Raw genomic sequence first — 139,640 nt, 5'->3', positions numbered from 1 at the left:
CATGGGTTTTGAACACTTCCAGGTATAGTGACTCGACCACTTCCCTGAGAAGCCTGTTCCAAAGCTTGACAACCCTTTTTTCCTAATATCTAATCTAAACCTCCCCCAGTGCCATTGAAAACCTGAGGCTGTTTTATTTTGTCCTGTCCCTTGTTCCCTGTGAGCAGAACCTGATCCCCACCTGGCTCCACTCTCTTGTCAAGGAGTTTTGGGGAGTGAGAAAGTCCCCCCTGAGCCTTCTTTTCTCCAGGCTGTGTACCCCTGCCTCCCTCAGCTGCTCCTGGTCCTCCAGACCCTTCCCCAGCTTTCTTCCCTTCTCTGGATGCACTCCAGCATTTCAGTGTCCTTATAGTGAGAGGCCCTAAACTGACCCCAGGATTGGACGTGCTTCATGTGAGAGACAACTGCTCCTTGGAAAATTTAAAAAGGTTTATTAAACCTTAACAAAAATACAACAAAGACTACATAAGGAAAAAGCTGCAGCGCTGGGAACTGCCCCTCATGCATACCAAGTGGCCAGTTCATCTTCAAGATGGATGCTTGGTCTTTTATACCCCTGTGGGTTGCATCAGCCAGCTCTGGCCCCTCCCAAAGTCTGTCAGTCAGCTCTTCTTTGCCATTTATTGGTGGAGACTGCTTTCTTGTAACTTGATTGGAGGTCAGGTGTGGCCATGCCTCACCCTGTAAGTAACAGGGTTTTTCCTTCCCAGCTGCCCCAGGTAAGGGGCACATGTGCACCCCTTCTTCTTACCAGTCCTAGACAACCCCAGCTGTCTGATGGTTACAATACAGGGGGAAAAGGGAACTGTGGGGAGAACAGAGGACATCTAAACTACAATAACATAACTATACATCTCTAAAGCTTTTATTAATATTCAAACAATAGTTATCTTTTAATTGCGAGAGCCAATCATCTCATTATCCATCTATAACACTTCAGCAGTGCCCAGCACAGAGGAACAGTCACTGTGCTGGTCCTGATGGACACACCATTGCTGATACAGGCCAAGTACCTTTGACCTTCTTGCTTACCTGAGTACACTTGGCTCATGTGCAGCTGCTCTTGACCAGCACCCCCAGGGCCTTTCTTGACTGGCATCTCTCCAGCCACTCTGCCCCAGCCTGGAGTTCTCAGGGTTGTAGTGACCCAAGCACATCACCCAGCACAGGAAAGACCCTTGCTTCACGTTTTGTTCAGAAGGACACCATTTCCTTCTGTCAGAAACAAACTTTCTAATTGTGCCTTAGACCTGTAAAAGTGCCTATTAACTACATCAAAAGGAGCACCACTGATTCAGAGCATTTAAACCCAGCATAGCTACAGAGAGGAGAAACTACAGACTGGAAGTTTTAATGGTTGTCTGAAAGCTGAAGTACAGGATTTCTACTTCAGTGCTAGTTCTACATAGTACATCTTGTATATATATTTATACAAGTCTCTAATAAAATTCAGTTCCTGCCACTACTCGGGTCACTAATCTTACCAGACCACAGTAAGACTAGTCAGTGGCTAAAATTTAGAATTCAACACAGCAAACCTAAGTGTAGGCTTGGCAATTTCTCTGAGAAATGGGAAAATAGATTTCTAGTCACAGCACTACTTACTTGTTACAGAAAGTGAAATAAATAGTTCAGGCTCTGTGGTGGTGCATCCACCTTCCCCCTCAGGCTGCACTATAATCTCAGAAATGCTCAACAGGCTCTCTTTGCTTTCATTTCTGTATCAATGGAATTGAGCGAATATTTCTTTGTGAAAAGAATAGATTTTAAAACATGAAAATGAAAAATATATATCTGAGGGCTGTGGCATTCACATGGCCTCTGAACAGAGAGAAGCTGTGAGACAAGCAGAGAAGAAGGAAAACACAATTCTTATCTCGCTTGCTGTGCCTGTGTTGTGCTAAAGTAGAATGCAATATGGAGATTGTTTACCCAAAGTGAGGATGTTTTGTTCCCTTCGCCTATCAGGGCCAAGAAGTGTGTGTGTGTGGGACTGTCATGGGACAGTCATGAGAGAATTGGAGATGAGTGCTGTTCTGTGCAGTTGTGAGCAAGAGTGAGTGCTTGGCAGATTTATTTTAGATACAATGTACATAGTACAGTATAATAAAGTAATTAATTCGCCTTCTGATGATGGAGTCACATGCATCATTCTCTCTCCCCTTCGTCAGAGTCATCGTTGATTTACAATAGAGGGCTAAGCATTATTTATTATTGCATGCAACAGTTCTACTTGCTTATAGATATCCAAGTGCTGTTATACTTACATGTATATATCACAGGATCCAAGGATGGAAGCCCTAAAGATAGAAAGCTCTGGAAGACTTCTGTTTATAACATATAACAGCATCACAACACAGAATTAGTCAAGACAGCATTATAAAACAATTATATTTCCTTTTCTTTCTTTTAATTTTATTTCATTCCTTGATTTCTCATTTCATTTCCTTTCCTGAAATGTAACTTCTTCATTTTCAATGAATATAATTTCATTAAGTTTCAATTCATTTCACAGCACTTCATTCCATTTAATTTCATTGTGTTCCACTTAATTTTCCTTCATTTCACTTCATTATATTTCTTCTTCTTTCTTTTTGCTTCACTTATTTCTCTGTTCCAGATTGTACATCATAAACTGAACAACAAGAACAGCCATTTAATGAAGAGCCTAAATGTATTAGAACAAAAAGCATGAACATTCTCTAATGGCTTCACATGACCTGGGTACAGGCCTTGCAGGAAAGAGGGAAAGGCCATCTTTACAGAGAATACATACACATGAAACAATACTGTTCTTGAAGATACTTTGCAGTACTCTGCCCATGCCATAATACATGTAGGGAAGAGTCCAAAGATATTCAGGAGGCTGAGAATGGTTTCTGGTTACTTGTTTGAGTTTCCAGCAGTGGGTGCGTTTGTCTGGGCCTGTAGAGCCTTTACTCTGTCAGGCAGCTGAAAAGCACTGCCAGGTCTGTTCAGAGCAGCCCTAGAACCACAATTGACACCTAGGGCCTAAAATGAGACTGAACACACAGGGAAGAAGTGTCTTACCATGAAGAGGTGTGAAGGTTAGTGAAATCTAAACATAGTTTGTTTCAGCTGTACAGCAAGGCTGAGCCTTGACTTAATTAGATCCCCCGAGAGCCAAATTTGTTTTGCAAGATGGGATTTTTGTAGATAAACAGGAAGTACCTCAGCATGTTACCAACATGTGAACCTAGAGAAGCAAAGCACAGGAGCCTATGGTAGTTTTGTTTTGGTAAGCAAACAAAGACTACCTTTTGAAGCAGGGAAATAAAAGGTGGTGACTGAAAGCATGTGGCTTTTAAGGTGCAGATAATCTCTTCCCATGAAGATCAGCATTGCTCAGTTTTCACAACTTTTTGGAAGAAATTAAAGTGTTATTTCCACCACTGTAAGGCCTGAAGCAGCTCACTTGATGAGAGTTTTTAAAGGACTCATAATTGTTCATGTACTCTGAGTTGGATACACAGGAGAACTACTGACAAGATATTCTCAAGAGGTCAAAACAAAACAAAAGATTTTACTGGCAACTTTAGAAAAATCAATAACTTTGGCAAAAGAGTTAGTGCAACATTCTATCAATGTGAAACACTTCTCAAAGCATTAGCTTGTCCCACTCAACTTAGCGAACTTTAAATGCATTCGATTTCAAGTTACTCAAAATTCCAAGTAGAGGGAATTAGAACAAGGAAAGAGAAAGAAGAAAAGATACAGAGAAGCACACGTATAGCTACCAGTTCCTGGGTTCCAATGATGCTAGAAACTCCAAGGAGACGTAGGGTCCAGACACTGTGATTACCTCATGTTCAGCCTTCAGTACCCCTTGACCTTCCTGGGCCCTTCCCCCAGGAAGGACTTATGGTCATTTAGCCACTCAGGATCTGGGTTAGGGGCTCCAGAGGCAGGTGGAGAGCATCATCTGTGCTTTGCCTGTGATTGGCACCACTGTGGGATGCGACACAGGCTCTAGTGGTGGGAGGTGTGGGACAGGTCACTGCCTCAGCAGGGCAGGGTCTGAGCTGCCCTTTTCCCCACAGGCATCTCAAAATGTCTCAAGACATTAATCTATGCAGTCTTTCACAACCATCCACTGGCTTTAGAACTGGCCAGTGAATGGAAGAACTGTGTCACTTTAGGTACTACATATTCATCCCTGCCATCTCAGGTGCCTCTTGATAAGTCTCATCTGACATCACACCCAACAACAGTTGTGTTAAGGCTCAGTGGATGGTCTCCAGATTTTATATATTCACATTGCAGCATTCTACTAAGGAGCAGAACACCAGTGGGAGGAGAGAAGCCTCCTGATTCACCTTGTCCACTCAATACATGACTGAAAAGAGCCACTACTAAGTTAAATCAAACAGTGAAACCACACAATCACAACAGTGCACAAAAGGAAACAAATAGGCTCAGGACCCCTTCTGTGGGAGATGTACAGCACTTGCATAGCCTCCCTAAGACATGGTCCAAGGGCCTCCAATTCATAAGACATTGTTTCCTATGGCTTGTCTTTCTTTTACTGTTTTTGCATCAGATATTCTGTGCAGGTATAGTCACAGAGGAAGCCCAAAGAACAGAAACAAAGCTGTACAGCTCTCAAACCCACTAACCAACACAGAAGGAAAATAGTGAAATCTGTGGAACTAAAGGTCTGTTTATGCCAGCAAAGCACATTACTGCTCTTCACTGCAATCTCTTGCAAGGGAGAGACTGGTCACTCCCACCAAAGCGACCCACACAGTATACAAGCCTCTTAAAAGATTAGATTAAATGAATGTGTCCCTAGACAGTAATAGATTTCTGGTTGAAGTCTGAGAGGCTACAATAATTTTCTCTTATGCAATCTTCTCCGAAACAACATCTCTCTCAGTACAAGAGGTAGGATTTTTGAAATTTGGTATGTAATAAGAAACTTGCCTACATTCTAGTGTTTCTCGGTTACAGGAAGCATTGTAAAGCTATTTAAGTTGTTAATATACAGAAGTCAACTAGTTAATTTTACTTCAGGAATTTAGAAATTTTACAAATTCTACAAAGGCTGAGAACTTTTGGAAAATGCCATTTCAAGTGCATTTAATAACGTAAAAGAAATTTGAGTAGCTTGCAGCTTCCTTTGTCCATACCTTATTCATTGGCAATCTCAGTTTTCTGGAGAAGAGATAGACTTGTAGACCCTCCATTTTCTCAAGAAAGTCACATTTAAAAAGCTGACTTCACGATGGGAAAGCAAGGCACAAAACCTCGAATTAATATAATTTGTGGTTAACATATGACTACCAGCTCCCCAGCTGAGGACCTCCCATATGCACATGACGGCCAACTACCTTGGTCAGAGGCTGAAGACCCCTGTGACTTAACAGCTTCCTCTTCTCTTCAGCCTGAGAACAAACTTTACTAAAACAGTGGTCCTGCATTATATGCAAGAGATGGGAGGTTATAAGCATGCTTTGATTTTGGACACTGACTTCTCATGATGAAATAAATGGTTGAGCACAAATGGTTTCCAACACCCATGCAAGGCTCTGCTCCTCCAGTGTGGTTTCTTTTCTTATTTAAAGCTCAAAGCTTAAAAAAGAGAAATGAAATGCAAACCAGAGATAAATCAGAAGAGTTAAAGTATTCTGGCTGACCTCAAATTACAGAAATGTTGTGAGGAAGAAAACTTAATGCTTTTTTGCAACTGTCTTCCAAGGGCATAGCCCTTGCTGAAGTTCAGATTTCCACTGATGAGTGCAAGCTGACCAGTACTCAGACAGAGATGTAAATTGGGCCAGGTGGATGTGCAAGCCTTCCTTTCCTCATCTTCTGAAGGTTTGCAGCACCTGCCTGTTGCAAAAAGGATATCTGGTATCAGAATTAGCATTGCAGCATGTGTTACCAGCAGAGTAAGCCCTGGTTGTTTTTTTTTTTCCCCTAGCAAAAACTAAAGAAACCTAAGTAGCCTTTGCAACACATTTCTCAGAATGTTTTGCAGAAAAAGTATGCATTTCACAACTACAAAATGTGAATGCTAACTGCTTGGAAATCAGACAATTCCTGGCTAACAGTTCCTACAATGAAAGGGTACTGCCTTCCCAAAAGCCATATGCACACATTTTTGACTAAATATGAAATTGCTCTTGGTAAAGACCAGCTCAGCTAGGGTTATGTTTAACATCACAGGAGATATCTCTTGGATGGAACACTCTGGTGAGTCCTTTGTCCAGCTGGCACTTGTAGGGTCAGCTTTGAAGGTACACTGGGTTGCTTAGGGCTGGAAACTTTTTATCATTCCAGCCTTCCTATCTGCACAATGAATGGAGTGACATTATGACTGCAGAGTAAAAGGCAAGAGAATGAATACTGTGAAGGACAAAATGGTCCAGGAAAATGATCCAGGACAAGATCATTCAGGACAAGACTGAAGCCACCTTCGGCTTTCACTAAGTTATTTCTAAAGATCTTTAGTGATGGCTTTGGTCATTCAAAACTGTGCATGCCAGAATCTTATAATCTCTACCAACAGAGACTTCTTCTATATGTTTATCCTGAGAATCTTTTAACAAACTTAAAGCCATTACTTCTTACTCTGTTTGAGGCAGACACAGAGAATATTTATTTTTCTCCTCTTTATAGGTTTGCATTTATATTTGAAGACCTCACATCTCATCGTGGCCTCATGACCTCAAGTCTTTCAGTCCTTCCTCCAAACAGCAGTCTTATTTGCTGTTCTCTCTGCTCTTCAATGTCAAATTGGTTGACATTTTTTCTTGAAGCACAGTGCCTGAAAAATTAGACCCACTACCTTCTAAGATCCTATTTCTTTGAATCAGCAAATACAATTTCCAAATAATTCCTTTGTTTCTTCATAGGGAAGAAGAAAATCTAGTGGCCCTGTGCTAGGCAAAAGATTGTGCAGTCATAATTCTGGAAACACCATGATTGTTTCAGAAAATGTACAGGTGCTATGTAGGTGCTAGATATTTACCCTAATATGATAAAAGCAATTTTAAGGCCATAATGTTAAGGGAAACATGGATTGGGAAAATACTTTCTACAACTAAAAATTATTTTTCAAATTGTATCAATTTATTTTACCAGGAGTTGTGACAATCCTGGGCCTGCCAACACCTACTTCAAAGACTGTGGAAAGAGGAGCTAGAAACATAACCCCTTCCCTTCCCTTCCCTTCCCTTCCCTTCCCTTCCCTTCCCTTCCCTTCCCTTCCCTTCCCTTCCCTTCCCTTCCCTTCCCTTCCCTTCCCTTCCCTTCCCTTCCCTTCCCTTCCCTTCCCTTCCCTTCCCTTCCCTTCCCTTCCCTTCCCTTCCCTTCCCTTCCCTTCCCTTCCCTTCCCTTCCCTTCCCTTCCCTTCCCTTCCCTTCCCTTCCCTTCCCTTCCCTTCCCTTCCCTTCCCTTCCCTTCCCTTCCCTTCCCTTCCCTTCCCTTCCCTTCCCTTCCCTTCCCTTCCCTTCCCTTCCCTTCCCTTCCCTTCCCTTCCCTTCCCTTCCCTTCCCTTCCCTTCCCTTCCCTTCCCTTCCCTTCCCTTCCCTTCCCTTCCCTTCCCTTCCCTTCCCTTCCCTTCCCTTCCCTTCCCTTCCCTTCCCTTCCCTTCCCTTCCCTTCCCTTCCCTTCCCTTCCCTTCCCTTCCCTTCCCTTCCCTTCCCTTCCCTTCCCTTCCCTTCCCTTCCCTTCCCTTCCCTTCCCTTCCCTTCATGACATAATATACTTTCACCTTAAATCCAGAGAAATGCGTACTGATTAGGACAAATATATAACTGAGGTCTTTCAGTGGTGACTTGGCTCACAAATACATTGCTACAAGCTCTGTGGTTTGGGACCACAGGAATTCTTTGCAAACCCCATCCCAACAAAGGTGATTGGGTCACATGCTTTGACATAGATCCTGAAGACAGACCTCAGAGAAATTTAGCTTAGAATTTCGGAAACTTATCTAAAATCTGTAAAAGCTATCTGCAAACATTTTCCTAGATATACAGGGTACAGAAGTATAGGAGAGGCTCATGAATACTGGAGAGTCTACACTGCCTGACTGGGCACTACAGCAGCCACAGCCACCTCAGCCACTTGGAGGTGAGAGGGAGATGGCTCTTGTCCCCTTGGTCCAAAAGAACCACTGTCAGTAGACAGAGCATCTCTTTGCAAAAAATGGATGAGGAGCATAGCACCTAACCCACCAAGACTGCCTGCTACTGGGCTCATAGCCAGTAAGTCTTCATTCTGTCCATAATAATGAACATCCTCTCCGTGCCCCCAAGAGCATGTTAATCATTTGTGGCTAAACAGGTTGATAGCAGAACCCACTTGAAGGCTGATCCTTTGTCCCCATCCCCAGAGAGGCACCCCCAGTGTCCTGGCTGCTGGACTCTGCTGCTCTGAACCAACCCTGGCCCTACTGCACTCTGACACAGGCAGAGAAATCATCTGTAATCCCACTCCACTGCTGTTAGATACACTCACTTTTCTCTGTGTGTGGGATGGGAAAGGATCTAAATAAAAAAGACAAAGTAATCTCCTGTTTTTACTTTATCTGATTACTGTGGAAGTTAAGGTGGAAAGTACCAGTCTTTCAAAGCATACTTTCATTTTCTACTTGCAGGGAATTTCTGGATGAATTTGTCAAAGCATCCTACTTCCTCTGGGAAATGTTTTAACTTTAAAAAACCCTGATAACCTGAATCTGCTTGTAGAAAAGAAAAAAAAAAAACCACCTCTGGAATTTACACTTCAAATATTTTCAATGTACCAAAAGTGTTCAGATAAAACATGTGCAGGTCCCAGAGATGGGGGGTTTAGTGAGCTGTCCGACCAATGCACTCACCTGCATTTGCTCTTGTAATAGATGTTAACATCTGAGTTCACCTTCCTAATCTAACAGTTATTCCCAAATAGTTAAGCGATGGCAAAAATCTCACTAAAAGGGTGGATGCTACAGGAGAGATGTCAAATACCAAGGAAGGCCACACGGGGGGGTTGCCTACACCACGAAATTTTTGCCCAGTGTATGCCAGAATTTTATTTCTCTGTTCCTACGGGGAAATGGCTGGTAGCACACCCGTAGTCAGGCTGACTGCATCAAGAAGGTGTGGAGGATGTTATTCCACCCAGCCCACGAGGATCAAGGACCAAAAAAACCCCTGGTGTGTTACCACCGTCCACCACTTCAGTGCTGGCCAAAGCCCAACTTAGTTATTCAGGAAACACCAAAGGTAAACTTTAAAGCCCTCTCCATTCTAGAAAAGGTCACAATGAGTGACCAAAGCCTCTGCAACCTGGCCTTCCTCGGAAGAGAAGAAAGAAGAACGGGCAGAGGAGAGTGGGCGGGGAGGATGGAGGTGACTTGGGTATGCAGGGGCAGAACCTGCCTCTCAGTGCTCTTTTCCCTGGGCATCCATCCCTCCCTTCTGATGTGGGCTTTAAAGACGTGAGCTGTGAGGCCTAGGATTGGTTCTTTGGCAGGCCACTAGATGACAAGAAACGGCAAGGATTGAGCACCAGCTGTGCATTTCTTCCCTGCAAAAGGGACCCCTTATGATTTCCTCAGGCCCTGGCTGGAGTCAAGCCTGTAGAACGCTCCTCCTAGCTTCACCTGAGCACATCAGAGCACAGGCACAACCCCTCTACACTCAACGGCCCTCGAGTTAATTTCCTCTTTTCATTTTTAGGTGATATTTTGGGTCTTTTTTGGTATTGCTTAGTTGTCTTGCTTTGCTAGAAGAAGTCATGGCACCAGTTTTGAGATGCCACTGAACTGTGGCATCATGATGATTCATGAACAAAGCCTGTTCACTTTAGGGAAGAGCAGGTGTTTCTCTGTAAGACAGGTTGACGTGCCACCAGCTGAAAGTGATTTTCATTGATTAAAAACAAGCCAAAGTCCTCACAGAAGTGTATATTATATCTTAATTGCTCAAACTTTTGCTGTTTTTGCTGCAGTGTTATGTGTCCAGAGAGAAAATCCCACAAAACTGTTGACATTTCAGGGGTAAACATCTTTACTCTGAGCAGTTTACAGCACTACCAGATGAGGTATAATTTTTATTTGCATTCTTATCCAGAACAACTCTCCTTTGTTAAACTAAAGAACACTAAAATAATTTTACTGTAATTATCCATTTTCGAGTCTTTTCTCTAAGCTTAGGCTTTTTCATTAGTCTGTGTCAGTCAGAAGCCTTATAATCCAAACAGTTATATTCCAAACAGAACAATATTCTTATTAACAATGTCTCTGTTACCTCCTATCTTTATGGACCCAGAACAATTCCGTACAAGGATGAAAGTTGTCCCCTGCCCCATCCCTGCCTCAAGTCCTGGATATGCCTGGCTACATAAAGCCAAGTCAGGGAGCTGAACATCTTTTGTTTTGGTGACTCTCCAATTGCCACATGTCCCAACCCCTCCTTGCAACCTGCAAATACAAGCATTGGCTTTATCTGCAAGGCTTGATTCTACTTGGCTGTCCCAAACAAACAGTTAAACTAAATTGACTTTTTTAGACTTTCTCAAAATAATGTTTCTTTTAAATTTGATTTCTCTGCATTTTCTACTCCCAACCAGGTTTGTTTCTGACATATACAGTATTTCAAAACATGTTTGTCTTTTCCCAGAGTTTCTTCTTCCTTCTGGAGGCAACTAATCTTATGTAAAAGAAAGTATTTTTTGCCATATGGGATATAACCAAGCCTCTTAAACTTGACCTTGTCATCTTCTCCCAGGAGCCCAGCTCTGGTGTGGGATTCATTTCACCCATTGCAGACAACTACAGTGGCATATTGTATCTGAGCCAGTTACCAAAAGGCTCCATTGAGACTCATGGGAGAAAGATGAATCATATCTCAGAATCTGTGCACATCGTAGTTACATGGGCATTGGATAAACCACTGCATCATCATCATTGGCTGATTCACTCCTTGATTGGGAAGGAAGCCTTCCCATCCACAAAGTAGACCCAGTGACCTTGCTATGAGCTTCGCCAAGAACGCAAATTCCTTTCATCTGCTGTCATACATTTATTTTCTGTCTTCTGCAAGCCTCTTTTCCAACTGCTGTAAAAAACATCCACAAGGATCAATTAAGGCAGGTCTAACACTGAGATCTACTCACCTGATCTGTGTTCTGGGTCTGACATCCTTTGGGTCTAGATCCAGGACTGAAGATCCTCAACCCATGTGAGTGTCCTGCTACAGTTATGGACAAAAACTGAGCAGGAAGCAAAGCAAACATGAACCATAGCAGAAAGTACCTGTCAGCCCTTCAAACACAGAAGCTTGGAAGCAATTGAAGCTACAGGGCTGATCTCAGGAGCTCAAAGCAGTGAGCAGGTAACACAAGGAAGGTCTCAGTGCGAGAGCTGGCACCCACCACTTTGCAGTGCAGGTGAACAGAGCTGCTGCCTTCCTTCCTAACATCAAGGTGGCAGCAAAAGGAAGTCCAACATTTGTGTGCACAAAAAATTTCAGGCCAGATCACAAGTGTCCTCTAATCCCTGTGGCATCTGAAGCAAGATCCTAGATTTCTAGGTAAATATGGAAAAGTAGCGTGCTGCCTTCCCCTTCAGGGTAGGTCATTACAGGGTCTAACATTAGTTTCCATATCAACTGAAATGAGTATAAAGGTTAGTGGAGGCAAGAGGTTGAGTCCCAGATTTTTGCTGCCCAGAAAAAATTGATTCTGTTTGTCCTGACCATTTTCTGGCATAAGCACCTTCTGAGGTTCTTGGTAAATGAACCAGAAGTAAGAAAATTAATAATAATAGAAAAGAGTACTTTCATAGTTTCATATTTTTCTAAACTGAGAGCATTTGAGGGTAGCAGACATACCACGCAAGCTGTTGCATCTAGAATTAACCTCTTTCGATCATGGAACTTCCTTAAAATATGGGGGGGAAAGAATGTTAAATTCCATGGCATGATTTACTGCAAGACCAAGTCTGTTAAAATCACTGAAAGACAACCATTAGAAACCCTAATTCATCCTTGTAGAGAGTAAAGGAAAACTCAAGATTAAATCCTGAACTGCTACTTCTCCTCTTCTTCCGTAGCTAAAGACAGGGCTGCTGGAATAACTATCAAAGAGAGATGTCTGTGAAGTCAGGAGAATACCAGGTCAGCCATTTAGGATAATCTCTTTTTCATGAATTGCAGAAATGAAGGAGGGTAGACAAGGAAGGAAGGGAATTTTACACAAGTTCTGCCCAGGAGATCAGTATAAGCATGGAAAGAGCAGCTGTGTTAGTTTAACACAACCTGGCTTTTAGTGGGGGTGGAGAAAAAGCCACAGAGGTTGCTTCTGAGAGAGAAGCTCCTCGAAACTTGTGCCATGTCCAGCAGAGCCAATCCCTGAAGGCTCTGACGATGGACATAATGGCCGGCCCAATCAGAGAAGTTCTGATAACTAATAAATAAATGCTTCTGTGAGCATATATTTAAGAACAAAAAAACATGTGCAAGCCCTTTCTTCCTCTGAGGGGTAGGGAGGAGGCCTCTAGGAGGTCTTCTGGCGTGGCCAGGTGGAGCCCATCCTGGCTCATCCCAGTGCCAAGAGCGGCCGTGTGGCCAGGGCAGCACAGCTGGGGCAGCTCAGCCAGGATTGTGCGGCCACTGCCATCTTGGCAGGACTTGCAATCAACTTTAATTATTTAACTGCATTTAACCAGAAAGGCAAGGGCAGCCTTTGTGGCCTGTGTGGGGCCGGCAGAGACCACATGATCAGCAGTGAAGGGCGTGGTGAGCAATTCCCCAATGTAGAGCCCAGACAGGATCAACAATTCAGCACTGCAAAACTCTATAAAAACTTTTCAATTGATAGAACTTGAGAACAAACGAACCTATGGACACCAGTTCTCTCCCAAGTAAGAGAAAAGAAAAAGGTGAAGATATGTGAGGAGAACAACATGGCAGTGCTAAGGGCAGTGAAAAGGAGGGAGCAGGAGGAGGAGGTGCTCTGAGCGTCAGAGCTGAGATTCTTCTGCAAGCTGTGGTGAGATCTAAAGTACAACAAACTCTTTCACTGCAGTTCATGAAGTGCATGGGGAGATGTAGAGGTCTACCTTCAGCCTGTGACCACAACATAGCAGAAGAGACTCCCCTCCCTAAGTGAATAGAAGAAAGATTTTTAGAAGTGACTGTTGCAGCCAGAATTGCTGCTAGTAAAGTCCAGGGTAAGGAAGCAAAAAGAGCCTTTACATAATATCCACAGATGTTTAATTCAGCCACGTGGTGAGATGTTCAGGGTCCCAGTCACACTCATGGGGAGACTCCAGGTTTTTTCCTGCTGAGGGACCTGGAGGTCCTAAGTGAATAGAAGAAAGATTTTTAGAAGTGACTGTTGCAGCCAGAATTGCTGCTAGTAAAGTCCAGGGTAAGGAAGCAAAAAGAGCCTTTACATAATATCCACAGATGTTTAATTCAGCCACGTGGTGAGATGTTCAGGGTCCCAGTCACACTCATGGGGAGACTCCAGGTTTTTTCCTGCTGAGGGACCTGGAGGTCATCCTGGTCTTGGGGCAGTACAAAGATAAGGGTCAATCAGGGAATAGCAAGGGAGTGGCTCAAGTGGCTCAAGGAACAGGGGAAGTAACCAATGGCGCCTTAACTTTTTAAGGGAAGCTTCTTGTGTCTCCCTAACTTAGGGGATGCCCCCATGGTCTCCACAGTGACAAACTGATGAAAACCCCCATGTTTTGTCTCCCTGCACTGAAAGAAGGAAAGAAAGAAAGAAAAGAAAGAAAGGCTGGAGGGCAGGAGGGAAAGGTGTTCTAAAGGTTTATGTTAGTTCTCAGTATCCTCTTTTAATTCTATTAATAATTTTTTATTTCTGCCTTTTAAGCTTTACGCCTGTTTTGCCCTTAGAGTGTTTTCTCCTAATCCTTATCTCACCCCATGAGTCTTTCAGATTTTTTCTTTCCCCCTCCTCTGCTAACCTGTAGTAGAGGAGAATGAGTGGCTAGAAGGGTGCCCACCTTCTAGCCAGTATCAAACCCCCACAAGCAACCAACCCTGGGTTTGGCAGTGTGCACCTGGGATCTGAGCTGAGGAAGACTGCAGTGTGGAAATTTCCTCACTGCATTTACTATTCTAATCCTTATAAAATGCCTCACCCAAAGGACTGTCCCAGCAAGTACAGATTTCCAGAGCCAGAAAAAACAGTTATTACAGTTAAATATCACTTTTGTCGCAAAGAACAGAAAACAAACATGACCTATTACAGGCCTCCAGAAAACTGCAATTTGCCCAGATCTGGGGGAGGGAGACTATTCAAAATCAATTCTGATCTTTTTAAACAAGATCTATAAAATTATTCTCCCTAGAATTCTCACATTTCTTTTTCTAAATATTTTTTCTTTTTGCCAGCTGCTCCTTTTCCGTAAAATCTTTGCTTACTAGTTATACAGGGTTAGATTTTTTTTAAGTTTTAATAATTTTTGTTTTGGCAATATGAGCACTCTCTAGTAGATTAGTCATTTTCTTAAATGCAGATAGACTTGTTTTAAAAATTGTCTATGATCACATGTACTCCCAGCATCACTTGGATGCCATTACTACACCAACCATTCCATTATAGTTACCATGGAGAAAACTACACACACTGAGAGGCTATCTTGACCTTTGAGAATTTTTCTTTCTTACAGAGCTTTATTCATTGGTGAGGGAAACTGGGACATCCATATTCCCAAAGAAAAAGGGTGGAAGACAGTCAGAAACATTCATTTAGAGATGACCTTTGCAATCAGCCAAGCTAAAAATAATCATCCCCCATCCACACATTGCATTTGGGCCCCCTTAGCTTATGCCTGCTGGTTGTTGGGAAGCAAAGGCAGCAGTGGGGCTACCTCAGGCAGTGTCCCTGAGGTTAACAACAGGTAAAGCTCACAGGAAGATTTGGGAGCTCTCATTAGGTTATCTGATCTGGCACACAGCTCTGGTGCAAGTTTTGATTTATTCCAAACCCACTCAGGGTTCACAAAACCCACATAAACAAGTGAAGCTATCTACATTGGCAGAACACAATGGGCACTCTTAGAGCAGATGGGAGCAATTGGTGCAAAAAACATCTAAATGATGAAGTTCTGGTTTTCTTAAAAATGATGACTGTGTTTTGGCCCTCTCCAGAGCGGAAAGTCTATGATAATGAGAAATAAACGATCCTAGTTCCTTCTGAGACTGTTCAGAGCTTGCAAGATTCTTTGGAATAATGAGTAGGCACAGATGCTAAACAGAAGGCTCAACGTCTTTCCTTAAAAAAAAAAAAATTCTCCTACCATGTCATCTTGTTTTCCCTGAATTTTTATTATTATACAGGAACAAAACAGCATTATTGCAAATGCTGGTTTGTTCCTGGCAGAAGGTTATGTTTGTAGTGGATGAAGGACTGTTACCAGGGTTTGACACACAGAGAGCAAAAACCTATAATTTTCATAGACACATAGGTGTCTCTGTCACTTCATAATTTCTTTGCTATGTGTAGGCCACAGGCTCAGTCTCTGTCAACAGCCACAGAAAGAAAAGGGAAGTGCAGAAGGGCAAGTGGCCCCAGCAAGGCAGGAAGGGGTCAACACGGGCATAGCCAGGCCACAGTCACATGCCAATCTCTGGAATTCTGTTCAGACTGCCAATGTGCCAAACTGGCTTCAACCACTTTAGGAGGGGGGAAAAAGGTTTGAAATATATCAGGTGTATGAAAACAGCTATTTTATCTAAAGAAACACAAAAGGTGTTTGACAGCTCTGCGGCTCAGGTCAGTGGTACATACCTGTAATATTTAATGCAGCATCTTAAATGATTCCTTTACTTTTTTCCATAGGAAAGTTTACAAAGTTTGTCTACTCCTAAGTTCCCCTAGCATGTTGATGGAAATGTTAAAAAAAAAATCCAATGAAAAATACCTTTTCTTTTCGTATAAGTTGTTTTGATTTTAAAAGAATAAAACATATTTCTGCAAGATTGTAAAATGTCATTTCCTCTATGTCTGAAGAAGTGGTTTATTCTCTTCATTTGAAAATGCAGGTTTAATTCATGTGTTGCTTGCTTTGACAGGTGCTTGAAATCAGCCCATTACCACATCAGCTGTTGCTTCAGAAGTGGTTGCCTTGGTTAAGAAATGACAGGATGAGTTAAATAGTCCTTTTTTGACAGGCATAGAAATCTGCTATCTTTATGCTGCCATCACTGTAAAATTATTGTCTATCTCTATGATGATTTATATTCCCTAAAGAAAGAGAAGACAAAGGACCTGTTTTCAGGTTACTCATTTCCTGACCCTCTGCCAAGGTCCAAACGCCCACCACGCCCAGGCTCCCATGTAACTCCAGAGGACTCTGCATATCCATGCCCTCCTCTTCTTCAGGAGAGATGAGAGGACACAGGAAGAGATGGGCCTCTGAAACACCAACACAGAACACTCAGAGCAGTGAAAGTCACTGAAAACCACATTATGAACATCAAAATAGATGAGTGCTGTCCTGCCACCAGATGTGGGAGAGCCCCATGAAAAAATGTAGGTTGAAAATGCTCATTCAGTCCACCCAAGGAGGGAAGGTTCAAACTACAAGCATAAACTTTTCATTTTACAATTTCATACCTTCCATTAACACAAGGGGATAATGCTGGTTTCCCTGTTATTCATCTTGTTACCTGGGCAACACATTTATTTTAGGATCTCCTTTCCTCTTTTAAATTCAAGGGCAGATGGTGCTTCCTTTGGTCGTGTCTTTTCCATTCTTCATGCTTCAAACAGTCAATGCAGAAGAGGAATTCCTACACCCTTTTCCTGTGTTTTGCTTGCTGCCTATTCCTCAGCAGAATCCTTTTTGCCAACTCCCATTAGGCTTGCCAATAAAGTAACCAAAATCATAGTTTAAGAAATCACTTAGAAAAAATATTGCCTTTCCTGATGCCCTCCATGAACTACTTTGTAACAGCACACTGAGGACAGCAGTCTTCCTCTTCACCTATAACCCAAACTATATTTTGGGCCTCACAGAATATTTTGTGGCATCACTGGACAAATTCCAGTCCAAGCTAATCCAGGAAACTAAGTAAGTTGCAGCCAAAAGTAAACGTTTGCTTGCTTCCTAACACCCAGGCTTGGATATTTTGAGCACAATTTTCAGGAAGTCCCCACTTCCCAGGCAATTTTGCTACTTATGCATTTTTGGGAATACAAGGGAGTTTTGCCTTTAAAACACTGACTGCTTTAGATAGGGTGTAGATGAGGGGGTCTCTTTGCTGATTTTGCTCAGCTTCAGACTAGGTCAGCCAAGGACTGCTACCTATATAATTAATTATTTTTGGCCTTAAATTGATGCCAGCTGGCAAACTAGGACCTGGGGAGAACTAGCAGGGTTTTTGCTAAACATGTTAAAGTAAATAGAAATGAAGAATTTATCCTGGACTCTACTAATTCAGCAAAGAAAAGCATATAAAGGCTTGCAGGACATTTCACAAAGTTTTGATACATAAATTTTGTTTAGTTTTTGTGAGGCTTTTCTATTTTCACAAAGAGCATTGCATCTCAGTTCCACATACTTTGTTGGTTATCTTTACTGGCGCTGACATCTGTGAGACTGGATGGCCTTTTACCATGTCAGAATGGCAGGTTACACATGGGGCAGCCCAAGTATGCATTCCCATAAAAATAAGGGTATTTTTTGTGGCTCTTCAAGATGGAACATATCACCAATCTCATCTGAACATCACACAGTATTTTAATATATTTCTAGCTAATAGGCAAGAAAATTCTCCTGGGTAGCTGAGTAGAAGCAGGGGCAAAGAAATCATAGAACACCTTGGGTTGGAAGAGACCCTATAGATAATCATGTTCCAACCCCTCTGCCATGGGCACAGACACCTTCTACCACACCAGGCTGGCCCTAAACACTTCCAGGGATGGGGCATCCACAACCTGTTCCAGAACCTTACTGCCCTCACAGTAAAGAATTTCTCCCTAATATCTAATCTAAACCTACCCTCTTACAGTTTGGAGCCTATAATCCCTTGTGTTATCTCTACCTGCCATTGTAAAAGGGTCCTCTCCATCTTTCTTGCAGTCTCATATTCAAGTACTGAGGTATTCAGGTACAATAAGCTTTTCCTGGAGCCATCTCTTCTCAAGGCTGAACAACCCCAATTCTCTCAGCCCCTCCTCATAGGAGAGGTGTTTCATCCCTTTAATCATATTGATGTCCCTTCTCTGGGCTCACTCCAACAGGCACACATTTTCCCTGTGCTGGGGCCCCAGAGCTGGATGCAGGGTTCCAGGTGGGGTCTTACCAGAGGGGGGCAGAGGGGCAGAATCCCCTCCTTTGTCCTGATGGCCATGCTGCTTTGGATGCAGCTTAGGATATGTTTGGCTTTCTGGGCAGCCAGGTGAACATTGCCAGCTCATATCCAGACTCTTATCCACCAGGCATCCCCAAGTCCTTCTTGGCAGGGTGTTCCAGATTGCAAGGCAAGATATATTCTATTACCATCTGTATGGCAGTTGTCTTTTGTCAAGTGGGCAATTGTCCTTTGAGTGATCACAATCACTCCTCCCTTGGGAGGGGATATCTGCTGATAACAGGCTATTGAATGTCACTGCATGACTGATAAGAACTATAACATTGTGAGATGCTCTGCCCAGAGGGAGGAGCCAAGCATTCCTACTCAGATATAATCCGGAGGTTCTGAAACACCAGTGTGGCTTCTCCACTGGATTCCCCAGAGGAACAGAAGCTGCCTCTTCTTCCACTGGATCTTCAGAGGAAGAATACACCCTTTTCTACAGGACCCCCTGCTCCAACAGAACCGCACCTGACACTTCAGGAGGACTGCAGCCACATTTCCAACTGGACTGCTACCAACACCCTGACCAACAGGGTGTCAGGTTGAGTTCTGACTCTTGTCAGTGTTGTTCTAGTGCATTGCATTGTTTTATTTTATCTTTTGATTTTTTTTTCTTCCCTATTAAAGAACTGTTATTTCCCGTTCCCATATTTTATGCCTGAGAGCCCCTTAATTTAAAATCCATAGCAATTCAGAGGGGTGGGTTTATATTCTCCATTTCAGGGGAGTCTCCTGCCTTCCTTAGCAGGCACCTGTCTTTTGAAACCAAGACACAGGGTTGCTCTCAATCTGTTTATCCCCTGCTTTGATACCAGGGGTTGCCCCAACACAGGTGCAGCACCTTGCAATTGGTCTTGTTAAACCTTATGAGGTTCTCATGGGCCACTTCTCAAGCTTGTCCAGGCCCCTCTGGAGGGCAAAGCCACATAGTTCTATCTTTTCATTTAAGTAAGAAGGAGCTATTGCTCCATCTCAGTCAGCACATATGCATTTTTTTCCATGCAAGATTCTTAAAATTTTCCAGAGTTTGCCAAAAGACTGTGCAATGGCTCTATAAGTGTTATGTGTTGCTTGGGACCTCCAACTAGATGAATGTTCAATTTTACATTCAAGACTATATACACACATATATATATATACACTATATATAGATATACATAAATGCGTGTGTGTGTGTATAAATATATACTATATATGTAAGCCAAGATTATATACAAATCCCATAATTTAAAATGAATTCACTTATCTTCATGGTATGTTAGAACATCAGCCTCTAGGTAAAAGAACTGCTATAACAACGTTTGCTGCAAGCTGTTCCACGTTATGCATTATTTATTTGCTTATGAGAGATCAAATCTTCAGTTGGAGTTCCTCTAGGATTGCAGCTAACAGCCAAAGTCTTCTAAAATTATTTATACTGGGCAAATTAATGAACACAGTCATGTAGAGTCAGTTTAGCACCTTTGAAGCCTGGTATAAACCACACCACACACCTATTCTGCAATACCACAGTGTAATACCTGTCAGTGTCTGCCACCCATCTTTGTATGAGCTGAACAATAGATCCAGGTAATGTAAAAACACAAAATGGACCATATGCAACTGTTTCACATGCCCATAATTAATGAATATAATTCATAGCAGAAAAATTTACTCCACATCAAAGGCCTCAGAATTATCACTGAATAAGGAAAGGAGACTGTGCCCTGCAACCACAGGCTCTATGTGAAATAGGCTATCAATAAGGCTGAAGCTTGAATACTCACCAAAAGCCTTTATCCCTTGAGCTAAGATGTTAATTTGTGATACATGTGCACATGCTCTTACAGGAGCTACGGATGCATCCACAGGTTGGCCTAGAGAGTAAGATAACGTCTTTCAGCAAGAGCAGCAACACCCTCTGCCTCTTCCTCTCTGCTGTAGCTGATAAGGAAGGGACAGTAACAAATCTGGAGTCAGTCTGGGGACCCTGGCATTCTATTGCTAAGCTGCTGCAAGCCAAAGATACCAGGATTTACATTTGCACTGGCAGATCTCTCTCCAATTAAAATTCTGTTTTGCCAGCCCTCTAGCAGAGTGTGTAGAGGCCACAAGGTACTCCAAACACGAACCAGTCCCTCTTTTTACTAAATACTATTCCTGGAAAGAGATGGCTGCTGGTTTGACAGCTATGTAAGTAGAAATAAGTTTACATTTTGTTTAAATAAATACTTGATGACAGTGTACAGTAACAGCAAAATGGTTACCAGTTGTAGAGACAGGTACATGCTTATAGCTAATTTTGGCAAAACACTGATATTCATGGGTTTGTCTCCTCCTTGGGACCTACTTAAGTGCAGACTTCTCTGGAGTTTCCTGTAAGCTATCAATTTGACAGTCTTTCCTGGAATATTTATTTAAAAACAGCAGCCCCATATTTATGGAGGCTGTCATTTTTCCTTTACTTTTGTTGGAGGAAAACTGAATGTAACTGCCCAAATTAGATGCTGACGTCCTTTGGGAATATGGATGTAGAAAAACTTCTTGGACAGAAAATGGTAGGACAGTATAGTTCAGCTGGAAGGGATCTATACCAGCCATCTAGTCCAACTGCCTGACCAATTCAGGGCTCATTGAAAATAAGAGCATGGTGTTAAGGACATTTCCCCAAATGCCTCAAACACTGCCAGGTTTGGGGCATCAACCACTAATCTAGGGAACCTGTTGCAGAGTTTGATCTCTTCTTCAATAAAGAAATACTTCCTAAATGTCCATGCTACATCTCCCCTGGAGTAGCTTTCAACTACTGTCCTGTGATTGGATATAAAGGAGGAGATCAGCACCCCTCTCTCCCCTCCCTTTCCTCAGGGAGGTGTAGAGAGCAATGAGGTCCCCTCTCGGCCTCCCTCCTTCCCTCCAAACTAGACAAAAACAAAAGTCTTAACTGCTCCTCATAGGATGTACCTTCCAGCCCCTCCACAAGTTTTGTTGCCTCCTCTGGATGCATTCAAGTAGCCAAACACCCTTCTTAAACTGTGGGGCCCAGAACTGCACACAGAACTCCAATATAATGGTACAATACTGGCTCATATTGAGCTGGCTGCAAGCCAGCACCCCCAGATCTCCTTCTGCAGTGCTGCCCTCAAGCCACCCCTCTCCCCACTTACACTTGCACGTGGTGTTACTCCATTCCAGGTGCAAAATGTGGCATTTGGAATTGTTAAATTTTCTCCCATTAATCATTGCTCGATGCTACAATCTATCTAGATCCTCTGCAATGCCTCTTCTCCCTTGAGAGAGTCAATGCCATTTTCCAGTTTTGTATCACCAGCAGAGCTGCTATTGGTTCATTCAACTCCTGCATCCAGACCATTGATAAGTACAAGAAAGAATCCAGATCACTGATAAATACAATAAAGAGAACTGGGCCTAGAACTGAGCCTTGAGGAACATTGCTGTGACTAGTCACCAGCCAGATGCAGTGCCATTCAATACAGCCCTTGAACCTTGCTGAGCCAGATCTTTGCCCAACACATTACATACCTGCCCATCCCACAGCTTGTTCAACAGGATGCCATGAGGGACAGTATCAAAAGCCTTACTAAAATCTTAAAAAGTACCTCCATCACTTTTGCTTTATCCACTAGGTGGGTAACCTCACAGAAAGATACCAAATTAGTTCAACAGGACTTTGTGGGAAACCAGGAAATTCCTCTGGCTGCCCTGGAGGACTCGAGCCCCTGCCCGGGGGGCTCAGAGATCTTGGCACAGAGCCCAAGACCCCTGTGCCTTTGATTTAGCCCTTGGAAAAAACAATTACCAACCTTATATTAAGAATTACAAGACACGTAAGTTTAAGTAGAATGACAGTGAATTTACCAAGGGGTGAAAAATAGAATTTTTTGGGGTTTTTAGAATGGGAGTTCAGGGGGTAAGATGGAGAAATCGGAGCATGTCCAGCCTTTCATCTTCTTGGCCTCCATCTTCTGCTGTGATACCGGCACTTTTAGATTGGTTTAGAGCAGAAGCTCACTGTCTAACATAGATGATTGGTATTGGAAAGTAATTGTAAATATTTTACACCTAGTTTTTAGTATAAAAAGATAACACTGCCCCGGGGGCAGGCAGAATGCCTCTGACTGTCTTGCTGAGCAGACCTCGGCAGGTCAGGAGAAAGAATTTTATAGATAAGATACAATAAACAACCTTGAGACCGAGAAATGAAGAGCTCTGACTACTTCTTTGAGCGCCGGGCTGGGAAAAGAGACTTTCTAACTTATCTCAGGGTCACTCTGACCAGCTAGAGACCCCGAGAGGACTTTCCATTTGTGAACACATGTTGACTGTTCCTGATGATTGCATTGTTCTTTAAATGACTTTCAATAGTATGCAGTATGGTCTTCTCCATATTTTTTCCAGGTACTAACAGGTCTGTACTTTCCTAAGTCTTCCCTCAGATCCTTCTTTTAAGTTGGAATAACACTGTCTAGGTGCCAGTCAGAAGGGACCTCCCCAGACTCCAAAGATCTCTGGCAGATCATTGAGAGGGGTCCTGTCATAACATACTCAGTTCCTTCAGAACGCTGGGATGACTTCCTTCAAGCCCCACGGGCTTAAGAACATTGAACTTATGCAACTGATTCCTTGCAATTTCAGTGTCCACAAATGAAAAGTCACTGTTCCTACAGCCATAGTCCTCTGACTCAGGGGACCGGGCAACCCAAGGTGTATCATTAGGATCTGAGGCCAAAAAAACCCCAAACCCCAAACCCCAAAAAATCCCTTTTTCTTCATCCCTATTTATCAGGTGATCATCTTCGATGAGTAGTGGTTCAATGTTTTCCTGAGACTTCCTTGTTCTACTAACACTCTTTAAAAAAGCCTATTTTGTCATCTGACCTAACACTGACCAGTTTCAACTCCAGTTCAGCTTTGGCCTTACATGTCTTCTCCCTGCATGTGCAAACTAGGAGCTCTGTAATCTTCCTGTGAAGCCTGACCTTGCTTCCAGAGATTGTGACATTTCTTTTTCCTCCTGAGCTCCATGTTCAGCTGAGCTGGTCTCCTTCCCTACTTATTTGACTTACAACACAGGGGATTTGTCTGCTCCTGTGCCTCTAAAAGGCAGTTGCTGAAAACTGACCAGCACTTGTGGACCCCCAAGCCCACAAAAGCAGATTCCCAGAGGACTCTGCTAAATAGCTCCCTGAATAGCTTAAAGTTTGCTCACCTGAAGTCCAGGGTAGAAACTCATATGTCCTTTTTTCTCCTTACAGTGACAATTTTAAACACTTTCTGTGACAATTTTAAACCATTCTGTGATCATTGTGACCAAGACAGTCACCTACTGCCACATGCTCCTTGAGTCCTTCTTTAGTCACAAGTAAGTCCAGGAGGGCATCTTTCCTAGCTGACTCACTGAGTACTTATGTGAAGAAGTTATCTTCAACAAACTACTGGAATTTCCCAGACTTGCTTGTCACATGAGTATGGTACTCCCAGCTGATGTCTGGGAAGTTGAAATCTCCCATAAGGACAAAGGCTGTGAATTCAGATATTTCTCTTGCCTATAGAATAACTCATCAGTCCCATCATTCTGCTTGGGCTACCCATAGTAGACACCCACTACAACATTTACTTTGTTTTCCAACCCCACTATTCCTCACCCAGAAGCTCCCAAACATGTAATTTCTAACTGTAAGGAGTATACAGCTACACCTCTCCCTCACACACAGTGCAATTCCTCCACTTCACCTGTCCTGCCTGTCCCTCCTGAGCAGCTTGTGGGACTCATCCCACCACATCTAAATAACACTAATGCCATCATAGTATTGGGAACAGACTGGTGCTTCAAGTTCATCCTATTTGTTTCTTATACTGCGTGCATTGGTGTACAAGCATTTCAGATGAATAATTTAAGTGTTTTGGTGAACAGGAGCACAAAACCTAAGGACTGGTGTTTAAATCACTTCCTACAGGATGGCAGGGCAGGATTCGAACCTCACAATGTGACCCTAAATCATATAAGTGTTTTATGTACATGTATAAAACACCCCCTATTTTGTATCAATGAGTAAACGTGAGCAGTATGCTTAGTTCAGTGCTACCTCTAATCAAAACTCAGGAGGAGGGTAGCACTGACTGAGGTGGAGGATCATTTTGCCTTTACTGGCAACTGAGGGTTGCCATGACACAGTTACCACAACCCCCTAACTCTCCCTTCTAGCATCTCTTCCTCGCTCACGAGACCTAACAAGGTGCCATCTGGCTTACCCTGCAAAAGGTTTTCCAAAAGTCTGAGAATAGCTCAGTGCTGTGTAGGAGCTTCGTATGAGGAAAGGGACTCGACCTAGTCAGATTCATTATCCCTGGAAAGTGGGATTTTCCACTGGTTTCTTACATATAGTCACTGTTCAGAGGCATCCCAGGGCACAGGTAAAGTGAGATAACAGTGTACACATGGCATTGATGATGCTCCAGGACTTCAGCACAGCTGCACTTGTGTAAGTGAAAGCAGAATGTGGTACTATACTACATGTCTGAAAACATTTCCCCTATCTTTCTAAAAATTGGTTTATGATTAATTATTTCCCAGAATGAACCTCATGAGTACTGGCACAAAACATTTCCTTCTTAATCATCTTCACAGCTTTTCAATTGTTCTCACTTAAAAAAGAAAATGACAAAACATCTACATGTTAGCAAAAAAAAAAAAAAAAAAAAAAAATCCCAAAGCCAAACCAAAACCAAACTGGAAAGTTACAGTTTATGACATTTAATCAGAGCTTCTCAGTTCTGGAAGTGAAACACTTTAATGCCATGTTGTTTTCTCTGATGTGGACTGAGTTATTCAGATAAAAGTCAATACTAGTGAAATACTAGGGTGTACAGTCTGCACTAGTTTCCTTTATAATTATCTTTTCATCATGTTTACAGTAACAGGTTCTGGAAAAAATGTGGCTCCCTCCCACTTTTTGGCCTTTTATTGTTAAAATAAATATTAAAACATTTGATATTTAAATATTTAATGTTGTACAAATATTGTAATTTTTTTATAAATCCTTATCTAAAGGGCTGATGGCACTGGACTGACCACAACACTCACAGCACATTTGTCCATGGCTGAAAATAAATGGCATTAAGTCTTCCTTTGACCCATGTCTCCACACCCTTCTTCAGCTCAAAGCAAATGTTTCCATTACAACCACACCAGCCTGAAACCCACCAATAAGGATCTGCAGGCATCCGAGCAGCACCTCCAAAACGTTTGCAATCCACTGGGAGCCAAAATATGCATAGCTGGCTTATTCTCACTGCACTATGTGTGGCCCTAGGGGACAACAAAAACAATAGCAAGTGAAGAGTTAAAAGGGCCAACAAATTATGAGGTAAAATAAAAAAAAAAAGAGAGAGAGAATGTGGGTAGTGAAAAAAGTTAAGGCACAAGAACAGAGAATATACAGGATGGGGACAGAGAAAACCTGTCTGTGAATCTGAACCACGAAAGTCACCATGTAAATTCCTTTCCTACCCACACCAATGACCTCTAGCTCTCACTCCCCCTTCCCTCCTAATCACTTGCAACCTGAAACTCACAGATGCACATTCTCTTCCTCCTGGCGATTTTCAGATACCTTTCATGGATTCAATAGTGAAGGCTACAAAATAAGAAAATAGCTCAGTAAGCAACCCACACCCACATGTACATCTGTTATCTGCCCTTCCTCAGCACTCTGCTTGTAGGAAATTAGTGGTAGCCACCAGAAACCTCTAGGAAAAACAAAGGATGAGTGTTAACCATTTCAAAAGTTTTGCTGCAAGGCTGAGTTGTTTCACCCCTTCCTGTCTCTCTCTGTACTGGGTCACTGTATCAACAGCATTGCTCACAGGCAACAAGGCAAACTTGTGGTTGTGCCCCTTCCTGCACAACTGCTTGGGAAGGGAAAAAGAAATGCTGTGAAGAAAGCAATCTAAACTTTCTCAGGATGTGGAAAACCCAAGGTGCTGCAGGAAGCTAACTCTCCAGAGACTATGAATGAGAAAGAAAACACACACTCAAAATCAGGATTTAGTGAAAAATTTTAAGTACTACACCCAAGGGACAAAACAATTTTTTGTCCAAGTAAGGGCAGAAAAGGGTCATTCTTAGTACATTTCTACACTTCATCATATGGAGAACAAATAACATGAGAAACAAAATCTAAATCTCCACATGAATACCAAAAGATTTTTTTCCAGCCTGAACTCACTGGATCTACGCAACTGGATTTACGCTGCTGGGTTATGTCACATCTCTTTCTTTTAGTATTGCGTTTTCTATTTTCATATATTTTCCTCCCAGAAGACTCAGTGGTCTGAGTATTTCTCCAATGCCTACTAGGAAGGATTAAAATCGCTGATACATAGCAAAATCAGATATTTTTCTTCTGGAAGACAAGATATCATGGACAACCTGGATTCAATGCACCTAGAGAGCACTGTTAGAAGCAAGGACCTGCCTACAAGGACACAACAAGCTGGGAACAGGATACACACAGGCCCTTTATTTCTGTCACCTCAATTTTCTCTTTCTGGAATGTGAAGACTCCTAGCTTAAATACTAACTAAACCCTACTTTTTTTTGAATTTACAAGTCATTCTGTTTATCAGTGGAAGCTCTTGTCTAGGGAATAGGGCTACCTGAAGTCAAAGCTGGAGTCATCTCAGGATTTTATCACAGAAGTTGGCAAGTGGCACAGTAAAATACTAGTTGCATGTATGTATATATGTATGCTCATCTTAAAATAGAGGGCAATATATGACTACATGTACCCCAAGAAGGAATCTGGAGTATTCTTTAAGTTTTTTTGCAAGAATAAACCCCAAACATTTATATTTCCTCATATTTCTATTTGATTCTATTAGCTAGAACTAATGACATATCTAGAACTAAAGTCATATTAGCAGAAATTATCTGGTACACATGAGAATTTGTGTGGGTCTGATTTGGGGTGTTTTAGCACCGAAGCCATTATCAAAACAACCTGGAAACAGGTGAGTTCACACACGCAGCAAAAATCAGAAGTCCTGTATCAGGTTTTTATAGGCATATATTTTCTAGAGGGACTCTCGTCCTGTACTTCAAATTGCAGCTGATCTCTGACTTGCACTCCCATCAAAATGTTCTCCATGACAGAAAGAAGAGGCCTCCTTCAATTACTCCTCACAAAAGTAAACTCTCTCTCCCCATAATCCTCTGTAATTCCTGTAATCATGTCTGCTACCTGCTGTAGTTCTTCTCCTGCTCTATAACCCAGTGCTGATGGCATCCCAATTCACACAGGGCAGGCTCAGAGTCTCTCCTCTAACCAGGAGGCTTGGCTCCACCATCATGTGTCTGTCAGTGCTCTGAAGACAAGGACATGAATCATGTGGAAATTGCTCTTGGCTCTTCCTTTAAGACAATTCCTCTTCAAGTCAGGTAAGAGGCAATTCCATTTTCACATAGTTATTGGTTTGAGAATGCCCCTGGGAAAAATAGATTATTATTTTTATGAATTTTTATTTTTATTTTATATTTTAACGAACCTCATTAATATTTATTACCCTTTCATATATTTATAAATTACTTTTTATTCCATATTTTTATGAATCTCCTTTCCCAGTGGCTTTGTCAAATCTCTACCTAAAGTCTCTAAAGTGGCATTCTAAAACCTCTACCTAGTGCCTCAGAAAAGCTTATTTGATTTGTTGTACATCTTAATCATTGCTCTTTATTTTTTGTTGACTGAAGTCTCTTATCTTCAACCAGGGCAGCAATTTAGAGTCTGAAGATGTAGAATTTTGCATTATTTAGGGTTGTTCACAAGCTGTCTAACCCTTAGCATAAAACAGTTCATAGCAATTTATAAAGTTTAAATCAAACATTAAGGAACACTTTAACTGAAAGACTTATTACACCTTGAAATACTTCTCTTGTAAGGTATTCGTTTATTCCACAGAAGGAACTTTCCAAAATTTCAGTGGGAAATTGCTTATACTTACCCTATTTTTAGAAGCAAAAGTTCTGGCAGTGAAGATGGTGAAGTAATACTTTATTGTCTTGAGTCAACATTATTTACACTGTAATTATAAATATTGAATAAACTCTTAATTTCAGAAATAGAATGCACCATGTATATTTATGCCAGCAGACAGAAATGCTTTCTAAGCAGCTAAATCATACCAAATCTGAACTAAAACAGTTTTGGGACAGAGTTATAAAAACAGACCCACTTCTCCAAATGCTCAGAGGAATTTACTCTGAGAAACAGCTCCAAGCCAATTACTTTCTCAAAAGGATAGAAATGCTTTTAATTCTAAAACTCTCACAAATATTTCATCAGAAAAGGCTAACAAATGTCTATCAGTATAACCAGTTAGAAATACAAAATTCTAACTATATGAAAGCTGTGCCTGCCCAAACCCACTCCATAATGGCATGGATTATGCACACACCATCCAAACAGCCACTCTACACAGCGCAACAATCAAAGCAAGGGTATTAAACTGAGCCTTCTTGTGCAAACCCAAGACTGAAATTAAACCATGGAGCAGAGGATTTACAGCTAATGTTAAATAATTTGTCGTATTATCCACATAATACAAATTAGGCCGATAGAAAGTAAGTTTATGCCTATTTTTTAGCACTTAACCCCTCAAATTTTCAGACTTTAAAAAGGTCATAATGAACAGAAGAGCAATTGTGCAGTTTCCAGGAATGTCTTCCCTCTTATATTAAAGCACCAACCTTTCAACCAATACACAAAAGTTTGAGAAGGGAAGATCTTGAAGGAGAAACCTCATTTTAAACACAAGGGGAAACCTCGTTTTAAACACAGGGAACAACTCCTGAGAATTGCTTCCAGGAAACCAGAAATCTCTTCCAGTTGATTCAGTCAGCTGCTTACATAAATCATTTGTGATTTCCAAATCTGATCTTTCTCAATGGCTCTGCCTTCCCTAGTTGTAGCATAAAAATTTTTCAGGCTGCCCATACAGTTTACTAGGGTTCATTTTTACCCCTAGGTCTTTCTGTTGGCTAGATTAACATGGAAAGCTATGTAGAAGGGAGAGGGAAAATATCTGGTTTGCCAGCAGAGACATAGTTCCAAATTCCTACTGGGAATGAGATTATTCCCATAGATGGAAGTGCTACTTACATGACAAAAAATAAAGGCATAATAAGCCCTTTATATGGACTGTTAGGTGCAACATTTATACCACAGCAGAGAGTTTAATCTTTCCAAAATTTAATATCAGATTAACATTTCTCACAGAAATTTGGTCTGCACAGCACAAATACAAATGTGTCAGAAGACTCAGAGTCCAGATCTCACATGATCCTGAACAGTCCCAAAAAGCACTTCAGAGGAATCTGTCAGACTATGGCAAAAACCTCAGCCTTGATAGTTAGACAAGGCCATGCTGAGTAACCTCTATAGCCTGATGCTGCATGTCTGTCACAGGGCTTCACGCCACTTCTGCTCCCTTACTGATTTGCAGGGGACAGGACCACACTGAAAGGATTTCCCCTCAATGCTTCTCATTCTTGGCAGACCACCAAATAGCTCCTATGTAAACCTAATGAACTTGTGTCTTTTCCTTGACACTGGGATTTCTGCTTTTCCAGGGAAAACTCAACTTTTGGCTAAGAATCAGCCAACCTCAAGAAACTAAATTTCTCCAATTCCAATTTGTCAGTTGCTCATGTGGCCAGACTGCCACTGTACAAACGCTGCAGTTCTGACAGGCAGCCAAACCAAAGCATGGCTGGGGAGTGCAGGTAGAGCAACAAATCCTCTCTCCAGTGAAGTGAATGGGAAAAGGATCTCATCTCATGATTACTACTAAAAGTTGCAATAAGATTTATCTCCTCTGGTGCTGAAATCAGTCTACAAGGTAGGACTCAGCTGCAAATTAGGAAGAGATGGGAGTGCTGAGGGCAGTGGGAGAGGGGAATTCTTCACAACAGAAGAACTCTGGCCAACAGCATTCTTACCCTATTGATGATAAATAACATTGTGACAAACTCTCTGAAAATTCTAAAATTAAAATATCAATCCCAAGAAGCACTATATACCTAAGTGTAAAAATATTCCAGAATAATTCATCTGAGGTCTTACTATGAATTCAGGTCAAACAGAACACATTTACCTTTGTTTGACTCAACTCCAATACTATTCTTCCACACAGAGAACAGCACAAGTAGCTACTTGACTCCAGGTGCATCACCTGGAGACAGAGCAGGACACACCAGCTCTCTCTCATCTCACCAGTGCAACTACTCTATGCTGGGACACTCAGAGCTGACAGGGAAACAAGCCAGCTTTCTCTCACCCCAAGTCTTCTAATCTCTCTAATTCTCAACATTATGCCTTCCATGAAAGCATTCTGTCCAAGAAAGTATTCTCTTGTGTTTCCATCAAAGCCTAATGAGTTTTCTGAGTTGCTGCTATCATCACAGATTTCTCACTCCTAGGGTAATTAGTCCAGAAAGGAAATAAAGCTTCCTAAGTGGATTTCAAAGTTATCACAGAATCACAGAATATTCTCAATTGTGGGAAGGCACCCCACAAGGATCATAAAATTCAACTCTTAAATGAATGGCCCATATTGGTATCTAGCCCTCCACCTTGCTTTCACTAGCACCATGCTCTAACTAACTAAGCCATCTTATCCAAGGTTGTGACATGATAAAGGACACCAGAGAATGCCAATATTTATCATCCCTAGATAGGATCAGTCAGCTGAAATAACTGGTTGCTTAACAAAAAACAAATTTAATGCATGCAACAGTAAGTGACAGTATGCTTTCCTTTTACTCCGTGCTGAGACATCGACCATGTTAATCAGGCCCCCAGTTGCGCATTTTCTTTTTCTGTACACTTTGATGGAACAATCATGCAGCCCAGCAAGGAAGGTGAACACATGTCAGGGCTCCACATGAGCTCCAGGCAGTGCGTGCCCAGGATCTGGGCTCTCTGGAGCTCCTGCAGACAGACAGGAGTAGGGACATTCTCCCTAGGTCTGTCTACTGGTGTCCATGTTGTCTTTCATTCAGGGACTGCCTCCTGGTTTGGAAACAAGAACAAGCTTTCACAGGAGCTATTTTCACTTCGTGTTTTCTCTGAAACAGGAAGATGAAAACACCTTCCAATGATGGAGTGGCTGTTGTGAACACTCAAGTACCAGAGAGGGAAAAGGAAAAATCAGATGGAGAGCGTGTCCACATGAGCAAGAAAATAGCACGCTTCAGGCCAAGTCCTTTGCAAAGAACAAGAATGATCAGGAAGGAACTTGTCCAGGACCAAGAGGAACAACAAATCAGGGAAGCCTGAATAGCGAAGGGCAAAATCAGGAGGAAGGAAGCTGAAATCAAGATCACTGTAGGAGTGGATAAAATATAATATAAATCATTCTCATCAAATTACATTAACAAATTTGTGTTTCCTCATCAAATTTCATTAACAAACTCTTACAAAAACAGGAAATCTGTCTGATCCATACTTCATAAGCAAGGACCAACCTGATTAACCTCTGTTTTAAGTAAGAAGAGGGACACTTTCTTTTGTCAACCGCTACACTCAGATACATTGTTTTCCAGAAGTAATGTATCAGACTGCAATTAGTAAGGAAATATGTCTCCTCCTTTTCCTGTAAGGAAACCCAGATTAGTAAGGCTGGGCCTGCAATCCTGTTCTTTATTTCCCAGTTCTGCCTGTCCAGGTGGCCACACTTCCTTCTCTCGCAGGCAGAGTGACTCAAAGCACCAAATTCACTTTATTACCATCTCCCAGGATGCTCACTGAATATGGTCATCAAAAAACAATCTAAGCACTTTCAACTTGAAGCTGCAATACTTTTAAGCCTTTCTGGGTGAAAAAATAGTGGTCATCAACATGCAAGTTCTTGTTCAGTGTAGATTCTGCCACCAACTTCAATCTATCTTAAGGGAAAAAAATCCAGACAAACCCCCACCATACAACCTCTTAGCTTCTAGCTTAGCTTCCTTCCGTGACGTCTTGTTATGCAACAGACGTTGAGAGCAGCTGCCACCATGCTTTCAAAGCAAACAGCATTTTAGTTAGCAGAGTAGCAGCTGGGAGACACAGAAGTGAAGCAGGCAGCCACATGGTATGACATGGTATGGTGAAGTCACCCAGAAGCATCCCAAGTCTACTTCTCAGACTTAGAAACAATGTGTAGAGGCAAAATTCATAGGTTGGTGGAGGATAAGGAAAGGATAGAGGAAAAAACACAAGTATGCATTCACTACTTCAGAGGCAGCTGAAGCAGCTGCCTGACCTTGGGTTGGGTGGTCAGGGTGGCAAGGCAACAGGAAAACACTCAAAACATCCAAGGCAAAAAGGATGTGTGATCAGAAATGATTTTTTTTTTTCAAATTCTATCTTTTAAAGGAACCAAGATCTGCGTATTGGTGGTTTGAAGACCATCTCTACATCCCTGTGGTTATGTTACCTCTCACAGACACTTTACCTTCCTGTCCCTTATATCAGCACAATTCAGAGTAATGACATCCTTGAGCATGTCAGGGATAGAAAAACACAAAGAGAGGAGACATCTGTAGGAATTAAACAATGCACTGTGACTTGAAAACCAAAGCAAACGTTTTGACAGGCTAAGGACCAGGCTGTCAGCAAAAAAAGCAACCTTTTATAGATTTTACAGTGACCTTGAGGTTTCCCTGAGGAAACACGCTGTTCTGCACATGTTTACATTTTGTGAAGTTAAGGGTGGACAATCTACTCTAAGGCCACTTAACTGTGCTACCACACCTCAGCTCCAGCCTGAACCACCTCAGCCCACACTGTTTTGCTTCCTGCCCTGCTCTGTCAGCACAACCCACCCTGCAACTGGTGGCTTAAGGAGCACTTGAGCCAGCTGTGCCAGGCAAACAGCCCTTCTGCTCTTTGTCACGATTTGTCCTTACGAACGGGTTTCATGATGGTTGTGGGTTCATCTCAGGGTGCAAAAAACACCAACAAGGCACAGGGGGTTGCAGTGATAATCACAACAAACGCACCTTTATTGAATAACCACAGCAAAATGCGCTGGGGAGGAATTGGGAGAAAAGGGAAAAAATAAGGAAAAGAGAGAGGAAGAGAAAGAAAGGTATATAGCTACCAAACGTAGAATGGCGAAGTCCTTTGATGTCCAACCGATGGAGTTCACCAGGTCACGTCTGGGGAGATCTCAAGGGGTGCAGTTCATCTGGACTCTAATTATACTCTTTTTTGATGGGGGAAGGGGATGAATCTTGAAACCGAATCAAAAGGTAGTCTATTGTATCTTTGGGGGAAAGAATGGTGTTTAGAGAAGGGTACACACAGTCCATGTTCTCAGCAGTGGGTGAGAACCATTGCCTTCTTGGTCCACTGCTCGCACCTGTAACATCCATCTTGCTTTGGTTAGCTTGCCTCCCACCACCCACCTCCCCCAGGCTGGGGGTTTCAGTCCCAGTCCTTGGAAAGAGTGGGGGGGGGGCCTTTTCACATAGGAGTTTCATGTCTTGGTTTTTTGATGGAGAGGCTTCTTACATCTCAATCTGTCTGTCACGGTGGTTGCAAACGAGTGAGAGGGGTCTTCTGTGGGGGACCACCCAGAACTCAGGAGAGGTTCAGCCAGGCCGAGAGGAGAGACAACTTCCAAGGCTATTGTTGCAAAAAGGGCAAGGTGCCTCCTTCTTTCATCGGGTTCAGTGTAGCATACAGCAAATACACCTGTGAACAATAGCTTAGCAATGAGCTCAGGTCTCAGGGCCCTTGGCATGTAACTTTCTCCAACAGGGCCAGAAACTTCAGATGAGGGTCTTTTCTTCAGTGGTCCCTAATGATGATTTTGAGGCAGATGAGAGGAACTTCGGACAGTCTCACACTCTTGTGCATGGCAAACGTTGCTCTTCTTTCTGAGGAAACCACAGCTTGCCCTGCACTGTACTCAGGGCAGCAGCACTGCTGGCTCACTGCTTTCTGATCTGAGAGTGTCAGATTCTTAGAATTATAGAAGAGTTTGGATTAGAAGGAAGCTTTGAAGGCCATCCAGTCCAACCCCCCTGCAATAAGCAGGGACATCTTCCACTAGACCAGGTTGCTCAGAACCCATCCAGCCTGACCTTGAGTATTTCCAGGGATAAGGCATCCACCATCTCTCTTGGCAACCTGCTCCGGTGTTTTATCACTCTCATTGTAAAGTACTTCTTCTTTATACATAATCTAAATTGACTCTCTTTTAGTTTAAAATTGTTATGCCTTGTTCTATAGCAACAAATTCCCAGGAGAAGGAATTACAATCTCCCATTGCTCAGGGTGAGTGAGGTACTACAGCAACAAGATTTGCACCTTTGGCTAGCATGCAAGAGAAAGCTCTTCAGAAACCATCACCAGCAACCATTTGTATCCTTGAGAAAATAATAATTTTATGTTGCAATCTCTGGAAAACCTCTGGAAATCACTGTCTATTGTATTTTACAACAAATATAGCTCCGACAAGCACATCTAGGACACAATCCCATGACATTCAGCTCCTCTAGGGATACAGTAGCATTGACACATCCTTTTAACTATATTCAAGTTTCTCATTACCACATCTTTTAAGAAGAAAAGTGCAAGCTGATGTCATGGCAAACAAAAATTATTGTGGCTTCACAATTGATCTCAAATGCCACATGTATTAAAGAATACACTGGGTCACTACTGCTTTTCCCAAAGTAATTAGTCATACACTTAGAGCTCATGAATAGTATTTCTCTCATTGATTTATAAAATCTCACAAGCACTGTGCCACAAATGAAGAAATGATGTGGCCTTATGTTCAATTTGCTTTATTTGGCTTCTTTTCATCCAAGGAAATACAGAAAACAAGACAGAAAATGCATCAGTAGAGCATGTAACTTTAGATAAAAAATAATTAAGGAACACACATGACACAGACAATAATGGTAAAAATATAGAATACACTGTTTTAATTGACTGAAGTTATTTTCAAATCTGAACTAAACTGCAGCTGCTGTGGTCAAAAATGTATCCCAAAAGTTTTGTTCAAAACCTTCTTTTAAAAAGAAAGATTACCCCAAACACCCTAAAACCCCCATGAACTCCCATTTTCTGTTCAGAAAGGAAGCAAAGTATAAATCAAAGCTACTAAAAAGCTCAGCTTGCAATGATGCATTCTGGTATCCCAAAAAAGTAGGAAAAAAAAAAGGACCAGTAGGTGTTTTGGTTGGATCAGATTTTTTTTTAATTAGAAAAAGTGAAAGGTACAAATAAATAATTCATATTGTGCCTACAATAGTAGAGCAAACGTCACCCCTCACATCCTCAGTAACACAAGCAGACAGACACACTAAAGTGTTTTCCAGACTCTGGACAGGCCATGGCTCTAGAACCAGCAAAATACTTGTTCTGAACACTGAGTCCTAATTTTTAAATCTTCATTATTGATTTTTCAGCTTGACAGTTGGTACCCTTATAAACATATGACATAAAAGTTAGTACCTTTAGTACTAAGTACCCTTAGTACTAACATATGACATAAAAGGCACAATCCAAAATGCTACGCACTCTGCTATGAAGGAGTATTTCAGATGCACAAACAAATGCTCATCAAAGCTAAAAGAGAATACTGTTAGTGATCTTGACACAATGATAAACATTCAGATAGAAGGAAGACTGAGAAACACCTTTAACTCTAGCACTCATCAGCTGAACAAAAAATCACCAGAGGATCCCCTGCAGTCCTCTCATCTGTCTGTCCTGTCAGTAAAAATGGGCCACTAAGAAGGTACATCCAGAGGTAGGCTTGCATTTAGCAATCTTTGCCCTGTGGGGCAGGCACAGAGCCCTGCAAAGGTGCTCAGATGCTGTCATGGTTTAACCCCAGGCAGCAACTAAGCACCACTCAGCTGCTTGCACAGTCCCCGAGGAAGGAAGGGGAGAGTCAGAAAGGTAGCCTCATGAAGTGGCTGCCAGAACCCGGACTAGCTCTTAGAACTCCAGTGCCACACCAGGAGTGGGGAACTGCCTCGGTACGGGGATTTACCAGAGGCAGAATCTTTAAAGCCACTTGCTCTAAGGTCCCAGACACAAGCCATGACAGTGACTAGGCAGAGGAGAAAGGAGGAGGCTCTCTGTCTTGAGGTTCCAAAAGGAATGGTTTATTCCAGGTGAAGGGAGCAGGACAGAAAGCCTCAGGCTCTGTCGTACAAGGGGTTTTGTCCAGACACAAGTCAGGGTAAAAACAGCTAACCAATAGGGAACCCTCAGGGGAAGAAGGAGAGGATTACATCAAGTGTCTGGGACCAGTTGGGGTAGGAGGGTGAGGATGTATCACATAGGCCAATGGGGCTTCCAGGAGTAGGGGAATTCCAGTGGGGTGTTGCAGACAGGGATGGGCCTAAGGTTTAAGTGGCAGAGAAGGTTTGGGAATCAAGGGCTGGGTTGCCTTGACAGACAGGGAAAGAGCTGGAATAAGGGGCAGGGAAGGGCATGAAGGACAGCTTTGAAGGAGGGTAAAACCCAGAGGTAAACCAACTCGGGGAGAACATGGGGGTACAACAAAACAAACCACTTAGCAAGGAATCAGTAAAATAAATTCAAACCACAACAGCCTCATACTAACGTCTATCAAGAAAATTAACTCTGTCCCAAGCAAAACAAGCACAGAGGCAGAGGGCACCTGGAGCCTTCAACCTCTCACAAAGATGAGGAGCTGCAGGGCAATGCCAGGAGTGCACCACATTCCTGAGCAACCTGCTGCTGCCCAGCCAGAGGGGGTCAAGCACCTGGAACTTTAAGCCTGGAAATGGCCAGATCAGCAGACTTGGGCTAGCAGTGATGAGCAACTTGGAATAGGAAGAGAGAAGCTCCAATCCAGCCTGGGACAGGAGCAGAATTAGGTACCAGCTCCTAAGAATAGTGCAATGTCTTTATCTGCTCCCAAAAGCATGACAAATCAGTAAGCTCCGTTGTCACCAACATGTTCTATGAAAAATCCTTTCCTTTTTCCCTCCTGAGAAGCTGAGAGGCCTCAGGAACAAACTGTAAACAATTCTTATCTGCTGCTGTGGAATGCAACAGGGGGAATCTGTGATTGGTCTCATCTGGTTGTTTGGAATTAACGCCCAATCACAGTTCACCTGTCCAGACTGTCTCGGTCCGAGATAAACCTTTGTTATTCATTCCTTTTCTATTCTTAGCTTAGCCTTCTGATGAAATCCTTTCTTCTGTTCTTTTAGTATAGTTTTAATATATTTTCTATCATAAAATAATAAACCTAGCTTCTGAAACATGGAGTCAACTTTCTCGTCTCTTCCCTCATCCTGGGACCCTTGTGGACAATACTACAGCTCCGTCTCTGTAAGACTGCCAGCTGACATTGCAGCCACAGTGGTGACACAGGACAGGGAGTGACAGCGTGTGACATCCCGCCTGATGAAGTTCAGCCATGGAATAATGGCTTTTGGCCAGCTAAGCAATTTATCTGTGTTTAAAAAGACACAATAAAAATGGATGAAGACAGGGAAGACTACCCTGAACAGTGCACAAGATGAGCACAAAAACTATCGACAAAATCCATGCCTTTTGACAGCGCAGCAAGGAGTAGGATAGGGACAATGCTTCCACTATTGGACTTTGTTAACACCTCCTCCTCACTTATATATTTAACCACACCACACACATCCCTAAAAAACCCAGAAAACACAGAAGAAGACACTCTAGGATTAGAAAAAAAAAAAGTCAAACAAAGTAAATTACTTATATATTGTACAAATTACTTACAATTCTTCTTTCCAAATTGCGGCTGCTATTGCCTTTATTTAGTCACCTGCTTGGAGACCTATTGCTCTTCCCCAGTAATTCTGCCAAATACTATGTGGTTTGAGTCCTGTGATTTTGAGTCCAGAAGGTCTTTCCAGACAGAGAAAAAGGAGCTGGAACGACTGGATAAGAGAAAAAAAAACCAGATGATAAGAAGAGGGTGATGAACTCAAGAGTTGCTGCAAGTGAAATTGCAGACAGATTTTGGCAAAAATTAAATCCCTCTCTACTGCAAGAGCAAGGTACTGGAAGAGAATCCTAGAGAGTCTGCAGAGTTTCTATCCACGGACATTTTCAAAACTCAGCTGGAAGAAGACATATACATTTTGCCCAGCAGCAGTACCAAGAGTGGCATGGGCAAAGAAGGCTTTGCCCGACAAAATCTGCTCTCTGAAGAGCAGCCAATCAAGTAGTCCCTCCAGTCCTACATTTTAAGATAAAGGGCCTAGACCAGATAGCAAACACTGTGTTAGTTGTTTCAGTGATCAACTTAGCTTCCAGATAGTGCAGTGTACATGATGTCTTCTTTTTTTTGCTGCTTCTTTCCAGCCAGTCAAGTCACTATGTGTAATGTTGACTTCAGGCTGCTAGCTTCTAATGATCTGGTAGATGGATGGAAATCCTCAAGGATCCTAGGAAACACAAAAACAACCCCAGGAAAGGATGAGTTCTGGCTATTGTGTTGCTGTCTCAGGTTTTGCTTAGCAGTGTAGTTGCTGTTGGGACAGGAGGAAGAGAAATGCACAGTGGTGAAAGTGGGGAGCAACAGTTACAAACCCACCATTTGGTGAACAACTTCCCTGCTTTTTTAATTCTGGAAATCACACACTCTGCAGAATTCAGAATGTGACATAAAGAATATACAAAATCCTGAAAGGATTTGTAAACTGTGAAAAGTAAACCAACTTTCCTCACTAGTAATAATACACCAGTTATTAATCAACTCACATCTATTGAGTATATAAGTAATTTGATATTTCAGAATATCTTTTGTATGTTTGAGATTCAGTCTACAACTCTATCTTTACATGGCTTTGAAAACAATAATAAAATATATGGCATCTTTTCATGTAGAGGAGTATGAAAGAGGTTCCATATCTAATAACCCTGCATTCAGACAAAGGATTTTGTAAAGTACTTTGGAATCTTGCGGTGTTACAAACAGCACTTCCAAAAGTACGCCTACACGTAGGTGCAGCTCCTCATTCCACCCAGTCTGAGGACAACAGAGGGCAAAACCAGAAAATGGGTTTCTGCAAAATATTATTTGGGTGAACTAACTAGAATCAATGCTTTAAAAAGCATAAACATATTTTACAGATGATCAAGGAAAAAAACAAGTCACCACAAAACCAGACTAGGATCCAAAGCTAAGAAGTTTAGGGGATTTCCTCATCATAGTACTTGTGGAGTGGTAACTCACTGTAAGTACAGTGTTAAAAATTATTGTAACTCCACAGATATTCTTAGTATTCTAAGGATGCCCAGGAAAGTAGAAGTGGAATCCTAGACAAGATAAATTGTTAGTAATCATTAGCCACCAGCAGAAAAGAGCATCCTGGGAGAGGGGAAAAAAAAATCAGATGGTGACAGAGTGATCAAACTGCACCACCACTGAAGTTTTACAGCAAACTAATTAATGATGCCTTCAGGGAAACAGGTGTAAGTTAAGAAGACAGACTACACATTTCACTTAGATGGTCACATAGAAAGGAATATGATCAGTTGGTAAAAATTACTCTGGATAAAGTAATGCTGCCTTTATTCAAAAATGATCCAGGTCAGTGCAATACATTTTTGAAACTCAAGGCCAAAGACCAACTGAAAAGATACAGACTATGGCTAATAAAAACTGGACTACATTAAAAGAACAGAGACTTAATGACTTACAACCTCACTGCAGAAATCACATCCTGGCATCACAGTTAAACAAAACCCATAAAAAACGGGAAGGAATACAAACAACTGATGTCATTCAACTCCTGCTTTTCTTGATTAACTTTAATCCAACAAACAGTCACTACTAAACAGTGCTCATCTAATTTATGTCCTCTGCTCCAGTGAACAGGGATTTACATTAAGTCTTGACCTTGTGACATGTTGGCATGCATGTGGTGCCAGGAATCTTGACGTCTTTCCAGGCAGCAGGACATGAGACTCCATTTCTCTTGGAGACACAGAGGGACTTAAAGCTTTGAGCCTTTAGCTAAGGAAAAAGAGGCACAGTGCTTTCAGTTGAAACTAATGTTTTTCTGTGTCTTATGCTTTCCTTACAAGGCAGGGGAGGGGGATCTGTTCCGTTTCCCAAATAAGGGATACTGTAGGTTCTGTTGCTGTGCATCAAAGCAGTGTCTCCATAGCAGTAAATCATGTCTTATATGACCCATATCAGGGTACAAGGATACACGAAATGGCTTGGGCTCCAAGTCCAATACCTAGCATGTGCTGTAGGGTGTAAGAAACCTGCTGCCTGCTGCAGGAGATGGCCCTGTTACAAATTATCGCTGAACCTACTTGATGGCATTGCCCAGGGAACTACTAATATCCATGGGCCAGAATCATGCCAGGACATGTTAACATCCTCAGCCTACTCCAAACATGAACAACCTGGTCTTATCAAGCAGCATTGGTGGCACCGGTCCAGCTTCAGGCCGCAGCGCAGATGCAGCTTCAAAACACTGCAAAGCAGCACCTGTGCTTTTTGGCACTCTCTTTTCCTGGTCAGTCTCAGATCTGCTCCAGGGAGTGATCCCAAAGCTCTATCAGATCACCTCCATCTCAAGGTCTCTCCTTCATGGTATTCTTAGTGCAAGCTCATTTGTGTTTGGAATGATTGTTCTAGAATAAAGATACATTTTTATTGTAAGCATTTCACGTTTTTCTTCTGATCCTTTAAAAAGCAGTATTTAAAGACAAACTCCTTGAACTTTAAATTCCAGGTTGGTCTGAAAATTCAACCAGAAATTTTATCTTCTGAGTTGTTTATAGGATCAATGAAAGCCTCACATACATTTTCTAATTAAGACATTCTATCTGGGGTGCAGTAAGTGTTCATTTCTCTTTCTTCTCAGTGGAGACTTTTGTGTCTCTGGTACTAGCAGTTCATTAGGTCAAACCCTCTTAATAGTAGATGCTGTAGGTCTAAATTCACAATAGATGGGTGTGATACTCCTTGAAACATTTCTTTACATCGTATTGTTACCCTGAAGCAGGTATATAGCCAGGAACTGAGTAAATATGTGCTGGTGTTTCCAAATATATTAGTGGAATTTAAAGCCAGACATGGAATTTGGATTGAGTGAACAACAGTGAAACCACCAACGACCATCAAATTTCTGTGATTTCTGAAGCTTATGGTATCGCCCCCATCACCCCCTGCCTCTCAGTCTTTTTCTATTCATTATGTTACTAGTAATTAAGAGCAGAGAATTGAATTTATCCATGACCAGGTTATTACACACTCAGAGACATTACACTAACTGAAACTTCTCCTTAACTCATCATTAGGAAGCATACTCATGCCAAATTTGAGCACATTTCTTAATCATATTACCGTTTGTCTTAAAAAATACAAAGATGGTGCTGTGACCAATAGTAGAAAATTATTTCCCTGAAGGGACATCACTCTGCATGAGTGAGTTCCTCACCAATGTTTACTTCATCTACCACAAATTATCTGAGCATACTACACTTTGTAGGCTTCCAGGAAAATGTGAAAGATGAGTGAATTACTTCTGCTGAGACTGCTACTTCCAAGCAAAGACAGTGCAACATGCTCTGCTTGGATCCTTCCCTCACAATTCTCAGTCTTGGATTGTCTCTTGGCAGTGGGAAAACAGCTGTTAAATTTACATGCAACTGAAGCAACCTCAAAAACTGTAAACACATCACCATTATTATTTATTATTACTAAGCTGTCCAGTACTGTAGAGGGTGATTTTGTCCCCCAGTGAGTTGCAGCTGGATCAGTTGCTGAAGATTGGAAGCAGGCCTGATCTTGACAGGCTACACCTGTAATCAATAAGAACTAGTGATATATAAGAGTAAGGAAAGAGGCGTGAGAGGAGTCAGATTACTACTGCAAGGACCTGGAACAGTCAGTGCATAAAGGAGCAGCCTGTGAGGAACATCAAGAAGGTATGAAGCTCTGACAATATGAAATCCTTGTGCTATAATGACAATAGAACCTATGTTATCTAAGACAACAAATGGTGATCCCAACGTGATTCGGGACTAAACTATATTGCCCCGTGGATTTGGGATGACCCGTGGATTCGGGACAAAACTATATTGCCTCATGGATTTGGGGAGAACAGGATTTGACCAAATAACCCCGTGGATTCGGGAGAACAGGATTTGACCAAATAACCCCGTGGATTCGGGAGAACAGGATTTGACCAAATAACCCCGTGGATTCGGGAGAACAGGATTTGACCAAATAACCCCGTGGATTCGGGAGAACAGGATTTGACCAAATAACCCCGTGGATTCGGGAGAACAGGATTTGACCAAATAACCCCGTGGATTCGGGAGAACAGGATTTGACCAAATAACCCCGTGGATTCGGGAGAACAGGATTTGACCAAATAACCCCGTGGATTCGGGAGAACAGGATTTGACCAAATAACCCCGTGGATTCGGGAGAACAGGATTTGACCAAATAACCCCGTGGATTCGGGAGAACAGGATTTGACCAAATAACCCCGTGGATTCGGGAGAACAGGATTTGACCAAACAACCCCGTGGATTCGGGAGAACAGGATTTGACCAAACAACCCCGTGGATTCGGGGGAAACAGGATTTGACCAAACAACCCCGTGGATTCGGGGGAAACAGGACTTGAACACTAAACTATTGTCAAAATATAATAATTACAGCTATTGGTGTTTGCTAAATATGAGTGTAAAAGACCTTGAAGATAAGTGCTTTTGTAAATTAGGAAAAGCTATAGAACTGAACTAATATTTAGAAATATATATCTGTGCTGTAACATGCTGTTTTGAACACTTGTATAACTCTTAATTCTAAATGAAATATACAAATATGTCATAACATTAATTTATTTGAATATGTACTTCTGGAAATGCTGCAACTCTGTGGTTAAAAGGGGGAATTGTAGAGGGTGATCTTGTCCCCCAATGAGTTGCAGCTGGATCAGCTGCTGAAGATTGGAAGCAGGCCTGATCTTGACAGGCTACACCTGTAATCAATAAGAACTAGTGATATATAAGAGTAAGGAAAGAGGCAGTGAGAGGAGTCAGATTACTACTGCAAGGACCTGGAACAGTCAGTGCATAAAGGAGCAGCCTGTGAGGAACATCAAGAAGGTATGAAGCTTTGACAATATGAAATCCTTGCGCTATAATGACAATAGAACCTATGTTATCTATGACAACACAGTATGACACTCTCATACCCCCAAATGGTATCCCAACAAAGTCTTGTTCTTCTCTGCAGATGATCAGACCTTATTATGGGCTCTAGGAAAACCATTTTTCCACACATTGGTGACTCACACTTCAACTCCTCCTGCATAGGATCTTCCTCCAGAACAGCATAATCAGAATCAGAACTATGATGACTACTAAAAGCACCACAATAATCACCAGCCAAAGAAATGATGATCCCTCTTCTGTGAAAACAAAAAAACATCCACAGCAAATTAATCTCATTGTGAAAAAAAAGCAAAACAAGCCATGAGGATGTCTGATTAATGACAGTGGTTCCTCTGATATGGTTAAAGGTACTGCTAGGATAAATGAAAGCAGCAATTGCTCAAAAGAGAAAATAAATCTGTGTATCTTCAAAACCAAAGCTACTTGTCCACAGAAAATGTGAAGAAAAGATGTGCTCATGGCAAAGAACACTGCCATTCCAATACCTGATACAGTGGTTGGCGTACACAAACAAGCAGAACTTCATACAAGTCTTAACACTTTCAGAAGAGTTGTTCACCCAGCATTTTATTATGTTTACTTTTAAACACTTTTTACTTTTAAACACTGTTGAAAAGGCAACATTAATTTCAAGAAAATAAGACAGGCTATGTTTTGCTGCCTGCAAATACCTCTACCCAACAGCTCAGTGTAAATGTTCCTCCCTGGTTAGACATTACCACTTCATTTGACTGCTATTAATCAAAAGGCTCATTTCACTGTTCACTGACATTAGTTGGAAAACTGCATGACTTGAAATTTATTTGACTCGAGCCAAAATGATGTCTTTTAACAAATATATGTTGAACTATTCATTTGAACTTCTTGTCCTTTAAAATATAAGACTGTTGAAACAACAAGCTATTAGCTGATTTTTTTTATCCACTTAGCAAGAAATAACAACAGTCTTAGTTTTCTGCTTTCTGAGATATGCATGTGCTTTTTAAAAGACCAAAACAAAAGAATACTGGAGATAGGACAAAAAGATGAGTATGCTTTTTCAGAATTGTAATGCAATTCAGAATTAAGAACTAAATTGCTTTTGAATGTTTAGAGAGCAGATATTAAAAGCCAGATCCTGCTCTTTACTACCATTCCTGTAGCAATCACTTCTTGAGCATGTAATTTCAGAATCAACTCACAGCTACAAGCTGCTTTTCCTGTCTTGCTAATTTACAAGTGGCCTTCAATTTAAGGCTCTGGATATAGAGACAAGTGAATTTTTAACCACTCAAGTCAATGCTCCTGTATGAAGTAAAAATGGTTCTTCAGCTTTTAATGTTTCTGTTTCTTATCTGCAGAAACAGGGTGAAAGTCTTTCCAACAGAACAGAATGGTGGAAGAAGAAATAAATTATCACTATAAGATATTCAAATCTTACATTAATATATCTAAGATTTCTGTATAAACCAAACATAAGTATCTTTAACTGACCCCCTCCCTGTATGCCTGAAAGTACTGTTCCTCTCTGCCCATTAATGCACTGGACATGTGCCTTGGCAAAAAATCAGAGAAACTAAAACATCATGTACAGATTATATACAACAAAACATGCAGTAAGTTGAACTGGAACATTTAATTCAGAGACAGTTTGTTATGAATTTCAAAACTTCTGACTTCATCAAGCAACCCATAGAGTTTCTACTGATCATTCTACTTATGGATATCAGCTGACATATTTATGTTTATTTTTAAGCTGTTAAAAAAATTATGAAGGCTTACGTGGAAACCTAAGTTCAACTTACTGCAAAATCCATGGTGCCTCTAAACCCCATATCTCCCTAGCTGATTAGTCTGGCTTTTTTTCCCTCTTGCACAGGACTCCAATATGTTACTACCTCAAAAACAACAGTGGACGCAAATAGGACTTCCTGACATATAAACATCTCATTCCCTCCTCTTCCCAGAAGATCCCTATCCAAATATGCTACTGCAAAACATGGAAGCCAAGAGAATGCTAACAAGTTGCCTGTACTTCTCACCTACCTCCTTTTATTTTCACAGGCATTTCAAATGTTTCATTTGTGTTGCTTACTCTGCAGATCAAATCCTGTGCACCGATGCTCTGAATATTGTAGATTTCCAGTTTACTGGTGATGGACACAATCCCATTTTTGTGCTTGACCTTCTTCTGTGTAGGAGTAGAATTGAACAGGTTGTTCCAGGTGATGGTGGGCTCTGGGAGGCCATTAGCATAACAGATGACTATCAGATGATCTTCAGAAATGTTGTGATGGACAGATGCATTGAGACCTTCCAACACACAAATGAGACAAGCAATCACCACAGTGAGCACCTGGTCGTAAGCAGTAGTAGCAGCCTAACCATTACAAATTAGAGTAGGCTTACTGGATTCACACTGAGCCCAATGGCAAGGAATGCAAGAGTTCCTTGGGTCAGGTCCCCTCCATGACTCAATATTCCTTCCCCCATACTGAAGTAATATACCCCAAAGATTTCACTCAATCTGAAATCCAAGTATTAAAATAATCTGTTAAGTAAAATAATTTATGGGTCCTATCTGCTAATTCCCTATCAATGGTAGGGTTTGGGAGAGCAGCTCACAGCACTGGGGTTGTACCTTGCACCAAAAGGAAACTCCAATGGGCAATGCTGGTTTGCCCAAGTTCCAGATGGGACTGATCAAGGACTTAAAAAGATTCCACTCCTTGCTTTTCAGCTGCTACTCAAGGAGTTAAAAACAAGAGGCAAAATGACCACAATAATCTTGAATATGACCCATAGAGTTTTGCTCACGGCAGTAGTGCTCTGTTTCTACATCATGTTCCACCTGGGGATGCTCCCATCACTGCAATTCTTGAATCTTCTCAAGGAAATACTGCGGGTGAGAAAACCTCTTATTTCACTAGAGACATATCCCTGCAGAGAATCTCACCAAAAACACTCAGGCAGGTATTTCCTGAGAGAGGACCAGAAGGGAAGACATTGAAGAGACATTTGTAACATCCTGAATCATCCATCCTAGTGTCCCAAAAAGTTATGCTTGTCTTGTTGAGTTCCAAACTTGTGAAATTCATTCTGTCTTCATAGGGCTTGTGAATCCTTAATCCGTTTGTTTCACTGTATGTAGCTATATTATCATGTAGTTCTTCTGAGTCCTTTTGCCATGTCACTTGCAGAACATCCATGGGTTTTGTCAGGGCACAGCTCAGAGTCACATTGTCACCCATCCTTACTTTTGTGTGTCCAGCCTGCGGAACCACTGCAATGACAGTAGACAGTTAATGAAATGGGCAGATATCACTCATATTCAGAAGCCTAATGTTGATTCTAAGGCTTGGATTACCCTGAGACACAACTCCTTCAGTTACATATTGTTTCTGTGTCTTTCCCCTACAAAAAAGTCCATCTCCTGCATACTCCTAGGAATCAATGATGTTCTGTTGATTTACATTGACTGAGACTTTAGTTTTCTTCTAAGCTACTTAAAAGACAAAAAGACTGACCTATCTCTGTACCCCTATCTGCAGACTTCCCTCTTAAGTTTTACTAAATCAGCTCATGACTTCCTATTCTCGGCAAATACTCAATTTTTGTTTCCTAAGAGCTAGAGGAAGATTGAATGCATAAGAGAAGTACGCAACAAGCCATTATCAGAGAAGTAAACTGCAAAATGCCTTTAAAAGGCTTTCTGAACTATAGTTTCAGAGTTCAAGGTGCATTTGAGATGGAGGGAAGGAAAACCTTTTGGGATGCCCCACTCTTGGAAGCTGTCAACTCAGGTTAATAATAGTGTCCAGTATCACTGTAGATATGGGATGCTTCTTGTCCTTCCCATCTCTAAATGCTGCTCCAGGAAGATTTGTGTCACAACCACCAGCTCCATGTCCCTGTCTCAGCTATGTAAGATTGTAAGTCAAGCAGCACCAGCAATCTGTATTTCACCTTTTTTTGTCTCTTACTCTGCTGAAGCCTTTAGAAACCTGAAAACAGTTCCCCAAACAATTTCAAACAGATTTCAGGAAATTCAACTTACCATTTGCCTTTCCAAGCCCAGAATATGCCAAACACAAAACCAGAGCTCGTAAAGTCATTTTGGAAGAGAAAATCTGCTTCACCTAAAGAAAAACAGAGAGATGACAGATCATCTTCTGGTGATAGTGTACATTCAGGGTGCAAGAATTAACAGTAGATTTTTCATGTGAAAAAGAATGTAATTCTGGGGTCAGACAGCAAGACTTGACAAGTTTTATTGCCCTATTTCCTACAACTGTATTGTAGATCTGCCTGGAATTGAAGTTGGTGTTCTATTCAAGAGGAAACATTATTTTGCAAAAAATACCTCTGTAACACACTCTACATGCTCCTGAGTTTTTTTGCCAATGCCTGCAAAACTAGCTGAAGCATCTTGGGACCATCTTCTGTCAAGAATTTATGCAAAGCCCAACCTTTTAAAGATTTTCACAACATTGAAAAAATAAAAGAGACAGTAAATTGAAAAGCATTTTCTATATTATACAGGTTAAAAAAGCAGGGCTGGTAAATAAATCAATAAATAAGACGAAAAAAAAGTATTTAAAAACAAATTGCCAACAAACTTGCGTACATTCTGCATATACCCACAACCAGTAGCCTGCATTTAAATTTTAAACACACTGTCCTAAAACAACTCCTCATATAACTCTCCAGTTACTAAGAACAAATAGAGACCAAGATGTTATGCGTAGAATCAAGAAACAAGAACATATCAGCAATGAGCCTAATGAAAAAAGTTTGTGTAGTCAGATATTTGACCACGGCTATAAGAAATTCGGAGATTCCCACAAGCACGCAGAAATCAAGGGCCTGCATAGCGAGCAGAAACTATCGAGTCACAGAGTTGTTTATAAAGCAGGGGAAGATGCACCGCGCCTCCAGGCAAGCAGAGTTTTCAATAACAATCCTTTGCTTCACCGCTTTAGTACCCATTAAAGCCCTTAATGAACCATTGCACACACCCGGGGTGGCTACAAGAATTCATACAATGAGCAACGAGGCTATACTGTGTAGCTATACCGTGCACAGAAAGAAAGAAGTCCCTTTAGGTCACAACTTCAGTCACGGGAGCTGCAGGGAGGGAGGAAACAAAACCCCAAACGAACAGAAAAAGAAGGGAAAAAAAAAAAAAAAAAAGAGCGCGTTAAAGACTGGGGCAAGTAAAATGCAAATCCCTTACTGCGTCCCCCAAAACCGCACCTCGGAGGGCTCCTGAGCCTCGGGCTGTGCCGCTCCCTGGACAAACCGCCCCCCCACCACTTTCTGGGAATTCCCCTTAACTTCAAAGAAACTTTCCCCCTACTGGCGCCACACAGATTTCCGAAGGCAGCTGCCGACTGAGCCCGGCAGCTGGAGGCCCTCCCGGGTAGGAAGGGAGGACGGAAGAAGCAGACGCGCCTCGCCGGCGGTGCCTCCAGTCTTCCGTCCCCACGGCGGGTCGCGCTCCCGGCGGCGCTGTCAGACTGACGCGCGCCTGGCACCCACTGCCCATCTCCGCCTGAAACCCTCCTCAGACGTGGGAATGCGTCCAGGGAATGCGGCGACAGAGATGGTTGCTCACAGCCAAGTACGTGGAAACACGGAGAAAGCTGAAATAAATCCCGGGGAGGCGGAAGCTCCTACGCCGCGTCGCGGCCCTTGTTCCAGAGCTGAGCTGGTGTCCGATCCGGCGCTAACCTTTCCCTCAAGGGTATTTGTAACAGCCCAGTAGCAAATTATTTTAGGCTATATCTCTTATATAATTGGGAGTGGTCTTTTGCTTTCGCTGCTACTTTCCTGTTGGGTGGGGAGGAAGAGGGGCAGCAGGAGTGATAATGGACAATCTGTGCTATTTTTGTGTTGTTAGATTAGGATCTTCCGCTGCTAAAACTACAACAGGGATAACTTATCAGGCCTTGTTGCAGGCTTGGCAGAAACAACCCATTTCTCAATCTGATTAATTAGAAACAGCATTCTTAGTCATCAATACAGGACGTTCGGTGCCTGCTCTTTCTTCAGATGCTTTCATACACATGCACACGTTCATACACTGTTCACACCACTTGCCATATTTATCTTGCCAGACTCTATTTTAAGCCATCATTGCTCACAGGAAAAATCAAACACCACAGTTTCAACCCCTTGCCAAAATTAATGGACAAAGATGCCTACATAAACCTAGAAACTCATTTAAGACACAGATCTGTGTGAATATTTGCAGCAATGCTACTAAACTGTCTTCTACAAGAAGGTGATGTTTGCAGCTTTCCTGGGTCACACCGTGCTCACCATGTGTTAACCTCACCTGTCCTGCTGCTCTCAGTACCTTGGTGCACAAAGGAGTGCCTTTTGACCTGTAGAAATAGAAAGCTTCTGCTGACCCCAACAGATTTGGTCCTACTTGTGGCTGGGGTCTGGAGATCAGGGCAGTGTCTCTACCAGATGGGTAGAGCTGTTCTTGGAGACACTTTCCCCACCACTGTGCTGGATTTAGTGCACCCCTTTCCCTCTGCCAACTAACTAACCAAAGTCCCTTGGCTTTTCAACTTTACCACTACCTTTATTTCTACCTTTCTTTCTACCTCCTAGGATAAATCACTATGTCTTAAATCACTTAAATTTCACTCCACCAGCCTTGCCCTTTTTGTTCCCTCTAAAACAGGCTAGCAACTAAACCAGTTGTTTGAGACTGATGTATCTACACACTTCACACCCTTTTTGTTTTAATGAGAAAAATGCGTTAGCAAGTTTCCTGTGCTCACGTGCCTTCACTATAGCTGAGGGGATTTTAGAGGGAAGTCCAGATAACTGCCCATTGCACAGCTTAAAATAAATTTATCCAGAAGTGCCCGGTGCCGTCAAAGCAACAAAAGGAGGGAAATCCCAGTGATACCTTCCTGCTCTTATTTCATTAAAATAAAGGGGACTTTGGGGGGATTTGAGTGATATAGTAACTCACATCTACTGAGGTGGAAAATATCTGTATTTAGGCAAATGTTATTATTTGTTCAGTGGTCTGGAGAAACCTAGAGAAGAAAGAAGAAAATGATGAAAGGGTCTGGAAAACAAGGGGCTGCTCCTTTGGAAGAGAGGGAATAAATTACAGCTGAGCAAGGAAAGGATGATCCTGAAATCATAGGCAAAAACCAGAGATAACCTCAGGGCAGACAGAAGGGAATGAAAAATACTCCAGACAAACCAGCAATAGTGGAAGATTCAAATTATATTTATATTTAGAGAAGAACAAGGCACAAAAATCCCCTTCTGCCTTATTCTGTGTTCTAATGTCAACTGTTTGTTTTTACAGGAACCTGGCTCAGCTCAGCAATCTTTACCAAGCTTTACAAGGTTCTTTGTACATTATGTTTTCTAGAGCTGGTGGTAGCCAGGGTGACGTGGACTCTCTGGTATTATAAATCCTTTGAAGTTAGTGAGAAAGAGAGTAAGTAGAGAGATCTTGTCAAAAAATTCAGAGAGGTCTTTGTTCATCTTTTTTTTATTTATTTAGCTGTAATACATCCTGTATGCTGGTGGAAGAGGCAATTTAAAATTCCTTCTGTCACGAATGAGATTTATTCTTCATTCTTTCCTCTGCCTTCTGGGTGGACACATTCCACTATTAATATATTTCTTTATTCTTTCCTTGACTTCTGGATTACTGACCTCTTATAAGCAGAGCCATTTGAACCACTAGCCAGCAAAACCTGTACAGGCTTAAGGCAAATATATGATACAGCTGATCCAAGCTGTCATTATTTAACAGAGAAAAGGAAAAAAAAAATGGGCGAATGGAGTTGGTGACATAGATTCCAGTAAAACCAAACACAGTAGGTTTTACAGGATATGCTATCTTCTGGAGGTTTATATCAGAACATCTGCTCTGCTGATTGAACCCCCTTCTGGCTCTGCTCACATCAATTAGCATATTCCCCTTAATCATCATGCTTAGGCAGTGCATCTTCAAGTTGCAAATGCTCATATGGGTCCAATAGAAGGTCTAACCCAGTTCAGAGGATCTGCCACCAGCTGTCATTTTGCTGGTGATTCGACCACATTCTCTCTCAAGCTTACGTCTATAAAACAAGTAAAGTTTAAATTGTTTAAAGTTTGAGATCCTGCCAATTTCTCCAGTGCAAACTGCACATGATTTCTCAGTAGGGAGAGTTAGCTATGTGGGTGGGGATAAAAGCACAAAAAATTTCTGGAATCCATTTCAGTGTCAATTTATCCGTGTGTAAAGGGAGGCTGGATTGAGGAAGAGGAGCACAAAGGGAAGACAAAGGCATGGAATGGGTGTGGAATTGGAAGAAGAAGAAAGTGACCATAGTAGTGAAAGTCTAAGTCCATAACAGGGCAGACAAGCATGGTAGGGGGGCACACAGGAAGTCCAATCCCTGCTGCAGCAGGTGGTAGGAGCTGAGGAATGCATAATTGTTAAGGTGTTGTATGTAGATTTGTTTTACACAGGCATGCACACATACACACACACACACAATGTTACGTGTTATTAAGGGGTCCTTAAGTGATTTTAGCTTTAGAGAAAAATCAAGAAAAAAGCCTAGCAATGCTGTTGGGCTTGTAGCATTGGGAAACGCTGTTTCCAATACAATGTGCTTTTTATCCAGCTGGTGCTGTATAAAGTATGTTGTGGAAGAAAAGGGCCATGAGGACTCATGACAGGCCACAAGGGGACAAGAGGGGCTGAGAGAATAGATAAGGTTGGAGGCTGGGGACTTTCCTCCAGCTGCAGGCAGAAGAGGCATAATTGATCAAGTTGATGGAGGGGTAGAAGCAAGGATTTTGGGTTTGGAAACTCATGAAGGGTTTAGTCCTGTAGCACAAACTTGCAGGGAAGACCCAGAGAAAGTTGTGAAGCTCTGTGATTATTGGATATGTTATTCCTAGGGGTCTGAGTAAGTTGTTAGAAGCAGCATGGAACATGTACAATAATTAGGAGCGAAAGCTGTGTTAGCAGAACAAAGCCCAACTGGTGGGGGTGGGGGAGATGGTGGCATCATGGGAGAGAGGCAGAGAAGGAATTACAGGCACAGTAGTACAGAGGTCTGTGTGCTATTTTGTTAAGAGAAGGGCCATGGGAAATGGGAATATCTGTGGGGAAAGGACAAACACGACCTGGTGGACCCTGGACTTCACCCAAATCTCCTGATCTGGCTGGAAGGCTCCCACTGGTAGAAGATGTGTGATGGAGACTGGAGGTGTCATCCCCAGCTAAACCTGTGGGGATTACATTAATGCTGGGAATGACAAATGGGATTTCTTAGTAGATGCTGGAGTGGTGTATTCAGTCTTAAATACGCCTAAAGGAAAATTTAGTCAGAAACAATTCATGTTGGTGTGACAGAGCAAAAGGAAAATTGGTCTTTCTTTCAGCATTAAAATTTGGAATTGATTAATTTCTGTTAGCCTTTCAATTTTCTTATATATCTGAATGTCCCATACCAATACTAGGAAGAGACATGTTGACTAAATTAAATGTACAAATTATGTCTGAAAAAGAAAAAAATTCAAGTTTCTGGCTGCAGACTTCTCTGTTACCATGAGCTGGTTGGGTTTGTCCTAAGGCTGAGGGATTGGTGCAGCACTGCAGAGGCCTGTGCCAGCTTAGGGACTGTGGAAAGGCTTCACCTCGTAACTAGCAGGGTACTTGCAGTTTAGGAGATTCACTATTCCACATGGGCAAAGGAGTCAACACCAGGAAAAAAAGGAGGCTATCTGTCAAAATGCTGAGCCCCTTTCTAAAAAAGAACTGAGCCTAAATGCAACAAAGCCTTTCAGGAATTGTAGCATGCTCTATTGACTGCTCCTGCTCTGGAACTACTGGACTTGGTAAACTTTTTGAACTATTTATGCATGAAAAATTCCATTTGGCTTTGGGGCTATTGACACAAGAACTGGCATCCTAGAAGAGCAAGGGATGGTCAGTCTGCCCCAGGACAGTAGTGGCAGCAGCCCTCCAAATCCAGGAAGGAGAAAAAAATTAACTATGGGGCAGCAGCTGACTGGTTTTGTGCCCTATACAGTTGTAGTGGTGTTGGAACAAAAAGAAGGACACTGGTCATCACCAAGCAGAATGTTAACGTACCAGACAGTACTGCTGGAATAAGATGACGTGGAGTTAAAAGTAACTAACCTGGAGTTAAAAGTCACTAACTAGAATCCAGCAGTGTTCTTAACAGCTGACCCATTATGAAAGAAACTGGCCCATGATTGTTTGCAGGCCTTTGAATAGATATACTGTTGTTGAGATGACATACAGAACTTGGAAGACATGGATTGGGAACTCTTTGTGGACGGGTGCAGCTTTGTGAAAAACGGAATCTGAAAAGCCAAGTTACTCAGTGGTAGCTCAGCATGAGGTAATAGAAGCCAAAGCTAAAATCCCCAATACATTGGCTCAGAAAGCAGAACTGATTTCATTGACAAGACCATTGGAGCTCCCACAGAATAAGATTGTAAATATATGGACAGACTTAAAATTTGCTTTTGGAATGGTCCATGCCCATTGAGCTATTTGGAAAGAGAGGGCTGTTAACCTGTTAACTTCCCGGTATCCCCTGTGAAACATGGACAAATAATACAGAGATTGTTAAAGGGGGTGCAGCTACCTTGAAAGGTTGCATCAATGTTTTGTAAAGCTCATCAATCTGGAAGACCCCAGTAAATACTGGAAATTGCCTGGCTGACAAAGGAGCCAAGGTCTTCCCTGAGAAATAACAGCATTTGGACAAGCAGGCTTCTGATTATCAGGCTAAGAATGAGAAACTGGCAGAATTGTTAGATGCTGACGAGAGTCCTGAAGGATGGTGGATTACATCCAGCAAACAAATCATTTTTCCCCAATACCTTATGAAGAAAATCTCAGGAGAAGGACATATGGTAACTCCCTGAGAAATAGAGTTCATGGTGGAAGCAATGAAGCTTCAGATTTTGAACATAAGAATAACTGGTTCCATAAAAAGCATTGTTAAAAAGTGCCAAACACTTAAAGAACAATGTACATCAAATTAGACTGCCTACTGTCATGGTTTGATGCTGTTGCAATGCTAGTGCCCCAATGAAAATATATTTTCCTTAGTGTCTGCTGTGATATGTGACCAGGAATAGAGCAAATCAGGCTCCAACTTGAGAATAAAGGAAAAAAACTTTATTAACCTACAACTATATGTAAAAAGAAACACACACAGAACTCAGAATGAAAACTTTCCAAAACATTCTTCCTCCCCCCACCAAATTTCCAGTACATCACAGTATGATAAAACCTTGGATTCTCAATTCAATTACCACCCCTCAGATAATCAACTCTCAGTCTGTCACTACCCTTCAGATAATCAATTCTCAGTTCATCAAGAAGAGAGGAGTCTCTCTTGTGCCATAGGCTTCCCCTGGAAACACAGTTGAAACCTCATGTGTTTCTATGTCACATGTGGCACCATCCCGAGAACATTTGCCATTGTGACATCTTCCTTCCATGTACAGTGTTCTCACCACTGCACATGGACTAGAGCTGCTTCTAGGGTTCTCTTTTTAAGGATGCTTTGCCCAGTTCTAAAATAAAGCACTGTTTCTCACTTTTGGGACACCTGTCCTTCCCAAATTCACTCCCTGGGGCCGAGGAGTCTTGAGAACAGAGATCTTCCTCTTCACTGAAGATCGAGGGCACTACCACCTTCCTCACCATCATCTCTGTTCATGCCACTCCTTCATAACAACACTGCACTCTCTTGGCTCCAAGCCATTGCCTCCCACTAAATGCAGTCTCTGTGTCACAGAAAAAATAGTTCTGTCTATAGCTATACAAGAAAAATCTAGCTAAAGGCCACTCTATCATCTCTTCCCACCTAGGATTCTTCTCAAATTCTCTCGGACATCTTTCACTTGCACAAATTTGCATCACACTGGCTCATTTCTTCCTATTTCATCTCTATCTCTCTTCTCATTCAGCTCCAGGAGGATCAGCATTTGTAAGGTTTCTATCATCCAAGAAAAGGGTTAAAATCTCAGGCTCTGCCTGACCAGAACTCTCACTGCCCTGCTGGGCACTTTCTCACTGCCCTCCCCTTCTCCTTCTCAGGCGCTGTGCTGCTGGCACATGATAGCAAATTTCAAGGTGATACAGGCACAGGACCTCTCCCCCTTTTTCTCTTGGGGGGGCGGGGGTGCTGCTAGATGCGTCTCAGTGTTCCTCTACTTTTTCATCTTGCAGGGGCCTTCACTTCTCTATCTAAGGCCTTGGCCTACCTCACCCAGCTGCATAGCTTCCCCTCCCCCACCCAGCCCGCAGCTGGGCAGGGGAGATTTGACTTCTTTCACCTGCTGGAACCAAGAGAGCTTCCCCCTGGGAGTTCTCTGCTTTTAACCCCCTGTGTTCTCAGAAGCATATCCATATCCTCAGTGGCCACACAAGGTGCCAATATTCAAATCTCAGCACTTATAGTTTGATCACCAAACTCCCAAAAAACTCACTTCCTTTTCAAACCAGGACACCTACACACACACCTGTGAGTGTTAAGAAAGGAAATTGTCCAGGAGACTATTGGCAAATAGGTTTTGCTGAGCTGCCATGGTAAAAGGGCCACAGGTATTTATTGGTACTTGTAGATACTTTTTCAGGATGGCCAGAAACAACTTCTTAGTGCGCTAACAAAGCTAGTAAAGATTTGGTGAAGGAGATTGTCCTGAGGTTTGCAGTATGAATGGGAATGTCACCAGACAAAGGTTCACATCATTGCTGAAATAGCAAAAGCCCAATTAAAATGTTAGGGGTAAAGTGGGGCTTGCACACTCCGTGGAGACCTCAGTTTAGTGGGAAAGTAGGAAGAGAGAACCAGAGTCTGACAGAATATATTAAATCCTGTGGGCGGGTATTGTCTTCTCTCCACAGATACATTGTGCTGGCAGCATCCATGACACTGGACACAGCTCATCCGTACCAACCAGGAGACTACCTCGAAACCTGGACTGAGGAGCCTCTCCAAGAAAAGTGGAAGGGACCATATCAAATGCTGCTAACCATCAGTACTTGTGTGAAGGTGCAAGAAGTAGACTTGTGGCTCCCCAATTTAGGATGGTTAAAACAACTCTTTGTACTTATTGTGCTGTTCTTATGCTCTTGATCACTTGTTGCAATACATACTGCTGTATAGACTAGGCCAATACAATAAGTCAATATGAGACTTTGAAGAAATTATATTAAAGTCTCAAAGGGGCAATTTGTTACCAAACAAGTTATATCATTATGAATAAACTGATTTTTATAATGATGTTGTGATTTGTTGTTATTAGGAATTAGTTATTGTTCGCTATGTAACCTAGCTTACTGCTTCTAGAATTTATTTCCCAGCTTTTGGTGACACAGTGTCTTGGTTAAAAGACAAATGCCTGCCAAGGAAGGCGGGAACCTTCCTGGAATGCAAAGATGACCCCTCCTTCAAAATTACTTTAACTTAGAAATTACAGGGCTTTGAGGCAAAAATATAGGAAAGGAAATAACAGTTCTTTACTAGAAAGTATGTATACATGTAGATGTGTAAGAGAGCAAACAGACAACACCACAGAAACAGAAGTTTCAACACCTGCTGAACACTGTGTTTCCCCTCTGGTGTAGTTATGACCATGGTTGGCAGGGGATGAGACAGAGAGCCTACCATGATCCACTCATCCGGCACCAGGAGGGAAGGAAAGAAATTGCTCCTTGTGCCAAGTCAGGGGCAGCGTTCGATCTCCGCACTACCAAGGAGCAGCTGGCAGAAGCAGGGGAAGCAGGCAGATTCAACCATAGTGCCGAATTGCAGCATAGCAATGTCCTGGAGCCGAATGCACAACTGTTCTACAGCACCACCAATGTCCCACGGCACTGCGCAACTGCTCCCTCTGATCCGCAGAAATGGCAGAAAGGGGAGAAGGACCCACCCCCCCACCAAAGTCTCATGTGGAGCCCAAAACTTCTCACACAAAATCCCTAGTGTAGTATATAGTAGAGATAATTCATGCTATATATGTGTATAAAATCCAAATGATGTCTTTGACCACCCTGGCTGGGAGCAGAGTCTTATTTCTATTCAATTAGTTCCTGGAAAACCTTAAGATAATATCAAGTACATTAACGTATGAATGAAACCTTCCCAGGACATGATTGCTGATTTCCCTGGAATGTCTAAGCCACTCACAAGGACTTGCACCTGGGAAGATTGCATCTACCAACTCAAGCACCGAACCACTCTGCTATGTGTGAATGAAGGCTATCCCAAAAATTTCAGACAACCAGCCAGACATCTGGACTGGCTTTTATATATTTCTGCATCTGTATGGTCCCAGTTCTACATGTGAAGGGACACAAAGGAACATTAGGTCATTTCTGCCTCAGGCAGAATAAACTGTATATAAGCCAGCTGCATGAAGCAGCCGGGGTGAACTACTGGGGAGATGCTAACACTTTGTCGGTCGGATCCCGGTTGACCCAGTGCCGACTCCCGGGGTTGACGCTGCCTTGGCTGTGGTGGTTTTTCGAAATTCTATTTTTGTTGTCGATCTAATAAATCTTTGTTAAATTTTATTATAAATTTGGCTGCCGATTTATAACACTAGTGTTATATCATTTATAACACTACTGTTATAAACAAATATGTAATTGTTGGCTTTCACTATTGTATATTGGCTTTTACAAAATATTTTGATATAGTAGAGTTTGTATTCTCTTTTTAACTGCTTTTAATATAATTTGTCAGCCTTTTATGGTTGCCCTAATCCCTGCATAGATTCTATATTTTATTGTGATAATATATAGTTTAGGCTTTTGCAAAATATTAAAATAGATGCTTTGTGCTGTGTATTATAACATTAACTTTCGTGGAAGTAATTGTTGTTGTGAAATAATAACTAATGCCTTTATTTTTGTAACTAACAAAGTTAAAATAATAGTAAAATAGCTAATATTGATTGAAAGTACTTGTAAAAATGCTAAAATGTCTGTATGATAAGATAACATTGAAAAGAACTGGGCAAATAGCACCAAAAGAGCAAGGAGGAATCTACCACTGACTCTTTGCCTATCAATAACTGTCAAACCACAGATCAGGGGACTGTGAGAAATGCTACTCAATGCTACTACTGTGAGAAATGCTTCCAAAAATTTAGAAAGGTTTATTAAAACCTTATCAAAAACATAACAGAGGACTGAATAGAGAAAATATTGCTGCACTGGGAGCAAGGATCTTTCCCACTATGTGCTCAACCACACAATGGAGGTTTCGCCTTTTAACCCTTTAGCCCCTCAGAAAGTTCTGTCCATCGACTCCTTCTTTGCTGTCTAGTGGTGAAGTTGACTTCCTTAAATTTTGATTGGAGGTCAGATGTTGCCATTGTGACAGTAGACCCTCCCAAATGTCCCAAACTCAGGCTGTCCTCTGATAGCAATGCAAGGGGGTAAAACATAACTATAAATCTATAAAACTTCTCTTAAAATATATACATGATAGTTACCTTTTAATTGTGAGAGTCAATCATCTCATCTATTACAGGACCTTGTGAGAAAATAAAATATCATAAAATAAGATAAAATATTATAAAATATCTCAAAATCACATCTGCATTGTGGTGCTATAGTACACTTACTGTACTCTTAAGAAGATGAGGTCAGGGCTAAACAAAAGAATTCCTGGAACTAAGCTGAAGAATTCCCGGAACATGCAAACTCAGAGGAATTATGTATGTTAATCTTTATGAATATGCATTTGACCAATGCAATGAAAAAGTATATGAGAGTTGTTATAGTTAACTGTGTGCATCTGGCTATGGCTACGCACACAGCGCTGTAATTTTTGCTTTATCCCTTATTAAATTAAAAATTTTAAAAAGTGAGCCTCGTTTCTCACACTCAGCCTCCCAAACTGTGATGGGGGGAGCCCACGCCCCCATTCAAAACTCCCAAACCCCTAAACGATTCCATTGGAATGCCAGAGCTACTAGCCACCTCCCTTTGTGTTTTAATCACTGTCTATTCACTGAGAAAACTGCCCCCTTCCCCTTCCAGCATCTTCCTGGTAAGATGGGGAAGAAATTCACTGAGAAACCTAAACTCAGTCCCCACAAGAAATATGGAGGTGAGGCCATACTTCTTCCCTTGCTTCAGCAGTCTCTGAACCACTCGGCAGGAGTACCACCGGTTACTGTCTCACAGTATTGATCCTGCATATTTTCTTTCCACAATTTCCACTTTCCTGTAAAAAGTGTTAACTTTGTAAAACAGTACTTAAACATCATCTTGTGTTATGTTTATACACATACATTTGATGGCTTCCAATCAAAACCACAATGGAAGAGCACACACGCATTTACGACAACCATGAAAAAGTACACAGATAAATTCTCTACCCAAAAAAAAAAAAAAAAAATTATTATGAACACCTAATTTCAGAAAACTCTAATTTGAGGAATACCAAGTTGCAGCCCTCATTGTAACCCACATCCATGCAATATAACAGATTTCAAGGCAAACTGAATTAGGATGGGATTTTCAGAGTTTGAAGAATGATTGTCCTTTAATGCTGAGCAATGCTTGCTTAAAACATCACTTGAGCCTAATTTCTAAAGGTCTGTTGGCCAAGAAGCCTGAGGTTACTTTCTAAAGGTCCATTCACCAAGAAGCTCAGCAGCATAAAAGCCTGCTGTGTGAAGAGGCAACACTGGGCACAATTTTCCAGAGGAATTTGGGCAGTTTGGCTGCTTTCCTGAGTACTACCAAATGGCTGCCATTCCCATTTCTCATTGAAAGGAATGGGAGGAATTTGGCTTTACAAACAGACTCATAAGAGATAAGGCCAGAGACAGAGACAAGATAGTAATAGGAGGAACCAATGTTACTAACTGACATGGAATGTTGCTCAACCAAGGCCTTGATAAATTCCTGAACCCTGAGAAGAACAAAGACACAAAGGTGATTGTGTGCACATTAGAAGGGAACACGTATAATGAAATCTGTACCTTCCAAGTACCTCAGCCAACTACAGGGCCTCTGGTTCTGGTTCAGGGCTGCTGATTTCAGGGCCCCCTACACACATGCACACCAGTTGGGGTGTCTCTCACCCAAGAAAAGTTAGAAATGGAGTTTAATGAGAAGACAGGACAGACTGTGGTGACAGAGCACTGGGCCAGCCCAGACAAGTGTGCTGACCAGCCTCCTGCATAAATGAAACCAGACCCTTTTATTACTTCATCCATCCATTTTCCCAGGCTTTTTATTCCCAGATGCCCTTGCTTCCTCCCTTTCTCACCTTTGTCCCCTCCCCTAAGACTCCCATAACAGATGGGTGCAATTCCCAAATGCTCTTCATTTGCATAGCATCATTTGTCTATAGCCCTTAGGCAGTGACACAATGAGTTCAAAAGGTCCACTGATGAACTCATCTGGATGGGTTTCCCACATAGGGCTTAGGATCTCCTGGGACATCCCTGGGAGGGGCTTGGGCAAGCTGCCCCTTCCTGAGACCTTAGCATGGGCTCCTGACCAGCCCATGGGCCCCTGTGCTCCTCTGGGCTTGTGGAGATGTCTGGTGTCTCTCCTTCCTCTGCTGGGCTGCAGAGCAGCTGGGCTGAGGTATCACTTGAACTCCCTCACCCACTGTTGCAGCCAAGCTGCTTGATGGATAACCCAGCAGGTCTACTCTTCAACTCACTTTGGAAGCTGGTGTTCAGGTTCTCTCCTTCCTCCGAAAACAAGTGCCTCCAACTTTTTCTTGATCGCAGGTTTCTCTTGGGTTTTTTGTGAAGGATGGAGCCTGGTATCTGTTTCTGCAAGAGACCAGCCAGGTTGTGTGGTAATCACTACAGAGCTCTACACTAATCGGCAGAGAGAAGTGATGAGTAGTCAAGAGGGTTCTGTGTTGATTTGGCACAGCCTGGTTTTTGGTAGTGGTGGAGGGCCACACAAGTGGCTTCTGCAAGAAGCTGCTAGAAGCTTCCACCATATCTGACAGAGCCAATCCCTGATGGCTCTGAAGATGGATACGCTCCTGGCCCAATTGGAGAGGTTGGTAATGCCTCTCTGATCACATATTTAAGAAGAAAATCAAAACAGCACATGTGCAGTTTTTTCTAGGAGTGATGAGATACTGTCACTGTGGCCATCCCCGCAGCATGCAGCGATGCACTGCCACCTCTGTTGCCATCTCGGTGGCCTGCAGTGAGCCTTACCTGCCTGGCCACACCTAGCCAGCCACTGCGGGCAGAAGGGTAGGGGTGATGATGGCAGCTTCCCTTTCCCAGCATCGCACATGAGGAAAGGCATTAAATAGCGCCAGTGCCTCAGCAACCGTCACTGCCCACATGATGGCGGCGGGGCTGCATGGCCGGCAGTGAAACTTGGTGAGTGACTCCCTGACATGGAGCCTAGATGAAATTGACCTCTTGGCACTGCAGGATCCTGTAGGAATCTTTGAATTGGTGGAACTTTTTGGCAATGGTGCCCATGGGCAGCAATGTTTCTTCCAGTCAAAGAAGAGGAGGAAGTGAGGACATGTGAGAGAAAACAACATGGCAGCACTAAGGTCAGTGGAAAAAGATGGTGAGGCAGTGCTCCAAGTGTCAGAGTGGAGATTCTTCTCCAGGCTGTGGCGAGGATTACGGTGAAACAAACTGTGCCCCTGCAGCCCACAGGGGTGCAGAGATCTACTCGCAGTCCATGGGAGAAGTGCTCACACTGGAGCGGTTGGATGCCAGAGGAAGCTGTGTCCAGCTGGAACCTGAATGGAGAGAGAGAGAGCCCTCGCTTCCAGAGGTAGGGAAAGAGGGCTCTTGTTGCCAAACTAGAGCAGGCTATCCTTAAAGTACTGTACCCTGTGGGTGAGTGATCCACACCGCAGCAGTTTAAGGAGGACTACACCACAGCAGGTTTGGGAGGACTGTCCTGTGAAAAACACCAATCACTTGTTTTTAAAATGTTAAAAGTTTAATAGTAATAAAATGCTTATAAAAATAGTAATATAATTAAAGTAATAAAAATTTGGACAATTAGGATTTAGGACAATATGAGACAATAAAAACAAAGAGTTACGGACAGTCTGGGTACCTCTTTCTGGGCAAAAGAAGCCCAAAAAAGGACACAGGATTAACCATTAAAAGCAATAGTCTGTTGCAAATTCATACACCTCATGCATGATGCATAAATTCCATTCAAACAAAGGATTCTGTCTGGTCAGTGTCAGCTTCTTCCTTTGAATCCTAATGGCATCTTCAGGGCTGAGCAAGGCAGGAAGAACTCAATAAGAGAGCAATAAATTCTTTTTCTCTGAAAGATTTAGGTGTCCTGTGGCTGCTATCTCAGTGCGAATCCTCTCTTTAAAAAATTATCTTACATATCTTACAATTATCTTACATAGCATAGTTTCTATTTTAACATTACGTTATAACCTAAAACTATATTTAACACACTACTTAAGAAAATTTAATACAGCATAACTTTCTAACATAACGCATATAATATTCATTTTAATATTTGCAAAAAGCCAATCATATAATACATTTTACACAGTCCTGCCTATGGGAAGGACTCACATGGCAGCAGTTTTGGACAAAAACTGCTTGTGAGATTGGAACCACGATGGAGAAATTCCCAGATAACTGTCTCCCATGGGAGAGATCCCATGGCATAGCTTTCCCTGAGCAAACAGAAAAAGAGTTTAGATGACAAATAGACCAAAACCCCCATGGCCCTGTTTCCCTATGCTGTCAGTGGGAAAGAGGGAGGGGCTGGAGAGGAAAAAGGTAGCCTTTTACAAAGGCTTATTTTACTTCTCATTATCCTCCTCTGACTCTGTTAATAAATTTACCTTATACTTTTTAACTTGAACCCGTTTTCTCCCAGTCCTTATCTTGACTCATGAGACCTTTGGTAATTTTTTTCCCTCACCTTTGCCCAACTGTAGCAGGAGAGGATAAGCCTGGCATTTGGCCAGTGTCAAACCACAACAGGTTCCCAGTTACAGCACAGGAGCACCACAAGCTTGCAGGGAAAACAGGAAACACATGGGAGGTCAGAGCAGAGCAGAGTGTCTACTGGGAGAAATTCCCATTTGTGACCAATTACTTGTTTTGTCTGTGGATGCCAGCAGCCCTCCGAAGCACCTTTGAGTCTGCACCAGGAGGAGGGCAGGGCAGACCCCTGTGGGGGAACTTCTGTGTGAGGCTGCTCTTTAAGCACCTGAGCTCTGTAGGGCTCCCTGGCCTAGTCCAGAAGGGACAACTCAGCTATCCTCCTGAACATTTCCAGTGCCTCTTCCATGCCTTTGCACCCAAACAACTTTGACTAACTTTTCTGCTGCACCCTTCAGGGCAGCAGTGCAAAACATTAAGCAGTTTTTCCTGATCATTGCTAGAGGGACATATGGGACACACGTTGTGTCATCCATCCAGTGTGGCTGTCCCATGCAGCAAAAACACGGCAGGACAGAGACCCCTAATGGAGGATGTGAATAATCACTAGAAGCCTTGGGTGTTTATGTTACCTGGTTTTGGTAAGGGATGTGGTGGTATTTTGGTGTGTGCAGGCTCAGAGAGGCTCTCTCACCTAGGTCTTGCTGTAAGCCTGTCTTCTTTGCAGAAGTTCTGGGTGCACTGTGTGTCTTCAAGCTGGGGAAAAAACCACACCATCAATTAGTCACAGGATGCTTAGTATACCCCCTGTCATTTAGAGCGAACTGTGTTATTTTAAAGATGCTGTTACTAGCTGGGTGGGTTTCCAGAAGAGATATATAAAAATAACAAGAAGAAAGAGAAAGGCAAATTGCAATGTGAACAGAGACAAGGCACCACATTTGCAAGAAAAGGGAAACTATTTTTACTTGTTCCTTCTGCAGTTATTTAGTCTCATGACACAATATATCAAGACTGTGGTCTTCTGAACATCTACAAAAGAAATCAGTAAGTTCATACAGAACATGAAGTGATACCAGTATGTTTCTGCAGTCCTCTTCCAGGATCTGGGACCAAGACTGCAGCATTCAGAATTTTGTGCTCATTTATTCTTTGAAGGAGAGAAAGGAATAGTGTAGCAATATAAGTGTACCAAAGATGAAGGATTATTTAATGATTTTAAATACTGATAATGTCTCATGCTTCCCTGGTATCAGGTTGTATCAAAACCCAGAACTTTTGATCTATTTGTGTTCCTGTTTCTTATCACGAGAGAAGTGTCCCGTCCTTCCTGACACATATCCTTCAGTGAGATATTCTATGTGAAATGTTTTTCCCCAGCACTTGTCTGGGGAAACAGAGCCTGCTCTGCTGTTATCCCCCAGATGTCTGTACTGTTACTCTACATAAATCATTCTGTAGAAGTGTAGACATACTGTGTATGCACAAATGTAGATATTTATTCCATCTATGTATGTACACATCCCCCCCGCCCCCACAAAGGGACCACAGGGAGGAATCTTATGGAAAGTTTCAAATCCTGAAATCTTCATCTAGCATGAGATCTGACCTCACGGAAAGTTGTTTAGCAAGACCTGTGTAAGTACAAGCTGCCCTCTCACAATTGCACATCTTTCCCTAAGAGCTCCTCACATGTTACACATCTCCACACAACTGCAGCCCACCTTCCCTTCCTTTTTCCCAGTGAAGTGCCTTTATTTTTCTTCCTTGTGAGTGGTCAAGGAGGCAGAACAAGGCATGGAGGTGGCTGGCAGAGAAGGTAAGTCTGCTTGCCACTGTTACTGTTCTGTTGATGTTCTGGATGTGGTGTATTTGAGGCCTCTCCTCCAGGCCTCTGTCATCCAGCCATGTGATGTTGGGGGCAGGCTTTCCTATTGCTGAGCACACTGCTGTGAGGAGACCCTCAGCAGGCAGGAGGGAATGGAATTCCACTGTGAGCTCAGAGATTGCTGGCAACAAAAAGAGAAGATGCTTTTTACACTCTGTGGTGGGTTTACAGTCAAAGCTGGGTGGGTTTCTCTCTCTATACAAGGCCTTCACTTGCCCTGAGGAAAGTGTTGCCTAGAAAATAGAAAGGATCTTCAAAAAAAAAAAGTTAAAGAGAATATAAAAGCAAATCTTTACTTGAAAGCTTTCAGGTACACAATATGGTGAAAACCACACATGGTACAGTGATTCTACAATTTTTATAAGGTCAATTGATTAATATTCCTGTCATATACTGTCCAATCAAAAGGACAGTTGGTTAGGTCATAATTCTCGTATGGCAATCTGGACACTACCCACCAAGGAGATGCTGCTGCATTGAAAATCTCCATGTAGTGGATAGTATAATGACATCTCCATCTTCTGAGTACATCAGACCCAAACTGAGTGCCAGAAAGAGAGAAAGTGTTAGTGGAAAACTTGCTTTCCATGTTGAGGTGTATCTCTTTGTTGTAGGAGCCATGGTGACCACATTGAAAATGCATCTGTAGTAAGAGTCATATTCAAGTGTGAAATTTTGGAGGGTGATAGCTGAGGCCTTTGGGGTTGCTCTAGTGAAAGACACCTACTTCTGAAATGACCCTATCAGCCTCAGCCCATGTATTGGGCTGTAGGTGGCCATGTTCTGGAAGGAAGTCCCATTTCTCTTCTGCCAGGTAACTTGCAAAACATCCATTGAGAGCCTGAGGTTGCAATAGAAACTCTCCTCCAAGGTGCAGCTACAATGATGGTATCAGATTGGATGGGTTCCTTCAAAACTAGGAACAAAGCAAACCCCCAAATCAGGGCAGGAGGAAAAGCAATTGACTCAGGGAAGGCCAGAGTGCCTTGAAATATCCAGTCACATTGTTCTCATCTTGCAGAGCACCGGAATAAGGAACTCCAGCACGGGGTCATGGGGCACACCAGGAGACCTCAGACACCCTGTTGTCACAGGTGGCCATCATATCATTATCCTCTGCTGTACAATTCCATGGAGAAGGGGAAGGCGGCATGGGAACAGAGGGCAGGCAGGCTCTTTAGCAAGCACAGCAACCACCCAGCAAAAACAGCTCTCATCCCTGAGAGCACCCCTGATTCCCTCTTGCCAGCACCTGCAGGGCTGTGGGGAGGCAGAGTAGCCTAGGGCTCCCCGCAGCCAGGAGGCAGCATGAAGGGCTGCATAGGGATATGCCCTGCTCAAGCCTCTCCCCAGAAAAGTGTAAACCACCTGGATATGTACACTGGAAATGCAAACCAGCTCCATCCCCTGTGCTGAGGAGTTCAGCAATACTGCAAAGAAAGGGAATATACAGGCAGATCATATGGCTTGTGAGCAAAGTGCCCTGTATTCTCTGTGACCAAGCCTTACCCAATTTGGCTGCTGCTGACTCATGCCCAGCTCACTAGCCACTGTCCCAGTAATCAAGTTGTATATTTCAGCGAGCACAGTATCCGTGTCTCTCTGCTTGCTAGGAAAGGTGGTGGTGCTCCAGAGTTAAGCTGGGATGGGGAAAAGGTGCTCCACTCACCTATTGCTGGTTCCACTCGCTGGCAGCCTCCACGGAGCAGCAGGCTCTTCTTCAGCCCAGAAGAGCAGGGGGAAGATCACTGTGGGGCAAAGCAATTGCCCAGGAAAACTCATCTCTTTCCCCACTTCCCTCAGAGGGCAGCTGGCATGCCTAAGGGGACTACAGAAGATTGTCTTCTTTTTTCAGAATGCTCTTCAGTGGCCAGTCAGCAGCACCGTTGTCAATCATTGATCAACACTGGTTGCCAGAGGTGAAACAGAACAGGGGCCACTTTGTTCTTTCTTTGATTTTCTTTCTCTCCATCAGCAAAGTCTGGTGATATCCCTTGTTCACCCCATCCTTCCAGTCTCTGCTATGAGCTATTAAAAGTATTTGCCACTCTCAAGGTGTGAATTTGCAATCTTCCTGGTATGTATGGGAGGTGTCTAATGGAGAGGGAAGAAACAAGGGAACACAGGCCCCGACAGACCCTAATCCCTTGCTCTTTGGCAGGAAAAGGATGGTAGGCAGGGAAGTGCTGCCTGTGGATCATTGCCTCTGAGGCTTGCCAGACACCCTGCTGGATGGCAACACTGGAGTCCTCTTTCCTCCCTTGGACCTGACACAGAGGAGTCACAAACAAGAGCAGCTGATTTTCCATCAGGAGAGCAGTGTGGAGATACCAGCAGGTGTCAGTGCTTTGCCACAACTCACAAGCAATCTCCTTTATGAAAATAGCTACATTCCTGTAAACAAGGAAGGCTCAAGGCAAATTGATTTATTTAAACTGAAATGTAAGCCTGGGTGTTTAGAATGAGACCCAGACCTTCTGTAATTTACTTAAAGGATAATATCAAACAAAATATTCTTATTGGGGAAAAAAAAAAGTTGGGTTTTTTTTTTTTTTTTTGCCTTTTTTGTTTTACTAAGAAGTGTAGGGTTTTTTCCTGCAAGGCTTTCATCTTAGCCTCTGTAGTATATGATAGAGATAATTCATGCTATATAGGTGTATAAAATATTGTAAAGATCCAACATATGCTTTTGACTACCATAAGCCAAGAGCAGAGTTTTTTTTCTATTCAATCAGTTCCCAATATCGTCCAGATAAAATCAAGTTTTCTACCGCCCTGGCCAGGAGCGAAGCCTATGCAGGTAGTTCCCAGACATCGTTCAGATAACATCAAGTCCATTAGAGTATGAATGAGACCTTCCCGGGCAATAAGCACCAATTTCCCAGGAATGTCGGACACTCACGAGAACTTGCACCTGGAGAGATTGCATCAAAACTGGTGACATCCCCTGTTACACGTGAAAGAAAGCTATCCCGAGAAGCTCAGACAGCCATTTAGACTTCTGGACTAACTTTTATATATGTCTGAATCTGTATAGTCCCAGTTATACATATGAAGGGACATACAGAAGTCTTCTGTCATTTCTGCCTCAGGCAGAATAAACGGTATATAAGATGGCTGCAAGAAGCAGTCGGGGTGATCCACAGCGGAGATGCTGACACTCTGTCAGATGAATCCAGGTTCACCCAGCGCCGACTCCCAGGGTTGACGCTGCCTTAGCTGTGGTGGTTTTTCGAAATTCTATTTTTGTTGTCTATCTAATAAATCTTTATAAAATTTTTTTATAAATTTGGCTGCCGATCTGATCATTTAGAACACCTCTCATGTACACTTTCAAGTGCTCTTTTACTAGACATAACTGCCTTTTCCTTAGGGTAAGGACCACAGCTTCTGACAGGTTAGAGAATTTAAAACTCTGTATTTTATTGGGGTCCTAGACTGAGGATCCTCTCAGGCTTCCCAGAAATTTCAGGTAGCTTTTCTCAAAGTTCAGCAGACTACAACAGAGTCCATCCACAAAGAGTTGGACTAGTATCCAGTGCTCCTTTCACACATAGCTTTATATGTCTGAAAATGAAAGCAGCAGAGCTATGAGAAGACCCTTTGTATGGCTTCCAAAAACATGAGCAATTTCTGGTATACTGAGAGTGAAAACAAAAATACACTTGATTTGTATCTGCCTGGCTTGATAGTCTCATTTATAAAAGAGAAAAATGCAATCAATTAGTACAATTCTCTTGTTTCATCTGGTTTCCAGGGGCTCAGTGCTGAAAACTGAATGAAAAACAATGGGTTATATTTTCTTCCATGTCTGATATAATAAGAAAATTTACAACAGAGAATTGATGAGTGATGCTTTCAAAGGTCTATAATCAAAACAAAGTTACTTTTCACTGAACAAACTTAGTCTCATGCCTCTGTCAGCACTGGTTTCAGAAGAAGAATATTCTTCCTATTTCAGCCTGTGCCTGTAAAATATCGAAGACAAACATTTCAGCTACTTTTCAAAGTCACATCTTCAGCCAGAGCTGTTGGAGCAAATTTGCTTCCATCTTACTGCTCTCTTAGAATCAGGAACCCAGTATCTAGGCAGAGAAAAATACCAACACAATATGTCTCTGAAATAGCCTGGCATGCCAAAACATGGACATTTTATGCAGCCTGAAGAACCTTTATTTTATCTATCTCAGCTGTTTAAAAGGACGCTTATATGAGTTAAAATCTTAACCCAAACTGGCTAATGTCAGGGTCAAAGGATCCCAAAGCTGAGAGATGCAGGCTACATTTGCTTTATAAAGAGAGACACATAAGACAGAACCAGCTTTATCTAAGTGAGAGGCAAGCAGGAAGGTATCATTCCCTCTTGCCCTTTTTCCATCAGTTAGGAGAAATTATACCCTGTGTAGTATATGATGTAGATAATTCATGCTTTGGAAATTGTATAAAAATTATAGAGATCCAACTATGCCTCTGACCCCCATGGCCAGAAGCAGAGCTTTTCATTTCCAAAAGATTTCCCAAACTCGCCCAGATAAAATCATGACCATTAACGAGTGAATGAGTCTTTCCTGGGTGATCAGCGACCATTTCCCAGGAATGTCCAGAACATTCACAGAACAACACCTGGGAGAGATTACATCGAAAAGTGGGCCACGTCCTGGATACAGCTGAAAGGAAGACCATTTCGAGGAGCCCAGACAGCCATCCAAACCTATGGACTGACTTTTGTATGGGATTGAATCTGTATAGTTCCTGTTATACATATGTTAGGGACTTACAGAAATCTTAGGTCATTTCTGCTTCAGGCAGAATAGACTGTATATAAGCTGGCTACCTGGAGCAGTTGGTGTGACACTCTGGGGAGACGCTGACACTACGTCGGTCTGACCCAAGTTCACCCAGCATCAAAGTCTGGGGTTGACGCTGTCTTGGCTGTGGCAGTTTTATAGTATTCTATTTTTGGTTGTTGATCTAATAAATTTATAAAATTTTTTATAAATTTGGCTGCTGATTTGATCATTTACAACATACCTCTGCAAGGCACTTGCATGTTTTTCCTGTAATGTATAATCAGTGTTTACCGTATGAATGACTCAGAACTGGCTTTCTTTAGGAACTTTCCTCTTCATATATAAATACTGCATTAATTTCTCCTCATTTCTCTTTTCTGCCCTAGTTTTCCCAAAAGAGAGGAAAAAGAAATTTTGTTCCAGACTGGGTTTTCCCTTGTATTTTCTACCACCACCTCCTTTCCCCTCTAAGTTAGGAGCTTCCTTTCTCCACACAGAGGACTCCAGAGACATGTATGTGGACATATGTGTTCATGTCTTTGTCAGCAGAAGGTACTAGGGATAAACAAAATAATCTGCAGGGGTCATATCACCAGTGACAGGGCACAGACACTGATACTCTCCACATGGGATATGATCCCACAGTAGTCTCATCCCTGAGAAAGCTAGGAGCCAACAGGGTGTCCTCAGAGCATGTTTAATGTCTCAGCTCTCTCAGCTGGACAAAACCCAGCAGCTTTCCTCAAAAGATAAGCAGCTTGTTACTCTTAGTTCTTTTTAGTTCATCTATTAGTCTTTATTTCAGGTTGCACTTGCAAGTTGATGATTTCATATAGAGGTGACAAATATTGCCATCTTGACTCATGATTAATTTCAACTCTCATCTTTAAGCTAGTTGATGCTGACCTGCTCACCTGCTCAAGATATTCATGGGTCAAATCCCACAAGCTGTACAGTATTCTCACATGGCTTACATAGGCCTTGGCTATTTTTTGGCCATTCATCATACTGTAAGTTGCTATGTTGTCTTCAGCCCCATCCGTTTTTTTCTGCTATGTCACCTGTATCACATCTTCTTTTGTGAGTGACCGTCATGAAAAAGTAACATTTCCTCCCACCTGGACTGACTGGACCTTTCTGTTTGTCAGCTGCACAGAGGCTGGGGGAGAAGCAGGTGCCATACTCAGCATTTCTCACACTCTTCTGCAGCCCAATTCCAGCAAAGACCCCCGCAGCCCCTCACCCTCACTTCCAAGCAGAGCAACTCTGGAGGACTTCTCTATGCCTCCATCTAGGGAAAAGTTGAAAATGAACTTGAAAGAACCACCCAGAGAGTTTCCCTGGACCTGCCACCTCTCACACCAAGCATTTTGCCAGCCTGATACCTGTGCTGCAGAGAGCGCCACTGAGAAAGGCAGTTCTGGTGTTGGGAGCCACTGATTTGTCCGCTAGGACTGCTATCCCATGGGCACTCACAGAGAGATTCCCTAAACCTTCAGCCATGATGACAAACAAACAGCTGCTGGCCCAATACCACCCTCTTAGCCCTCCTGTGGCATGGGGTGTAGCAAATCAATAAAAATACTAAAAATTATTATGTGTCTCACTATACATACATCATGTATTCACACTTGTCAGAAACTGGCAAGGATCAGGAAACTAGAAGAAAAAAGCAAGGGTTCTCAGGAAACCTGAGGCAAACTACATCTGTCCTCATATCTCAGCATTGAAGTTATGCTGGCTGTGACCATGGCCAGGCAGATTTCCATCAAAGACCAAGAAGCCAGTCACTTTGCTTTTTAGATCTCAGCAGTGCCATAGGCAGACTACAAACCATGATCATGGAAGCTAGTTTGAAACTAATTCAGCCTTTTCTACATGATTTTTAAATACAAAACTACTGTAATACATCCATGCCTTTGATGGCCTGAGCAGATACCTACAAGCATGGTTTGCCTGCTTTATAATTTGCCCATTGCAATACCTTTATATGTCTTGAATTTATGGTGCACTGGTGCTAAATTAAGAACTGGATGCTGTCAATGCAACCAGCAGTGACATGCCTGAGCCCAAGGTAAGTAGTACAGTGCCACAAGTGCCATGTAATCACTGGGTTTGCCCCAGAAGGGTGCAAAGTGGGGACTGCAGCACCCAGCAGCACAGAAGAAGGCTGGCACAGCCACTAAGGTCCCTAACACTGTTAGCAACACAGACACCCAGACAGATAAGGGAGTTACCTGGAACAGTGGTCCAGACACTGGAGAAGAGCAGGCAAGTGACCATCATCATCTTAGCTGTACCCTCAGAGAGACGAGTGAGCAATCCACTAAGTGCCACTTCCCCTTTCTTAAACGCTTCGCTCTTACTCTGGGGACATTCCCCACCATGCAACTACAGTAAATGGCACCTTGTGAAAACCTCCTGCCTCTATGACACAACTGAATTTTAGGGGATATGACAACAAATGTCAGAGCCAGAAACTCAGGTTTTCCCAGCTGTGCTGCTAAGAAGACATGGGTACTGGGTTTTTCAGAAGCACTTTGTCCATAAGGTTGGGTTTTCATAAGCCCCTAAATACAAGCACAGATTCTGAAACTGGCTCAGCACCCTGTGTCTGTGGATTGCAAGAGGAAAGGCCACCTTGGCCTTGACCTGAGCTCCAGGAAAGGCCATGCTGCAACGAATAGCACAAACGTAACACAGAGCACATATGTAACTCAGAGTTAGGAATCTGCACCTATCATGTAATTCAGTGATGAGGTGATGAAAGACCCTGGAGGTGCTGATGCTTCTGTAACACAACTTTCTCTAGGTTAAGGAGACCAAAGTAAGCCAAGAGGTGGACTCAGGGCCTAAGTCATGTTGTCTCAGGGAAAGAGCAGAGCCTTGGTCTCACCTCTCCTCCATTGAGGTTGCCTCCATCTCCACAGGGTCCATGATCCTTCCCCAGCCCAGTCCCTTGGAAAGACAGGGTTGCCTTCCACAAGCACACACTTCCACCATCACCTGAGATGACCATAAAAATAGGTCCACAACTTGTCTGAGTCATTGTTTTTGTGCCTTTTTCCTTTGTCACTGTTATGCCTGTCTTCCCCTTTCTGGTGTGGGTTGCGATCACTGCTGAAACAAGCCAAGCCCTTAGCCCATGGGTGGCTCTCCTGTGGCACAGGGGGCAGCCATGCTATGAGACCTCATTTGCTAATCAAACTTCTACTGATAAATTATGTTTCACGTTTCTGATTTCTGACGAAGTGGCTTACATTTTTTGCAAATTCTTACTACTACAAATAACTATGATCGCAAATAAAATGTTTTCCCTCAGTTGAATGGCCACACAGATTAGCTTCAAATTATGCAAATCAGTTGCAAGCAAGCAGGCCCAAACCATAAAGTGACACAAAAAAATTCTCAAACATGCTTTCACATTTATGATTACTTTTCTCCTTAGTGGCAACTAATCTGAAAATAGAAACAGCTCAAGCATCAGTATTCCTCTAAAGACACATTTTGGATATGCTTTTGCATAGGTTCAAGAATTCATTCCCGTAAGTCTGAAAAATGAATTTGCTTCATACTATTGTCTTTTTCCTTTGAGATATCTTATTTTCCTTTCCTTGAGTTACTTGCATAGTTGCACTTTCCTGCAAAATTTCTGGAAGGGCATTCTGGCCTGATCAAAATGTGAGATCACTAATTAGCAATCACAAAAGGAACTGCACTTCATTTTAAAAAGAATTGCAAGCCCAGCTGGTATGTAGGAAATATTCTTGTCAGCTTTAATTGACTTATTTTCTCTTAGAAACACTCTGATCTTCCAGAACCAAAACTGTGTGCTGCTAGAGGAAACACTTTTCACTGAAGAGCAAACTTTAAGTCTTAGCAAAGGACAGAGGTGGCTCTGCCAGTGGGAAAAATTTGTTTGCTTTAATTTGTTATCACATCCCTGGTGAGAAAGAGCTGTTTATGCTGGCTGCTCCTTCCAAGCTCTGCTTTTCCTCTGACAGCTCCTGGTGCTACAGGGAACCTGAGCCTGCAGGGACCTCCCTAACAGCCTTCATGAGTCAGTGTTTGCAGGCGCATCCAACTGCTGCAGCATCTCTGTCGAACCACTGCCCTTTCTCCAGGGACCAGACAATATCAGCAGTTGATTAGTTGCTTTAAACACAACATTTTACTCATAATGTGAGATCCATTAACCCAACCACTTATTTGTAATTTGTGAATGCATCTTTAAGTATGAAATTTGTGAATGTATCTTTAAGCACGAATGGCTGCTCTGTTCATCTTTGCATAGACTTTTGGTGGATTACTGACCTTCTCCTTCCTTGCCAGTAAGATGCCATGCTCTCCAGCTCCAGTTGCACAATGTCCTCATTTCTGAGAACAGTACGCCATGCCTGAGCTTCAGTTACATTCCAAAGACAGTGAAATCTTGGGGATAAATTAGGCAGAAATAGTTCTGCAGCTACTGCTTTAAAAGCACAGTGATTTGTATTACTTTCTTCCTTTCAGTTTCACCAGGATGTTCTCTTTAGTTCTAAGTAAATTAAAAAAGGACATACAAGAATTGCACAGTCACGAAATGCCAGCATTTCCCCACAGATCAAGTGACTAATGCCATTTATAATTCACATAGCTGAACTTCCAGAAAACATTGCCAAGGGAAGTCACTCAGGCACAATTATAGTCTAAAACATTGATTTGTCAACTACCAGGCTAAACCACTGGTTTTTTAGCCATCCAGGTTAACAACTGGATGTCTGCCTACCTTGTCAGAAGGATTGAGTGCCACCTCTCAAGACATTTTGTAAAGAGTACAAAACAGGTGGAGAGGGTTTCATTGACTTTTGAACTGCAGTGACTTTTGGAGGTTGGTTCCTCAGCTCTAATTGTAAGTAGCACTGTTGGAAAGCAGCTTGTTGAATGCAATTGAACAGGTCTGGAACTTTATAACATGTTTCAGTAGTGCCTGCATATGGCAAATAACTCTACATCTCAGTTGAGTTCAAAGAGCTGCAGTACACTGAGGAAAGGACAGTAGCTGCATCTACCAACATTTGCTCCAGCCTCCAGCATAGCATCAGAGCAGGCTGTGGCAGTTAAAATCCAAGGGATGCTGCAGGACCTGTGGTGCTCATTTGGGCAGGGTTACAGACAAATTGTTGTGTTTGCGTACATATTTCAGTTCAGAGCACACGAGGGTAGTTTATACACAGACACAACTGTTTATCCTTGTCATGTTTGAATTGGAGGTATGTGATCTCTCCCCAAACTGGACTCCCTCCCTCTGCTAATACCCTGCTTTCGGCTGCAAGTTACAGCTTCTGTTGCCGAAATCTGGTGTTGGACTGCTTAGCAAAGTGCAAAACAGAAACAAATGAGGGGGCTACTTAGCGGAGACCTAGCCCATGGTGGTGTACCTCTATCTGCAAAACTGTTCGACGTTTCCAGGGGACAGCACTTGTTCTTAGAGTGTTCTTACCTCTGAGGTTTGATGAAATGGCTGCAGACTCCTGAAGTCTTTGAGAGATTTTTTTCTTCCTGGCAACGTACAGCAATTACAATGTGTCAACTAAAACTTGCTTCCTCCCCCGCCAACAAGACCTGCAAATTATATTTCTGGTTCTTGTGCTTTTCTTCCTTGTAGCTTGGGAGAAAGAAAAAGAAATAAAAGTATAATATTTTTTTTAAAGGACAAAAATATGCACAAAGAAGCACAAAAAGACTGCACTGAGAAGCTTCAGTAGCAATGGCTATACTTCATTGTGGTTTGAAGTGTTTGGTTTCACTATTCAGTTTGTCACAGCATTTCTCAGAAGCACAAGATGGCTAGGCATGTGGTTTCCTCTTGTCAAAACCATGATAAATTACTATTTCAGACTACAGAACCTAGAGGGAGTCCATTCTGCAACACTTTAGTCACTTTGTGGAGGCCACCAGCTCTTCCCAGCACTCCAGGAAGCTACATCACTCATCCATTCAACCTCTCTTCCTCTCCCACCCCCACTTGCTAATGTTTGCCTGCAGTGGAGGCTTTGTGGTGGTTTTTGATTTTTTAAGGTGCACAGCATCTGACTACTGCATCCACTTACAGTGAGATAATGTACTGCTTTGATCGCTGAGTTTCATTCTGTAAAACATCCAGTACAGAAAACAATTCCACCAGCAAGGAAACCACACCAAAACCGGCTACCAAAGGGTGCAGTGATCCAGGGGAAGGATGGGAAACTGTCTACCAAAAATAAGGTAGGCCCAATACCATTTTACATTTAATTACTAAACAATAGTACTAAGAAGGTGATTCCAAAACAAATGATACCTGCATTGAATCAGCTTCAAGGGATCATGCAAGCTACCATGAGGAGCTTCTTGATTAACAAAACATAATTTAGCAAGCAAATGAAGATAAATCATATAGTTCTTAGTATGTCAAAGACTATTGCCTCAGGATGATTTACAGGGGTGACACCTGTAAGCTATTTAATATGTACAAGCCCAGTGTAGTGGTTTTGGTTAGTTAATTTGAGATTTCTTGCTTAATGCACTAAGGAGTGTGGTGGGTTCAGTGTTGGCTAATCACCAGTGCACTCACTTCCTGTTGTGAGGTAATTAGGAGAAAGGCAGAGTAGGCTCAAAACTTTAAAAAGTTATAAATAAATATTTATTGACAATAACTAAAGAAAGGGTAATAAGAATCAGAGCAAAACTTTTAGAATACTTCTCTTCCTCCCACAACCTTTTCTTTCCCACTGACAAAACCTAAAATTTCAGTTTAGTACTTCTAGAATAGTCTTTCTTCAGTTCTTAGGGAGAGAAGTCCTTCTTGCTGATGTTTTGGAGACTTCTCCACAAGAAAAAAATCAGTTCTCTCTTGACTCTCAATTTCCTCACAAATAGCAGCTGCCTAGGGAAATCTGCAATTGTGAAGTCCTTCCTATTTTCTACAAGCTTTTCCCACATCTGTGTTTATGGGCCATGTCAGTTTATGGGGTACTGTTTTAAAGATGAGCTATTCAAAGGCAAAAGTTCTCATTATCTATCTCTAAAATCATCTTTATCGCTGGGAACAGAGATTTTCTTCTTTTTCTTCTCCTGGGGCACAGGACCACTCTTCTCTCCTTCTCTGTTCAAATTTCTCACAGGATTATAGCTAATAATTATAGCTTTAACATCAGCTTACTTTAGCATGGAGGCCTTTGCTTGGTATCAAATTGAACCTTTTCTCTCCCCCTGGCTTTCATGTGTTACAAGGAAACAGAATCTTTTCTCTACAGCTCTACAAGAGGATTTTAGCTTATTACCTATTCCCAGACCTGAAAGAAAAGAAAGCATTCCTGGAATTTTTCATCTTTAAGATATGTTTTTCACAGAATTGTATACAGCTTCCCAGAAGTTCAACAGACTATCAGTAACACAGAAGTTTTTACATCATTTCTATAAATGCCTCCCATACAAAACCACCACACCCAGAAAGGCTGGTTCCTCCTCCAATCCACAAACTTTGGTGCTGTACTGCCAGGGTTCCCAAGGAAAAAGGCTGTCCTTCCCAGGAACAGCTAAATGCTGTAACATCTGCCACCATCTACCACCCTCCATCCCTGGACCTATGATTTGTGCTACTCCTACCCTGTGGGAGCCCCAGCTTCTGCAACCCCCAGAGCAGCCTGCCAGGGGCTGTCTCTTGGGGAGAAAAGCAGCAGAGAAGCTGCATAAAGTGCCTGGTCAAAACAGCTGGAGAAGGAATCTACCTACAGGTTTATGTGTGCTCCTGGCTGGCAGTGGGAAGTAAGGACCATGAAACCTCAGATCTGCCTGCTCACCTTTATTTCCATGCCCTAGGTGGAAAGTGCCTGTCTCCATCCAGAGAAAAAGATACTCCCACAAGCAAAGTAAGTAAAGAATCTGCTTGAGCCCCACGGGGGTGGTATGGCATGGCATGAATGGGGACATGGGGGAGCTCTCTGTATCACTGAAGAGGCAGCTGGCAGGCACAGCCTTGGGCAGCAGCCATAGACACGTGTTTTGCATCCCAGTGGAGGGAAACCTCCTTACATCCAGTGAGGAATATACCTGCCCTCTGATGTCCCACTGTGCTGGATGACTCGGGGGCTCTTTGGTCTTTTTTGTTTCCAAAGAAGGCAGCAGGAGCGGGCAGCCATCCCCTCAGTTACTGAGCCCCAGGTGCCTCAGCCACTGCCTTGCAGCTGCCTCCTGCAATGGGACCCTTGTCTCTTGTACGTCACTGCCAGGCCCACAGGCCTGCAAGCGCAGTGGGAGAACTTCTGCTGTGCCCCTGCTTCTTCCCCTGCAAAGGAGGTGGAGGCTGCTGAAGCCAGTGGGCTGCCAGTACAGCACAGCCTAAATCTGCTCACACACCAGAGCCGATTCCCCATACACAAGCACCACCTAGGACTTTCTTTGAACAGATGTCAGTATGAGGTGATCTCCTATCAAAACAGTTTCTTCATATTGAATATACAAATAGGAAAGACTCTATGATAGCCAGGATCACATGCGCTCATGGGAAGCAGAAGGTCCTGGTTTAGATTCAGGCTGCTGCCTTTTCCCTCTTGTGGGTGTTGTAAATGTTTAAATCGGCAGCCAAATTTATAAAAAATTTTTTATAAATTTATTAGATCGACAACCAAAAATAGAATATTATAAAACTGCCACAGTCAAGACAGCGTCAACCCCGGACTTTGACGCTGGGTGAACTTGAGTCAGACCGACGTAGTGTCAGCGTCTCCCCATGGTGTCACACCAACTGCTCCAGGTAGCCAGCTTATATACAGTCTATTCTGCCCGAAGCAGAAATGACCTAAGATTTCTGTAAGTCCCTACATATGTATAACAGGAACTATACAGATTCAGTCCCATACAAAAGTCAGTCCATAGGTTTGGATGGCTGTCTGGGCTCATCCAAATGGTCTTCTTTTCAGTTGTAGCCAGGACTTCGAGGTTCTTCCATGTAATCTCTCCCAGGTGTTGTTCTGTGAATGTTCTGGACATTCCTGGGAAATGGCCACTGATTGCCGGGGAAGGACTCATTCATTCGTTAATGGTCATGATTTTATCTGGGTGAGTCTGGGAAAAGTTTTGAATAGAAAGGAAGGCCCTGCTTCTGGCCATGGGGGTCAGAGGCATGGTTGGATCTTATAATTTTTATACAGTTACAAAGCATGAATTATTTCTATCATATACTACATGGGTAAAGCTATTCATGTAGCAAAGGTATAATATTTTTACCAGTTTCACAAGCTGCCATATTAGCAAAAGCCCTCTTCTTGTTAGTCATCCACATTGGCAATTTCATAGTAGTAGTAGTAAAGTAGTGGTTAAGGCAGCACAATAATGTTTGAAAACACATAAATTCTCTAAGATGGCAGCTTTAATGTAATGTTAAGAGCCTGATGGCTTTTCTGCCAGGCTGCAAAACAAGTAGGCTTAAAAAGCCCTGTTATCTTAAGCAAAAGTTAAAGTTCAGCTCTGGAATTTTACAGGAGTAACGTGTTCAATCCACCTCATATTATGAACCAGCCAGATAAAGACAAAGTTAGGAGAAAGCAGGATTTAAAATGAGAGACCTCTGCCATTTAGATGTCTATGGGACAGAGAGAAAAATTTCCAGAAAAGATCCAGCCTTCCAAACCTGTGCACACAGATACCCAGTGCATGAGGCACATCAGGCAGTGCCTCTGTGCGCCAGCACCCAGCCAGAATTAAAGCTGCATGGATCATAAAGCTAAAACACAGTCAGAAAGCAAGCTTTCATTTCTAAGACAGACACGTAAAACTGATTCCAGTTAATTAAATGAAACAAAAAAAAAAACAAAAACAAAAAGAAAAACCCAAGAAGATTGCACATCTAGGTTTAATTCAGTCAGTGAGCAGTGTTGTGTGACACAAGTGTGTATAAACTAGAAACAAGATAAATCTCAAAAAGCCTTTAGATTTATCTGGCTCTCAGAGGTTCAACCCTATTGCCTACTATTGTCACACAAGTTTATGCTTTTGCATAGCCTATGTTCAGTCTGTGACTGAGTAAATCCTGTGCTGATAAAAATCCCAATCACATGTGTTTTCTTCCTCAGCACAGACCTGCAGCTATCCACCAGATACCATCAAGGTAAAGACTAAAACTGATTTTCCCTCCCCCCACCCCCACCCTCTGGGGCAACTGAGTCCAAAACATCCACATATTAGAAATACAAAGTGTCCATCGTGTTCCTGCAGAAGAAGGAAAAGCCTATAATCAGACTGTTTGCTTAGGATGCAGAAAAACACCAGTTTAAGCCTAGGTACAAAATAAGTGTATGCACAAAAAACTGAGATGCAGCCCCACTGTTGGGCAGCCAGTGGCCGAACAGACTGCACTACGCACTCATACTTTCTGAGGCTGAGTGTAATGCTGTCTGGCCCAAATCAGACAACTCAGGAGGCTGAACCTTGCGATGTTGTCTCAGTGAATGTCCTAAGCCACTGTGCAACTTACGGCTGTATGGGCGCTTCTCCCTCCTTCTCCTTCCCTTCTCTACTCAGATTTTTGGTAGCCAGTCTCTTGACTACTGGCATGTTTCCCGAAACTGTTTCAGTTTCAGCATGACATTTTCCAGAAGTCATTTAAATGGACTATTGCCATCAGATTCAGTAATAAAGAAATCTTCAGCAGAAAAAACACAGGGAGATTTAATACTTTGAGGCTTAAAGGGTTTTGGTTAATCTCTGCACTATAAAAAAATGGCAGATGTATCAACAAATGGCTAACTCTCTGTTGGAAAAGAATATGGTTTCCCCTTCCAGCGTCTCATGCCCTTTCAGGCTGCACATTTAGTTTCTGATAAATCAGAATGGAGCAAATGGTTGCATTGCAACTCAGGAAAGACTGGTAAGATAAACACACTTCCTGTTCATTTTACCTCCCTTTTTTGGGGTTAGATTTAGGAGTTCTGGCAATGCACCCCAGAGTAATTTAAGAGGTAACTCTATAACTTGGTGTCTGCCCTGCTTCTCTGCCCAAATTAATCATCCTGGAAGGCAGGGGTTAGGGAACAGCCACTTCTCAAATGTTGCACTTCACAGTCTTGTGGGTTATTTGTCTATGGCAGTTTGTGTGTATTAATATGCTGAGCTTAGAGGGGCAGGAGCTGAGTATCTGTGGTTTGCTGCCTCTGCTTTGTAAACAGTGAATTTTAGCAGAGGGTAAATGAAGTTGTCTCTTGAGTCCCTGATGACAAGCAATTCAACCAGAAGCCCTATGTACTGCAGAATAAAGTGCTGCCATTTAGCAGCCTGAGTTGGTTTGGTTTCGTTTCATTTTTGGTTTTTTGGGGTTTTTTTTTTTGTTTTTTTCAAACAAAGATAACAGCAGTAAAGCAAAAGTTGGTGCGCAGCAGATAAGAGGGTGTTTAGCAGAAAATTTTGAAGAAAGTGGGCAAGATGACAGAAAAGGGTGTGATGAAGTGAGCTCATCATTTGTACCTGTGAGTGTGGGATTGACTGTGGGGAAGAGGAGGGGGTGGAACTGTAATGGGGATCCTGCCAAGTATCTGTCTGGTTTTGAGAGTTTTTGATATCCCAAGAAAAAGCCCCAGAGCGTGGTTCGAAAACAGTCCTTGAAGGGATGTTAGTGCAAGAAGAAAAATGCCCCTTCTGTGTTAAATTTGGCCTGTGAATAATGTAAGTTTTCACACTTGCTCCATTGGTGTGTGGGATAAATCACTCCACCTCTGCACTTCAGCCTCCCTACTGATAAGAGAAGGCTGCTGATAACAGCCTTTCAAAACATGATGACTGGAAGGATTCTGGAAAATGTGACTCAGAGCAAGTCATGGTTAGGCCTCTGTGTTTGAAGGGACAAGAGATGCTCCAGACTTCACTCAATGGATTGAGAGCCACTCACTCATGAAAATTAAGAGCCTATCTGTTCTCATTTCGCAGGTACATTAAGAGAAATACTGCTGTCCTTCCATCTTTGCAATCATGACTAGGCAAGGAGAGAGCCATGCACTTGATGATAAGCAAGTGTATGCTGATTGTTCTACTCCTTAAAATTTCTGGAATTTCTACATCTCAAAACTTTATAAAGCCTCGAATCAAAAATCAGAATTTATTTTCACTGAAGTGTTCTCATGGTCAGGAGATCTTCCATGCAAAGCAGAATCTAAATAGACAATATGATTTGCATAAACTTGGAAAATTCAAGGCAAATTCTGCAGAAATTTTGTTTTAACATTGTCCTTCTTCTAGGCTTGAAAAAGATAAGCTAACACTTTGGAGTTTTTAACCCACGAAACAAAGACCTCTGTTCCACTTACAGACTGTGGAAGGTAACTACAAATGTCACCACAAACCCAGCAACACTCACTCAAAATACTGCCACTACTGCAGACAATGAAGGATAGCACTAATTACTGGCTTCAGTACCAAGTGCACTCAAATCAAGAACATAAGGGCAAACAAATTTTTAACTTCTCCAAGTACCTAATTAGGCTCCAAGTACTAGTCAGTGCACATTGGCCCTTTAGATTTAATGAGTCATCCTGCTAACTATTTAATGCACAATCACCCACAACGCATTAGCAAACACCTTCAGGAGGCAAAAGGAGGGACAAGTCTAAACAGAGTTGGGAAGGCATTTGCCCACACAATCTTACCTCCTCCTTCACTAATGGCTTTTCCTTCTCTTCCCTCTGTTCTCAAGGACAACATCAGGTGAGGGCTGCTGGGGAAGGGATTAGTCCTCCCTTCATCTCTGGAGAGGTCAGTCCTTCCAGGACAGTGCATCTCCTGAACAGCCACACACACACATGCACTTGGGGTCTTAATTACCTCCCAGACCCTACAGTCTCTCTGGCAGTTTGCTGTGACTCCTGTCCCTCCCTTTCTTCCTCTGTTTTCTTATGCTTTTTGTTCTGCCAGTCACCCTGACTCCCTTTCCTTCAGTTCCTTCCCTAAACACCCCATATTAAGTTTTGTTCAAATCCCAAATGCTCTCTGTTCACATGCATCGATAAAATGTTCCATGAAACTCTCCCTTCTTGCCCATCAGCTGCCATTCCCTGCTTGGGTGGATGTCACAGGGATGATCTGCTGCAAGGATGATTTCTCCCGGGATAGCCCTGGGGGGAGCCGGAGCCCGGGCTGATGCAGGCTGCCCGGCTCCATTAGCGCTGCTCTGCTCCCTCATGTGGTGATGAGCTTCCACCGTGTCAGCTCCGCCAAGCGGGGCCGTGGGTTGTTGAGCTCTCCAGATGTGCAGCCACAGCCCGGACAGCTGGGAAATGACCATGGATTTACAAACCTAACACTATATGAGTCATGAGTGTATGAGTCAACTGCATGAGTACAGGCTATACCAGATCTGCTCATGTCTCCAAACTTCTTCAGGGTGTAACCATACTGAAGCCTTGCTCTTTCTCTCATCCCCCTTTTCCCCCTCAGGAGCACGTTGCCAAAAAAGATTCTACAAATTCCGGTGAACTGTGGTACTCGACTGTCAGCCATGATGTAAAACATGAAATCTCTGTGATTAACAGCAATTATCAGACAGAATATGCACTTATCAGTGTGCCCGAGGGGAAGGCAAATGTCACCAGCCCTGAAGAGCATAGTGAATATGATGATGTCCTGGTAACTTAAAAGGTATTCTTTTGCCAGAGGGTATGCAGCCATGATGACCATCCTTCTGCTGTCAGGTCTTCAAACAAAAACCTCTCTTGTTACCAAGCTTACTCATTAGGCTACGTCTACCAGTCACTTATTATGAGACAAACCTGTCCATGAACAGCTGATCAGAGAAAGAACCATGGACTGGGTACAGGACTTGACAATTAAACCAGGAGGAATCAGTAGCAACTGTCACCATACGACAATGTTCCTCTATAGAAAATTAGGAGCTACAATATTTTAAGCAACTGAAGCTGTACATTCTTCTGGACTTTTAGAATACTTCTTTTTTAAAGGGGCCTTAAAGAACTACTGCTACAAATCTCAAAAATGCAATAATAACAGGGTCTTTCTGTTTGTTTGGGGAATGTTTCATGTTTTAAATTAAAGCATAAACCTTGTGTTAGATGCACTTATTCTTGTCCAAAATTTCTTTGACATGCTTGATTTGTACCATTATACAGTGGACAATGTTTATAAAGAACTCATTTCTCAAATGCCCCTCTCCCCCCTCTAATGTAACATTACTTGGCATGAAGTCTTAAAGCTGGAATTAAATAAAAAGCCTGAAAGCAATAAAATGCATGCAAAACAAATATTACACCCATGAGAATACTGTTGATACTGATGCTGAGAATTATCTCTCAGTGGCAGAAGTCCAGGTGCTGCTTCTGTGACACAATGCTTCCACAGCTCACTCCTGCTGGAGTCTCCAATTTAGCCTTCTGCAATGCTAGAGCACCACCTCCTCACGGCCCAGCTCCCCCTCTGCAAGCAGTCTGGACATGTGCAAAGGATTAAAACCAGGTGTTCGGCTGTTTACCAGAGCTCACAAAGTGATTACGTGCCTGTGTTCTTGCTTAAGCATGTTTTTTTGCTCCCTCCATTTTTGTAACAAAACAGTATGAACAGTTGAGTCTTGAACAGTTGAAAAGTTTTGAGTCTTCCTTTGTATGTGATTGCTGGCTGAAGCCCTGGCTTTATGGAGCAGTGCCTTTGTGACTCCCACCTGCCATTTCCATGCTGGGGATAGCCCATGGGCAAGTGCACGGAGCAGTGGATGGACACAGTGCAGCATGTGCAGGTATCATTGCTGTGGCAGGCAGCTGAGTCTGCCCAAAATTCATACTGGCTGCTGTAGGTACACAGATTACACCTGACATAGGATTTTAAAGGGCTGACTGTACACCCCACAAGCTGCTTTTTAACAATGTCTCAGTTGTCAAAGTCATTTAAGTATTATCTTCATTCCTTCTATTAAAATTAATATTGATCATTCACACAAAATATCATGGTGTAATAATGTGCTTTTAATTTATTTTTTAATTATTACTTGATGTAATAATGTGTTTTCCCACTGCTGTGTCTCTAATGGATTGAGTCATAATTAATTCACTTTTAAATTTTCTTTTACATGATCAATATACCTCACAGATATATAACCAGAAACTACTTTTTTTTGACACTTCCTTCAATGAGAGTTCAAAACCTAACTGGATGCAGTCTGTAAAGTCAGACATTTTTTGTTGAATATCCCATCTTAACTACAGCTCCACCTCCTTCTTTCCTGTGAGATTCTGGGGTAAAGGTACAGACATAGAGGAGGATGTCTGGGGAAAAAAAATGAATGCTTGACTCCTTTCTCAACTCTTAATGCCTATATAGGTATCACCAAAAAGTAGTTTAATCATTACATTATTTTTCAGTTCCTAGAATCAAGATAGGGAAGTGTTCAAGGAAAGGTCAGGTGTCTTGGTGAGAGCAGTAAGATTGAGCAGTATCTCAACAGCAATTTATTTCTTTGCCACTGGTACTTTCATGGCCTGCTGCTTTTGGGACAAGCCAAATAAACTATGACGTTTATCCTTCCCCAGCATAAGAATCAAAAGAAATCTCTCTTCTACCTGTATGCTGCATAGATTATTACAGCAAGAGAAATTATAGTTCATATATTTTACAAACCAAGAGAGAATCAGAATAAGCCGCAAATATGAGAGTCATGCAAACTACTAATTTGATCCAGAACATTTCCCAAGCTCAGTTTAAACGCATGCAACAACAATAACTATGAGTTTGAGCATATACCTCTGTCAGACATGCTTCATACAGCACAGCATTTAGAATTCCGATGACTATTTTCCAACTCACACAGTTGAAAGACTAGAGCTGCTAAAGAATGAAAACAGACACTTTGAGAGTAAAAAAGAAATAATTTAATGCACAATAACATTGTCAGATTACTCCTTAAATAAACTAGTAATATTAGAAAAACAATTTTCCATGACATTTCCAACAATACGAAATGCTTCTTAAAATAAAAGTTCTATCAAACAGTACTAACATTTATAAGACTATAAATAAATTACAAGGTGTAGTTCACTCACATGGTAGTGAATATGTTCCATTCTGCATAAAGGTGATGCTTAATTTTTATGTTATAGCCAGTTACTGCCTGTAACTTTTGTGCCACTCTGCCCTATGTCTTCTGCTCCAGCACCATCCTCTTGGCACTGATTAATCTCCTCTAGTCTGTCATCCACAAGAACAACTATTTACTCCCTTATTAAGGCAAATACCTTACATCTGTTCTTTTTTATCTACAGAGCTAGGTAGGAACTATAATTAAGAATATAGACTAGTCTTCAGATTTACAAAAACAGGTCAAGTATCTGTCTATTCACTAGTAGCAGTAGCTAACTGTAAAAGCACACTGCTAATTCAACCCTTTCAATATTCCTGTGACATTCAGCTGCATTAGTGAACAAGGCATGTCTCTTCGCGCTGTTGCTTTCTTCTTTTGTATTTCACATTGAAGAAGAGAAAAATAGAGCAAAGAGCACCTTATCCAAGGAGGCTGTAGGAAGAATAAGAAAATTATGAAAGCTAAAGCATTCTTAAGAAGCTAGTGCAAAGGCCTTGCATGTAATTAAAGAATACAAATACAAATATATGTACACACACACACATATATATGTATGTATTTAGGTTTTCAGGCTGTTTTACAAGGAAAGAGCAACAAGTAAATGTGGCATATGAAGTTTGGAGGGAAAAAAATAACATATTTGAATTTGAGTGGAAGTGAGCATTGAGGATGAATCTGTACACCTAATTTTGCATAAGCCAAGAGGAAAAGAAAGGAGCCATGTGCAAGACTGCTTTCAAAGCTCATGCAGAACATTCATATTTAATCATGAGGCATGACAAAGCAGAGCTTTCAAAGTCAACAGAGCATGCATCAAATACATTATTTTCTCAAGGGTGAAACGGATTACTGAGATACAGAAGAAGGAGGTGGTGGTGCTATAGCAATACAACACTGTCATAAATATACAACATTTTCCATTTACAGTATTGCACCACAGGCAGTATTTACAGGACAACAATTTTAGAAGTGTTTCTACCTAAGGAACAGTTCCCTGCCCTGGGATTACTTGTAGACAGGGAATCGCATCTCTTCTAGGTAGTGATGAAAATTAGGACTCTTTCCATAATTTCTCTGAAAGGTAAACAGTACTATATTAATATTAAAACAAAACTTTAAATAGTTATTTCAACATATTCTTTCCTGTCTCCTTTTATGCTGGAACTCAGGACATCCCTTTGGGAGTCCGGAGTTGCCGGGACCCCTGTCAGGGGGCTCAGAGACCCTGGCACACAGCCCAGAACACCAGCGGGTTCGATTAAGAACCATGGAGCAAATTGCCACCTTTACATGAAGACCTAAAAGCCACAGCAGTTTAAATAGTGTAATAATAAAGTTATCACAGGGTATAAATGTAGGTTTTGGGATTTTTAGTATAGGGGTTTTTGGGGACAAGATGGAGGGATTTGGGTGTGTCTAGCCTTTCTTCTTCTCCTTCTCTACCTCCATCTTCACTGGTGATGTTGGCACTTTTAGATTGGTTTAGAGTAGAAGCTCACTGTCTAACATAGGTGATAGGTATTGGAAAGTAATTGTAAATATTGTACACGTAGTTTTTAGTATATAAAGATAACACCGCCCTGGGAGCAGGCAGAGTGCCTCTGACTGTTCTGCTGAGTGGACCTTGGCAGGTCAGGAGAAAAAATTTTATAGATAAGATACAATAAGCAACCTTGAGACCGAGAAATGAAGAGCCCTGACTCCTTCTTCAGGCACCGGGCTGGGAAGGCAGACTTTTGAACTTTTCTCGGGGTCACTCTGACCAGCTAGAGACCCCTACACTTTTACACTACTTTTTCTAAGAATCCTGTCAATATATAAGGAATAAAATTCTTCTAAAAATTGTAACTCCTGACCTGTTGATCTCTTGTCCCTTGGTAAGAATCCCAAGAAAAACCAATACGAGTCAATTGCAAACCTTACTTACCTACACTGCAATGTTGAATTGTTAGCCAACGATTATTCTAAAAGCACATGAGGTGTGGCTCAGTAAATTGGCATTGGGGGGAGGCAGCTCCATGCATTGTTTTTAGTATAGCTTCAAAGCTCATGGGACTTTTATATGGGCATTTCTATCAGGACAAATTGGAATCACTACCTAGTTGCTGGTAGTGATTGCCTAGAAAACCTGGAAGAATGAACATTTGTTTCCTTTAAAGGTATTTCTGTACATAATAAATTTCCCAGAAAACTACAGAAAGACAAAAATCGGGACTCTTATTCATGCCTTGGATTGTGACGGTGTTCACAGGGGTCCCAGGATGAAGGAAGAGACGAGAATGTTGACTCCATGTTTCGGAAGGCTTGATATATTATTTTATGATATATATTATATTTAGACTATACTAAAAGAATAGAAGAAAGGATTTCATTGGAAGGCTAGCTAAGAATTGAAAAAGAATGATAACAAAGGCTTGTGTCTGACCGAGACAGTCTGGACAGCTGGATTGGCATTGGCCATTATTTGGAAACAACCGCATGAGACCAATCACAGATCCACCTGTTGCATTCCCCAGCAGCAGATAATCATTGTTTACATTTGTTCCTGAGGCCTCTCAGCTTCTCAGGAGAAAAAATCCTGAGGAAAGGATTTTTCATAAAACATATCTGTGACATTGGATTAAATTTTTTTTTTTAGCATTTAAAACCAAATGTACAATAAGGAGAACTATTTTAAATTATTTGTCTCCCCATTATGGTACACATACATACCAGGAGAATTTTTCTGTACAGATAAAATGCAATATTAAATCAGAAAAGTTTGGTTGGAGTCCACAGCTAACCAGTCTCATCACTATTCCCTTTCTCATCAGAGAACAAAACCGTGAGTCCCAGGTTTTAGGTTAAGCATATTAAGACTTTCTGAAAGCTATTTTAAAATATTCTTAATACTGTTATGCAAATCATATATACTAATGAATCTCAAGATCTTTCTAGAAATATTTCCCTCCTTTCCCATAAATACTTCTGCTCTTTGTAAAGAAACAGTTTCTCTAAGGTACAGCACTTACATGTGAGAGAAATTGGGTCGAGCTTTAACCTGTCACATTCAGATGTCCCAGGATTAAGAGTATCTTCATCATAAATATTTTGACGTAAAATGCTCCTTATAAAATCTGGGTTCATACTGTTTTCCATAAATCCCTCTGTTGATAGTGGTACAGAAAACACTAGCTGATAAATTACAGTGGAGCTTTCATTACTGAAAAACAAAGTCAAGGATGAATGTCTTCAAGTGTCAACAGGATCTTTTCTTCTTTTTTTTGAAAGACTGACTATTCATATCAATGTTGGGATGGATTTAAAAAAAAAAAATCCCCAAGAAAAGCATTATGAAAGAAAACTGCCAAAGATGCCAGTTCCTGCCTCCCCCCGCCTTCTCAGAACAGCTCTTGAAACTGGGTATGTACTTGAAGCCAGCCAGAGACATGTTTTCAAAACCATGAGGGGCAATTGGACATGTGTTCTGATCGGATGCAGTTTTCAGTACTGGTGTTTCACAATAAGCTACTGAAAAGACGTGTTGCAATATCCTTGTGCATAGATTCACTAGAAACCTGTGGGAAGGTTTATTTTCTTGCTATCGGTATCTGGGACCACGCAGCTGTGCTCCTGACTCAGCTCTGGAGTGGATTACACTAACCAGTGAACTGGAGACCATCTGTAGAGATTTCATTTTTTGTGGTCTACCAAAACTGACTACAATTCAACAGCTATCTTCTATACTCACAGAATTCAAAACATTTTCAAAAAGTACTTGAATGGGGGGAAATAAAAGGAAAGAAAGAGAGGGAGAGAGTAAGAAAGAGACATCAAAGAGGCAGAGAGTGTTATTATCCAATCAATATCTGCGTAGAACCACAGCTTTGTACTTGATGGTCTAAATCATAGTTAGTACCCATAGGGCTTAGGAGCTACAGTTCACTGTTGAACAAAGCTAGCATGCTCAAGGCTGGCAGGGCAAGGGAGCATATTCCTCAAGGGAGCAAAGTGCCTTTGCAACTGCTATTTGCCACATTGCAATGGGGCTATTTGTCTGCCATTGCTATCTCAAAGGACCTGGGACTTTGCAAAACTACTTCCCTTGATTTTGTCCTGTCTAATTTCTTTTGTAAGAGTTCTTTCTCAGAAGTCCTTGGGAAAGCTATCTGTCTTCCCTTGCCTTCCTGCTATCTCTCCATGACAGGAGACATGTATATTCCTCTTGCCTTTATATCTTTTGGGAACAAAATGATTCTCTCCTCCCTATGAACCATGTTTTATATATTTAAGATTATTTAAACTACATCAATCTTAAGCATCTCCAGCAATTAATTTTCCTTTTAATAAATATCCTTGAATATGTTTATTAAGGGCTGAAATCGGAACCAAAGATAACAGAGATTATACTTCACAGCAACAATATGTTCCTGTCATTATATAATTTTAGCAGCATTTACCATTTACACCAGATGATCCTTTGACCAGTTTTCACTGCCTATACACATAATTTTCCCCAAACAACCCTATTTTTCAGAGATTTTAATATTGTACATATTTACATAAGTACATGTATGTCTCATTAAAAGCCTGTAATTTTCAGGTAACTTTGGGCAAAGAAATTGCTTACCTGAAAGAAATCACTTGAGCTGACCTAAAGTAATGTCCTAAAGCCGGAGATGAGCTGTAGACCTCTGTTAGCTGAGAGAGAGAGAGAAATTATTTCTTCTATTCAATCTCTTTTTTGCCCTCACAAAGAAAAAAAAAACACAGCAAATCATTCTTACAAAGTGCTTTAAGGAGCACAAAAACAGGCACTGAAGGTCAAATAAAAGCAAATATCTGCCCTGGAAAAGGTAGAGAGTAATTTAAATTTGACAGACAAGTTAATTGTACATTTGAGTGACTGGTATGTAACCTTAACACAAGGAGGGCACTCAAGGTGAACTAAAAGCATGTGCTCATGTTGCTATGTGCAACTAAAGCTATTGGGTTTGGGATCTAATTAGTACCAAAAGGCTCTTCTAACTCTTACTTTGTGGGGGAGAGGGTCTCTGTCTTGAGATTGCCTTCCCACCATGTCCAAATGATAACTGCCATGTATGCTGAGCATGTTTCAGCTGTAATTCAGAGCTGTGCTGGCTCAGCAGAAATCACAGCTATAAACCCAGGCTGTAACCATGTACTCATAAGAGTACAACACATATTATTTGTGGACCTGCAAATGACTGAGTTGCTAGACAGAGAAACAGAAACTTAAAAGGCAAAACACTGAAGCAGAATCAACTTTGCCAAGAATCACACAAACACTTACCCTCTTAGTAATGTCCTCGGAGGAGAAGTGTGGAAGACCACACAATAACTCCAATGTTCCTGAAAAATTGTGAAAATTTCCATTGCTTAGTAATTCATCGGGATCCCAGAAGTCATCTTCATCTGTGTAAACATCTAATAATTAAAAGGAGATAGAAAGGGAAGAAAAAAGTTTCAGATAGCTGAAGTATTGAAAAACAATCCTCTTGGCTTTCTACACGGTGGCCTTGTCATAGATTTCTTAGGTAAGGACTGACTGGGAAAGACAGAAAGAAAGTGCAAGTCACCTGAAAAAAAAGTGACATCACCTGGAAGTCAATCACCAACCTCCATTAGCAAAAGTCATCTGCTCTGGGAGTTTGACAGACAATGACCCCATGGGACCTATGTCATCCACGGCACTTGTTCCAACATTACAAACATAATTTTCATCCTCATATCCAAATCTCTTCTTGTGATATTTTCTCACTTAGCTACAAACTAGAATTGTCATCTGATCAGGATACAAGTTGCTTGCCGCCTGCTAAGATAAAAGCATTCACAACAACTACTGAACTACAATACCACCCTCTGTAGTCAGTATCCCAGTTCCTTCAGCAGTTTACTGAAGGACATTAAAGGATGTTATTGTTGCATTTGTGTTCTATTAGAGCATACATATTGCATGTTTGTATTACTGTAGCCAAGAGCAAGATACTTACTAGAATAAAGAATTAGGCTGATGAGAATGACCAGGAAGATCACTAGAAATATCGTAGATATAGCCATCCATAGTTTACACTTCCAGAAAATTACATTCCTGCATGATTTCCAGGGATCTCTCTCCTAGGTATAAAAGAGAAGGGCATATTGATTAATCAAATAAGGCAGGAAAAAAATACTGAAAAATGTCTCTGCTGTCACACTTAGAAACAAAACCCCCACATAGATGGGAGAACCTCATTGGTAAGCAATGCCCTACATCAGCGGTTCCCAGCCTTGACTACCGCTGCAGGAGAAAATGCAGACCTAGAGAAGGTAAAGGACATTCACTTGAGAGAGATCATTCCCCTTTGCGCAGAAGTTCCAACACCTGAATGGCCCGTAAAGCTAAAGTACTGCAAAGGTGATTTCTTGGCTCCATGTTTGTTTTTTTTTAACTACGTGAATTAAATCTGCATATTCCACAAGCACTCCTTTTAATGTTTTTTATCTCTCCCAACTAATATGGTGTCTCTGTAGGTATTTCCAAAATCATTCACCTCTGCAGCATTGATGATATCAACCTGCATAGCTTCTGGATGCCAGCACCCAATGCAAAGGTTATGCTATTCAATAGATACTATTGCATTAAACCCTCAGTAAAATAATTGAGACTTTTATAGCTGACTTACTTTTTCTTCAGAAGACTAGAAACTTGAAGGCTATTAAGCGTATTTAACAGAGTTTAATGCAAATCTCACCTGTTCTATGAGGTCAAAAGAAAACCAGTCAAAGCAATTGTGAAGGTATGTACATTCATATACATTCATATGGGAAAGAAAGGACAATATTTAATTTTTAATAAGACTGAAAACTATGAAAGAAATTAGTCTTTTAATTAGTTAATCCAGCAAGATAACAATTTAAAAAAAAAAGGGGGGGGGGGAAGAGTAAGCTTAGGTGATGGCAAAACAGATAACTTCATCTGTTTTGTTCCACAGCCAGAAGAATCTGAAGATTGAAGCAAGGCTTGAATTTATAAGCAGACCATGCTGTCTTTTTAATTACTCCTCTCCCTCCCTCTCCATCCACCATAAAGGTAGTAATAAACTCTACGTCCTTTTTGTCATCAGTAGCAGGTAAGGAAAAGCACGTGCTGTAGGTTGTCTGGGTCACACACATGCAGATTGGCAGGAACCAGCTGCTGCTGGAGGCAATAATCCAGGTTTCCTTCCTTTACTTTTTGAACTTTCTAAGAACACAGAATAACACAGAGACTTTGACTGAATTTGACTGAATTGAGCAGCTGGCTAAAAGCTTCTATGTGGTGGTAGGGAACAGGGAGAGAAAACAGACACACAGAGAAAGCACTTATAAGAGAGAAACAGAGGCAGAAAAAAGAAAACACTCTCTAGGAAAAGGAAAACACTCTCTGTAGACACCTCGGCACACAGAATTTTGCTCTGTTGGAGCATGAAAGGCAAACACTGAGTATGGTTTTGTTTACAGCATGCTTTCAGCTGTCATCACATTTACTTTTTTTTTTTGTTATTTGATTTTTAAAATATTTTATAAATATATATATATACATATTATAGAAGTATGAATTTCAATTTAATACTTAACACTAGCATATAGTTTTGTATTTTAAAAAATTTTAAAAGCCAGTAACTGCTGCCTAGAGTGCAACTATGAAATCAGCCATAGTCTTACTCAGTTGAGACAGGCAGCTATCAAGCCCAAGTTTTGATTGAGCCACCATATAGTAAAATCAGGACCCCTGACTAAGGGAAATTATTTGCATCTGACTCCAAGACTTCAGAATGCTGAATACTCGCTTTATTAACACTATATTATATTACATTATACTATACTATAACTATACTACAAAGAATACTAAGGAATACTTACCACTAACTAACAACTCGTGATTGTCTGCAGACCAACAGTCCACACAGCTTGGACCTGATTACCTAATTAACATAAACAATCTCCACCAGAATCCAATTACCAAATTCCTTCAAGTAAACAACCTTTCGAAAGCATTCCAAAAGTGCAAAGCACCAGGAGCAGCAAGCAGAGATAAAAATTGTTTGTCCTCTCTGCTTCTCCAGGAAAAAACCTGAGAGAGAGAATTATGTCTGTCTCTGTTCAGAGGGCATGTGAATACCATACCACCACATGTTTAGACTATCACAAAACACAACTCTTAATCGCACATAGCAAACTGGCTCGATCCCAAGAAAACATTCAGCTCCACAACTAGTCCAACACCTTCCGAACTTTGCCAATAGGCCAGGAGGGAGCAACAGCAGCAGAGAAGTTCTCTCCCTGGTGGACAGGACAGCTCTGATTAACCTGCCAGCTGAGCAGAAAGCAGAACATTGTAACCTCCAGCAGTCTGTATAGGATGGGAAGCCACCTGCTATATCAGCATAAAGAAAGCTCAAATGAAAACTCAGCTTTGGAAAGGGGAAGGATAAACCCAAGGGTAAGGTTTCTCGGATAGTCCAGCAGACCTAGCTGACCCCTGGCTCTCCTCCCCCCTCTGCTGCTCCTCTTTGCACCTCCTGGAATGTGTCTGGCCCCGCAGCGAGCTGATTCAGCTTTCCAGACCACAGGAGAAGTAACTTGACCCCTGACACAAGAGAACAAAGGGGTTTTTTGCGGAGTAAATCAGCCTCAGAGGTGGGCAGCGGGGCTCCCCCAGGGAAGCAGTGAAGTCACAGGAGGGGGAAGGGACGGGCGGTGCCTCTGGCAGACAGCTCCCGGCGGAGTCAGCCGTGCCCACAGAAGAGCGGGAAACGTCTTCACACCACCACAAATACTCCTGCAGTAAGTAGTATAATTCACTGTACAGCAATCACGTGTGAATATGTTATTCCTCTGCCAGAATTAGTCTGTTTCTGTAGCTTTAAACTAGGGACTAGGAGCTACCTGCCTTAGGATTCACGTGCTGATCTTAACTGAGGGTTTGGAGCAATCTGTTCATACAAATTCATTAAGGTTAGCAACTGAAAATTACTCAGAGATAAAGAGAATCCAGCATGCTCTGTTCGAGGACATCTTATTTTTGTTTGGTAGCACTGTTTTCTGGTTAACTTCTACTGAAGGAAAGCCTGGTTTTAAAACTTATTTCAACTTTTCTCTTTTCTGGTTTTGAGCCCAATCCCACTGATAGCACATTAGAAGAGAAAACAAAACTCAGAGAACCAATTACAGTTTCACTTCCTAAATTAATGCTTAAAATCCCACTCTCAGAACACTTAATTGATAAGGAAAAAGAATTACATTTAATGTTTTTTTTAGCCTCTTTCCCTCTACCTCAAACAGGAAATTAAATCACCCCTACAAAATGTTCCTTCAAGTGTCATTTCTCTTGCTGTGTAGTATTTCCCCCCACCGGAAGGATCTAATGACCAAATGAAATTCCTACCTTTCTCTTTCGAGCATTTAGAGGCTTGTCACGATCAGTCTCACTTTCCTCCACGTTATGTTCCCGTAATTCAATAATCTCATGCTCCTGAGCAGAGCTCTGGCTTTTCATTGCTTCTGTCTCGGAAGAGGCTCCTCTGCGAGGACCTCTGTCTCTGAAGTGAGCACGGAGCCAGCTCATTTCCTTCTTGTTTCAGCTGCAAATATGGTCAGTAGCAGGTCTGACACGAGGCTGCAAACAGGAAGAGTGGAGATAGTGTTCACAGGAGAGGTCTCAAAATACTGTTAAATTAGGGGAATTCCTTGGAAGAGCAAATAAAGTCGGCTGCCCTAGCTGCAGAGAAAGGGAAGGCAGAGGAAGTATCGATTTGCATAGCCGTGAGAACTCTGACTCTCAGCTATGCAATACTGGGTTTTCTGGTTTGCCTACCTTCCTGTACCAGCCCTTGACAAGCAAGTGACTAAACCTTTAGCAATGCTGGGACGGTTTTGAGAGGAACCAGTGTTTCCTCTGCTGCTGTCAGCCAAAACAATAAAATGTTATTACTGTTATCCATGCAGCTAAACAGATGCGGTGCTGAACAGCACAAACAGAGGAAAAGTTCATAGAGCATGTTGTTTGCTTAGGCTGGGACTCTGTCAACACTTGTGATTCTAGTCTCCCTCTATAGTTAATAAAGAAATGAACACTAATGACCTTTGTGCTATAAATTGTTCTCCCTCTAGCTATTATACCGCCTAAAATCATATCTAGTGTTAAAGATCCATTATCCTTAGTATCTTAAGTATCTTTTAACATACTATTCAGCCCAAACTTGAGAAGCTACTTTCAGGTAAAAAAAACCCAGAGGACATAGATAAAGAGAAAGATGGGCTTCAATTTCAATCTGTGCTATACAGGACATGTTTTTATGAAACAACCATGGTGATTTGGTCTGCACTAGCTTCCCACATGCAGTCTCATGTGCACTTGGAGTCACTCACAGCAGCTGACTGTAGCCAGGGGCTGATTACAACCCCAGCCTCCTAAATATCCTTGATCCTGTGGTGGAACCTGGTGCGTTTTGTTCATGTTCTGTTCACTAAAGGGCTAAAGATAGAGGGAATAAAACACTTAGACCTAAAACCACGTGTAACCAAAACCGCATACAATCACAAGTATATTCTTGCTTAATAAATGCTTGCTTAAAATATTCTTGTTTAATAAATGCTTGCTCAATAAACCATAAGTTCTAGAATTTTAGGCATGACCACTAAATAAGGAGAAGTCGACCAGAGGAAGACCGAGGAAGACTAGCAGCCTTCATCAGACGGCTACCAGCAGAGGACGACCCCTTAGCAACAAGAAGACAGATGCGCAGAGTACTTTCTGGACACATCACCAACGAGAAGAGATACAGTATAAAAATTAGACTGTATCGAATAGTGGGTGCGGCAGTCCTTGGCCAGCGGAGGCTCCCCTGTCGCCCAGCGCTGATTTTGCTTATGCCTTGCTTGCTGTAATTAATAAATTCCAATTGGACTAAGCTTATTGGAGTTTGCTTCAATTCATAACAATCCTACCACGTCTTATTTCTCCTGTTCACACTCCATCCCCATGTTTCTCGTTCCTTCCCACAGAGCATCTCCCCTCTGACTCAAAAGGTCTGGGCAGACAGCTGGTAACCACACCCTTCCTCGCTCTTTTGTCCCAGGACAGGGAGTATCATGCATTAAGAACCAAACGCAGCCTCTCTCCCTGACTCCCTTTCCTGCTGCCACTCACAGCACCACTCCTTTTTCCTGCCAGAAGCTCAGGGTGCTCTCCCCTCATCCCACCATTCCAGTTTTCTCTTTGTGCAACTCACCTTGGTTCTGCTGCCTGAAGCACATGCAGGGTTTGCATTCCTGATGTTGTGTTACACCCATCCAGTCAAAGGCACTCCATGAAAGTGAGCACGTCTTAGGTTTATTCCACAAGTAAAAAGAAATACAATTTGTATACCCCACAAGTTTTGGTTCTGAGAATCTTTAAAGCTCTGGAGGACTGAAGGTGAAACTGAGCAGTCATCAAGATCTTAACGTGTATCTGGATCCACAAAGTCTTACTTGGGACATATTACACTAGAAAAGCCTTTATCTGCTTCTCACTATTCCTGCCAGATATTAGGCTCAATTATTGAATTTCTACTCACAGTAGACCTTCCTACTGGATTGTCTGAAATCAAAACTGTTCCTCTAAGACAAAGAGTTAATGATTATACAGATCTCGCCATGCAAAGGCCAAAGTCTTATTTTATTTTATTTATTTTTGTATTTATGGAGAAACTGCTTGAAGTCGTTCTTTCATCTGGGGGATCTAACTTCCACACTTGGTGCATTTCTTCCATGTGAAATTCTGACCTTTTCTGTTAGACCAGTTCTGATTACACATGGAGTTTAGAGTTACAGAGGCACATCCAAACAAATAAAACATAGCCCCATGGAGTTCTAGCACATGTTTATTAAAAAGAAAGATGTGAATAATTGAGTAGTTACTAAAGAAACAACCCTCCTAATGTTATGAATTGAAGCAAACTCCACCAATATAAATAAAGGAAAAAGCTGGATCTGAGAAAAAAAGAAAAATATAAAAAATTAGCACACCTAATAACGTTACAGAGCAAGACGCTTGCAGAAGTATGTGCTTGTCCTTGGCATTTGCAAGTATTAGCTCTTAAGAGAAACATGCAGTAATAACTAGAGCACTGAGTTAGGAAAGAAAAGGAAGGAGATAAAGGTTTAGGCAGGTATTTCTACTAGGAAGATTTCATTGTTAAGTTTCCATTTTTTTTGCAGTACTCTCTTCCTGAAGAATGGCTATGTGTTGACATTTGGGAAAGTACATAAACAATTTAGGTACCCATTCTGTTTTTAAAGGAAGTGAAGAGAAAATAGACAAAGAATTCCTATAGATTCCTGCAAAAAAATAACGTTTAATACCAATAATGATGGTATTCACAAGCAGTGAAAAAAAAAAATCAGCAATAAAATGCACACTTTCAATATTCTTGTGCAACTACTCACTGCTAATTACTGTGTATTTTGTTGCTTTAGCAAAGACATTAAGGAGAAGGGAAAGTCAGTAGTTTATATACACACATTTCGTGCTCAGCTGCTTAGTGCAGAGCTTTTCATAGTGTGAAACATCCATCACACCTAGTCCACGCTGGGGAGTAACACTTACAGAGTGAGTAGTGCAGGATTAGCACGATAACTATAACTGATGAAGAAATTGTAGGTAATATTCTTAGAAGACATCTCCTCCAGAAACACAAGTTCATCCATTTGAAGAATCAATACTTTTGGCACAAACCTTCTTGGTAGGATGGACAGTAGCAAACACGCAGACTTTCCTAGAGAAAGACTATGGATGGCGTCAGTACGAAAAAAGAAGAGCTATTGTATCATATTTTCGTGTATTTACTCTCTCAGTTTTAAAGAGATAAAAATATTGAAAATTGAGATAAGATCTTTCATGTTATCAGCTACATCACACATGAAACCCTCATCTGTCTGGGCTATTTCCTTTTTGTATGCATCTCAGTCTGGGAAAGGGTGGGTGGCGGGGGGAGGGTAATTTTTATGATTTTAGTTAAGAGCAATTGATGAAGAACGGGGGTCAGTGGACACAGGAGTAGACAGAGATAATTTATTTACTGTGTTCCTACTACTCTTACCTGCCCTGCAGCCTGTTAGGCATCTGGGGCTGGAATGCTGTACACAGAAATCCACCTGGAGGGAAAAGCCTGCAGCATGATGCTGTGAGAAATGCCTTTTGATAAAGCTAGCAACAACTCCCTAAATGAACCCCGTTTCTTAAACTGAATAGCTGCTCTCCCCACTGTACACCCCGAGCTTCTCTTACTTCACCTTTGCCTTACTGCTTCAATCGGGAGCCAGCTGATCTTCAGTCAAAGAAGGCAGGCAGGAAAAGTCACCATCACTGTAACTCTTTGTTTACCTGACAGGCTAAGTAGGATATGGATCCCATAATTTGAAAATAGATCATTTCTTTCAGAAACACAGGAGTAAGGAAATAATTTAGGACACAATGCAAAGGATATGCAGACATGCAATTTACAGATAAAAGGTCCTAGGGCAATATAAATGAGGGAACTTCTAACAAACACCCTAGGGAATTCATAGAAATATCTGTAAGTGAGGATAAATCCTCAGTTCCACATGTCACCTTAGTTTTCCAGCTTCAAGACAGTACCACAGAATAAATACGGTAAATAAATTGCAAACCAATTTATCTTCATATTTCCTGTTTGAAAGGAAAAGCAGCTTTAAGTCAGCAAACCATCAAGCTCAGCATATTCTGCATATAAAATAAGAAAATCAAGGATGTGCGTGGGGAAAGAACATATTTGATACATGTTGAAAGAGAGAGAGAGCACAAAGAACAGAATCTAGAAAAGCAAAAGGAGATGAAGAAATCTCAACCCCAGAAAAATAATACAAAAGGAACAAAGGGAATAAAACTAATCTGAACAGTTCACACAGAGATTGCAAAAGGGATTAATTGGAAGGCAATCATCACAGCTTAGAAATTCAAACTACAGCCGCAGACAGATGGCTTTGTTTGAGTCCTCTGTTTTTCAACAGCCTGCCTCTGCTACACATACAGAACCTGCTGACTGACGCTTTGCCCCTTCCTTCATGGAAAAGACAAAAAAAACCAAAAAAAAAAAAAAAAAAAAAAAAAAATCAGAAAAAGGCCTGGAGGAAACAAACCCACTTTTGCATAAGTATTATACCAGGATCTTTTAGAAACACTGGTTTTATTTCATCAAGGACAAGATCATTGGAATAACATACATCACCATGTTTATTCATCTTGATAAGGTTGCCTGAAGCTTGAGAATTCAAATTCTTAGGTGGATGAACTTGAAAATAAAGGAATGAAAGCAGGAAAGAAAAGTTAATAGCTCCTAATCATGCAGTTAATTAAAATAAAAGCAGAAGGAATAAACATGCGACAAATCACTTAAAACAGCAGAATTTTTGATCTTCAAAAATTAGGGCCCTGAGGATTTGAAAGGATTGAGTTCACTTTTTACAGTGTCTCCTCTCCCTTTCTCCCTGTCAGCTGTCCTTGGTGGAAGAGGTAGTGAAAGTAGTATTTGCCAGAGTGCAAACAGTTTACTGCTACTTCACTGTTACTTCTGTATTAGCTGCACACATCTCAGAAGAAATTATGAGTAAGCCTCAAGTTCTCTGTTTACACAGTCAATGGTATCTTCAGCTTCCTGACGGGTGAGTGTACCTGCACTTAGTTGGTGCCTTGAAAATGAAGTTTATTGTTGCACCTCTCCCCATGTCTCCAGACATCTGCATGAAACAACCACCACAAGGAACAGCCTCCTCCTTTTTCACCAGAGCTCAAACACCTGGTATTTATTAGCCCCATATGTGAGTTCCAGAATCAGCAAGAGACATGCAAAGAAATTTCACCAGTGAACAGTTCCTCCAAATATGGTTTTAATGAAGATATCCAGAATATGTTTTATTCCAAGGAAACGATTTTCAAGTTACAAGACTGAAGGCACATATTTGTGTATCCACGGTGCAAAATTTGACACTCTTGTGTAGACACCTGGAAAATTTGGTCTTCCACATCCATAACCCCAGCTCACAATGCCAGTCAAAAACCATTTTCCATCTCCATTGCTTTGACATGACAGTGGTCCACCAGAATCACCCTAAAAATAAGGTTTCGAGTTATATGTGCTTATAACATGAATTATGAAAACTGGGGGGAAATCCACAGGAGATATTTTGCATAATTCCTGTGATTATATTTTCAAATTCACATAGTTCAAACAATTGATAGAGGTTTTTTTTCAAGTAGATGGCATTGCACAGTTTTACCAAAGTTTGCTCTTTCACAAGAGAGAAGGTAATTCTAACTCTTTAAAGATTAATAAAGATATTACTTTGCATGGGCTACATTTGAAATTCACTTTTTTTCCCTAACCTTACACTTAACCTTAAACCCCAAATCTGCTACTTAACATGTATGTACTTTCGTAGGTTACAGACTAAAACTAAAAAATAGTAAGCTTTTAAAAATATTTTAAATAAAATAAGATAAATACAATAAAGTATTTAATAATTGTATGACTTAGTTCAGATTAAAGGTAAATGGAAACAGATGGAATCCCTTAATTGTTTTGTGTTGGGTTTTTTCTTGACTTTTTTTTTTAAGACAGCAAAGAGCCTAAGGATTGTCCTCTGGTAGGTACTAGTCAGCATATAATGTTTAGGGGCCCATAATGTCTTTGTAATTACAGCAGTTAAAATGAAGTCTGTTCTAGACTTCAAATTTTATTACAGGATAATGCTGTAAGACAGGACAAAACAACTAGGACTCTTCCTTTATAGCCTCTTCTTTTAGAAATACATTGGCAGAGCATCAGGTATACAACCATTTGCCACCATTTGGGGAAAATTCCTTGGACCAAGCTGATACTTCCCTGCAAGGCTCTGTCATACACAGAGCATGTCTGACAGACACCCAGTGGCAAAGTAAACTTTACCAAACTATTGGGTGCAAGAAACAACTTCTAAATGCAAAAGGTGCATTTGGCGAAATTCGGATGTTTTGCAAGAGAAGTGCCTTCTTCCTAGACAAATATTTTGTTAGAGCTAGAAAACTATTCTGCCTTCACTCTATAGGCTGTTGGGATATGCAGGTTGGAAGGGACCTCTTCCAAGGTGCTAAGGTGCCACTCACTCCTCAAAGTAGGATTACATTGAATTGCCTCAAAAAAGGTCAAGAATTTAGACGACTTTTTTCCTTCCATGACAAATAAGATTTCACATTTAGAGAGTAAAATTTGCATGTTTTCTCCTTCATTCCTAGCACAAAAGTAGAACACCAGCACTTTTCACAAAACAGGAATACCACAATTTGATTAGCTCTTAACAACTGCCAGACGCAGACAAAAATCATTTGCCTCTACAAAAAAATGCAGCCAAAAGGATGTCTTTCCCTGGCTATATCTTGAGTGGCCATAAACAAACAAATTCTCCAGTTACTGAAAACGATACTTAATATCAATGGCCTCACTAACCTCTAAAAAACAGCTGGAGCGTTATACTCCCTCAGCCATTGTAGGCTCACTCATTTTTATGTAGATCAGTGAAAGAACATCTTGAAGATTCCAGATCTCCATCATAAAAAAATGGTTTTATTATTATTTCAGCAGTAAATGTACTACTATTTTAGCAGTAAATATGTATGGTTTATATAAGTTTAGTATAATAAAATATGGCATATAAGATCTGTAATATCAAGTGTCTTATAGTTATATACAGTGTATTTATGGGGTTTTACTACTTTTCACTAGAAGTAAATTCAGCACTTAACATTTATCATCTTTCAGCTTTTCCAGATCAGCAATATCTTACATTTGCAAATTTATGCCTAATTGTCTACATCTCATCATACAGTCTGGTAGTTCCAAGTTGTAGGGGAGGGATCCTGAAAAGACACAAGCTACTTTCTCAGGGTATTTTTTCAGCTGAGAGCCTATTATGCTGAAAATTGCCTGATTTCAATTTCAATTGCAATTTGATTGGCTCTTGACCTGCAACTGAAATTTAGTGATGTTACTCATGCACATAAAGCAGCAGAACTCTGAAATCAGATTTGCTGACAGACAATACTTATATTGCTCTTTTTCAGAACTGAAATATATTGACCACAAAGTGGTCTGCCAGTCAACTTTACACCTCCTCATGCAGCAATGAAAGACCAGGTAAACTCTTAGCGAAGTTTGCTGAGGTACGTACTTTACACCCATCTCTTTTCCCGGATGATATCCCAGCACAAAACATCCTAGCTGTGATAATCCCGTATGTGGAATGACATAATGTCTGGTCAATAATTTCTATCTCTGCTTTCTGAAGAACTGCTGAACCTTCATCATCTGGAAAACAAATTCAACAGCATTTTACTCATCTATTGAAATATAAAACAAGAAGTCTTCAGAAAATATCCATAGATACTTTTGACCGTTGAGTTATTCCAGATTCCAAACAACTAACTGCAACAGAGCAGAAAGCCTCTTCAAACTATCAGGCAATGTTTAATGTGATCTGGGTCCTTCAGACACACCAAATACAATGTCATAATCACTAGGATGGGCCAAAAAGTTTTTTCTTTTTTTTTTCCAAAACATCTCAAGACTTCTTCATTTGCGCTCTTTTTATTTCAAAAAGGAAACAGAATTTTACAAAGATATTTAGACCATCACATGACAGATTTGCAGTGAGGGCAGCATATCTGAAGGAGCCAAATTCAAGATCAAGATTATGAGTCAGTTTCAGAATGCAAATTCTCACGGCGTAAAGAACCAATTTCCACATTTGCTTCTTTCTGTCTGAAAGATTTGTTGAAACATCTCTTTTTTGTAAGATATATAATTTATTAATAACAGAATTAACCTAGAGTTTCCCCTCCTTTCCGTACAGCAGGCCCAATCTCATCAACAGGTGATTCTTTCAAAATCTGGTCATAGCCAAAAAGCCCTCACCCACACACTCAAATATGCAAGCACTGGTTTACATAATGAAACTTCATTTTAGGATTTGATAAAGCTAGTATGTAATAAAGTATACTTAGAAATTAAAAGATTGATTTGGCACTTGTATTATAGAAGCTGACAAAGGGAATAGAGGGAAACAGGAAAAAAATACACCCTCCTTTTTTTATTTTGAGACATTTCATTTATCTTTCAAATAACCAGCTTCTTAATTTTGCATATGATTAACCAGCAGCCCAAAGAGAGAAATCACACCATGTGTCCCACACCTCCGAGGGGAAAAGAGGGGAAAGACAACCCTGTGATATTTTGGTGTAAGTGTAGCTCCCTACATTAACAACACAATATGGAAGACATTCAGATCCATGGGACCAGCAGCCAAGTTTCCTCAGCATACGAAGGTACATGCACACTGCCCCAGCTGTGAAGGCTACTGGGAACAAAATCAGATCAATGGAAGGGATAAAAATTCACCTGCTTCCTGCTGTTGGCCCCAACCTGTTATCCAGCACTTGTGCCCGCTGTGGGCTTTGTGGGAAGAGGGTGGCAAGCAGATGGGCTGGATGAGGTGGCCCATGGTGTCCGGCCAGGGCATGCTCAGCTGCAGCAGCGCGATGTCATAGTCATAGTTCCTGCTGTTGTAGTACTCATGCACTACGATCCGCCGCACCGCAGACACAAACTTGGCATGGCCCTGCATCTGCATGCCCAGGTGGGCATGCCATGCTCTGGGGTCAGCCAGCCTGGGTGGGAGCGAACAAAGAAGTTGTGTCTTAAAAAAGTACCTCAAAACACCCACTGACAGCAGGGCTGGGAAAAGCAGAGTACAGCACCTCCATGCAGTTCAAACTCCAGAACCTAAAGGCACTTGTGGATTCTGGCCATGTTTGGGACGGATATAGAGGGAAGACTGCTTACTTGCTCCCTTGAAAGCAGTGGGCTGCAGACACAAGCCATTCTTTCGATATCACTGATGCTCCACAGTAAGCAGCTCCCACAAAATGAAGGCTGACCTGCCAGGGCCATTCACCTTCCTCAGTGTCTGAGCCACCCACAATCCGGGGGATGAGGTTGCTGATCTTGCTACTGCCACAACCTGCAAGAGATATTTCAGGTTATAATCCCCATCTCCAGTACTTTTGTTTAAGGAGAGGGCTTCCCACACATGGCTTGAAAGAATATTACACTCTGAAATATTTTGAAATCTATTTAATTCCCCTGTTATAATAATAAAACTTCTCGCTTTAGCTACTCTATCAATTAAATCAGAGATTACTTCATTAAAAGGCACCAGTCTGGAAATTTTACTGAGTCCCTTTTCTAGCTCTGCTACAGAAATTAGCCCCAAATATTTCTCATGTCAGAAATGTCAAAGGATCCACTGATTTAATAAGCATCACAATGAATATATACAAATAGGCAAGCCCTCATCTCTTTTAGATACTGCCAACCCTGACCTAAAAAGAGACCAACCAGAAAGAAGTTCAACATCATCAAAATTCTTCTTGCCAAAACAGCGGGAATGATACGAGAAGAATGTATGTGGAGATTGGACTTTTATTTGACAAACAAGGTGGTACAATCATTATTTTATATGGAAATGACTGACAATGTACATTACTAGCAGGTGAAGAAGTCATGTCTCATCAGCACAAAAATCTGAATTCTTAATTGCAAAAGCAAGGAAGAAAGACCCTTCTGTAGAGTCTCCTGTCCATCCCTAGTGCTTGCACATCTGCTCAGGAGTTTTAGTCCCACGCTCCCACACACAAGTGTTAATATTTCTGGATCCTTTCCTGAACACATCCAGAAAGTCAAATGTAGGTTTAATGTTTCCAAATAAAAATAGACATATGGCTAGTCTCTTAAGAAATCTTACTGGATCCAAAGCAAGTGCTGACAGATTTGGTCAGATTTTGCTGACAGATACAGGCAGCATGCCAGAGACAGCTGAGGCCAGGCAAAATCCTAAAATGGTTTGGTTTGGAAAGGGAGTTTAAAGATCATCTAGTTGCAACGCCCCCTGCCATGGGCAGGGACACCTTCCCACTAAACCAGATTGCTCAGGGCTCTATCCAGCCTGGCCTTGAACAATTTCAGGGATGAGGCATCGATAGCTTCTCTGGGCAACCTCTGCCAGGGCCTCACCACCCTCACAGTGGAAAATTTCTTCTTTATATCTAATTTAAATCTACCAATTTTTATTATAAAGGCATTCCTCCTTATTCTATCATTACATGCCCTTGTGAAAAGTCCCTCTCCAATTCTCCTGCAGGCCTTTTTAGATACTGGAAGGTGCTAAGAGCCTTCTTCCTAAAGCTATCTCTTCTCTAGGCTAAACAACACCAGCTGTCTCAGCCTGCCTTCATAGGAGAGGTGCTCCAGACCACAGATATCTTCACAAACTTCATTTGGACTTGTTCTAACACTTCCATGTAATATACTTGAGACCACTCAGCTTAAGCAACTAATCCTAACTCCACTTTTATTGCTATTGCAGACAATCATCTGTTTGCTTTACATTCAAACAAACTTAAAAGTTGTACAGAGGTTACTTTAGGAAGATTTAAGAGTAGAACCTGACTTGGTGCTATGAAGTATTGGGGTCTTCACCATCTGGAAGAGTCACAGAAGTGAAAAGTTTGTGCTTTTTTTTCTCATTGCAGCCATATCACTCTGGAAGTCCAGATAAAGTTCAACTTCAATGAAGTGCATGGCATTGCTGCAGACAACAAAAGTTGCTGCCTCCCCAACTAACCAAGTTCACTGTGTAATTAACCCTGCTGCCCTAATCCTCAGCACAGCTGCAATAAGCAGTACAACTTTCTAAGGCTCCCCATAACTGTAAGCCCACCCTTCCACAGGAACTTTGCAAGTTCTGAAACTAGATCTGAGGTAAACTGATAGCTGATCATTACCCAACCATTGCAGAGAGAATGCAATAAAAATTCAGTACTTGCAGCCCAACTTGTATCTACTCCAAAACAGGAAGACATAAAGGTCTTTATTGTGTAAAAAGTTCAAAGTTCAAAAAGATGAATATTTGAAAGGAACTTACTGCAGCTGCTTTCATCACTTCCATCAACACAGTCCACAGTCCCATCACACCTTGCATATTGTTTCCTTATGCAAATGTTATTCCTGCACTTGAATGTGTGGTTGGTGCAGGGAATACCTGAAATAGTTGTGAGGAAAAAACCCCAAAACTACCATTGGCTCAGCTTAATACACAAAGACATGTCTTCACAGATAGAAGATGTGCATATATTAATAGGTAGGAAGTAATATGACAAAAAAAGCACTTTGGTGGGGATGGCTTAACCTCTAAACAGAATAAACTATTCAAATAGAACTGCATCTGTACTTGGGTGAGCATTTACTTGGCCAAGTCCAAACAAAGATTTCTTCCCATCCTTTCCCACAGCACTAACACATACAGATAATAGTGAAAATTAAATGTAGAGTGTAAGGATAGCAAGAGAAAACATCCAGCACTCTGGAAAGGAGTTCTCCTTTGTATTTCAGTATTAAATGTGAAATGAAAGACTGCAGTGAAAGCAGCCTTTAAAACTAATATTATTAACTGCCCTTATTAACTACTGCATCCAGTAAAACAGCAACCCCCAAAACTCAGCATTTTTCTATTTCCCTGTGGCTTGCAATAAATGCAGTCAAACCCAATCCATTTTTCTTGTCAATGCACAGAAGTATCCTGTAATCATTTAAACAGACTGTCTTGTGGGAGGGGTCAAAAAGTTTTCTTTTAAAAAGTTACTTGCAGCACTTTTCAGTTGTGCTCCCTTCCATAAGTCCCTTTCATATGTCACAGCATCCATTTACTATAAAAAGTTCAAGAAAGTTCTGATTCAAAATTTTCATTTGCCTAATGCCAAATTTACAGCTTCTGCTAACCTTTTAACCCTGAAAACCACGAAAGAGAAACCATCATTTTAGTAGTTATTTTACAGATGGTAAAATGGATCCAGGAATCATTTGCACAGATTATGCTGTAAAGAGACAAAATCTCAGATTCCATTTTAAATCCCTAGATCCTCATCATGCACCTGAAGTGCTTAATTTTTCTGCCAGTATTTTGCAGAAACAGATGTTCATGAGCTTATTAAAAAGAAATAGTTTAAAATCTGTAACAGCTTGTTTCTAAGTGTATCAGAAGAATTAAATGGAATTATAAAGCCCAAGTGAGATTTGACAGTGCCTCTTAACCTTTTGAATGCAGCATCCAGAATTCAAGTCAGGAATAGACAGATGACAAAAGAGAGGAAAAAAGTTATTCATTAGAGCAGCCTTACTGTGGGTGCAGTTCTGCTCATCTTTTCCATTCTCACAATCACTTACTCCATTGCAGGCAAGCAAGTTGTCCTGTATTGCAGAGCTGGAGTTACAGTTCCACTCAGGGACAACTTTAAAAATATAAGCCAAATTAGGTACAGAAGCATTCCTGTAAGTGCTAACACATCCCCTTCTGACTATGTCTGGATACAACATTCATTCCTTCAAGGATGGGCAATACAAGGCAATACATTCCAATACCAGGATGGGCATCAGTGCCACATTATCCATGGAGAAAATGGAGCACAAAGGAGTTCAGTGGGTGCTCCAGGTGATGATGCTTACTATCACTCTCATCTACTCTGTGAACCCCTCTTTGTTGTTCCCCCACAAAAAAAAAAAACCCAAAACCTCATATCAAAATGGCACAGAACTTCATTAATAATTGCCAGCTTTTATCACATACAAAAGTACCTACTACAGCCTTTGCTGCACATCTGAATTTCTTCCTCATGCTCTCCAGTGCATATCTTCTTTGTTCTTAGTTTTTTCCCTTACCAATTAACTATGAATTAAGCATTCAAGAGACTGACAGATAGTCTGTACCCAGACGTACAAAGGAAGCTGAAAACATCTTTTGTTATTCTCTTTAAAAAATTTCACCTTGTTTTAACTGCCTTCTAAGATTAGAGAATACATTCACTGTGTTTTCCAGTAAAGATCTTCAATAAGTGAATACAAACCACAAGAGAGTTCATCACTTTCATCGAAGCAGTTATTTATGCCATCACAGCGCTGCATCTGCTGGATGCATAAGCCAGTAGAACACTTGAAATGTCCAGGTGGACATGCTGGAGGTTAAAAAGGAAAAAAAAAACAAAACCAAAACCATAAAAAAAAACAAAGCAACCAAACCTCAAGACTTCTTTTTCACAAATACTGCCAGCTTGTTCTGATTTACAGTCACTAAACTGCTCCAAGGAACAATAAAATTGATCTAAATTTAATAGTCTGTATATATTGCCAGCACTTAAATTGAATTCAAATGTTGAAAACTGGGATTTAAAGAAGGGGAAAAAATGTCTCTAAAGTTCCAATTCAGCTGTTCCTGGAATATGTACCACAGGTTCTCTAGGGCTGGAACAAATAAGCCAGTGTTTTATGGTGCAACACAAGACTGCTTAGAAGGCCATCTTTGTTTTAAAGGACAGTCTCACTTCCAATAACTAAAATTTGCAGCACTTTGCAACTTTGGTAAATAACCTGCATTGAGGTGGTGTATGAACTACTTAATTCTGCCTTATAAACTAAAATAATCAAATTTCTCCTCTTTTTACATACTCTGCATATATACACTGAATATAGTTCCTCTAATGTGACAAGTAACTATATCTAGAAAACTCTGCTTCTCTACCACCTTAAAAAGAATATATAGGACTAACACAGGTGAAAAAGTACCAGTAAACAGGTTGTATGTTTCAGGACTGGAAAAAACTCAGGATCTCAGAGTTTATAAATTTTTTGAGCTGTTTTTCAGCTCAGATTTCAGATTTGCACACACTGTATATAAATACATGGAAACACTGAAATAAGCAGGTGGTTATTTGGTACTCTTTTCATCACCTGTAAGCCTTATAGCAATAGAAACATTGCAAACAAAATGTTGGTGATTAAAACAAACAGGAACAGCAGACTTCAACTGACTGCACCATGATCATAGTCATGCAGGAAACTTTGAGGACTGTGCAGAAAAGAACAGTGTGCATGCAGGAAAGCAGAGCATGCTGCACATGCCCACAAACCTTAGATGCACAGCCTAGAAAGGTTGTTTGTTAGTCATCTGACTTAGTGAGATTAGAAAAGAAAATGAACTGAAACCCAACAGGTAATTTCCTGCATAAACTTAATTAAGTCCTACTGCTCCCTAAAAATGCTACTTCACAGATCTGAAATGCAAAGAGGGGTTGAAAGAGATAAAATCCATCTTACGCTGGCTGATGTTATAGCTGCCATATTCCACCAGCAGGGGCTTCTCAGAGACCTTCGAACTGCACTGCAGCTCCACGCTGACATCAGAACTTGTAATGTGGAACACAGTTTGGTGATCGACATAATAACCACAGTACCTGAAAGCATCCAGGTGAGTTCTAGAGCAGGCTTCACGGGAAAACTGTCTTACATACAATTTAAATGTCAACACCACTGAAATTCAGAAATACAGTCAGCTCCCATACTTTAATTAAGAACCAAAACCAAATATATTTCTCAGTAGTTACCCAGTCTTCATCCACCATTAACATTGTGGAAATTTACTTCTGAATGTCCCACCTTCAAATAAATAGTCCTAAAAAGAATGCCTTGGGTGCACATCTACTTTAAATTGCTATTTTGGCAAAGAGGTTTCATTGGACTTCTGCCTGGGTGCCGCTTGATTTAGAGAAACCTAAATACTTTCTGATGCCAGCAAACATTTAATCCACCCGTTTTAAATGAATTTCTAACGTTCCTTTCATCAAATATGCCATTCTCTACCAGGGGGTTGGGGGTGGGCAACAAAAAACCTAGATTAAAAGAAGAACAGAAGAAAAAATAAACCCCAAAGCAAAAAAACCCCATAACCAAACAAAGTCTTCTTGACAAGGGTAAGGTTGTTGGATCATTATTTTTTAAATGGAGACAGTTTTAAAGGTAGTAAATCAGTGAACATCAACAGTACAAGTTGTTCTAGAAGTGGAAATAAAGACTCCCTCCTCTGCTCAACAAAAATGCCTCAGAAGTACAACACTGGAAAGAAAAAATAATCTGGCTTTAATATTCCTGCCAAAATCAAAGTACATATGAATCTATAGTAGATTTAAGAGCACAGGTGGCTGTATTGATTTTTTTAGCAGTCTTGGCACACACACTTGTTTGACAGCAGTACAAGGTCACTCAATGACAACAAAATGAGCACAAAGAACAAAAGAAAAAATGGATTGTTGTGTTGTTAAATGGAGCAGTGGACTATTAGCCAAAAGTAAATATTCCCCTTGTGTATTTTTCCACATCAAGCGTTGTACCAGGACTACTCTTCATGTCACTGAATGGAGAAAAATTGGTCAGTGATTTCCATGTGAACAGATGTTGCCTCAGTGTCCTGAGCATCCGAGTGAGGTCTGCCAAAGGGAATGGACACATTCATATGTTTTCATGTATGCCCTATTTCACTGTACTAAAATCAAACATCTTGTCAACAGATCTAGGAGATTCTGTTCCAGCAATGTGAAAAATAAAGGAAGAAAACAATTAAAAAAAAAAAAAAAAGACTTCTCTTTGACATCCTGAAAGCAGATGCAAAAATCTGAGTTAATTTTACAGCTTCTTACTATAGGAAAATTAATTGTAAAAGAAGCCCCAAACAAAGAAGCAAGCAAACAAACCCTCAAAACACAAAAAAAATCACCTAAAAAACCAAAACAAAATCCAAAACCAAACCCACCAAAAAAAAAAAAAAACCCACCAAACAACAACAAAAACCACAAAAAACCCCAATCCAACCTACCAAACAAAACAAAAAAAACCCCCAAAAAACCTAAGAACCCAAAACTCAAAAAAACCCACTAATCACAGTCTTGGGTTACAATGTAAGGTGTAACCAAAAGTACATATTTCTACTACCATCCATGTGAGCTGTTAAAATGAGAGGAGCAGTGTTTCTTTACCTTCTCCATGACTTAACCCTGATAACTCCCTCTGGGAGGCAGTCACTAACTACTCTGAGGGGGCCAACTCTGCTTAAGGACCATCGAGGTCTCCCCAGAATGACTCACAGAATTACATTATCCCATTGTGGAATTCCCTGCCCTGGGGGATGTACCAAACAGTCCTGCCTGTATATAATTGCTTGGGACACCACAATATAACCGCTTGATACCCAGAGGACTCTTGACAGCCACTGCTGGATCTCCAGAGAAAGAGGAGATCTTTTCACAGGATCACTGCTTCGGCAAGACTGTATCCATCCTCCAAGGGCACTACAACCACCATTTAGTCGGACCGCTACTGCCACCCTGACCAAAAGGGTGTCAGGTCATATTCTGACTTTCTCTGTTTTAGCCAGTGTTTCTCTACTGTTGCCTTTATTGCAATTTTCCTATTAAATTGTAGCTCTGACCTGGAAGCTCTTGCAAAATATTTGTGTGGAGTTAATTCCTCCTGCTGGTTTGCCTCCAAACCAGTACACCCACCCACCAAATCTATCAGTGTTGAGTGCAGACTTCCTACAACAGGAAGTCTAATTGTCACCAGTGTTCATCACCAATGCTCCCAACCTAAAACAGCCGGTCCAACCTAAACAGCTCCCAACCTAAGTCAATCTGATTGCCTACAAGTAGCTCACAGATATTTTCTACATGTCGTCTTCTGCCAATGACTGACACAGTCTTCCTTCCAACAAATCCTAGCAACATAAAAAAACCTCAAACAAACAAAAAGCCACAAACAAACAAATAAAAGTTGAAGTCTGCACTGAGCCTTTCTCAGACAAATAAAACAAATTCATCTCACCAAAAGCAGAGGAAATTACTGCCCATCTGTGTGGAAAAGCTGAAACAGGTGCATTTACACAGTGAGAAAGGCCATATGCTCATGGGATTGGTAAAAGAAAGCCCACAGGAGCCTTTTGCTGGCGTTTTACTCGTCATATATCCAAGTCCAGGGCAAATGGATGTTGCAAAGCACCATTTGTAACTCTGTGCCGTTGCTCCAGAGAGAAACTGATTAAGGGGATCCTGTCCAATATGTTGGAGAAGTGAGTGGGATGGTTTTTCAGGGGACGAGCGGATACATGCATGATGTAGCAGAAACAAGGGCATATTGCGCTAACAGTTTTAAGACAAATAAAGCACCTCTGTGTTTGCGTAAACCTCTAGTGGTCTCCTCATAAGACACTCACTGGTATTCCTGCCTCTGAGAATTTTCAATAAGAAGTTCATCAGCTGTTACTTCTTTGACAAGGCAGTCATGCCCACTGTATGCCCACTGGAAGAAAGTCAAGGAAGAACTGCATGGTTTTGTTCAGTGTCTTTGGTTAGAAAAAGCTGTCCCTAGAGGTCTGATGGAACCTTATCTCCACCACCTGCTTGATCACAGTGTTTACTAATATCAGTATCCCAAAGGTTCTTAACCATTTTTATCTAAGATAACAGAATAAATATCCCATAGGCTGCAACTGCATGAGGCTGAAAAATGGGGGTCCCCTGCCTGCACCCCCCCCATCACATTTCATTAACAATTAAAATTTGAAAAACAAAAAAAGAAAATAAAACATCACCATGTTTCATGCTTGAAGTCATATTTTTTCCCCTTCAAATGTCAATATAGAACAGAAAATCAAAAGTTCAAAAGCCTTATTTTCAATGAAAAACACAGCCTTTCAAAGGAAAGCTTGTCTTGGTCTACTACTAAAGCCAGCAACTTGCAACAGAAAGCAGGAGAATGTGTTCTTGTTCAGTACTTCAAAAGTAACCCTGAGTGCACTTCTAAGAATCATACCATGGACATTTAATTCTGTGGAATGCATAATTGGCAGGTTCGTCAAAAAGCTGCTCATATTCTTTCAGGATTCTCTGTCAGAGAATTCCTCAGTATGATCCTAGTATAATTTTTTTCTCCAGATTTTGCCTTTGTTTTTTATCTCAACCATCCCAAATATCAAAAATCTTTCAATTTCTTTTGTAAAAAGACCACCAAAAATCACAGAAACACACTACGTGTGGTGTGTTTTGACTGGTGTTTTTATGCACTCATCTAGTCCAGCAACCAATTCCCATCAAGGCACAGATGTAGGAGATTCAAACTGAATTTTCGCTCTATAAATACAGCATGCTATTCAAGAACAGATGAAGCTTTTTCTTCTCTCTGTAAGTCTTTCAGTTGTACTCTTAAGGGCCTAATTTACTTAGTTCCAGTAGTGAGTTCAGAAACTCAAGTTTTCTTACTGAGGTTCCCATTTGAATGAAGTTTAAGAAAAAATAATGGGGATGTTTTAAATCTAGCCTTGCCTTATCATCCAGTATTCCAAAAATAACTTCAAAACTGAGGAAAGCATGGATGGACAATATGCTGGGAAAGCAGTTGTATCTTAATTAAAAGAGCCGCAATATTTTAATAAAAAATACTTCAAAAACACAGTGGTTCCTTGAAAGCCACTTTGTGTAGTTTCTCTTTCAAGAGTCAGTGACTGGAATGAGGAAGCAGTTACAGTTCTATTCCCAATCATCTCATTGCAATGGCATTCATCATGTAGTTAATTAGATTCTCTGTCCTCTTGAGCAGTCATATAATTAAGTTACCCTTAAAAGGGCTTTAAACAGACCTTGATTAATGGCCCCAGAAAACACAGATTTATTTTAGAGTTCACAGGACATCAATCTTCATCCAACTCTTTCCATTTCTCTCTCTCCAGAGTACCAAAGATTCTTTTCTTGTCTTCATCTTTCTGGCACTTTTCAGTAGAATTAATATATGTATATGTATATATATATATATGTGTGTATATATATATACACACACACACACACACACATATTTTATAAGGATTGTTACATCATCAGCTAAAATGAAAGAATGGTAGGACACCCCAGTGAATTACTTCTATCCTTGTGGAAGCTTTCTGAGTGAGCTGCAGTAGTCATGGGATGGTTTATCTTGGTACCATTACATTAACAATACATGCAGAGTACTTACATGTGTTCATTAATTTTCCACCATCCTCGTTCACAGCCTTTAATATTCTTCTCACTAATGGTATAATTATGGAACTTCAGAGCTATACCAAGGCTCTTCTGTGGAGTCTGTTGTGAGCAAGAAAGATAGTGCAAGCAGTCTTCCTTTTCCTTTTGTGGGCATAGAACACAAAAGTCTATAAACATATTTTATTTTATTTAAGAATTATGGACCTTGGCATTGCCATGCCCTGGGAGTTGTGCTGGCTTCACTAGCTCAACAGCCAGCACTTTACACACTTGTCAGCTCTTCAGTCCTGAGTCTAGGGTTGGCACAGGCCCACCACAGCTGCAGCCTTTCTCCCCTTCTAGCCATTAGTCTTTTCATCTTTAGAGAGCCACAGGCCATAGAAAGCAGCTTTTGTATCAAGATCAAAGCGCTTGAACACATCCAAATGTACTTGTGTAGGGACATACAGCCTCAGAGGAATTGTAGAGTTAAGATACTGCCTGGAATACTTGTGACACATTTGTAATGCTAGGAGTTACTTCTACCACATTATTATAGTCTTCTGCTAGCACCTGCTCAGCCATGTATTCTTTAGTATTTTACAAAACATTTCTAAACCCAGCAAAATCACAAGTGTTCATACTTAATTGGAAATTCCTTTCGTAAAAGGAACAGAATCTTTTTTGCACAGCAAAACAGTGTTCATTTAAAAACAAGGACTGATTCAGGGCAAAAAATCCAGAAATTAAAATTTTTCTCCTTCTCTCTTACAGAAAATATAACTTGGGAAATGAGCAAAATTTCAATACTGCATGAAAATACAACATTGAAAATGAAACTGGTTTGAGCAATAAACCTTTCTATCAGAAATCTATGGTGAACTGAAGACTGTAAATTTAGTCCCCCGAAAATCACCTTATCATTTTAGAAGAGGAAGAGGCTATAGGTTATGGCTATCTGGACTTCATTTATATTGCTGTTATTCATTGTGGTCAGATTCACTAGATTAAGAAGTCATGAGTACCATAAGCAGAAAGATGGGTAAAAAGTGGATCTTATAATATCCATTGCTACATTCCATAGAGAGGAAAACACTGAAGGCCAAAGCCTAAGTCGGAGGGAGACCTTATTTCAGCAGCACTAATAAGGAAACACTCATGTTAGAGAAAACAGAAGTACTTTAAAACATCAACTTTCAGCAATTTGATTTTAGGAGAGTACAGGAAAAGATGCAGTAAAAGGTTACCAAATTAAACAAACAGCACAGGATTGTGCTGATAGGACAGACTGTTCTGAAGACAAATAAATGTATTAGGCATGTGAAAAGATACCAGAGAAGTGGCAGTAATAACTAGGTTAGGGGTTTTGTACATACTTTTCATTCAGATTTCTGGGGGTGGCAAGAGAGGAGATAAAAACAGTCAAGTCTTACATTGCCTGCCATGAAGTAATTCTGCAGGTTTATATCAAAATTCTTAACTCTTCACCTTTGTAATAGGACAGCTTAGGTACAATGTTCTCTTCCTTAAAAACAAGTGCACAGAAAGAGAAAAAACTGATATAAAACACCTGAGCACAGCCAGCTAATCAGCAATGCCGTTTCTATAAACTACTACATCTGTGAGGATGCAGGTTACTGCCAATTCAATCACCTCTGCTTTCCTTAAGCTCTATGTAACCAAAACACACGGAAATGCCTAAGAGAGAAAGAATAACACCACCTGGAAGTTCCACACACACAGGCATTTTGGAGGATAATAGCTTGGATAATATGGACTTGTGATTCTTCCTTCATAGCCAGTTTCCTCTTTTGTCACTATTGCTTTTCCACACCCTAGGAGAAAAAAAAAGAAAAAGAGGCAAAATTTGGCAAACCTTGATATACTTTCTGTAAAGCTATTCAGTGGGCTAAAGCATCCAAATTTATCAGAAGTCTGTCATTGCAAAGCTGGGCAGGTCAGGAATTATATTTAGCTGGATTCAAATTGTAAAAAGAGACCCTTCCTAATAATGCACACAGAAGACAAAGGATGTAAAGATCCAGGGATGAGTGCTGGTCTCTGCAGGACCAGAACACACTGAAAAGTTTATCTATGTTATTTCACTGAAGACAGTTTTGCAAACAAGAATATCAATACATTCACACTGCAGAAATACACACAGTGACCTCTAGTCTTAGAAAGCAGCCAGTTAGAAGGGAAATAGACAACATACTAAATGAATCAGCCTCCTGGAAACCAAAACTTTCTTGGATGACAGCTCAATGGATTTACAGAATTCATTAAAGACAAACTTGCACACACAGAGGAACAAAGAAAACTTCAACTTGAACTTAAAGAAAACCAACCAACCAACCCACAGCCCATGCAGAATAGAACTTGTAATTAATTATTATGGAGAATTTATCACATGTTTTTATGATTGTATATTAATGCTTAATTACAGTCAACACGAAAAGTATGCAGCATCTTTTTGAGCAGCTTGAATTTCTTGCACTGAGTTGTGTGATATCTTTCTTGTGCCACTAGCATGATATTCCTTGCACTATTTGTGATTATGATCTCAACATTTCTTAAAGATTAAAGCAATAAAGTCATGAGCTTGATGCACAAACATTACAGACTCTTTTGTGTTCCTGAGAAGCCAGGGACTGATAGCAAATTCAAAGCAACTGAAATTTTATTTTCTGAAAGCAGTTTTTAATGCTGTCATCCTTCCACTTCTAACTTGATGCTGGAGTCCCAAGGCAGAAGGGAGACCACTGCTACACCTGAAATAACAGCCCCATCTACTGGCATACTGCAGTCCTCGCCAACTGAATTCAGGGCTGCTTTCAGCTTCTTGTCTCCATACTTCACAACTAGTCTGATCAGATTACATTAATTAATAGGAGTAATGCAGAGGAGATGAAGGGGAGACAGGCACCTGTAAAAAGAAGAAACTCAGATACAGGAATCATTTTTCCATAGTCATGACAGAAACTTCAGGATATTAGAAGAAACAATATAATAAACACACTTCCAAACACAGAACAAACCTACTTTCTTGTGTAATGACCTCAAAATAGCCCTGGAATTCCTTTTGCTCCTTTACTTGTGCTGCCTTAAATATTACCAACATGAGATTATTTGTGGACACAAGTGACACCAATGAATCAGCTGGTTCACAGGCTCTGAGGGGGAAGAAATAAGAGCAAATACATAAGCAATCACTTTAAAAGCAAAAAGCTTAACACATTACTCTCATTCTATGCATAATTTTTTCACTGGTTCAGATCTTACCTACTTCAAAGTCCAGTCAAATCTCCATGCTCTTGAGCAAAAATGGACCTGTTACAAGGGCAGTTAAAAACTCAATACTGGAAATTCTTACAAAAATGAAGGAAATGGCATGAAAATTAATATGGAATATTTCACTTTATGAGATAATGACTTCCAGCCTTCACTCCCAGTAAAAACGAATGAAGGAAAAATTAACAAAAAGCTGGAAGAAAGAAAAATCTTATTTTATAAGACCAAGAGTTTTATCTTCTTGTTGGGGAGAGGGAAAGACAAGAAAGTTAAAGTTATTCTTCAAGTCAGAAATTGAGAACCTAAGCAAATCAAGTAGTCACATTTTAAAAAAAAATTACTTTCCATATGCATTACCTAGCAGACATTTTCAGTCCTCTACACAAACTAACATGTAAGTGAACACCATCAATTGGAACACGTCAATTGGAGATATAGATTAGTACAGGACAGCTCTCAAAAAAGACTCAAAAGCCAATGCTCTGGTTTTGAGATTATATACAGACTGAAATGCCAGAGAAAAGGGTTTCAGAGGTGAAAATGCTCCTCATTTGTCTAGTTCATGGAGGTGGTGTTGTTTCCTCTTGATTTACAGAGTCCTGTAGAATTAATTATCAGGGATTTTAAAGAAAAAGTCCCTAAACAAGCATAATGGATCATTAAAGAGAGAGAAGAAAAAAAGTTTTTGTCCACATCCCTCAACCCATCACAGCTTCAAGTCAGATCAGAGCAATTTTAACAAAACCAAACTAACCAAAAATTACGATGATAGGTCTTCAGAAAAACCCCAAACGTTGTCAATTAGTTCTTAACAGAAATTTATACTCACCGGTAGAGTATCTTATCTTTGATTGGCATCAGAGAGTCATAAATGGTGAGGGAGTCAGTGATGCAGTTATCTGCTTCAATCTGAAGGGATACTATGGAAAGGCGGACAAGGTGGCCCACAGAGGCAATAAGCTTAAAATAGCAGATTGCTCCCTCTGAGGTAGCTTGAGTATCCAGAGGAAAACGCTCATGTAGTTGGTCAGCATAGAGATCATACATGCAATTTGTTCCTGTGAAAATGTCACATTTTCAACACTGGATGCAATCACTCCAAAACATTAAACACACACGGCATTAAAACAAAAAACCCTAAAACTTGTGTTAAACTAAAGCAAAGTATGAAGGCATATCTAACTTGGAAAACAAAGTAATAGCAGAATTACAGAGTGGTTTTGGGTTGTAAGAGATCATCTAGTTCCAAATTCTCTGCCATGATGGGGATACCTTCCACTCCACCAGGTTGCCCAGACCCCCATCCAACCCAGCCTCAGACACTTCCAAAGGGCATCTACAGCTTTTCTGGGCAACAACCCTTACAGTAAAGAAATTTTTTCTACTCTAAACCCAAACTTACTCTTTCTCAGGCTAAAGCCATTCCCCTTTGACCTTGTGATGCCTCCCTTTCTGGCTGTCTGTGTCACTCACTGTATTCATCTTAGATCCAACTCTGTGATCCAAGAACAGTCTATTTATAACAAGTACATGTCCAACAGTGCTGTTGCCAGGGTATTTTTTGCAGGGTATTTGCACTAAAGCAGTGCCATCTTGTACAATTTTCAGTTAAAGCGCTAGGGAGTCTCTAGAGGATACTTAATTCTTCACTGGGACATACTCATCTACTTTCAAAGCATAAATGTACTGCTTGCCCCTATGGACATAAGGATATTTAAAATACATAAAACAAAATCAAAGGAAAAATGCAGCTGCATATCTGTATGCCCCCAGCTTTTTTATTGATCAAATATCAAGGTTCTCAATGTTTTTTCATGACATGAGCTAGAAGTGCTAGCAACAAATTCAGATTCACCAAGTCCTTCAGTTTGGAAGGGATGCTAGGAGTTTTCTTGCTCAACATTCTGCTCAAAGCAGGATGAAAATGAATTCAGACCAGGACTTTGTTCTGCCCAGTCTTAAAAATTTTTGCAGTGCTAGAAATCACCATTAGAAATGGAAAATGAAAAAAAAAATTATGCAACCTACCCTACACAATATTAATTTAAAAAGGGGTAAAAATTTGTGTCATAATTTAGACAAGGATATTTGAGAAGAATATTACCCTACTTGCCTCCAATTTTCCAATTAAGCTGAACCAACTGCAATTTCCAAATAAAATATGTTGAGGTCTTTATTTCAATTTAATATTGCAGCTAGCAGTCAGCAAAAAGCTTAGAGAATTTTTGTTTGGTCATGTCTAAAACTCTTAACATACCTCTTTAAAAGGTGAGAAGGAAGAAAAATGCAAATTACATAGAATAAGATCAAAAGTGAATATTTGCCTTAATTTCTGCCTACTACAAACATAAGTAATAGTTACCATCATAGAACACCAATTAAGAGCACTGTGAAAGTTTACTACCAATTGTTGACTCAAATTAAATGTTCACCTAGCTAATCAAGATAGGAAGTGGCAGGCTTTGTCCAACTTCCACTTCTAAATTACAGTCTTGAAACTGTGAATAAATGTAACATGAAACTAATGCTATGAATCTTTATGAACAATCTGTAAGGGTCACAATCCATTTAAATGAATTACAGTTAAAACTATTAAAAAAAAAAGCTTTGTTTAAGTAATTGTTCTTCCTTCTTCCTTGTTCTTACCTCTTCACAACAACATTATTTTTATAATAGTTATTTGTGCTTACCTAGTCAGCCTTAGCAGAGCCAACTTTGATCATAATCTCTAAAATTATATGTAACTACCATTACTTCTACTAAGTAATTAACTATGGGGTGAGCTCACTGTTGTTATGAGGCACAATCAAGAAATTCAGAGCTGACTCTAGAACTACAAGTAGTTCAAGCATGCTAGCTTGAAACCAAAGCTGGATAAAGTCTTTACCCAAGCAAACCCAGCACAATCAGATACTATGGCAATGAAAGAACCTCACATCAGCTGGATGTCCACAAGTCCCTTCTCCAGCACCACTCTTCAATAAATCTGCTCTCCATCCTGTGCCTGAACCAATCACTGGGTTCATCTCCATACCCAAAGTTAACTCCATTGCTCTCAAAATACAGCCTGCCAATGTTCTTCATTTTGTGTGGCTGCATGTTCACTTTTACCTCTGCATCATATTCCATAGTCCTAAACAGACACAGCCAAAGAACCCCAGCAAATAAAATTGCACCAGTATAAGATTCTCAAGTACTGTGGCCATCCATGCTGTTTATCCCCAGGAGCTTCATTATATACACACTCCACACTTCCTACAGATACCAGCTGACACCTGTAGGTGCCTATACAAAGTCTCTAAAAGATGTCTAGAATATGGCAGGTCATCCTTCTCCCATTGTGTAAAAGACACCATGTAAGTCCTAAAAAGCCCTAGCAACAATATTTATGTTGTGCTCTTCTTAATTTCTTCTTTTTTAGGGGTTTTAGGGGCTGCATTCTGGAATAAATTGGAACCAAGTTCCAACTGTGCTAACTTCTCCACCCTGGAACATGGAAATGGAAAATGAAATCGCTATGCAAGTAAACACCAATACGTAAAATTCTTTATAGAAATAAATGCACATTAATGAGATGGGATAGAAGCCAATATTGTTATGCTTTGCAGTTTAAGTTGGGAGGCTTTTAACAAATGAATGCTATAGCAAACTTGACTTGAGTTTTGAGAAATGATGGGCTATTAGCAACATAACATTGGACCATGCTCTGTGACCTGAAGTCCGCCTGTGGACGTCAGAACTAGCAGAGCTTGACTTGGCTGCATGGCAAAAGCAGTTGCTGGATTCCAAAAAAAAAAAAAGCAAGCTAAAACCTTTACAAGGTAACAGAAGTGCAATAAAATGTCTCAGGAAAGAAAATCACAAACATAGAAAGCTATAAGGCCCTTGAAAAACCAAAACGGTGAGACTTCTCAAGATAAAGAGTCATGCTGTGTCAAGTAGCAAGGAAGGCTAACACATCCCCAGCTGATTGATAACTGTTGGCCCAACAGAGTCTTAGTAGATGTCTCCATCAGAGGTGGAGTACTATTGCTCAGCCTAGTAGCACCTTTTTTCTAGGTACCTACTCCATGCACTATTGAAGGAAGATGTACTGTACTTTTGACCTGCATAGTCAGTGCTTTGCACACTGGAAAATAACCCTTCTGGAAGGTTTACAAAATGAAACCAAGCAGGTGTACAAATAGTGTCTCCCACAACCCTGGCAAAACTCAACTGCCTAAAGTAATTACTGTTAGGGAATTCATTCAAAAGAATAACTCACCATTAACCTTGGAGAAAAGGGAGGTAAGGTGGATAAAGAATGGACAAAAGCATGGACAACACATGCTCTTTTCCAGCATATTGAATTCATTACTGTCCAGTTAAGAAAAGGTTAATCTGCTGGTCAACACAATGAATAGCAAACATCTGATTTAGTTAGCTTCCTACTATGTCGCCAGCTACATCTAAAAATTTACTAGGCAGATTAAAGGTAGATAGTTTCTGTATTTCTTACATGCAAGATTCTTGGTCATCCTTTTAGAAAGTCAGGACTTAAATGCCAAGGCTGAATTTAGCCCTCTTAAATTAACATATAACAGTCTCTAAGTCCAAGTCATGAACTAAAAGCTTTGTTCTCCACCTGTCCTCTGCTGGAAGCTGCCAAAAGGGTGAATTACCTGTTCCCGTTGTTGACCAATAATCTGACCGAAGACCTGCTGCATAGAAAAGAAGTTGTGTGAGTTCTCTTGTTTGCCTGAAATCCAGAATTCAGGGTTTAATTAAATCACACCTCAGTCCTAACACTGAACACACAGGACAAAACACTTTTCTCATTGAGGGGGGTTGCCCTAGTCCCCTTTGTGGATGCCATGGGACAGGGAGAGAGGAACGGCAAGCATTTCTCACAGCAGCTTGTGAGAAATTTTAGGGAGTTGGAAAGATGTGATAACCTGTTGACCATAAACAACTTGCAGGTGCTGTTTTTCTACCTTGTTTTTCCACCTTGTTTTTCTGTTCCTCTCAAGGACAGTGCGTGAGAAAGATGTTTGTATTTGTTAGCCAATAGAGTAGAATCTATTGTATCTCTCTATAAAAACCGCGTGGTTCGTTTGAATAAAGCGCTTCTTCACCTTTGCTACGATCCTGCCTCTCGTCTATTCCTGCCCTGACCCCGGCGCACGAGCGACACCCCTTTATTTCTGAAAATTCTGCAAGCAGCTTTGGAGGTGAGGCAAGAAGAGACTGCACGGCAATTAAGCAAAGTCAGTTGAAGGACTGAGACAGAGGTACCCTGGACATCATTTTCGGGCTGATGGCCTTAGAATGGAAAATCATTAAACATTTTGTAGCTTCATACATTAAATATGCTTGAATCACAGGTTGTGAGTTTGTCCCCCAGACAGGAATGGAACAAGAGGAGTGATAAGAGTCTCATTTTCAGTGAAGTGATCCACCTTAACCCTTCATGTTTTTATGCTTTTAAAATCACAGACTAACCCAAATCTGCCTACAAAGGTACCCATTTTACCTTCTGACTATGAACATAACCACTCCCAATATAGGATGTTTTGCAATCACTGCTTGCAAGGACAATTTGTACCTTGATTTGACCTCAAATCTCATTTTTATTTTTCTTAGTGTTTTTCCTCTATTACAATTTTAGTAATAGAAGCTAGAGATGTAGGATCAAGACTTTAGTTTATTTATAGAATTTTCTACTCCAAAGTAAAAATATTTGCTTAATGAAGTATTTCCTCAAGGATATGTTCTAGTACTAACCGCTTAGGACAATGGAATCCATGTCGACTGCAAGGCCCTGAAGACTTCCCACTGAAGTCCGGTTAATGATACTTGTCTGAATGGAATCCTTTAAAATGGCAGCCACACAATCCTCACTCAGCACTTGCCCCTTCGCCTGTGGTACCACAAATACGATCCAGAAGTGAATAAGAAGGCCTCCATTGTTGTTGTTACTGAAATAAAGAGCTCAGGTTATCACCCTGTTGGAAGTCCTCTGAAGACTGGACTCTTAGCCCAAGCTTCTGAAGCATAAATTCAGAAGTGCATGGCTCATTTCCATATTTTATAATTACTTTAACCCAGTGCATGTGTATTTTCCCCTTAAAGAAACAAACAAGACAAATCCCAAAACACGCTCTTCACATCCATTTGGGAGTATTCAGTAGGCTGATTTCCTGAGGGCTCCTAACTATGGAGATCTGTGGAAATCACATTGTCTACACATGAATTAGAGCTGGACTATTTCCTAAAGATCAAAACAGAAGTAGTAGAACAGAAACAGTAGAATTATAATCTCCAGAAATGCAGAGCTCTGCAGTGCTATGTATCTCACCCTGCACTGTGTGTTGCAGTATGTAGGAAGTGATTCCTAGACTATTTAGGCAACACATTAGAGGCCATGTATGATCACACTAATCTCTACCTCGTTAGTGGGGCGAAAGACCTTTAAACTAAACACAGCCTAAAAACCTCTAGTTTCTGAACCAAAACTGTATTTGGTTCTAGAGGATTGAAATAACCAAACTTCTAACATTAGCTGCAAACATTAATATTAGAGTAAGAATACTTTATTGCATAGATTTCCTACTTCTGAAGTAGAAAATGCTTTTATTTCAGTAGCAGTACTCATCAAATATGTGTGATTTAATCAATAACACAGAGTTGAGCTCCAACAGCATGTTTAAGTGGTTAAACTTCTACATGAGCCAAAGGATCACCAAACCTCTTTATTGACATTATTTCTGTTCATCTTGCATTGTATTTCTGCCAGACAAGGAACTGTTTATATGACTTTAGTTTGCCCTTACTTTTGTTAAGTGAATTGGCATAGGTTATAAACCTATTTTAGTATCAGTTCAAGTACATAGCAAAGACATTGAACTATAACTATTAAAAATAAGCTTGTTTTGTGGACTTATTACATTATCTACTGCCCAGCAGAAAAGCAATTACTTTAACCACAGTTTTACCTGACTTCTGAGACAGTGGACTGCTTGTAAAATTTGGAGAAAGAAGAAGTTGTGTAAACCAAGTTCATCTGAAAGACAAAGTATAAAGATTAAGCATTCTGAAAACCAGCCACACCTGGAGATACTATATACCTAGGCTTTTCTAGGAACAACCAATTTTCCACAAAGATTATGCAACATGCACACACTTCCAGACATATATCAGCCAAGCTAGGCAGAAGAGATGAACAGACCAGCTCTTCAATGCATCTGTAACAAATCCAGTATTCCCAGGAAACATCAAATCTTCGGCCCATGGCCAGCTGGTATATACGATAATGCTCTTTCCATATAAATGAATTTTGACAACAGTGCACATCCTTCACCCAGAAAATCCCAAACACAGAGCGCATCCCTATCCTCATGCTGAAACTTAAGGCCAAACTTCAAAAAATGTGCACACACTCACAACTTTTTTTTTGGTGTTGTTGCTAAGGTGCAGTGAACAGCACATACCAGACCTTTTCCCACAGAATCATAGAAAGACTGAGATAGGAAAGGGCACCTGGAGAGCATCTAATCCAATCCCACTGCTCAAAGCAGGGTCAACTACACCACATGGCTCAGGGCCAGTTTTACCTTCAAGAATGGAGACTCCACACCTTCCCTGGATGAAAACCCCAGTGCTTGATTCCTGTCGCAGCTAAGGAATTATTTTCTTAATGTGTCCATGGAATTTTTGCACTTTGATTCCTTTGTGTCTATTTTCTTCATCAACAGCTTATTATTAATATATTTCTTTGCAATACACACAGTGTAAAATGTGGAGAAGCAAAATCTCTGCATGTTCTCTGCTGAAGGACTGCCTTTGGAAAAAGCAAGCTCCTGATTCTCCCTGTTGCTGGGCTGTGATAATACTGGTGTGACAATAACCTTCCTCTCCCGATCCTGTTCAAAGCCACAAGGTGGCATGTACCTCAAGCTGTTCGGACCTCACTCTGCTACTTTACAATTAAAACTAATGCGCAAAGGACTATGACACAGAATATTGCAAACACTGTTGTCCTAGGGTGATGTTAGGATGCTTGTATCCCCATTCGTATGTGTTATTTATGCTGGATATTATGTTCTGTGCCTTCAAGACTGGCTCTGAAGAGGGAAAGTTTTGTTTTGGCCTCTTATCAGCCACTCCCCCACGGCCGGCGGGACATACAGATAGTAGAGTACATAGTGCTGTTTTTTGCTTTTTGCCCTGCTTTTTGCTTTTGCTCTTGCTTCTGCTCTGCTTCTGCTTTGCTTCTGCTTGCTCTTGCTTTTTTCCCTCTTCTCATTAGTTTATTTAGCTAAACAGTCCAAATTCCTTCCTGGACTGTTTCTCCTTTCCTGTTTGGAACTACTGGAACCTGCTTCGGACTGGGACCTGGGAAACACCGAGAGTTTGCACCCTGTGGCCTGCAGCAGCTGCCCCAGCGCCGGAGGGACTCATAACAGAGCGACCACCCCCAAAAGAGACTTTCTGAATTTGTCATCTTTTTCAGACTGGTGAACGAGTGGTGTCACCTGGTATTGTTCATTTTGTGTGCTGGGGGGTGCTGTGCCTGTTAAATAAACAGGTTCTTTCCACCTCTCTCCTAGGAATTCTTCCCAGACTGGTTGGGGGGAGGGGCCCCCCTTTGGGGATTCTCTCCCAAATTTGCCCTAAACCAGGACAACTGTAAAAATCACATTCATATTAACCCCTACTTTAATCATTTGAAAGAGGAAGTTTAAACAATAATTTTAAGGGCCTAAATAAGGTGGGTAGAGCTCAATCTTGCTCTAGATTAAGGTACAAGAGATTTTATGTATTACTGTTACTATCAAATGGAAAGAACCTATCTTGAGAGGTTTTTTTACCACCACTTGGGGTCTCTGAGCCAGTAACAAAAGGGTTTTGAGGAGAACAAACAAAATCCCAAGTCCCCCACTTCCCTACTAACAATTTTACTCAACAGTTAAGGTTGCCAGTTTCAGCAATGCAAAATCCATTGATGAGTTCAGGCAAAGTTCACAGATAAAAAATAAATTCCAAGTAATGTTCAAGTAGGAGGTGGTGACACTGGCAGCTCAACACCTTCTCCCAGTTGCCTCTCTCCACTATGTATGACATGGGCAGGACAAGAGCAAGACACAGGAAATACAGGACATTAGAGCTGTTCCATGGAGAGCAGGAAAAGGTGATACCCTGCACTGGTTATCTGAAAGGACTTCAACAATTAATAAGCAGGACTTAGAAAGAGCTGGAAAACAGGAACATTAGTACACATTATAAGGTGACAAAAACTTAGTAATTACTGAAAAATTTCTTGGTTGCATCTAACTTTTTGTTTGTTTGTTTTTGTTTAGCAGTTTTCATACAGTCGCTTGAATCCTTATGTGGACAGCACTGCAGTTCCTGGCAAAAATGTATTTTTGCTCCCTACACCAAATGTCTTTAAAATCAAATTCCCTTTTAACCAAGACTCCCTGTGCTCCCCCCCCTCCCCCCCCATTGTAGAGCAGCAATTGATCCAGAGTTCTATTTTTGTTTTGACTGATGTAAGGTATTTGGGAAGTATAATGGTCTTTAGAATACCTAGTATCAGCAGGAAATGTAAATTTCCTTCTGAAATATGTTTGTGATCCTTAAGGTAATTAAAGATGCTTTAAGGCAGAAGATACCAGTGTAAAAGATTTCAAGATTTTTGTCTGTTTGATAGCAATTGAGTTTAAGGACTTTTAGTAGAATTTTAGTCCCAGATCATAATTTATGGGTGGAAGTATGTAAAATTTTAAGTCAAATGTAAAAACCAGATCCATTCAAAACTGTTTGTGATTAACAAGCTGAAAGCAGTCAGTTCCTTCATACCTCCAGACAGCCACCGCTTGCACATAATCCTCTGAGGGAGAAGGGGTAGAAGAACACCACAGCAGCCTCAATGGCCTCTAAACATCACTTGTCCACAGCTCTGATCTTTTTTTTGCTAACCAAGCAGCCCACCCATCTTACCACATGCTGCACAGTCTGTGCCATAGAGAGGAATTCCTTTGATTCTTTCTGCCTATATTCTGGAAGAAACTCTATGTTGGCAACACGAAACAGTCCAACAAAATACAGTACATCTTTGTTTTCTACCTGAACTGCAAGAAACAAAGAAGACAGTTAGCCTTTCTTTTTTATAACAATGAAGGTTTTTTATTAAATTCTAATCCAAATTAATCTATTTGGCCTAATCAACTTTGTAGTTTTAGACAACTACCCAAAGAACACTACACTTTTATAGCCAAACTGTTCTAGATGTGTACCAAATTATGGTTAATTGAGCTCCTGTTACCTACACACAAGATGAGATACCACCATACAAACAAAGCCAGCGTAACTGAAGGCAGTATCAACATCCAGATTCTGGAGCATTCCTAAGGTTTCTTAGGCAGTATTAGCATCAGAGGCCTAAAGAGGAAAACATAGCTTTTAATGCTTAGTTACACACATATTTATTTTACTCCCCTTTTACTTCCTTAAATCCATTCTGAAAAAGAATGTACTTATCTGAACTTCAGAAGGCCAAGAAACACAAGGGAAGGCAAAATTTCTGAGGAACCAAGCTCATAAAAACCTGTCAAGTCTATGCAAATCAGCTTGCACATTAAAATGTTTTTCATACCCCTGAAATAAAGTCATGCTCCCTGAAGCCTGCTTTTCTTATTACTTGTTAAGTCTTAGCAAAGACAAAAGTTTTTCAGACCCCATTTTAAAATTTCCATGTTTACTTTAGAAACAGCCTTCAGGACAACTGAAATCCTAAAATCATCTGAAAGTACTATTGGCGATAATGATATGTAGAGTTGCATGAACTTTCAGCAACTCACCAATGAAGAGCCACAGTAATGTCCAGGTTACAACTCCTAAAATGAATAGAATGAGGGTAAAGACAATTATTTTGTTTTTAAAATTCCATAGCAACTTATCTTTTTTCTTCAATTTGTCATGCTTTTTCCTTGCCAGAATCCTCTTTACCAACTTGTCTTCTGCAGATACCATTTGGACTGAAATGTTGGCTGCCTAAAATAAGGTGAAAGACAACAGAAATTGTGGAATGTTTCTAGCAGAAATTGTTTGATCAACAAGTCTCAACCAATTTGTTCCTCAGAGAAAAATCTCCACTTCCTTCAGGCTGTGGAGTAGCAGCTAAGGACAGGCTCTTCCTGCATATCTGGCTCCCTCTCAGAAGTTACCTCCAGTGAACAGGAGAGCACAGCACAGGTCTTGCTGAGATGAGACTTGCACAAAATCATCGCCTGGATATCCAAATGCTTGACAGTTTTCTTTTGAGCTACAGTCTCAAATTTTCTAAGCTGGATACAAAATATGTCCTGACCATCTCATCTAGGTACAAAAGAATACATGACCATTTCTATATTTGCAGGAGTAGTTTCCACTTCCTATAAAGTATCTACATCTTGTCTGTTCTGGAAAACCCATGTATACCAGACACCACCACCACGCCTCAGGCATTTTCCTCTGCAAAAGATAATCAACACATTTAAGCAGACAAGAAGTGTTTATCAGTAGCTGCAGGCACAGCAAGAGCTGCCTGAAAAAGTCTCTTGCACTTCATAAAAGTCTGTCTTTAGGGTATCTCCTGTCACAGTCAAATGGTTTGTTGTGAGGTCAGCTAGAGGTTCAATCATATTTCTCAAGTCAGTTCATTGTCTTATCTCTTCAGAGTTTAGCTGACAAATTCCTGGACCACTCAGAGTATTACTAACCATGTGTATTAGATATGAATACTGTTTTAGCTGTTACACCCGGCTGCACCAGAATAAAATTACAAGAAAAAAAAAAAAAAACAAAACCCCCACAACAAAATCCCAACAAACCAAAACCCACCACACATTTCCTCCTTACATAAAAATTATAGCATAAATTAGATAATATTGCTACATAAACAAGGAGCATTCAAGAAAAATTCTCTAAAAACATGTTTATGCCAGTGAGAAGGAAGCTCTCAAGGAGTAGCTTTAGGTAGCTGTGGCTTGTTTGTCCATGACTGGAGGTGTTGACAAATACCAGTCATCAATCAGCAGCAACGGTTTCAGTGCACAGTCTTTTATGAAGCACAAAACAGTCTTAGACAAAATTATGGGGCTCAGGAGCTCATATATATGAAGATTAAACTGAACTTCATCAAGATGAAGACGAAAACAAATTGGTTTCTTCCCTTGGTTTTGGAACAGCTAGATTCATTTTAACAGCATCTTCAAAGCATGTCTCCCTCACCTCACAGCTGAATTTATGCCACTCAGAGGCCTCTTTAAGTGGTACATCATTTCTAAGCAGTGTGAATCAAAACACTCTATGATTTGCTCAAGATGCTGACTGCCTCACTCTGAGGAACAAACTGCTGTCCTATCACCTATCCCCTTCTGTGCCCACACAAAAATACACTGAGGAATTCACACTCACACTAGAAGAGACACACTAACAGCAGAGCCCCTGACTTGGGCAGATCTAGCTGTTCCCTGTGCTCAAGAGGCCTCTGCAGAGCTACAGCAGGTAGATGATGAGGAGAAAGTGTGCAACAAGATGCTCACCTATTTACCAGCATTGTATTGTTTGAAGCCTCTCAGAAGGTACCCTGCAAAGAGCGTGTGATCTGTTGTTGACTAAAATGTGTGGACACAACTATAATTTTTCATCCATACTAATTATATTACAGTTGATGAGAAAGAAGACCATGAAAGTCAGGAAGCAACCAGCTGAGAATTTCACTCTTGAGGTTTCAGTGTGGGATGGCAAGTTTAATACAGTGGCTACAAAAACTCTGTGGTGATGCAGCTTGACACACAGGAAATGACAAGCACAACTGCCAGCCATTTGCAAGAGGGGTGTTGTGAAATAACCTACAATAAATGCTTCTTTCCTTTTGCTCAACAGTAGGAGACGCGCATCTGTGTTTTGGGCCAATCAGGATAAGAGAGATGTTGATTATCCAGAGTGATTCCAGGGGATGATCACAGAGGTAGGGAGCTGGCAGATATGATATACAGCAAAAAGCTGAGAGCCTTAGGGTTGTTCAGCAAGAGACAAGAAGGCAAAGACGGTGTGAGTAAATCTAATTCTAGATTTCCATTTCTAAAGTAGGCTATGGAGAAGGCAGAGCCAAACTTTCCTCACAGGTGCACAATGACGAGAGAGCCACAACAGCCTCACACAGCAGCAGAGGACATTCTAACTGCACTGTGGGAGGGGGAAGAATGTATTTTACCACAAAGGCCATGCACCTGGGCCATGCCCCGAGAGGTCAGGGAACCCCCACACCTGGAGTTATTCAAACCTCAGAGGATCAATGTTCCAAGAAATCTGTCCTTGTTTTGATGTTAGCCCTGTTCTTAAAAAAATTTTAAAATCTGTGCAACATATTTTTTCTTCACCAACATATTTTTGATACGTTTCTCTGATATTATGCACTAGTGATACTATCAAGAAGAGACCTCTGTGTATCCTCAGAGGAAGCATAAGAAAGATCCCCACAAATATCCTGCTGGTCCCATAGTCAAATGCAACAGATAGCAATCTTTGATCTCAAGAGTGGAGGATGTTGTAAAAGGAGAAGAAAACATGATAATAATTAATAACAAGTACAGTTAAAAGACTTAGTATGACCCTCTACAATTTCCTCAAACAAAATCTTTAAACAGAGAATTGGAACATTTCAGATTCATGTCTTCTATCTAGGTAATGAACTGCGCTTGTTTTGTGTGCTCTCCCTTTATTTACCCATCTTCTGTATTTTTTACAAACTTTATTGAGTCTCTTTAAAGATGAAAATGAACATTTGTTTGTTTAAAGCTCTGAATTGTCACAAAGCTCCTTTATACTCTTAGGTGTTCAGTAGGCCAGCTTGAGGCAGTTAAATGAATGCTGAATTCTGACATCTTAAATTTCATCAAGAAATGAAATTTTATTTTTTTCACTTTCATCAAGACTCCCACAATAATATTTTATATTAATGTTTTCCCATGTAACTCCTTTTTGTGGCTCTAGACCTAAACAGACAGATTTATTATTAAAAATTAAATCTTGTCAAGTATTGTTAAAAATTACTCAATGTTGACATCACTGGATATATAAGTGGGCACTTGAAACAACTGATGTCTTCATTTCATCTACTGTAATCCTCATCTTATTTTTCCTTAAAAAAACAATTCATGTATCAAACTTTCCATGACAAATTTCTCTGTTACATGGGATTCGTAGGAATATTGAAAGCTGTGTGCTACATTATCAATATTTTCATAGGTTTTATTAATTTACCATAAACCTTTTATACTAAGGAAAGCATCAGCAAAGTTAAACTGCTCCCTTCCCTCAGTAAGGAACATAATTCTCAATCCAGCTTTCCTCTACTGCAACCTAGTTCTTGTATTCTAGAACTGGTTTCCAGCTAACATTGCAATTTGACTATCACCATACTCTAAATTATTTAATTACATCTTTGTCATGAGTTAGCACTCACACAACAATCCCCTTCTCTATCTTCTCTGGGAAAAGCAAAACATTTTGCCTCCTTTAATGTTGCCCTTCTTGCCTAGAAGTTAACTTTTTTTGAAAAACATGCTGCATGACACCAATATAGGCTTTTATGTTGTCACACTGACATGTCCATTACTTCAATTGTCTGAAAATATATAATATTAGCAATCCAGGGACAAACACATGTTGATATTTTTAGACTGAGCTATAAATCAGAAAATTATACCAAATCTAACCTTCATATTAAATTTAATACTTGAGAATTAGATCAGAAGACATCCAATAAAGTCAAGAAATATAGAAAATCAAGAATGTTTAAGTCACCTACTTACATTTACTTCATCTTCAGGTTTAGCTGTTGGGGGATCATTTTTTTCAGCCATTTCAGCAGAATTAATTTTATGACTTGTCCTAGCTGAGAAAGAGCCTTGCACCTTTCCTCAGGCACCCCTTCTGCTTGTGAAGATGAAGACAGCTAATTGCAAGGTCCAGGACCAAAAGAGGCATCAATTTACTTCAGTGAGTATCCAATTGTAATCTCATCTGCCCTACTGAACCTTTGCAAATGTTAGAAGACTGCTATCATGTAACTTCAGACTTCAAATTCAGACTGGATAAAATAGGCTTTTCATGGTCTTTATAAAGCTGAAATAATAAAATACAAAACTGCAGTGCTAAAATCTATACATCACTGATCCTCATGGGTCCTTCCCAATTCAGCATAATCTATGATTCTGTGAAAATGTCACAATATTACTTACATGAACAAGAAAAGTGGCAAGCAAAATGTAAAAGTGAGAGCAAAAACATGCTAAAATAAGGAAAAGAAATGTAAGCACCCTAAGTAAGGGTGTTGAAAATCGCAGATAGCAACAGCAAATAGAGATGAGCATTTGGACTATCTTCTAAAATTTTGTAACGTACACTGTTGAACACTCACATTTGGTTCTTTTATTATAACTGAAAAATAAACTGCTCCAGGCAACTTACTTCATATTATTAAAATAGATCAGGCTTCAAACTGAGACTTCTTTTTGTAATCAGATGCAGGAAGTCACTTGTATTATAACAGTTCCTATTGTCTTTGTTAATTAAATATTTATAGAGGATGTAAACCAGTACTTTCCTCAGTGGATGCTAAGTATAGAGCTGTCTTTCCTTTTAAGTGATTAATAATCTCAATGCCTTCCTTGAGTCAACTGCAGAAATGGTACTGGAGATATACAGTTATTATTTTAAAGATAACCATTCTATTAATTTATCTTTGAAGATATATTTTTTTAAAAAAGCACTAGAATAGAAAAGATATTGTTATTAAGCTCTGGGCTGTATTAAAGCTTAGCAGCATAGGAAAGTGTATCCATGTACTCCATATTACTATGTTTAATTGCTTCAAAGTCCCTATTTTTTGTTTGTTTGTTTTTGTTTTTATTTTTATTGAATTATGCTTAACTTTTAGGGACTACTCTGGTCTCAAAGTGCTCATGTAACTCCCAAAGTCTCCCACTCCCCCATGCACAGGGAGTTACTTTGCTGTAAGTGCTATTTCAGAAGCTAGTCCATAGATTGAAAGTGCATTGACCGGTAAGTCCCTGTTGTAGTGTGTTTTTACAATTTGTAATACTTGGTAATAGCTTTGGTTTTGTATCCACGTATTTTTCCCAAATGGTTTATCCCAAATTGTACCCCCCTTCCTTTACCTGTGTCATCCCTTTCCTTAGCTGAGATAATCCTCAAATCCCCACCCTGGCTCTCTGTCAATCACTCAGCATCCCTTTCCCTCCATCTAGAAGCTTTGGTCCAGGATGTCAAGTAATTAGCCAGAGGCTAGGGGTCAACCCCTCAAATGTTACCCCATACGCCATCCTAAATGTCTATCCCCCAGTACCCATCCCTTAGGGTCACTTATTGGTTAGTAAAATGTTATCTACTTTTGGTTTCCACTTCCCTTCAAATGTAACCTTGGCACATCTCCCGGGCCTCTCAGCAGGAGGCCCCCTGAGGTGTAGGGGCTCCTTCAGGACTCCTAGAATAAAACCTTAGATTAACCCCTGCTAATCCAAGTCGGGCCTTTCATCTTCTACTGATGTCTCTAGCGTCTCTTCTGCTGCAAAGGCAACTAGCCTAGCTGCCCTCAGCACTCTGGGGGCATGAGAGAGTGTCTCCCTGCTGTTGGCCGTGTCGGGATTGCCTCCCCACTGTCTGCTGATGCAGGGCTGGCCGGGGTTCCTGAGAGGCTCCCAGAGAGAAAGAGACAAGTCCCCATCCCCCTTCACTACATGCAGTTTGGGAGGTGAAAGGGTGTGGGTAAGCAGAAGAGCAGCAAGCAAAGAAGAGGGCCTGGGAAAGCAGGGAGGCACAATATTGTTTTGATGTTTGCCTTCTAGTTTCCCACTACCCACATTAATACTTCAATTTCTATTTGAATTTGCAATAAATTAAGTAAATTTTCCCCAAACTGAGTTTATTTGGCCTGTGACAGTATTTGGCAAGTAATCTCCCTGTCTTCATCAGAAAACATTTTCCCTACCTCCTGTTCCTCCCATTTTCTCCCCTGATCCTGCTGAGGAGAGGAAGTAGGGGCTGAGCAGCTGGAGTTTGGCTGACAGCCATGGCTAAACCATGACATTGTTGCATTACCTAGTACATACTTTCACGTCCTGTCATTTTAAAAAGCATGGGTTTGAGTTTTGTTCATGATATCTTTACTTTAAAACAGAATGCACTCAATATAAAGAGACTGACAAACTGAAATGAAACACATTAGAAATAAAACCATCTTACAAAAGGTAGCACTGTTGTTTGCTTCTGTTTAATTAATTGCATATTCCCTATATAAAAAAAAGTTTGAAGATTAAAAAAATTTAAACTTCAACAGACTTCTCAGATCATTCAGACACTGACCAAAATACTTGTTTTTACTCACATCATTCTCGCTTAGCGGAGTTACTTCCTCATGCATATCTGTTTGGCAGCCTGACTTTCTTTTTCCCACCTCATCAAGACCCTCACACAACCAGGGCAGTTTGACAGTCTAATCTGTGACCTCCCATGATGGGTGGAAAAAAAAAAGATAGTGAAGAAAAGATAATTGGATCTTTGGTGCATCCTCCCCTACACACACAGACACCTCTCTCCCTTTCTACTCTGATGGGCAATGCGGTTTGTCCTAAGATGAAAAACACCAGACAGTATTTGAAGGAGGACCAGTCTGGATGCTCATGTAATGAATGCATTCCAGAGATGGGGAAGCTGTGATATTTGGATTGACATTGGTGCACGCTGGCTTGCAAAAGGGTATATGAAATACTACTGGAGACCAGGCAATCTGGGCAAACTGATGTGACACACAGACACAGAATCACTAGGTTGGGAGAGACCTTCAAGATCATTGAGTCTAACCCATGCCCTAACACCTCATCTAAACCACGGCACTGAGTGCCATATCCACTCTTTTTATAAACACATCCAGGGATAGTGACTCCACCATCTACCTGAGCAGACCATTCCAGTACTTTATCACTCTTCCCATAAATCTTTTTCCTGATATCCAATCTATATTTCCCTTGGCACAGCTTAGGACTGTGTCCTCTCCTTCTGTCAGTTGTTGTCTGGAGAGAGAGACCAACCCCCACCTGACTACACCCACCTTTCAGGAAGTTGTACAGAGTGATATGGTCACCTCTGAGTCTCCTTTTCTCCAGGCTAAACAACCCCAGCTCCCTCAGTTGTTCCTCACAGGGCTTGTGTTCCAAGCCCCTCACCAGCCTCGTTGCCCTCCTCTGTCACCATTAGGTCGGACGTGACATAGACATATGATCAGGGTCCAAGAAGGAAAAAAATTTTTATTCTGCATGTTCTCCAGTTTATATACTCTTAACAAAGCATGATCTTAAGTCATTAACCACATCACAAGAACTTATTATATTCATTGGTGCAAAGAAATTAAAGTCAATATAATTGGCAAAATTTTACAGAAATTTAATAAGGCATGTATACACATCTACTTATGCAGGTAGTCTAGCTTACAAAAATATTCATGTATCTTTTCTAACCTGTTTCCTTGTTGATGGCCTTGTCTTCTTCTTTGCTATGGATACACTCAAAAATCATCAATTGTTCTTTCTTCTATTAACAGGCCAGCTGTCATCCATACCCCTCTGGATGCGCTCAAGCATTAGAGCGCAACATCCTTCTCAAACTGAGGGGCCAGAACACAGCACCCAAGGTGTGGCATCACCAGTGCCAAATACAGGGGAAGAATGACCTCCCTGCTCCTGCTGGCCACACTGTTCCTGATCCAGGCCAGGATGCCTTTGGCCTTCTTGGCCACCAGGGCACACTTCTGGCCCATGTTCATGTTCATCAGTCCCTTTGCCCCTGGGCACTGTCCAGCTGCACCATCCCCAGCCTATAACATTGCACGGGGTTATTGTGGCAAAAATGCAGGACTCAGCACTTGGACTTCTTAAACTTCATCTATTGGACTCTGCCCATCCATCCAACCATTCCAAGTCTCTCTGCAGAGCCCTCCTACCTTCCATCAGATCAACACATACTCCCAGCTTAGTGTCATCTGCAAATTTACTGATGAAAGGCTCAACACCCTCATCCATGTTGTCAATAAAAATATTGAACAGAACAGGCCCCAGCACAGACTCCTGGGGAACACCACTGGTGACTGGCCCCCAGCTGGATGCAGCACCATTCACCACCACTCTCTGGGCCCAGCCATCCAGCCAGTTCCTAACCCAGCACAGAGTGCCCTGTCCAAGCTCTGGGCTGCCAGCTTTTCCAGGAGTGTGCTGTGGGAGACATTGTCAAAGGCCTTGCTGGAGTCCAAATAGACAACATCCACAGCCTTTCCTGCATCCACCAGGCAGGTGACCTGGTCATATAAGGAGACCAGGTTGGTCAGACATGACCTACCCCTCCTAAACCCATGTTGACTGGGTCTGATACCCTGGCCATCCTGCATGATGACACTAAGTACAAACTGTTCCATAACCTTACTGGGTACTGAGGTCAGGATAACTGGCCTATAATTACCAGGATCCTCCTTCCCACCCTTGTTGTGAATGGGCATCACATTGGCCAGCTTTCAGTCATCACCAGTGAGACAGGACTGTTGGTAAATGATGGAGAGCAGCTTTGCAAGCTCATCTGCCAGCTCCCTCATCACCCTGGGATGGATCCCATCTGGTCCCATAGATTTATGAATATCAAAGCAGCTCAGCAGTTCTCTGACTGCCTCCTCCTGGATAACAGGGGGACCGTTCTGCTCCCTGACCCCATCTACCAACCCAAGAGGATAGTTGTCCTGAGGACAAGCTCTGCTGAAGCTGCCAGCACTCCTTTAACAGGGAAGACAGGGAACACTCACTTTTGGATGAGTGACTAAAAGTGCTAATATCCTGATAAATACAGAGATACAATCTTGAATTAACAACATAGGTGCTTTCTTGCTTTATAATTGAGAATTCTGCAGGGTCAAAGACTGCAAATTTACACATTTCTAGACAAATCTCCTTATATTTATAACCCTTTAGATACCATAATCCATTGTAATAGATCGTAAAACTTTTATTCATATGCTGCATTGGCAATATTTATATACTGTACTTAGCAATGAACCTAATCATGATCATGCAGACACTGATTGCATCCTGCTTCTCATACCTGGCTGACACAGTCCTCGGCTTCTCTGCTACAGCCCTCAGCCCACTGTGTCCCTGGTTAAGGGAAAGGTTACAGAGGATCCACACAACAGCCTCAAGCCATAGCAGAGATGTCTGTCTGTATTACACAGATGTATCCTGGAGGAAGCTGGGATACCAGCAATTCAGCCTTCTAGGACAAAAAGCTTGTCTTATGCAGCACGCTGTGCTGAGGGGAGATAGGGTTCATCTCATCTGTCTTAGACTGCCTAAAAGTTAGGCATGTAAATCCAAGTTTGTTTTCTAGACCGAATCTATACATGACGGTGACAGAGAAGATGAATCACACTGTCACAACTGAGTACAGACAGAAAAGAGGCAATTATCTAACCAAATCTATCTTCTACAAAATCATCTCTGTGTAATAGAAATGTTTCCCTTCTGACCAAAGCTGCCTTCATGCTCAGCTCAGAGGCCTTCTTGCTCCTTTAACTGGTGGGAGCCCAGAACCAACCTGACAGCATCAACCCACTAACACAGCAGGGAGCTCCACAGAGCTACTAACCTCAGCATGACATTTTTTCCAAACTATTCATCTGAAGTGACAGAGTTTGCTTGTTTTGCAGAATCTTCCATTGCTTGCCAGAAGTGTCTAACAAGCTGCATGAAATCATAGAGGAAGTCCCTGCACAAAGCAAAGTTAATTCTACTACAACCTGGTTTTATTACCTATACGAATTCTCTTGCATGCTGCTTGTATCTGTTTTTCTTTAATCAAAACACAGGTAAAGCACAGATTTTAACATGTCTGTGAAAACTAAACAAGAGTTTAAGAGGCAATTTATAGCAACCTTTCAGGAGGCATTCATGAACATTCTTATCAATCGATTTTCATTGGTACACAGTCACACTGTCTGATTCCATACTTTGTCACTCCAATAATTTCATCATATTACAG

The 139,640-nt window shown here is 41.2% G+C and overlaps 3 protein-coding genes and 2 long non-coding RNA genes across 19 annotated transcripts; 2 read left to right on the top strand and 3 right to left on the bottom strand.

The window, feature by feature from the left end:
• Positions 1–35,579: 35,579 nt before the first annotated feature.
• Positions 35,580–48,619, bottom strand: CD200 (CD200 molecule). Its single transcript, XM_059837892.1, is given in 6 exon segments — positions 35,580–43,814; positions 45,604–45,870; positions 46,514–46,840; positions 47,615–47,696; positions 47,921–47,953; positions 47,956–48,619. Coding segments are annotated over 6 exon segments (852 nt in total). The 5' UTR covers positions 47,986–48,619; the 3' UTR covers positions 35,580–43,701.
• Positions 48,620–48,793: 174 nt separating this feature from the next.
• LOC132323081 (uncharacterized) lies at positions 48,794–58,542 on the top strand. Its single transcript, XR_009485239.1, has 2 exons — positions 48,794–49,180; positions 56,495–58,542. It is a non-coding gene; the product is annotated as an uncharacterized LOC132323081 (long non-coding RNA).
• A 10,051-nt stretch (positions 58,543–68,593) lies between these two features.
• Positions 68,594–96,054, bottom strand: C2H3orf52 (chromosome 2 C3orf52 homolog). 15 transcript variants are annotated; one of them, XR_009485228.1, is made up of 10 exons: positions 95,652–96,053; positions 92,236–92,359; positions 91,536–91,669; positions 90,852–90,922; positions 87,222–89,444; positions 85,906–85,989; positions 75,638–75,802; positions 74,470–74,692; positions 73,052–73,161; positions 68,594–69,333 (listed from the first exon to the last, which is right to left on the bottom strand). XR_009485228.1 is itself a non-coding variant. In XM_059837871.1 (6 exons), the coding sequence occupies exons 1-6, from the start codon at positions 95,829–95,831 to the stop codon at positions 86,625–86,627; spliced, it is 750 nt and encodes a 249-aa protein (XP_059693854.1). In that variant the 5' UTR covers positions 95,832–96,053; the 3' UTR covers positions 86,011–86,624. The 15 variants fall into 15 exon arrangements, 3 of the variants coding, with proteins under 3 accessions (XP_059693854.1, XP_059693863.1, XP_059693805.1); XR_009485225.1 differs by having other exon boundaries at positions 73,052–74,692; XR_009485224.1 differs by having other exon boundaries at positions 68,594–73,161.
• On the top strand, positions 92,355–97,176 carry LOC132323082 (uncharacterized). The gene is made up of 2 exons (XR_009485240.1): positions 92,355–95,050; positions 96,881–97,176. It is a non-coding gene; the product is annotated as an uncharacterized LOC132323082 (long non-coding RNA).
• A 3,972-nt stretch (positions 97,177–101,148) lies between these two features.
• TMPRSS7 (transmembrane serine protease 7) lies at positions 101,149–129,541 on the bottom strand. Its single transcript, XM_059837812.1, has 17 exons — positions 129,359–129,541; positions 128,499–128,629; positions 125,492–125,559; positions 124,281–124,474; positions 123,179–123,217; positions 119,347–119,575; positions 118,269–118,399; positions 116,949–117,061; positions 115,240–115,346; positions 110,503–110,639; positions 109,257–109,364; positions 108,534–108,644; positions 107,282–107,398; positions 105,142–105,319; positions 104,698–104,966; positions 103,472–103,608; positions 101,149–101,376 (listed from the first exon to the last, which is right to left on the bottom strand). The coding sequence occupies exons 1-17, from the start codon at positions 129,528–129,530 to the stop codon at positions 101,206–101,208; spliced, it is 2,412 nt and encodes an 803-aa protein (XP_059693795.1). The 5' UTR covers positions 129,531–129,541; the 3' UTR covers positions 101,149–101,205.
• Between the last annotated feature and the right edge of the window lie 10,099 nt (positions 129,542–139,640).

This window comes from Haemorhous mexicanus, chromosome 2, assembly GCF_027477595.1.
Source record: "Haemorhous mexicanus isolate bHaeMex1 chromosome 2, bHaeMex1.pri, whole genome shotgun sequence".
In the NCBI taxonomy this organism is placed as follows: Eukaryota; Metazoa; Chordata; class Aves; order Passeriformes; family Fringillidae; genus Haemorhous; species Haemorhous mexicanus.
This window is presented reverse-complemented; position numbering and strand designations above follow the sequence as displayed.

What these genes read in the sequence shown, in the direction of transcription:
- C2H3orf52 (XM_059837822.1), bottom strand. Translation starts at nt 95,831, where the DNA reads ATGAGCTGGCTCCGTGCTCACTTCAGAGACAGAGGTCCTCGCAGAGGA. An exon ending in TAAATGCTCGAAAGAGAAAG is followed by an intron (nt 92,360 to 95,651) that starts GTAGGAATTTCA and finishes TTTTATACCTAG; the next exon opens with GAGAGAGATCCCTGGAAATC. An exon ending in CCGAGGACATTACTAAGAGG is followed by an intron (nt 90,923 to 91,535) that starts GTAAGTGTTTGT and finishes TCTCTCTCTCAG; the next exon opens with CTAACAGAGGTCTACAGCTC.
- TMPRSS7 (XM_059837812.1), bottom strand. Translation starts at nt 129,530, where the DNA reads ATGGTATCTGCAGAAGACAAGTTGGTAAAGAGGATTCTGGCAAGGAAA. An exon ending in TCCACTGTCTCAGAAGTCAG is followed by an intron (nt 124,475 to 125,491) that starts GTAAAACTGTGG and finishes TCTTTATTTCAG; the next exon opens with TAACAACAACAATGGAGGCC. An exon ending in AAGTGATGAACTCTCTTGTG is followed by an intron (nt 108,645 to 109,256) that starts GTTTGTATTCAC and finishes ATATTTTTAAAG; the next exon opens with TTGTCCCTGAGTGGAACTGT.